Here is a 108,746-nt window from a genome sequence, read left to right on the forward strand (position 1 = left end):
TTCAGCAAGCTTAGCGTCCAAAGTACTTCCACATGATGCAGTTTTAGTAAGGAAGTAGTTAGGGGCGGTCCAATAATTACATAAGACAATTTTTAGGGTTTTTCAACCCCCCCCCCTCCTCTTTGGTAAGCTTTTTTGTATGAAAATTGAAAATAAATTGTATGACACGTAAGAAATCTCAGACAACCACCCCCCACCCTTCCCCCATAAGCCCTTGCAAAATTAATGGATAGGCCCTTACTATAGACAGTGATTAAAATAGTTCGACCCGCAGAGTCTAGGCTTAATTCTTCCAAAACAATACATGGTTGCGCGTGGAGACAGAGACGGTTTCAATTTTGTTCGGATTGGTGTTGAGATACTACGCGAGCCAACCTACATATATCACAATTTTCTTTTCAGACAGCAATTTTTGAGTTTCGGATAAAGTGAATTCCTTCTAATTATTTTCAATCGAGTTTATTGTCCAAATTAGAAATTTTCTCTATCGCTCATACTTCCGAGTTGTGCGCTTAAACGACCGACGGCACATTATATTCGCACCAGGGTTCATCCCTGTTTGTTACCAGTCAACTGTCCACAAATTACGGAGCAAATAAATAAATAATCCAAGACAATAAATAAATAAATAAATTATTAACCTAGCAAATTAACAACACTCTCCTACTTGCATTTAGAGCATGCACATTTCGTCAAACTAATAGGTAATGACAACAATGTTCTACGGTTCGTCCGAAGACTGGCTGGTTCTGCTAATTAGTTTGGAAAAGCTTTGGGCACGAATGGCTCTGCCACGATTTGTACATATGAATGATGAGATGGATGATGATGATGAAAGGGGGGGTAATGGTCATGATGGTAGGAGCAACAGAATTGAGACAACAATTAGAGGTGGTTGAAATGGTTTCAAGGACTGGCAGGGACTTTCAGGTTAGACATATGGCCGCTGCTGATGGTACGCCATGCTGTGCGGGTCGTATGGATAGTGGCTCGGGCTGTTGGGCGTCTGCTGCGGAACGTAGTGCTGCTGTGGGTGGGCACCTCTGGTGTACTCATCATCGGAACGATCGCTCCGGTCGAAGAATCCAGGGGTTTCCTCTTCGTGGTGCACTCCGTGGAGGGAACGCTTCCAGTAGCCACCGTAGTCATCGCCATGATCGTCGTAATGGTGCTGATGCTGGGCGTGCTCGTAGTAGATTACCTGTAATTCAGATGGAGATCCTAGAGTAGAGAGCTAAGAAAGATTTCCCGAGGACGGGGTTGCTCGAGGCGAAGACAACATATCGAGGAGTCTGATTCTAGGAGATCCCTCGATATGTACTCTTCGCTGTTGCAGGACTGTATGAGATTGGCAGTACTTTTTGTGGCTGTGGCTGTCTCTTCAGGTCAATCCAGAAGCGAGCAATGTTGATCAGCAGACCAATGACGGCGACGGCGAAGAACTTCAGCTGCAGCTTGAACGACAGGATCTTGAGCAGCAGTTCGATTTTGCCTTTGAGTGCGGCTCCCAGGATGAACAGCTTCATGTAGGTCTTCTTCTTCTTACCCTTGCGCTTTCCTGTATTTTTTTTTTTAATTTTTGGGATTTCAACATTGACAAATTGATATTGATTCGGGAAGAAATAATCGAAACCGTATTATTAAGATGAACGAAAATTATCTGAAAATGGTTAGCTCCAAATAAATCGGGTTAACAGGTTTAGCTACCGTACTCTACGGCGGATGGCGGGATTCGTTAATGGGACATGGGGGTTAAAGGAAGCACAAAAAAGCGTTACACTCGATCACATGCAACTTAAGCGTGTTTGCAACTTTGCAGCTATTTCCGAAAACACTGGATGATTAGTTTATGAGTTATCGTGGTTAAATGAGGGGTAATGGAATGAGGGGGATGATTCGCTAAAACATGATTTATCTTAAACCTAAGCTCATAAAGTTTACGATCGGTGCATTTTACTCATTCGAGAGCGAAATGCAGCGAGCGTATCGGTCATGCAAAGCTTGTATGATGTCTACGAAATTTGAATACCTTTGAAAAGTAATGAGAAATGAATTGTGAATACGATGATGATAATGGCAATCATGGTTGATGCTGATGTTTTTTATGACTCATGCAATGAATTTGAATGTCGCCAAAAGCATGCACACAAAATGCAACACAAAACACAAAGAAGCAAGCTTGTAGCTTGAAGGTGACCATTGTTTTTTTGTTTCTAATTGTAACTTATTCATAAATCATGCCTTAATTGTATAAGGGAGTTGTCCTGTTACGTAACGCTTGTGATTATGATTAGATATTCACCAAATGAAGATAAATCGACCATTGTAAGTAAGGCCTAATGAAAAATCAATCACGGAATATTCCAGTATTGTCATTTCTTGGACAAAATAGCTATAGCTTTAGATGCAAACATAGGAAGAATTTCGGGCTGATTAGAAATAGGGGCAGTCAGGGCGGTTTGGGGTGGAATGAGCATCCCCTGAAAACTGCATAAATTCTTGAAATTTCATCTGAAATAACAAGCAATCCGAGAGCTGATGAGGAAATGAAGCAATAGGCATTTTATAAGTCAGTGTTCAAAACTCAAAGAAAAAGAAATAAATAATGCTCGAAAAAACTGTCCATATTGCTATTCGGGCTCTTTTAAATTTCAGCATTTCAGAATGTTTGACTGTTAGAATGTTCTTAAAAAATTATATCTTCTTGCACGGAGTGTTCATAAATACTAATAACATTCAACAGTAGTTTGTACAGTCAACTCTCCCTTACTCGATAGTTCGTATCTCGATATCGAGTTAGAGAACCATAGTAAAAGTTGGTTTTCATGGCTACCTCGATAGTCCCTTGAATCGCAGTTGCACAGTTTTGTGTTCTGTAAGTCGATACCTCCCTAACTCGATGGTCCCTTCAATATCGAGTTATGGAGAGTTGACTGTAGTAACAAAGTAATTGAATTTTTAGATTATATGAGATTCTTTTGCAATCAAAAATGGGGTGTTCATATCACCCCATCAGCAAATAATCGACTCGGAAAATGACAAATTTTGAAAAATCAATGATTCATCCGTGAACTTTATAAGACAAAGGAAATCATGCGAATTTAGTGTATTCATCTAAAAATTGTTGAAAACATTGCAAAAATTCGAAAAATTTATAATATTTTCAGCACTTTTATCGACTTTTCCTTAAGGAGACTAAACTCAGTAAGAGTTGATATGCGAAAAAAACAACGATCTATTACTTCACCAAAGAAAATAGGGCGTTGCGACTGCTTCCTCAATTTGTATTTAACGCAATTCGTAATAAATAAAGTATTAAAAAGCATTTGCTTATTGTGTCCATTATGCCCTTATTCCCCTACAGTGTTTTTTGATTAAGTAATGGTTTAGTCTTTCTTTCTATTAACCATAATATCTGACAATATTTTTTTTTCATTTCTTCCCTCCAAAATTATGTACGTTTTTGTTTATTTAGCGAAATAATTTTTTTATCGGTCTTTTTGATCTATTGTGTTTTTTTGCAGAATATCATACAAATGGGATCTGATTCCACACTTATATCACCATATCCGAAGAAAATCCAATGGCGCCTCGTATTTCGCAATTAATTGTTGATAAGTACAGGTCGGACTCGATTATTCGGAGACTCGATTATCCGGGATTCGATTATCCGGAATTTGTTTTTTTTTTAATTTTTTTTGCATAAATTTGAGATAATTTGGTATTGCAATATACAATATAAATGGTTTTGCAGTTTTGAACGTATTTAAAAAAAGGGGGGTTTGGAAAAGTGTTTTTTTTGTGTATGCTGGTCAATTTTTTTTCCTTCTAAAGACCCCTACTATTCCTAAAAATAATTTCTGGCTACGCCACCGCATCATATAAAAAAAAACAACAAAAAAAAAGAAAAGATAATGTTTAAGTTCTTTTATTGAAGATTGCAATTTTTTTCTTAGTAATTCGATTATCCGGAGGATTCGATTTTTCGGATTGAAAAAAAAATCGATACTTCGGATAATCGAGTCCGACCTGTAAAGCTGGATTTAAAATTTGGTGGACAGGTTTCAGCTATTTAGTTTAGTGACTGTTGAAATAATATAACAGTCATCTATTTTACTTCATATTAAACGTTCTTCTTGGCATTAACGTCCTCACTGGGACATAGCCTGCTTCTCAGTTTAGTGTTCTTATGAGCACTTCCACAGTTATTAACTGAGAGCTTTCTTAACCTAAGTTGCCATTTTCGCATTCGTATATCGTGTGGCAGGTACGATTATACTCTCTGCCCAGGGAAGTCAAGGAAATTTCCATTACGAAAAGATCCTGGACCGACCGGGAATTGAACCCAGACACCTTCAGCATGGCTTTGCTTTGTAGCCGCGAACTCTAACCACTCGGCTAAGGAAGGCCCCTTTCTATCCGCAGTGAATGTCGAATAACTGCAAAACGCAAAAAAATATTGATGTGTGTATTCGGCAAAGTTTTTCCTTACAAAATTTCACATATTTTTTATAAGTAAAGAATAATTCTAGCATTAAATTTGATACCCACTTTTGATGACATAATATAAAAATGTACTGAAAAAGTCATAGTTTTCAAATATTAAAAAAATCAGTGTGTTAAATTCTTGTAAAAAACATACAGTGAATGTTTTTATTTTTGGATAGCTTTGACCCCAAGGTATCTGCAAAAATTATAAAAACTGAGGGTTTTACGAAATTTTGCTAATCTAGAAATAATTGTTTGACATTACTCTAGAAAATCGAATTCTTTTCCAAAAATCTCTAAAAGTCATTTCTTAGAGTAGTCCCTTATGCAAAAGTTTATTCTTAGCTACCATTTGCAGGTTGAGCCCCCATGTTTTCTAACAAAGTTGAATTTTGGGACACCCCAGTATAAATGCATTGGTTTTTTTTTTATCATAGTAGGTCTCTTTGTAGAGACTTGGTCTATTTTAATGCAAGTCTCAAAAAAGTCTTTAATTTTAATTGAAAGTCTCTAAAGTATCTTTTTCTTAAGGTCCAAGTAAAAATGGTGCAAATGTCAATGCTGAAAAAGCAGTTGTCTCTTTTAAAACCAACAAATCGAGGAAAATAAAAGCTCTTTTATTTGCCAAATAAAACAGTTATATGTTTTAATTTTCTTTGCTTTGTTGGTTCAAAAAAGAAAACTGCTTTTTAAATTTTGACATTGGCTCCATTTTTACTTGGGCATTAACTCTTACGCGATTATTTGCTAGGAATTTCCAGAGTTTCCTCTAGGTATTCCCACAAAGTCTTCTAGGATTTCGACCACATATTCCTCCAGAGATTTTTTGATAAATAATTTCAGTAATTTCCAAACGGATTGCTCTATAAATTTTCCCAGAGACTATCCCAAGATTTCCATTAGAGATTTGTTTTTAACTAATGCCTCCGCCGATTTCTCTGGTAGTTACTCTGACAGATCTCCAGTTTTTACAAGAAAATCCTCAAAGGTTCATTCTAGAGTTCTTGAAGAATTTTGTTAAGGGATTTTTTCCAGGGAACCCTACCAGAATACTTCAAGGATTTCCTACGCCTATTTTTTCAGTGATTTCCATATGGGTTCTTTCATGAATTCATCAGTAATCGTAATCAGGAATTGCTACAAATTCCGCCAGGGATTATTCCTCCATTAAGCTCCTCTATAATTCCTTCATTAAGCTCCTCTAAAGTTTTTTCTAGGAATTTTATTAACACTTTGTAAACAAATTACTCGTGCAATGTTTCCAAACATTTCTCGAGTAATTTTTCAAATGGAATCTCCATGGATTCTTTAAAATTTCAATTAAGGTTCAACACCGAGATTGTGTCCGATGTTTTTTCTTGAGACACGCAAAAGTGTCATTTTTGTGACGCTGTGTTATGTCTGTCTATAAGCAACTTATTGGTTGACATTTGTTCAATCATAAGCTCTTAGGGCAACTTCACCGGTGGTCCATTTTTTGGTCCAAATTTGTTCCAAAAATGAACCTGTCAAAATTTATTAGACCAGTAAAAATAGACCAAACTGCACGCGCATGCACCGGTTGTTTTATTTTCCCGATCCATTTCGAACGTGATAAAAAAAAAACAAAACAAATCAAAATTGTAGAAATTTACGTAAAACCAACCGGGAACGGGATCCTCAGAAAATCTTGGAGGATCTACTAGAGAAATTAATGGAGGGGGAAATTCTTGATAACTTCAGGGGGGATCGTGTGAAATTCCTAAGAGCATTCCTGGAGGAAAGCTTGGTGGGATTCCTGGAGGAACTCCGGTAGAATTTCTGGTGCAACTGCCAGCGGGATTCTTGGAACAACTCAAGGGGGAAATTCCTGAAGGAAGTACGCTGGAATTTTTGGAGGAACTCCGGAAAAAATCCGAGTCCGGATGAATTTTGATAGTAAATTCTGAGAAATTTCCAGTGGAGCTCCTAAAAAATTTCGAAGGAGTGACTGGATGAACTCCAAATAAATTCCCGTAAAAACTTCGAGGCATTCCAGGCGGAGCTCTGGACGAAATTCCTGGAGGTATTTCTACTGCAATCCCTCTGAGGCATTCCCGGAGAAAATGTCCGGAGAAGTTCTTGGGGAATATCTTCGGAGGAGTCCTTGGAATTCCTGTAGGAAATACTGGAGAAGAGGAAATCCCCGGAGGAAATATCGAAGGAATTTCTTAACGAAATTTCCCGAGGAATTCTCAAAAATGCTCAAAAGAATAGCTGCCGGTAATCCCCTGAGGAATTCCTGGCGAAAATTTCCGGAGGAATTGATACTGGAATTCCCCTGAGGAAGCGAACCGGAGATTTCAACCGTAAGAACTCTTGGAGGAAATCTCCGGAGAAATTCCTAGTGTAAATCCCCAGCGAAATTCCTAAGGAAAACTCAGGATGAAATCTCTGAAAACATCCCGAAGGAATGTCTAGCGAAAATTCTCTTAGGAAATCCCCGAAAGATTTTCTGAACGAGATCCCCAGAGAAATTCTTGGAGAGAATCCTTGAACGTTTTTTGGGGTAAAATCCCTGAAGGAATTCTTGGAAAAAAAAATCATCAGGGGAATCTTTTGGGAAATCTTCGAAGAAATTCTTGGAGGAGCTCTTGTTGGAAAATCCCGGAAAATTTCATGGAAAAAATTCTTCGAAGGTGTACCCGAATGAATTTCCGGAGGAATTCCGAAGGATTTCGCGGTGGAACTCCGAAGGAATTCTAGATGGAGCACCGGAGACTTTTTCAGATGAACTACTAGGAAATTCCCGGTGTAACTCCAGAGGAATTCCCGGTGTAACTCCAGAGGAACTCTGAAGAAATTTCCGGAGGAATTCTGGACAAAATCCTATAGAAACTCTGAGGCCTATTCCTAGAGGAACTCCGGATGCGTTTCTGCAAGAACTCGAGAGGCGTTTCTAGAGGAACACCGAATAAATTTCTGCAGAAACTAAATACAAAATACGAAGGAATTCCCGGTGGAGCTGTAGAGCAACTTTCCAGGTATTACAGGATGAAATCCAGAGGAATCGCTGGAAAAATACCAGAGAAGTTTCTGCAAGAACTCCAGAGGAATTTCTGAAAGAATTTTCGGTCGAAATCCGGTGGAAGTTCCAAGGAATTGCTTAGTGAAATCCAGAGGAATTTCTGGAAGAACTTTAAAAAAATCCAGGAGGAACTCCGAAGAAGCTCTGGAGGAATCACAGGAGGACGTCTAGAGGAATTTCCGAAGAAATTCATGAGAAATTGCCTAAGGAACTCTGGAGGATTACCCGGAGGAAATGTATAGAATTTTCAGAAGTAACTTCTGGAAAATTACTAATTGTAATCCGGTGGATTCCAAAAGAATTACTAGAGGAACTCTGAAGAATTCCTGGAGAAATTCCGAAAAAAAAATCCAGGAGGAGCTACAGAGGAAATAGGAAAAAATACCGGTGGCGTTACAAAAAAAATTATCGGAGGAAATTTGAAGGATGAACTACGGAGAAATTCCATGAGGATCTCTGGAGAAATTTTTGAAGAATCTTCTAAGGAATTCCTACAGTGACTCCGAAGCATTTGCTAAAGCCACCAGCAATATTTTTTATAGCAACTCCGAAGAAATTCCTGTAGCAAATTTTGGAAGAAATCTCCTAAGGAATTCCTGGAGAAAAACACCGAAGCAGTTCTTGGGGGATACCCCCGGAGGAATCTTGGAAATTCCCGGAGAAAATCCTGGAGGAAATCTCCGGATAAATACTCTGGAATAATTGTCGTTGAAGAAATGTCCAGCATAATTCCTTAATGAAATCCCCAGAAGAGATCCTGGATCTTCTTCTTCTTCTTGGTATTACGTCCTCAGTGGGACAGAATCTGCTTCTCAGCTTAGTGTTCTTATGAGCACTTTCACAGTTATAAACTGAAAGCTTCCTTTGCCAAAGTTGCCATTTTTGCATTCGTATATTGTATGGAAAATACGATGATACTCTATGGGTTTATTAACATATTTTATAACGCCGAAAATGGCCATTTTTGACACCCACCCACCATTTCGTGACGCTTTTTGTATGAATATTCTACAATTTTTGTATAAGTCGTAACATTGCAAGGGCACCCACCCACCCCATTCAGCGTTATGAAATTTGTGAATGAACCCTATGCCCAGGGAAGTCAAGGAAATTTCTATTACGAAATGATCCTGGATCGACCGACCTTCAGCATGACTTTGCTTCCCAGTCGCGGATTCCAAGCAATCCGCTAAGAAAGAGAATCTCCGAAAAAATTTTACAAAAAAAAATCCACGATGGAATTTCTGCAGCAAATCCCCGCAGGATTTTTTTTTAATGAAATGCCTGGAGGAATTCCTGGACACAATCTCCGTAGAAATTCCTGAATGATGATATCCTTAGTGTAATTCTTGGAAAAATTCTCCGGAAGAATTACTGAAGCAACCTCCGGAGGAGAGTTCCTTGGAAAAATCCCTGGAAAAATTCCTGGAGCATATCGCCAGAATATAAAAGGCCTCTCAAGGAGTTCCTGCAAGAAATCTCCAGAGGAATTCCTGGAGGAAGTTCCGGAGAAATTCCTGAAGAAAGCTCCAAATAAATTCTCTGGAAGAATCACTCTGGAGAAAATTCCCGGAGGAATTTCTAAAGGAAATCTCCGGAATAATTCCTGTAGGAAACTCCCGGAGGAATTCCTGTAGGAAACCCCCGGAAGAATTTCTGGACGGAATCTTCAGAGGAATTCTTGAACGAAATATCCTGAGGGGTTACCAGAGAAAATCCCGGGTAAAGTTCTTGAAATTTCCTAAGGAAACTCCAAGAGGAATTTCTGCAGAAAACCCCCGGAGAAAATCCTGAAGAAATGCCTGAAGTAAATTTTCGGAGAAATTCCTGGTTCAACTCTCCAGAGAAAGTCTGGAGGAAATCTCCGGATAAAATTTATGAAAAAACAATACGAAGGAATTTCTAGAGAAAACCCTCGGAGGAATTTCCTAATGAAATCTCCAGAGGAATTCCTGTAGAAAATCCCCGGAAGAATTTCTGGACGAAATTCCCAGAGGAATTCTTGGACAAAATCCTCTGAGGGATTACCAGGGTAAATCCTCGATAAAGTTCTTGAAATTTCCGAAGAAAATCCCTAGAGGAATTTTGGAGAAAACCCCCGGAGGAAATCTTAAAGAAATTCATGGAGTAAATTTCCGGAGAAATTCCTGGTTCAACTTTTCAGAGAAATTCGTGAGGAAATCTCCGGATAAAATCTTTGAAAAAAATACGAAGAAATTTCTAGAGAAAATCCTTGGAGAAATTTCTTAACATCCCTGGAGGAATGGCTATTGGAAATCCCCTGAGGAATTCTTGAAGAAATTCTTCAGAGAAAATCTTGAAAAAAAAAATAAAGAAATCTCCGGAATAATTCCTGGAGCAAATCGCCAGAATATTAAAGGCCTCTAGAGGAGTTCCTTTCCTGCAAGAAATCCCTGGAAGAAATCTCCGAAGGAATTCTTGGAGGAAGTTTCGGAGAAGTTCCTGGAGAAAAACTCCAGTTAAATTCTCTGGAAAAATCACCGAAGCAATATCTTAATGGAACCTTCGGAGGAATTCCTGTAGGAAATCCCCGTAAGAATTTCTGTACGAAATTTCCAGAGGAATTCTTGAACGAAATTCTCTGAGGGATTACCAGAGAGAATCTCCGGTAAAGTTCTTGAAATTTCCGGAGGAATTTCTGGTGGAATTTCTAGAGAAAACTTCCGTAGGAAATACTGAAGAAATTCCTGGAGTAAATTTCCGGAGAAATTCCTGGTTCAACTTTTCAGGGAAATAGGAATTTCTAGAGAAAATATTCGTAGGAATTTTTTTATATCCCTGGAGGAATTGTTATTGGAAATCCCCTGAGAAATTCCTGAAGAAACTCCCCGGAGGGAATGTTGGAAAAAATCTCCGGAATAATTCCTGGAGTAAATCGCCAGAATACAAATGGCCTCTAGAAGAATTCCTGAAAGAAATCCCTGGAAGAAATCTCCGGAGGAATTCCTGGGGGAAGTTCTGGAGAAAAACTCCAGATAAATTCTCTGGAAAAATCACCGAAAGAATCTCTGGAGAAAATCTCCGGAGGAATTTCTTAATGTAATCTCCGGAGGAATTCATTAAGGAAATTTCCAGAAGATTTTCTGGACGGAATCCCCAGATGAATTCTTGGACGAAATACCCTGAGGAATTGCCAGAGAATATCCCCGGTATTGTTCTTGAAATTTCCGGAGGAATTTCTGGAGAAAACTCCCGGAGGAAATCCTGAAGAAATTCGTGGAGTATATTTCCGGAGTATTTCCTGGTTCAACTCTTCAGGGAAATTCTGGAGGAAATCTCCGGATAAAATCTTTGAAAAAAAACGAAAGAATTTCTAGAGAAAATCCTGAAGAAATTCGTGGAGTAAATTTCCGGAGACATTCCTGATTCTATCCCTGACGGAATTGCTATTGGAAATCCCCTGAGGAATTCCTGAAGAAATTCCTCGGAGGAAATCTTGAAAAAAAATCTCCGGAATAATTACTGGAGCAAATCGCCAGAATATAAAAGGCCTCTTTAGGAGTTCCTGTAAGAAATCCCTAAAAGAAATCTCCGGAGAAATTCCTGGAGAAAGTTTCGGAGAAACTCCTGGAGAAAAACTCCAGATAAATTCTTTGGAAAAATCTCCGAAGGAATCTCTCGAGAAAATTCCCGGAGGAATTTCTTAATAAAATCTCCGGAGGAATTCCTGTAGGAAATCCCCGGAAGAATTTCTGGATAAAATCCCCAGAGGAATTCTTGGACTAAATCTCCTGAGGGATTACCAGAGAAAATCTCCGGTAAAGTTCTTGAAATTTCCGGAGGAAATCCCCGGAGGAATTTCTGGAGAAAACTCCCGGAAGAAATCCTGATGAAATTCCTGGAGTAAATTTCCGGAGAAATTCCTGGTTCAAATCTCCAGGGAAATAGGAATTTCTAGAGGAAATTCGCAGAGGAATTTCTTAAAATCCCTGAAGGAATTGCTATTGCAAATCCCCTGAGAAATTCCTGAGGAAGTTCTAGAGAAATACTCCAGATAAATTCTCAGGAAAAATCACCAAAAAAATCTCTGGAGAAAATCCCAGGAGGAATTTCTTAATGAAATCTCTGGAGGAATTCATGTAGGAAATCCCCAGAAGAATATCTAGACAAAATCTCCAGAAGAATTTTTGGACGAAATACCCTAAAAATCCTCGGTAAAATTCTTGAAATTTCCGGAGGAAATCCCCGGAGGAATTTCTGGAAAAAAAACTCCCGGAGGAAATCCTGAAGAAATTCCTGGAGTAAATTTCCGGAGAAAATCCTGGTTCAACTCTCCAGGGAAATTCTGGAGAAAATCTCCGAATAAATTTTTTGAAAAAAAAAAAAAAGAAAGTATTTCTAGAGAAAATCCTCGGAGGAAATCTTGAAAAAGATCTCCCGAAAAATTACTGGAGCAAATCGCCAGAATATAAAAGGCTTCTAGAGGATCATGTAAGAAATTCCTGGAAGAAATCTCCGGAGGAATTCCTGGAGGAAGTTTCGGACAAACTCCTGGAGAAAAACTCCAGATAAATTCTCTGGAAAAATCACCGAAGGAATATCTTAATGGAACCTCCGGAGGAATTCCTGTAGGAAATCCCCGGAAGAATTTCTGGACAAAATTCCCAGAGGAATTCTTGGACGAAATCTCCTGAGGGATTACCGGAGAAAATCCCCGGTAAAGTTCTTGAAATTTCCGGAGGAAATCCCCGGAGGAATTTCTGGAGAAAACTCCCGGAGAAAATCCTGAAGAAATTCGTGGAGTAAATTTCAGGAGAAATTCCTGCTTCAGGGAAATTATGGAGGAAATCTCCGGATAAAATATATATAAAAAAAGAAAGAATTTCTAGAGAAAATCCTCGGAGGAAAAGTTGAAAAAATCACCGGAATAATTACTGGAGCAAATCGCCAGAATATAACAGGCCTCTAGAGGAGTTTCTGTAAGAAATATCCGGAGGAAGTTTCGGAGAAACTCCTGGAGAAAAACTCCAGATAAATTCTCTGGAAAAATCACCGAAGGAATATCTTAATGGAACCTTCGGAGGAAATCCCCGGAAGAATTTCTGGACAAAATCCCCAGAGGAATTCTTGAACGAAATCCCCTGAGGGATTACCATAGAAAATCCCCGGTAAATTTCTTGAAATTTTCGGAGGAAATCCCCGGAGAAATTTCTGGAGAAAACCCCCGGAGGAAATCCTAAAGAAATTCATGGAGTAAATTTCCGGAGAAATTCCTGGTTCAACTGTTCAGCAAAATTCCGGATAAAATGTTTGAAAAAAAAAACGGAGGAATTTCTAGAGAAAATTCTTAGAGGAATTTCTAAATATCCCTGGAGAAATTGCCATCCTGAAGAAATTCCTCGGAGGAAATCTTGGAAAAAATCTCCGGATGAATTTTTAGAGCAAATCGCCAGAATAAAAAAAGACCTCTAGAAGACTAAAAAAAAATCTTGGGCTAAATCCCCGGCAGAATTCCTGGACGGATTTCTTTGAAAATATCTATGAAGGAAATCCAAGAATGAATTACTGGAGTAAATCTCCTGAGAAACTCCTGGTGCAAATCTCCGGAGAAATTCTCTGAAAAATTTCCAAAGGAATTTCTCGAGAAAATTCCCTGAGGAGTTTCTTAATGAAATATTTGGAGAAATTGCTGGACGAAATCCCCAAAAGAATTTCAGAACGAAATCTCCAAACGAATTTCTAGACGAAAAACCCAGAGGAATTGCTTTTGGAAAACTCCTAAGGAATTCCTGGAGAAAATCCTTGAAGGAATTCTTGAGGTATTCCCAGGATTAATTCCTGGAGCATATGGTCAGAGGCATTTCTGGAGGAAATTATCTGAAGAAATTCCTGACAAAAATCACCGAAGTTCTTGGGGATAACCCTGGAGAATCCTTGTAATCTCCGGAGGAATCCCTGGAGGAAATTTCCGGAGAAATTCTTTTTGCAAATTCCCAAAGAAATACCTGCAGATAAACTCCGAAAAAAAACTCTAATAAAATCTCCGAAGTGGCATCCGTTTCAGGTCGGGTGAGAAAGACACTCTAGCTTGGATGGACGACAGCCGTGGAGTGACCGCTTGCTTCTGATAATGTTGGCCTCCACCTCGCTGGTCATCTCGGCGCTTCCGGAATACGAATTCCCCAATCAGAGGGAGCGAGTTCGTTGCGCTGCTCGGGAAGAGGAATAATTAATTGTTGAAAAAAAAAGCAGCAATTAAATATTGTTCCTTTTTCTATACTTACCTCAAATGAGTGGGAACTAGAGACGGTGACTGTGGTGACTGTTTCAGCGAGAAAAATCCGAACTGGTAAACAAACATGTGTCAAACCAGTTTTGGAACAGTTCAAATCTTGGTCCAAATCCGACCAAAAATAGACCACGCAGCTAGCCTGTTCCAAAAAAATAGACCAGAAAACTGGTATAAAATAAAATTGGAACATTATTTGCAACACCGGTGCAAGCTCCAATTTTAAACATGGTCCAAAAATTTGGAACCAACCCGTGATTTGGACCACCGGTGAAGTTGCCCTTAACATTGGTTTTATTTCGTCTTTTAGGATATCGTAAAAGATTTAATACCGCTAGTTGAGCTCAATACAGCTATACAATGGGTGATATGAATAAAAAACTTTGAACTTTACTACATGTAGCATCTACTCAAAAACAATATCCACAAAGTTTACTACACTTTTGGAATGAATAAAAAACTTTTCGAACATGTAGTACTTACTACTTTCAAACATGAGCAGTGACTGAAGCTGCACGTTAAGAAATTTCCATTCAGAGTGCAGAGTGATTCTGCACGTAAAGAATAATCTATTCAGAGTGACGCTTAAAATTAATACAATCATGCATATGAAGAAAATGCATGGAATCTAATCGATTACGCGACAATTTGCACAAATCACGAAGGTGCTGTTATTTGACAAGTTTGTAGTGTAATTTTGCGATTAGTCTAGTATTCTCTCTATGTCTATGATTTTATGATGATGGTACATCAAAGAATTTTCTGGGTGGTTTTCGGCCTTCGCCAACGCCGATGATTTTTTAAATACTAGCTTAACATTTATGAAGAGATCTTGAGGTTACAGCTATCAAATTAAGAACCACATATTTTCTAGCACCAGTACTGAGATTCTGGTGAAATTGCGGTAGAATTTTGATGCTCCCCGTGTTTTTTTTTAACAATGTTTTCTTCTAAAGCTAAGTATGCTGTTCAGCTCAAGAAAAGTAAAAATTTCTGCGGAAAGAAATGGTCAAGAAATTTTCTACAGTGAGCCCCATTTGATTTGACATTTCTTTTCAACTGCGTACTGCGATCAAAGAAAAAAGCTTTTCTTGAGCATTTCTTGCAAGAAATTTCCTACGCGTCGAGTTAGGCGATTACTTTTCTGTCGAAGTGCATACTTTGTTTAAGTGTTTCTGTGATATTCTCGTTATTTTGGTGGGGTTTCTGATAGTATCCTTGGAATGTCTAGAACTTAGAATGCAGAGATTTTTATGAGAATTGTAGTGATTCCTTTGGTAATCGTTAGAATTCAATGAGGATCTCCCCTAAAACACCAGGGTTCCCTTTGAAATTATTAAAATTCTTAACGATTCCACAAAAAATCCCATTGAAATCTATAAAATATTTACCGACATTCAAAACGTTTATATTAAAGCTTTACTTTGAAATTCCAACGGAACTGGAGATCAACGGAATCTTAAAGGTTTTTACAATAATTACAAAGATTGATTTTCGGAATTACAAATATTCACACAATAATTCGCAGGAATCCCACCGCAATCTCATAGATTCTTACAGAAATATCGTCTCAAAGATACCCACAGAATTCCAAGAGATTAATATTCGGAATCCCATTCCCACCCCAATTCTAGAGTTTTTACCAGATTCTTAATATTTCCGCAATATTCCTAGAATGGTATTTAAATTTTCAGAATTATCATAAAAAATCTGACATCCCTATCGGAATCTCAAAGTTCCTACAGGAATTCCGGAATTCAAAAGGAAATCTAAGATGTCAGAATTTACACGTAAAATTCAGAATTACTTTATCAATATCTGAATTCCTACCGACATCCTAAAATTCCTAGAAAATAACATAATTATCGTAATGCCAGAATTCACACGGATATTACAAATTGCTACTGCCGGTAATCTTACCGGAATCTCAGAATTGGCGGAGCGAAAGTTTTCGTAACCTCAGAATTCCTTTGCAAAACTCAAAATACCTTCCGATATATCAAAACTCATATCGTTTTCCCATGTGTAGCAACCTCTGAAGCTAACTACCAGTAGCTTTGTAGTAAATGCTACCTTTATTCATAGCAATGCGTTGTTTGTAGTATGTTCGAAAGGTCACTGTAAACTCGGCATTACCCTTTAATGTGGAAAAAATACCCACTTTTTTCTGATATATGGAAATGTCAAAATAAAGGGTACTTTCAAATTTTGAATAAAGGGTACTTTTCTCCCATTTTGACGTTCAAGGGATTTACCCATTAAAGGGTGAAAAATTTCTTGGAGTTTCTCACTAATCATTGTAGTGATCAATGTTCAGCTACAAAAACTGCTTGTGTAAAATTAAAATGATTACATTTAAAATAAAATTAAATGGCTTGATAGGAAAGGTAAGTAACTACAACTTGCTCGGCAATTTGTTTATTCTATCATTATTTTGTTCAACGAAAATTAAATTTTTCATATGGTTTACATGATGTGCTGCATAAAACGAATATGAATCAAGGACCCTGATTGGAAAAATCATCTGCTACCGAATGTGCTGATGATATGATCATTATAATATATATTTATCTTTATGAATAAAGCTACCTAATTTATGTAATCTGAAGTTTGTCATTCAGTTTTTTATTTCATGGAATTCACTTATTCTAAAGAAATATAAATTTGAAAAAGAAAACAGCGTAAATTTTACCCATTTCGCCAAAATTGTCATTCGGGATAATGGGTAAAATTTACTCGTTGTTTTGACGTACAAGCTGTTTACTCTTTAATGAGTAAAGGCCCTTTACTCTTTTTATGAGTTAAACTAGTTTCTCTCAAAGAGGGTACTTTTTTACCCTTTAAAGGGTACTTTGGTGTTACAGTGACATGTAGAAAGGAAAATGACACAAACATGTTCCACTCGTGTTCCACATATAGCGTTTACTACCGAGAATGTAGTAAACTCAACTTTACTACATTTTATTCATACGGCCCATTGTGACCACTGTAGCTACTTATTTTGAGATCAAATATGTTTGATAACAAGAACAATTCATTCCTAATTCCTTTTACTACCGTTTTACTCCCGAGTTTTAGATAGAAAGTAAAACATCTCGGAATCTGAAAATGGCCGCCACAATGGCCGACTTGTGTCCCTACTAACGTTTCCAAAGGCACTAAACTGTGGAAATAGTAGGCAAATGTTCCTGATCTTCGAATTTTAAGCGAATTTTGCCTTTCTAGTTTTGGTGCATCCTTGGAAGTTCGATTCAAAGCTGTTTCACTTTGAATCGTGAAAAACCTGTCATGCCAAAATGCCTAAGTACTGCTTAGCCTATCTTTACTATGAGCATTATCATTCATGTTCACTCAAACTAGTTCTATGTTTAGCAGCTAGATGAGATGCACTTTCATTTGCATGATGCTCCATGTTCGATCGAAAACCAGCCAGTCAGTTAAGTTGACTACAGGGTGATTACTAATTGCTGTCAGTAAAGTAAATGTTCGTAGATAAAAGATGTATGTATGAATTTTAATTTCCGGTGTACATCCTGTTTTGCACATCTATAAAGTTTGTTTTGACAAAGTAAAGATTAAATTTTTTTTCATTTACCTTAGTTTTTAGTCATATGTGTTGTTTTAAAGGCATTGCACCTGGCACGCACGTTTTCCACAGATATGTATTTTTGACTAAACTTCGCTGAAAAAATTGCCTGATTGAAACATTGTGGTAACATGCACAATCTTTTAGACTTACTAGGGAATAGAATGAGACTGATTATGGAAAATTTTAGCGAAAAAAATATGTATTTTTTGGTTGAAATATATGCTTTTGAATAACGTGCGTGTTAACTGTAATGTTTCTGAAACAATGCTTGTGCTGGAAATTGAGGTAAAAAAAATTAATTTGTTATCTATGTATAGCAAAGACAAATGTTATAGATGTCCTAAACTGGATATGCACTGGTAATTAAAATTCATTTAACCATTTTTTTTTTCTATGATTACTTATTTCACTGACAGGATATAGTAATCACCCTGTATATTGAGATGTTAATCAGGCTGCTGTGAAAGTAAAAGTTGATCACATGCTGGACGCTGCACTTTTGCATTAATCCAGTTCCATATCGAAATAATTTGTCGCTTAGTGGTCATTCAACCGGAAAAAATCAACCCACATCGACGGGATTTGATTTCACTTATTGGCGCTCGTATCTGACGATAATTATTTCAATCATAAGAGTTACGTAACATATGGACTTATTTCTAAAAAAAGTACTATGTGGGAATCGAGAGGAGATTTACTACTGAAAGGGGTTTGCATGCAATCTTCTACTCTGGAGTGGGGACGTGAAGTTTGGTTCTAACTACAATCTACTACATACTGGGATCAGTTTCAGGGAGAGAAGAACTTGTCAGGCTCGAAATGATGCAACCTTCTTCAAGTTACATAGATTTCTGAACCAAAATGCAACAGAAATTTCATGTACAGTAGTTTACCGATTGCCAACGATACCGAGGTTTTGTTCAGCGAACTGTGCATTTGCACGCTGTCAACCTCTACGAGGGGTAACCCAAGGAACGTTAGGTTCTTTGTCTATGAAGGGTCTAGAAACTGGTCTTTTGAAATCATTAACACGTCTACAGCTTGGATTTATAGATTTAGAGAGAGATAGCTGTAGAAATTGGTTGGGGGAATTCAACGAAATGGGGGCAATAAAACCTCATGGTAGAATCGAAAAATCGTACGACGGAATCCTCCTTCTCCGCTATCGAATCGGCCTGTTTCCTGTTCGTCTTCTTTCTCCTCTGAGTCGGACCCACCTCCAGAACTACTGTGTTCAACACCACCGTAAACTACATGCTGGTCACCCTCTTGCTTGCCTCTACCGATAGCTTTTTCGGGCCCGGCGCCAAATCCATAATCCACCAAACCATCCTCCAATGCGGACACATCATCATCCAAATCGCGTCGTGCAAGACCCTCGTTGGTATCGTTGCCCACGGCGTTACCTAGCTTGTGTAAGATGTGGTGCAGGTGTTTCTTTGGTTGGCCCTCCTCAGCGGATTTGCTCGTCTTGCCCGTCGAGACGTAGCTGCGGGCGGGCGAGAAGTCAGAATCAGGATATCATTCTTTTGAGACCTCTCAACAAGCTCTGGACTTACCTGTCCACACCGTCCGACACGAATTCCGAAATTGTGTCAAGTCCTTCTTCGATCTGCAACATCAGACTCGACGGAGACTGCTTGGTCTGCTTGCCATCGTTGTCGCTCAATCCACGCTGCTCGTTTCGTTTCTGGATGTCCTCATCGGCCTCCTCTGGAAAGAGACATGTAGAAAAAGATCATCGTTAAAAATTTGATTGAAATGTTAGGACTCTAGATTTTGGAAGATTCGGCTAAGAATTCCACTAGCATCCTAGCAATCACTAAATATATTTTTTAAGAAAAACCTTCATTCGAATATGTACATGAATTACACCCGAAATATCTATTTTTGACGATTAGGAAGCATTTCCCAAGGAATTGCTCCTAAGTTTTCTAAGGTTCTGCCATGAACTACATCAATGACCGCGTTCGTTACAAATTTCTCTAAAAATTCATGATGAAGTTCAACCTTGGATTCCATTCAATAAATGGTTTAAAGATACCTCTGAAATACTTTCAGGACACTATCTGGAATACTTCTACAGTTTCTCTACAGTTTTTTCTAAAGCACACCCTTCTACTACTCTACAAGGATTCCTTCGTGACTTACTCTAAGAATTTTTCAATTATTCGACCAGGATTTGATTGAAAGATTCATCCATGCTCTAGGGCCTTGCGCCAGGAAGTTTCAAGTATTTTGAGTTGCGTAATGAATCAATTTCTTATACCCTCAAAAAGCCTTGCAAAAAAAAAAAAAAAAAATTATGCAACTCGTTTCAGAACTCGATTTTTACAGCCCTCGTTGAATACTCCTCCAACCATTGCTCTAGAGCCTAGGGAATATCTAAGAAATTGCTCTAAGATCTATTTCAAATATTTGTTTTTGAATTTCTCCAAGAAAAACACTCGGCTGATTCTAACTAAAAGTAGTTGCATAATGAAAAGGCATTGAGTAATATTCATTACGCAACTGATTTCAGTTACGTAATGACTATTACCGCACAGCATAACTGATTTCAATTGTGTAATGACTTTCACGCAACGCTTCTCCATTACGCAACGCTTTTCATTGAACAAAAAATTTCCTAATATTTCAAAACAATGGTAAACGCATCTCGTTAAGATTTCTAATTCCCAGAAGTAGTCTTTTACAACATTTAAGGGGGCAGGATCCGTCGTTGATTTCGGAATTTTCAAAAACAGTTTTTTCGTTTAAAATCAAGAAAATTTATTGGAAAATGTGTTCACTGTATTCTATTCTCCAACCGAAACACAATGCACACATTTTCATCGAATAATTTTTAGTTTTGAACAGAAAAACTGCTTATGAAGTTTTGATGATGACGATGATTACGATGACGGAGCGTTGATCGTTAAAAAAAAGTTGTACGCATTTCGTTGCAGAACTTGATTTTTACAGCACTCGTCATAATATACGACTCGTGGTGTACAAAAAAAAAATCATTCCGCAACTTGTTTTGTAAACTACTATAAAAAATAATCAGATTTTGACGTACATATGTGAATTGTTTCTATTTTGCTTGGTTTGATGAAGAATCATTTTTAATGATAAGAAGTATATCGAAAAGTAGTCTCAAACATTGATAACAATCTCAAAAATTTTGAGTTGAATCCACAGACAATTTTACGATTAGAGATACAGTCGACTTTCTACATTTCTTTATCGAAGGGACCATCGAGATAAGGAGAAATCAACAAATAAAACACATTATTAATGAATACTACATTGAAAATCACTCAGTTGCCAGAAAAAATATTTTGAATCCCTAAAATCTAGTCTAGTAACCTTTGATAATGGACATATCGGAAAGAAAATCGGGAATAACCCAGGAAAAACCCGGGATTTCCGAATGACCGGGAAATTGTACAACACACCGGAAAAAAATATTATGAAATATGTAAAAAAATACCGGGTAATGTACGATTGCCTGGCGACTCGCACTGATGCTAATTTTGTAAGTTGTTAGAGAGATAGTTAACGGATTCTAGAAATTTTGTTTCGAATTGGGCACATTGAAAGCAAATTTTATGGAGCTTTCTTGAGATATTTGAATTTTTTAAGAAGAATATTTTCGAAATCCTGGTAAGGTTCTTGATGAAATGCATCATAAATTTTTGTTAAAATTGATAGCATATTTTTGAAGATATCATTGTACGAATCGATGCTATTTACTCGATAATTATTTCAATTTTAAGAAACATAAGAAGAAAGCTAAAAACCAAACACTGTGTAAAAAACAATTTTAAAATTCATTAAGGAAATAATTAGGCAATGTTTTCAGAACTATTTACATTTAAGCCCTCTCAAGTTGATGACATAATTAAGATTTGCTTGAAAAATAGTTTCCAAAAGATCAACTATGCTCTGTGATATACCCAGACAACCAGAAGTCGCATAAGAACTAACGTGAAAACTCGTTCACTTGTACAAATAACATCACACCCGCACAAAATGGTGTCGGAAATTGTTTGAGTGACGGGTTTCCCCGCATGAACCACTATTTTCCGAGTTCATCAGTGCATTTTGTTTCTTTCCGTATACACGTACAAAGTACGTACGAAGCAGTCCGTAGCAGCTGAAAAATCAACTTTATTGTCACAAATTAAGTCGTATAAGATTACAAAATAGTTCGCAATAAAATCTTTACACTCGCATTGCATGTCAGCTTTCATCATATAAAATATGCACATATATCGCCTCCACTTTTGTACGCAAAAGGCCTTTTGACGACATCTTATACTGAAACGTTGCACATATAAGCATCGAATAACGCAAAAGGTGATTTCGTTATACGTACAATTTGGTTGCCTGGGTACCATTTTTAATGTTTGCGACTACTTTTCGATACACTCCTTATGAAAACAAGACTGAAAATCGTTCCCTGCACCACAAAAACGGTACACATTTCGCATTCAAAGTCTTTGTTTTCCGTTACAGTATTTAATAGTGTACATGATAAAATTTTTGTAAAAGTTTTGTAATTTAACGCCTAAACACTATTTGCAGAAAATATTAAACTTACACTTTTGAATGGCTTTTCAGTAGCCGTCAAGACTTGTTATCTAAAATTTGAACCTCAATATAATGTCAAAATATTTTCAGTCAAATTGGTCAATTGGGGGTAGAGCTCATATCTCGTCTAGCATGAATAAATCCATGCAGAGTACGACTGTGAGCCCTATAGAAGAATGACTTTCCTGCCTAAGTCATCGTTTCCTGAATACATTTCCTACAAATCTTTATCAACCCTATTGAAGTTACTATGAATGAATATACATAACCTAGTTAACCCTCTAAGGGCCGATTTCTTCACCTAAGCGGTGGCCTTAAACCTAGTTTAACTATATGGGTAAGCGTGGGTTACGGTTTAAACCATGGTGGAGAAATCGGCCATTATACCTAAATTTTTATTTTAAATTTAAATATCATTTTTCGTTATCTAAAACTGTTCTTAGCCTTGTTTTGGGCAATGATTCAATTTTATTCGCGAATTTATGAATTTTGGTTTTTAATTTTTATAATTGTTATTTTTTAACATCCCTATCATTCTTCATTTTTTGTTGATCCTGATTACTAAATTTTTAAAATAATAAAAAATTGAGTGTGCACGGTACTTTTAAACATGTTTTTTTATTTGTTATGGATCATTTTTCATTTTCCGTGTAACTAAAGAAAAAAACAGATTTGATATTTTTTAATACCTCCAGTAGAGTGATGCAAATTTTGAAATTTTGGCTCCCTATGCTTAAACGACTTATATTAACTTATATTACCAAAAAAGCATCCTCCCAAAGTTTGAAATTATTCGGAAGAAATTTGACTGTGCACAGGCCATTTGAAGTTTATATGGAGATTACTATGGAAAACGCCATCCTTTTGTGTTCAGCCCTCTATGTCTTCGTTATGATGTTTTATGGAAAAATGAACACAATTTTCTCATGTGAAATCCTTTCAGCTACAACTTTGCCGAAGACCGCATTTTGATTGGACGTCAGGATAAATTGCTAATCATAATCATAAACTGAGTATGCATTTTGCATGCTGAACCAACTGCCCGGCAGGCAACAGTGGTGCTCCTGCTGGGTAGAATAGATCAAAGTAATCCAGGCTACTATGTTCTACAGCAAAAAAGCAGTGTTGCTCTGAAAGTAAGTGCATGATCATCTCAGCATGATTTAGACTTTGTTATCAAGAATAACAAATTATCCTTACGTCCCATCAAAATTTGGTCTTCGGCAAAGTTGTAGCTGGGAAGATTTCACATGAGAGGAGTTTGTTCACTTTTCCATAGATTATTATTTCGAGCAGTTAGAGGACTGAATACAAAAGTTTTGCCTTTTTCATAGTAATTTCCATATAAACTTCAAATGGCGTGTGCACAAACAAATTTCTTCCAAATCACTTCAAATTTTGGGAGAATGATTTTTATTATAATTGACACCGTTTAAGCACCGTTTTTCTGTGATAGTTTGATTGTAGATCAATATAAAAGGTACGATTTGTTGTATTACAGATTAAATAAACTCCAGACATTTGTAGGTTATAGAAATTACAATTTTTCAAATACTAAAAGGTTTAAAAGGTCATACAAAACTTTCCTTATATGCGTGTTTTGGTCCCAGGTTTAAGGACTGTTCATTTTATAAAGTGGACACTTTGATTATGCTATATCTTTTTTATTTATTGATAAAATCGTAATCGATTTTCTGTGTATCGTTGACCTATTATTCTAAAATGCTATGAAAATATAAAATCTTTGAAAATGCTTTTGGTTGAAGAGCTAAATAGTTTTTTCCAAAAACTCTTAAAAAAAGCTGTCCGTCAAAGTTTAACATTATTTTTCGCAAAACAAAAATCCTTATTTTTATGAACAAATTGTATGTTTGTATCCTTTACTATTCTACTAAAGGTAAAGCTTTAAAAATATCAATTATATTCCACCATTCTATGACATTAGGTAACTTTAGTGATTTACCCATTTATGGCCAAATTTGCTGATACACCATCCTTTCACTCCCAGCAAAAGAGAAAAGTAAAAAGCGTGTTCAAAACTAGTTTGGATTACTAAAGAAACTATATTAGTATAAACGAAAGCTAAATCGTGAGATTAAACTACAGTCTTAAGTATAAATTTTACTGTTTATGGTAGTTTTACTAAAAAGTCTCATACTTTTAAAATCATGTACGCATATTTATCGATCTACAGCAAATTGTAAACAGTTTTCTCCGAATTTTTCAATTGGTAATCTCAGAATAACATATTATGAAAATAATATGTGGAAAATAAAATCGATTTTATTACAGCAGTGTTGCCAATTTTGATGATTGTCAATGTACTTTGATAGGTCTTCTAAGAATAAAACAATTGTGTTTCTGTTGTGCTTTGAATGTGACGTGGGGACTTACTAAGTAACTCTATGAAGGCGTAAGTTATTTTTCATATTAATACTATATTAGGACTTCCGTTACACAAAAAATTCTACTCATATCAATTCCCATCAAATTTAAACAAAAATTCTTTAAAAATATACGGGAAAATTGATTTTATTATATCTGTAAAATTGTTGCTCCAAAAATAACTTGATTTTTTCCATCAGGCTTCTGATTGATGATGCTTTTGAAGAACAAGCCTTTTTTGAAAATAGAAAATATAAATTATCGAATTTTCCAGCCAATTTCTTACAATCATTGATTTTGATAACCTCAAAAAATCGACCGATCTAATCGTTGTTCCATATTTGTGTGAAATTTAATTATTTTGGAGAATTTTTATTATCACAACATTGTACAATACTAGTCGAACGATGTGCAAAAAACCGATTGAAATTTCATTGATTAATAAGAAAGATACAGCATGCACAAGGTGTCCACTTTATAAAATGAACAGTCCTTAAGGTGAAAAAGTTTTGAACTTAACTTATAAGATTGCATTCAAGCTTCAAGGGCTCTAATCTCGCGAAGGAAGCATTTAACAACAGTGTACTTTTTATTTTGGCTTTGTGCACAAGCAGAAAGCTTAAAATAAGAAGATCAGGAACGTTTGCCTACTATTTCTTCAGCTTTGTGCCTTTGAAAACGCGAGTAGGGTCACAAGTCGGCCATCTTTGGATTCCGAGATGTTTCCACCTTAAGCCAAAATCATTTTTATTTTTGAGCTACGCAGAAAAGTATTTCTAATTCAAATTATGATATTTATGTCAATAAACAAATTTTGCTATTTATGTCAATAACTTTAAATATGTTTATTTTAAGCTGTATCAATTGTGGTGCTAATTTTATGTCAAACGGACCTCAAGAACTCGAAATGATGCATGCCTCCAAACTTTACCACTTTGTATGAAACCCGACTAATGCTTAGTTTATTATGTCCAGTACTGCATGCACCTGTTCGTTGGTTTGACTATGTGACACTGCTCCGAATGTCACTAGGTAACACAAATGTCTCAACCGCAAATGGGGTGAAGACATTGGATTAATTTAGAAGAATTCTTCGAAAAACTCATAGAAGAGTGCTTAGAAGGATGACTGCAATTATTATGGTAGAGTTTGTTGAGATATTTCTGGAGATTTATTTTTTTAGAGACCCTTATGAAGAATCGTATTAGCTGAGTGCGATAATGAACTCAGGTTGTTCTTGAGCTTTAACAGCCCAGAGCGAAGTCAGTTAATGGGACCGCCAAGTATGCTTTTCAACGCAAATAATCATATAGAGATGCAAGTTTTCTTTACGTAACTAGAAATAATGAATTCTCTAGCAGCATATTTTACATCTCCTTAACATTTGATTGTGAAAATATAGACAATCATAAGCATTCTTAGTCAAACATTTACATGTTTTTTTTTATTGGATAGCTTTTCTTCATTGAAGCGATTAAGATGAAATGCATCGAAACGTCTTTGCAATGGTAATCGATGGAATCCGTTTCATCTGCCTCCAAAGCCCAGCAAAACTGCGAGATCGAGCCTCCGCGATCCGATGAACCATCGACGCTCTGCTGGGTGGCATACCAGACGTATTGCTCCAGTTTAAGCGAGTGCATTTCCGTGCATACGTTGCATGTGCAAGCGCATGTCAGCTGTGGCAGTGCAATTAAATAAATAAAAACATCTTCATTCCTCCACGAACCGAACCACCGCTAAATGGCAGTTGACTGCTAGCAAAGAAGCCGGTTCTCCCCTTCTAGATCATTACTGCCACCAGGTGCCCCACTAAGTTGGCCCTTTCGGTCAAGTTCAAGTCCGTTTTCACCGGGAAGTGTCCCATCGTTTAGCAACGGCTGCCTGTTGAATGCACCAATAAAAAATTGAAAATGCTACACAGGCAGTTGAGAAGTACTTCATAACTGCCACTGATACTATTTATGGCGCACTTTCGTTACTTTATGGAACGTTCTCAAAATTGTAATGGTTACTGTTTACTCTACATCACTCGATGTTTAAAGGACCATCGAGTTAAGGACGCATCGAGTTACAGAACACAAGCCATAAAAACTGTCATGTCTACCTATCTCAAGTTATATTAATTATTCTGCCTTTTGGCTTGGTACCTTTTATCTGTTCGTACCTACGGTATTTCTGAGCTATAAGTATTGGCTGCAGTTGGGGCAGAAGAGAGACTTCTCGAACTGTGGACTGATTAACATATTATTTTATTATTTATTTACAGGATATAAAAGTGGCGACGAGGATCATGGTAACGTGTGTTGAAGATAATCGATTTTCTTTGGGGTGGCGAATTGCCAATTGTATCTGTTTTTGAAAGTGTGGTGAAATTGCCAATTTGTGTTGAACCAAATTGTTCTTCAGAGCTGACGAAATTGTCGTTTATTGTGAACATAGTTGTTCTTTTGTGAAGCGATTGCTGTATGGAGATGAACGAAATTGTTCTTTAGTGTTGACGAATTTGTCAAATGTAATGTTGAGCAGTAAAATCCAATGATTTGAATGTTTTGTTGTAGTCTTGGAATTAGCAAATTTGCGTATTTAAAATAATCGTGGAATTCTTTGAATATATTTTCGATTGTTCGTTGTATGAGTTGTTGCAACTTGTAGCTGGCTTTTAAAGAGTTATTAGAAAGTTTCTAAAGGGGAAAGGACTGTCATGTCTACCTATCTCAAGTTATATTAATTATTCTGCCTTTTGGCTTGGTACCTTTTATCTGTTCGTACCTACGGTATTTCTGAGCTATAAGTATTGGCTGCAGTTGGGGCAGAAGAGAGACTTCTCGAACTGTGGACTGATTAACATATTATTTTATTCTTTATTTGCAGGATATAAAAAAAAACAACTTTTACTATTCAGGTATCAGACAGAAGGCCGGCTCCAAAGGCACGTTCCCCACCAGTTGGGAGATTTACTTTTACTATTACTTCTCTAACTCGATACCGAGATACGAAATATCGAGTTACTGAAAGTTGACAGTAGTTTCATTTATCATAGGCAGTTAAAAAAAATCAGAATAGTAGGTTTAACATTTTAATTCCGTCCGTAGTCGAAATACACGTATTTGTCAAAAGATGAGCAATTAGGACGGAATTAAAAAATACAATATTTACTTTCTGATTCTCTTTATTGGGATTCTGGCTCAAAAGGTTTGAATGCGTAAAAGAGTTGAAATGGAGATTTTTCTTTTCTATGGAGCATTCTCATTTTCTTATGGTTGCAAAAATCGTTTAGCAATCATCCAGTAACGCGATAATCTGCGCACGTAATTGTAATTAGATCAAAAACTGTAAAAACTAGTTACGTTTACGCGTCGTGATCGTCTGCAGTAAGAGTGGTTTTGCGGAAATGTGTCATTCCCGGTTCCCGTGTGTGGGGAGATGGATGCAGTCCGGTTATTCTAGTCTCATGTTGCGGGCCTGAAAGGGAAACATTGACCCAGATTGCGCTGAGGAGCAATTATCCTAGAGAAAAACAGCTTTCACTGATAAACGGCCGTCAGTGTACGATGTGTGGGATCCATCGCAAACGGGATTAAGTACGGGAAATGGGAGCAAATTGACAGAGTGGCATTCCTTCCATGGTAGAAAAATGCGAACGGTGACATCGTTTATGGGTTGTGTTTATTCAATTGATACCTCTTACCTCAAGCTGTCGGGAGGTTAATCTGTGCGTATATATCATTAGACAAAAAACTAGTACTATATTTACTATAGTAAATGACTTTCCATTTATTTTCCCACCTGAGCGCCCGAAGATGTAAGTTTGAGATAGCTTATAACCACAGACTGTCTGTGTTAAAACTATTTAGAACCGAACTACATATCCAAGGTTCTGAAAATGTATGTATGGTTTCGATGTTCATGGCATTTTACATCGTTACATTATCCCAAATTGAACAAATGAATTGCTAACAGGAATAGAAGCATAATGCACTAATTTTCTCAAGTCAACAGCTCTGAAGTTTTTGGAGGATCTACAAATTTTATTATGTTTTTGGTTGGTCTTGGGCCTTGTGGCCGTGCGGATAGTGTCGTCGGGCATTTAAGCGCATCGAGTCATGGGGTGTGGGTTCGATTCCCGAACTTTTCGTCAGGAATGTTTCTCGGTTGGTGCCACTGGAGCATGCTTGTCCATTGTCTATAGTTTTAAGTTACAGTCTGTGCAGCTAAATGGCTGAAGACAGCATCCGTGTCTTTTTTTGTCGTTAAGGTATCAAGGGGTAAGTGGATACAGAAAAATCAATAGCCAACTTCATTGTTATGTACTGTACAGTTAACGTTAATAATATAATTCAAACTTTTTTCTTTTGGATGATATATGAGGGACTTATATACTTCAAATCGATAATTGTTTTGAATTTTCTGATTGTTTTTTATTGAGTATGAGGGACTTGAAAATTTGCACCAAATGATCCACTTGCCCCACCATGGTGGGGTAAGTGGGTCACCAATAAAAAAATCTATTCTCAAAACAAATCAGGTGTAATTATGTATAGTAAGAATAATATTACTCTCGTTCTTGTTATTAGTACTAGTTATGTTACATTTTGATACTTTTGAAATTAAAAAGTATCTTTATTTTAACAATATATTATAAAAAATAAGCATAAGCATAAGCATTGATGACCTACAATTCGAAGTTGCTACTCCGTGATTGACCAGAATAATCGAAATTGTACAGGGAATGAACAGATGTAGCTTGGGAGTAGCATACCATTCTCAATGTACAATTTCAAGAACTCCTAACTTAGTAATGTCAATAACGGCGCTGGCCACGTCCTTACGGTCATCGGGGAAGGGAAGGAATATTAGAGTGACAACCATTGTTACTAGAGACCGAGATCACCTCTGCATCTCCATGGTTGTCATGGGGAGGAGTTTTGTTAGTGGGGAGGGATCATAGCTACATTATCAGGATTCACCTTGGTAAGTGATGCGATTTATGCAACTTCAGTTCAAAAAATCACCAATCAGTACTTCAGAGACAACGTAAACATACGGTAAGTCGACACTCCCAGTGTCGAACCAGTCAAAGGTTTGTTTTTATATAAAAAGATAAAAAATAAGATAAAAGGAAATGTATGAGGTTTCTACTGGTATGGAAAACATGTAAAAGAGATTAAGTCGACACTTACAGTGACGAACTGATCATGTTTTGGCAAATCAATTCATATAAGCAACATTCCTACCGTTGTCAGGACAAAACTACGTGTCGAAATATATTGTACATTCAAAACGAAAGCATGAAACGAGCTCACCAAATTGCATCCATCCCTAACTGAGCAGACGTAATCCGCTTTAATCAGCATCCTCACTGCACAAAAAAATCACTCCGGCGATGCGAAAACCCAAGCTTGATAGTTTGGGCCATCAAGAAGCACACACTAAAAAAAAGAGAAAAAAAAAACTTTGGCGACGACGAAAAATAAACCAACTTTCGTGCACATTGAATCGAGAAAAGAAAACGAACTTTCTGCTTGGGCTTCAACGAAACACCGTCCAGCCGAACACGTGCAAACCGAATCGAAAAAAGCTTAGCCGAGTGGTTAGAGTCCACGGCCACAAAGCAAAGCCATTCCGAAGGTGTCCGGGTTCGAATCCCGGTCGGTGCAGGATCCCTTCGTAATGGAAACCTCCCTGACCTCACCGGGCACAGAACGTCATCGCACCTGCCACACGATATACGAATGCAAAATAGCAACTTCGTCCAAGAAAGCGCTAAGCTAGTAACTGTGGAAGTGCTCACAACACTAAGCTGAGAAGCAGGCTCTGTCCCAGTGAGGACGTAATTCCAAGAAGAAGAAGAAGCACTCCACTGCGCGGAAATTACAGTCCCCGTCGTCTCACGACCGATACGTCGACGTAACATCGATTCTGTCATCGCAAAGGGATGCAAAGATATCGAAAGAGCAAACCTGTCTCTCACGTTGCGCCTCTTGGATGGACTTAATCACCGTCGAACCGAACTCATCCGGCCCAAGAACTCCGACTCCTGAACGGGGCCCAAACATGTGAGGGGTTGGACCTGTTGGACCTAGCGAATTCAGTTCACCAATCAATAAACCAATAGAGCGAGAATTCATATAACATTTTTTTGGGACTTATACTAAAACGTTAATAAAGGGGTCGAAAACAAGGATGGAAAAATATCAGCTCTAACAGCAACATGATTTCAACACCTCACCACGCACGCTAATCATACACTGAACCAACAAATATCATAGAAAATATTAAAAACCTCACATACCCTTGCAATAATTGGAATCCGATTCTTTTTTTGTGCATCCAATGATATTCATTTAAAAAACACATAAAACTCATTATGAAATTTAATACCATTCATTTGCCAATACTGTGAATTGTATATGAACAAACGTCATGTATGCAATCCGATGAATGTTATGTGGTTTGCCGATGTTAAAATTCGTTTTTATTATTTCCTTATTTTATTCATACTTTCGTGATGGCGAGTTTCATAGTTTCGTTGTGATGGATTTAAGTCGTTTTAAATTATAAGCGACATGAATTGGACTTATAACGACAAGGAAAGGTGAAAGAAGGGTAAGTAAAATATTCATAACATAAATTAGATGTAAATGAATTTTGGAATTACATTTACAGGAAACATCACTTTGATTGTAAACTGGAGATGGCGGAACAAGGACCAAAGGAACAAAATGCTCAGAACACCAGGAAGTGATCAAAATCGTTCGGGATGTGTTATTTTAAGTTAAAATTATACCAATTCATGTGATTTGCTATCCATTGTAATTAATATTGTATTAAATAAACGGTGTTTCAATTAAGGTACAGTGGGGGAAGTGTATCAGTGGGGTAAGTGGATCATTTGTCAATATAAAGCATAAATACTTGAATATGTTGAATGTTTTCGCACCATTGCTTCGTTTTAGGTTATATTCTTATGCTCACACTGATACTATTGCAAAACTGGTACTACACGTACACTAACACAAGCAAACATGTTAGCTGCAAAAAGTAATTAATTTGAAAATTGTTTTCCATCAATCAAAAATCCATTGTATCTCTGTCTTAAATCGAATTCTATTATTTTTTTTCGACACATGGTGAGCACTTCAGTTCTAATTGAATGAATCACAATGAAAAATATGTGATTTTTATAAATTAATACAAATATATTGGACATGGTACACTTACTCCTACTTTTTAATGGGGTGGGGTAAGTGGATCGAGAATTATTATCATTTATTGGCAGACTGCTTACGAGAATTTTATTAAGCTTTAATATCCGCAAATGTTGTTTTCCTTTATTTTCTTCCATTCCCAGCTTGAATTTTCAAATTGATCATGGAAAATTTGAATTAATCCACCTAAAAGTTTTTTTTAACCTTTCTGCTTAAAAAAAATATAAAAGAATAATAATTTCAAAATTTACTCGAAATTTTTCGTGTTTTATCTAAGTTGAGTTGTAAAAGAGCAAAATATACTAATTTTTCAATTGAACACATAGTATCTTACCTTATTTGACCATATAAATTGTTCTAGTCAGATGATACACATATGTTCATACATAACGACTGTAACTTAAAACTATAGACAATGGACAAGCATGCTCCAGTGGCACCAACCGAGAAACATTCCTGACGAAAAGTTCGGGAATCGAACCCACACCCCATGACTCGATGCGCTTAAATGCCCGACGACACTATCCGCACGGCCACAAGGCCCAAGACCAACCAAAAACATAATAAAATTTGTAGATCCTCCAAAAACTTCAGAGCTGTTGACTTGAGAAAATTAGTGCATTATGCTTCTATTCCTGTTAGCAATTCATTTGTTCAATTTGGGATAATGTAACGATGTAAAATGCCATGAACATCGAAACCATACATACATTTTCAGAACCTTGGATATGTAGTTCGGTTCTAAATAGTTTTAACACAGACAGTCTGTGGTTATAAGCTATCTCAAACTTACATCTTCGGGCGCTCAGGTGGGAAAATAAATGGAAAGTCATTTACTATAGTAAATATAGTACTAGTTTTTTGTCTAATGATATATACGCACAGATTAACCTCCCGACAGCTTGAGGTAAGAGGTATCAATTGAATAAACACAACCCATAAACGATGTCACCGTTCGCATTTTTCTACCATGGAAGGAATGCCACTCTGTCAATTTGCTCCCATTTCCCGTACTTAATCCCGTTTGCGATGGATCCCACACATCGTACACTGACGGCCGTTTATCAGTGAAAGCTGTTTTTCTCTAGGATAATTGCTCCTCAGCGCAATCTGGGTCAATGTTTCCCTTTCAGGCCCGCAACATGAGACTAGAATAACCGGACTGCATCCATCTCCCCACACACGGGAACCGGGAATGACACATTTCCGCAAAACCACTCTTACTGCAGACGATCACGACGCGTAAACGTAACTAGTTTTTACAGTTTTTGATCTAATTACAATTACGTGCGCAGATTATCGCGTTACTGGATGATTGCTAAACGATTTTTGCAACCATAAGAAAATGAGAATGCTCCATAGAAAAGAAAAATCTCCATTTCAACTCTTTTACGCATTCAAACCTTTTGAGCCAGAATCCCAATAAAGAGAATCAGAAAGTAAATATTGTATTTTTTAATTCCGTCCTAATTGCTCATCTTTTGACAAATACGTGTATTTCGACTACGGACGGAATTAAAATGTTAAACCTACTATTCTGATTTTTTTTAACTGCCTATGATAAATGAAACTACTGTCAACTTTCAGTAACTCGATATTTCGTATCTCGGTATCGAGTTAGAGAAGTAATAGTAAAAGTAAATCTCCCAACTGGTGGGGAACGTGCCTTTGGAGCCGGCCTTCTGTCTGATACCTGAATAGTAAAAGTTGTTTTTTTTTATATCCTGCAAATAAAGAATAAAATAATATGTTAATCAGTCCACAGTTCGAGAAGTCTCTCTTCTGCCCCAACTGCAGCCAATACTTATAGCTCAGAAATACCGTAGGTACGAACAGATAAAAGGTACCAAGCCAAAAGGCAGAATAATTAATATAACTTGAGATAGGTAGACATGACAGTCCTTTCCCCTTTAGAAACTTTCTAATAACTCTTTAAAAGCCAGCTACAAGTTGCAACAACTCATACAACGAACAATCGAAAATATATTCAAAGAATTCCACGATTATTTTAAATACGCAAATTTGCTAATTCCAAGACTACAACAAAACATTCAAATCATTGGATTTTACTGCTCAACATTACATTTGACAAATTCGTCAACACTAAAGAACAATTTCGTTAAGGGATGTTAAGGGATGAAAAAAAATTACAAATTTCAAGCAACTTCTAGTATGCCCATAATTGAACAAAGGACAGCCCTACCATTCTCTCGTCGTGTATATTAAAAGCCAACTATAAATATGAGTATCCTATGACAGATTTCTGAGATAATCATGAGAATGTGTGATTTTTGACGGAAATGCAAAATGGGGTGTTAAGGAATTTGAGTGTCGTACATAAAACCATATTTTTCCAACAACAAAACATAATCTTTTTGGTCAATAGCTTTGATGCTTTCATTCAATTTCATAAGTTATGTTCAACCATAAACAGATAGTGCATCAATATTATTGAACTTTAAACTCCTGTAAACGCAAACCGTTTTATTTTAACTGCTAAATCTTTCATAGTTATTAATCCTATTTGGAAACTATCAATACATCGTAAAATTGTCTTGAAATTGTTTTTATATTTAAATGCAATAGGATCATAGCCTATAAATTTGCAGATTACGAATACTATAAGCTCAGCAGAGCATTTGTATATATAATCTATAATATAAGGATAATTTCAACAAGATTTTAGTTTTAAGCTAAGTATGCTGTTCTGCTCAAAAAAGTAAAAAATTCTGCTCAATTTCCATTTGAATTGACATTTCTTTTCAACTGCGTACTGCGATCAAAGAAAAATGCTTTTCTTGAGCATTTCTTGCAAGAAATCTCCCACGCATCGAGATAGGCGATTACTTTTCTGTTGAAGTGCATACTTCGCTTTAATAGGGAAAATGGCCAATTTGCACTGTAAATAGAACACTTCACTAAACAAAGTACTGTAATCCGGGGGCAAATTGATCAAGTCGGTACCAAATAGCATTTCCTTTCACGGATTCTTAATACTTCGTTGGCATCACTTACATTCAATGTTTTCTAGTTTATAGATGTCTAATGATGATTTCAAACTATTTTATTTTTTATTATGGTCTGTTTTGCATAGATATATTCACAGTTTTTGAAGGTGTAATCAATACTGTTGGAAATGTTGGTACTAAACAATCTACTGGTGCAAAGCTTGCATAAAAACTTTGAGTGTTAAAAATGTTGTGTAAGCTTCAATGTGAACTGCTGAGCTCATTTTTGAAATCGTATAGTATAACAAAAATAGTTTTATGCTCATAAACCCGTTTATTGTTGAAAAACGTGCTTATTTCAAGGGAAATTGCATACATTTAGGCGTATTATGCAGATTTACTAAGTTTAATTTTGCAATAAAATGATGATATTTACAAGTTGTAAAAATTTTGACATCAGTTTTTGACCAGTGGCATGGTCGAAAAAATTCTGAAGACAAAAAATGTTCCAGGATGGAGCAGAAATCTAACGCTCACTCTATAACACAATGCGTTTAGTGCCCGACGAGGCTGCGAAGTTTCTCTAAAAGAGCTTAGAAATGGCAGAGACTATATACAGAAAGTTGCGCAAAGCGGCTTCTTTGAATGATTGTTCTTCTTCGTCTTCGAAAACAGCCCCTATTTGTTTTGCTGGTCTGCTCGATATGTAGACGGTTTGACAGTTCGATAGGTAGATTTGGTTTCACTTTTCGCGCAACTCTTCATTTATGTTCTCTGAGAAATGACAAAATATTATTGTTGTTTACCATTTCATATTATTACCACTTAAAAGATTAATGGCTCCAAAACCATTTCCAAATAAAATAATCATTCAAACTTTCCAAACATTTTACCAGTGTAATCAAACAAGTTTTGGAAATATTATCATGAAAAATCCCATATTCATTTTAATACGTTGTTATCAAGATTTTCCTACCACTTTTTTTTTTTTCGAGATTAGACATTTTGGTGAGGTTCAGTAACACACAAAATAGACCCCCTAACTTTTACAATGCAGTATTACTTCATGAATCGAATGAGTTTTGTAACTTGGAAAAAATAGAAAATATAATTCCTTAACACCCCACTTATTTGCAAAAAGAGACTTTTTCCATAAGAAATATTTAAAGTCGAAATCTAGATAAAATTTTCAAAAGTTTTTGTCTGCTTTGTGATCTCAATTAAAAATACTTATGTTCTAAGTTACTCATATATTTTTCTAAATAGTGCTTCATAGTTCTGTAGTTGAATGTATATTGCCTAAAAAATTCGAACAAAAATATCTTGAATCGTTTTCAATATCTAGACTCCACAATGCTTTATTTTAAATGACATCCCCTATCTCATAATGTAGCTCACAATCCTTCGAACAAATCAAGCATTTCAGGTGACTGATATATCGATTTTTGACATTTTTGTGACTTGTCAAACTTGATGAAGAAGTTCAATCCCTTAAAACCCCACGAGTCCTTAACACCCCATTTTACGGTACTTTTTTTTTAATTTTAAACTATTATAATGTAACATTACTAGCACTAATAACAAGAACGAGAGTAATATCATTTTAATTATACATCATCACACCACTTTTGTTTGGAGAACAGATTTTTTTAATTGGTGATCCACTTACCCCACCATGGTGGGGCAAGTGGATCATTTGGCGCAAATTTTTAAGTCTCTCATACTCAATAAAAAACAATCAGAAAATTCAAAACAATTATCGATTTGAAGTATATAAGTCCCTCATATATCATCCAAAAGAAAAAAGTTTGAATTACATTATTCACGTTAGCTGTACATAACAATGAAATTAACTATTGATTTTTCTGTATCCACTTACCCCACGGTACCTTATAATTATATTGTAAATTCTACTAAAATCTGAAATGAAAGCATAGCAAATTTATTATACTGTCATATAGACATTACTGACATTACTAATATTTGTCATCTGAATTTAACATAACATTCATTGGCAACATCCAATGGTTCTTATCTTCAATATGCATGAAATGTATGTGTTGTATCAGATGAATCTAATTAAAACGAAGTCGCACAAGTTTATGTGATAAATTGATGAGCGTTATGTGAAAATCGGACATGATCACTTGGCTCAATGTAGATATATCGAGCATCCGATGAACAGTTTGTCGTATGACAAAGGATTTGTCGGATATAGTAACATGTTGCGATCAATGCGAATCAATTTATAATTCACTAATAAATTTTCTCACATCCCATACACAATTGACTTTCAGATTAAAATCGACAAGCTAGGAGACAAATCGTGGAGTGCAATCAGAAAAATCCTTTAAAATTATGACTTTGATTCGCGAACAATGGACCTATGCACGAGTTCACTAATTTGACGTTTGAGCGGTGCCGAATCCACTCGTTGCCATGGTCACGTAAATAACACGGCACCGCTCAGATGTCAAATAGTGAACTCGTGCAACGGTCCATTGCTCGTCAACTCACAGGCCGAGCGATTCATTTTTCGCGGAGCGGAGTTTGTTGTGATAGCTTGACGACTAAGGGTTTATCGTTGTTGCTATGATCGCATGATAAAGAACAACTACGATGCATCATTTGTTTTGTCATGATCACTAGACTTCAATCCTTGGTCGAAAATAATGCCATTCTTTCGCTTTATGAAATTAAAAACTGTATTTCCAAGAAAACGTATGCTAGGTCCACCAGAATTCTATTCATTATTAACACGAAGATGATGTGTCAATGGGTTTATTCAAATTCATCTAGTGATCCTTTATATGAGAGATTAGCGGAAGTAAAATGGAATGATTTGGCAACAAACCAGCAGTGCTGAGTTTGCTTGGCGTCGAGAATAATATTGTAACACGGACATGGCTTTCTCATTGCTAAAAAGTGTATTTTGTTTCGTTATAGATCTTTGAGCTACATTTCCAAACTAATAAACAGCAGAAAAAATCACTAACTAAATTTCGCATTGACAAACATTAAAAAAAGGTAAATATTTCATATTGTTTGCTCTATGCAAAACAACTTTCACCGAAATAATTTCAAGCGGATTACATTACTCCTCAAGAAAAGTTCAAAACAAACATAACGCATGTTCGTTTGGCTCACGCTTTGACAGCTCTCGCTGCTCGATTGGCTCACACTTTGACAGAAATGTCAGCTTCCGCGTATCTCTCTTATAAAGGATCACTAAATTCATCCACAAAACGTAAAGCAAAACCGGCGACGCGTCGGCTAGAGAACCGCTCTTCATTTAGATGAATTCATTTTCTGTAAAAACACGGGAGAATGCAATTGGGCATTTCACGGCGAAATTATCTCTCTTTCGCTCTTCAAGAAAACTTGAAAACAATGGTACTAGTACCTGTCAACTTTAACAGATACTGGCACCGTTGTTTTCAGATTTCCCGAAGGAGGGAAAGAGAGCGATTTTCTGATGACGTCACCGTGCAATGGGAAATGGGCCTATGGACCAATGCACGAGTTCACTGATATGACGTTTGGGCGGTGCCAAATTCACTGGTTTCTATGGTCACATAAGGACTGTTCATTTTATAAAGTGGACACCTTGTGCATGCTGTATCTTTCTTATTAATCAATGAAATTTCCATCGTTTTTTTGCACATCGTTCGACTAGTATTGTACAATATTGTGATAATAAAAATTCTCCAAAATAATTAAATTTCACACGAATATGGAACAACGATTAGATCGGTCGATTTTTTGAGGTTATCAAAATTAATGATTGTAAGAAATTGGCTGGAAAATTCGATAATTTATATTTTCTATTTTCAAAAAAGGCTTGTTCTTCCAAAGCATCATAAATCAGAAGCCTGATGGAAAAATCAAGTTATTTTTGGAGCAACAATTTTACAGATATAATAAAATCAATTTTTCCGTATATTATTAAAGAATTTTTTTTAAATTTGATGGGAATTGATATGAGTAGAATTTTTTGTGTAAAAGTACGTCCTGACGGAAGTCCTAATATAGTATTAATATGAAAAATAACTTACGCCTTCATAGAGTTACTTAGTAAGTCCCCACGTCACATTCAAAGCACAACAGAAACACAATTGTTTTATTCTTAGAAGACCTATCAAAGTACATTGACAATCATCAAAATTGGCAACACTGCTGTAATAAAATCGCTTTTATTTTCCACATATTATTTTCATAATATGTTATGTTGAGATTACCAATTGAAAAATTCGGAGAAAACTGTTTACAATTTGCTGTAGATCGATAAATATGCGTACATGGTTTTAAAAGTATAAGACTTTTTAGTAAAACGACCATTAACAGTAAAATTTATACTTAAGACTGTAGTTTAATCTCACGATTTAGCTTTCGTTTATACTAATATAGTTTCTTTAGTAATCCAAACTAGTTTTGAACACGCTTTTTACTTTTCTCTTTTGCTGGGAGTGAAAGGATGGTGTATCAGCAAATTTGGCCATAAATAGGTAAATCACTAAAGTTACCTAATGTCATAGAATGGTGGAATATAATTGATATTTTTAAAGCTTTACCTTTAGTAGAATAGTAAAGGATACACACATACAATTTGTTCATAAAAATAAAAATTTTTGTTTTGCGAAAAATAATGTTAAACTTTGACGGACAGCTTTTTTAAGAGTTTTTGGAAAAAAACTATTTAGCTCTTCAACCAAAAGCATTTTCAAAGATTTTATATTTTCATAGCATTTTAGAATAATAGGTCAACGATACACAGAAAACCGAACAGTCCTTAAATAACTCGGCACCGCCAAAACGTCAAACAGTGAACCCGTGCATTGGTCCGCTCTGGATTACCAAGGTAAGACAGCGTACTGCAGCATGCCACTCTCCCTTCCACTTCCCCTCCACGCACAAGTGCAGCGGAAGAGTAAAAGAGAGCACCAGTGGCACGCTACTACGATCCGTGTCTCTCCAGCCAGTAAGAGCATTGAGTGGAGTGGAACGCACTACACACCACACTTTTACATTACACTCATGCATTCAATTAACGCTATCAAACAGCTCGAGTAAAGGGACAATTTCTTTCGCAAAACGTGTTTAAAATGTTAGTGAGCAAAATAAGGAGCGCGCGTGCGATATATGGGTATACTTTACGATATAACACGGTATGCGACTGGTATTAGATTAATCTATTACTTAATTCAAAGATTCTTCAATAATCTTTTGATATTTCACTTTGAATTTTCCAGAAATTTCTCAAGAATTACTACCAAGAATGCTCGCGGCAATTTTTCCCATAGCATATACAGGGTTGGCTGTAGATATTTTCAATAAACCATCCATTGATTCATTTAGCCGAAGAACACATGAGGACAGCTCTTATAAATTCGTCAATAGAGCTGACGAATTCCATCCAGAATGCGTCGGAACAAATAAAAATCATGCTCGATAATCTTCGATTTGGATTAAATCTTGCACATGTTTTTGTAGAATAAGAGTTTTCCATAGAAAAATCGACCATTTTGACTCAAGAATAACTTTTGAAAATGGCCCATAAGTTTTTGCATGCTATTCATTTGAAAAATTCTACCAAGCCTCATTCACTAAATCCCTGTGCAACTTCGATTGCTCTGGTCAATCATGGAGTAGGAACTACGAATTGTCATTTATGCTCATGCTATTCATTTGAAAAATTCTAACTGCGAAACTATTGATTTTAGAGATTTTAGAGAAATGAGTTCTATGAAGAAGTTGTAGCGAACCATTTGGATTACAAGAAAAATATATACGCTGAAAAATATTTATCTTTTTCATGAAAAATTTAAAAATAATACGTAAATTTAAAATTACATAAAAAGTCATTTATATTTTTTTTATATTTTTACCATAAAATTTTGATAGGAAACAGATATTTGGGTTTCATGATGAAGAAATTTTTAATAAAAAAGTTTTTCTAAGAACAACTTTTGGTCGATTTTCAATTTTTTTTTGTCAATATAAATATGTATGCTCTGATGAAACAATAAGAATCTTGAAATCATTCTTAAACTTTATGATTATCATTATCACTTCTTTAAAAGTAGCCATTTTCGAAATCTGTCTGTGACTGACCGATTTGACATTGAATTCGTCTCATCTTATTTTAGTTCAGTCAAATATCTTCCTGAAATCAACCATAGCATACGCGAGAACTTCGTAATGCTTAATGTACGAAACTCGCCAAGTACACTATAACAAATTTTAAAAATGTAGTTAGAAATCAACCGTGTATCTTTCTATTATTTTGTGAACGATCGATTCTTTTAGCATCAATCCGTGTCAGTTCCATAACATATCCAAATGTCTGTGGAACATATTGTCTGAAAGAACATAAGCCTTGAACCTGTCTGAACCACTTACGTTGCGAGTATTAAGCGAGATCGTATGTGAATAGATCCTATAAGTTACTTTACTATAATTTATTTGATAGTGCAAATGCTATCGCACATCTCGTTCGAATGCATTTGGCATAACGCTTCTTTCTAAGAGCTGCCATAATCATGAACCGGTTAGGTTCATTGGCTTCAACCCATTCAGTGCATTCCTTATTGATAATCTATTCCATACCAACGTCACGATCAACTCAACAGGGAATCCCGTGTTACCTTCCCGAAAAACAAACAATCGTGAGAAACCACCTTCTACTGGGATCCAGCGTCTTCAATTCTATTTCCCCATTTTCGATTCGTAACGATCCCTTTCTCTTTCAATCGATGTGACGACGATCGGCGTCAAAACAAACCTTAGCAACAACCCTAACCTTCGCCAACATCACGTAACAGCGAACGTTAGATAGGGAAAGTCCCAAAGCCAAAAATTCCTGTCCTCTTCGCTCGAACAAATCTAAAGCCGAAAAATGTGGATGTGCTGTGGAGTAAGCGAAGAAGCTCCCCGGCACCTTATAAGGCCAATTAAAAAAAACAACTTTCCCCTTCGGATCGTGTGTCACCCACGTGGGGCTTTCTCGTCGATCGGTTTTTGCACCTCCTTCTTGTAGGTATCAATATCGGAGAAGAAGAAGCCGTAATTTGAATAATCGTGCACATGGCGACAAACAGCAATCCCCCTCCGGGTAATGTTCTCCGCCTTTGGGTATCAGTCCTAAGTGCCTTGAGGAACATCCATTAGACACGGGTACGGGGAGGTCTAGACCGCGGGCCAAATCAAGCGGAACATTTATATTCGCCATTATGGTGCTGAGTCTACCCTTCCGGCCTCCGAGCTGGAAAGGTTATCGGCGGTAAATGATCTTCTTCGGTAGTCGGGTCTTCGGCGTTCATCTTCCCAGTTAGGCAAAGGCAAGTGGTCGAGACAAGCCCACATTGAAGATCGAAGAAAATAGAAACATGTATCCAGCGAAATCCATTTGAAAGTGATACCCAGTGGGAACCTAAAGCACGATTTGTTTTTTTTGGAGTTACTCATGAAAGGAATGCTTTCCTCGGAAGAAGCGCACACCTAGACCACGGTCAAACCTTCCGAAAGGACGATCTACCGTGAACCACGTTGATCGCAGATGATGACTCTAAGATTCATGTGTCCATGCGAAGCATCAATTTTCGTTTGTTCAACCACTCTGGGGAAAGGAACTCGTTATCGAGTATCGTATGGTGCTCTCCTTAAGTGGAGTAAGTTATGGGATACTCGTTGAACGGGTATGAGTTGCTAGTATAATGTCCATCGTTAGAGAAGCGCAAAAAAAAAACGGCGGTACCTGTCACCAAAGGAATGTCAGCTTCGCTTTGGTTGGGTTCATCGGACACGTGAAAAGAAGTTGACTGTCAAGTGGCAGTTAGCGTTGAGAAGAAGTCGTTAATTAGATGCCTGATAAAGACTGCATAATTTCTATCCATATAGACATCCGATAGAGATAGTGTTTCGCAGATGTCCACTTGTGAAATTCATACTCTTAATGATAACTCGGTATAAGCGATCGAAACCGAACTTGAGTAAAGATTATACTGTTATTGAATTGGTTCCCAGAAAAAAAAAACTATTGGAAGCTTACTTCTAAATATTCACGTTTGAAAGGTCTCTCAAGTGACTGTAACAAAACACTTCTTGATTCAATTTGTTCACCACTCAACGCCTTGGAAAATTCTTGGTTGAAAAATGTTTGAACACTCGAATGGTAGAATTCCTATTGACAGGAAATTTCAGTCTTGCTAGTTAGTGAAATGGAATATTTATAAAAAATTCATCCAGTTTTTCGAAGAATTCCCTAAGATAGATTCCTCTAGAATTTTTTTCAGGAAATTCTTCTAGAAACTCCTTCAAAATAGTAACATTAATCCACAGAAGCATTTATTGGAATTCTTTTGGCTAAAGTTTGAAGCAATACCTCCAGCGTTTCATCCAGAGATTTCTGCATACATTTTCCCAATAATGAATCGACAAATTCATCCAAGTACTTTGTAAGGGGAAATCCTTCTCCTTACTCCTTCAAGGATTTCTCAATATTTCTTTCTAACATGCCATACAGAAGCTTATGGAATCCAAGAAGAAATTGCCTTTGAAGTCTGCAGTTCAGTGCTGTTAAATGTCAAAATTTTGGAAAAATTAAAATGCTTATAGCTCTCTCGCATGCGAAATATCGCATCAGTAAATATTGGCAACCGATAGTAATTCGGAAAAGGTCAACGAGAAAAACATTTGACGGTGACTTTTTCCACTAGGAGCGATGATATTAGCAATATTCAAATGTCAAAGTCACGTGAAATTCATGACATTTAACAGCCCTGCTGCAGTTGGTTTTCTGGTGTTCCTATGATGAATCGAAGCCAAAATCAAAATTTTCAAAAGCACAAATCTGGAGAACCCAAATCACGTTTGAGCTGAAAACTTAATCGATTGTTCTTTGGACGAAATGTTTAATTTTCTAACAGCTAATAACGATTCTACCCCATTACCCCGAATGCCATCACCCCGAATTACATTACCCCGAATGTACCATTACCCCGAATTCCATCACCCCGAATGCTATTTCCCCGAATTTACAATTATCTTGACATGATGATATTGTTGACATTCCCCCATGATATTGGAATTCGGGGTAATGGCATTCGGGGTGATGGGATTCGGGGTAATGGGGTAGAATCGCTAATAACACACATATATTACTGAAAATGTTTTGAAACCTGGATCCAAACTTAAAATAGATCCAAACTTGTTTGTGTATCGTAATGATCGACTGGATGGAGCATGTGGGGGAGTTGCAATTATAATTCATAGGCGTATAAAACATCAGCGTCATTTGAAACCAAAGTTTTTGAAACTTTGGGTGTTTTTATTGAAACACAGCTTGGTAAATATACTTTCATAGCTGCCTAGTTGCCTTTTCAATGCACTGGGCAGCATGTTAATTTGCTTCAAAATGATTTATGGAAATTTCGCAATAAGTCAATTTTTGTTGTCATTGGCGATTTTAATGCAAAACATCGCTCAAGGCAAACATTTGCAAAGTAATTCCAACGCCCTTCAGGATATTTCTCAATTTAATACACTGATAATCCTACTTGTTTTTCCTCTTCTAGAAATCCTTCTACGATAGATTTGGTCTTAACCGACTCTAGTCATCTTTGTAGCCAACTGATTACTCATGCTGATTTTGATTTTGATCATGTCCCTGTTACACTGATAGGCAAAATAAAGAGTCCACCTTAGCAGTTTTCGATTTTTTCTAATTGATTTGGTTCAAATTAAAGTTAACACACTTGCTTAAGTCTTTTTTGATATTTTATTTTTGATATTCTTTTGAAGTTGCACTTACGAAATTTTGATAAAAAAGAGTTTTACTCAAAGAAAAAAAATCAATTTGTATTGAAACAAAAATAGTGACAAAAAAGTGCCCATTTCCTTCCTGGCCTCAGAAAAGATGAATTAAAGAAAAATAAAAAGCAATTTAATAGTTAATGTGTTTTCCTTTGGCCTTAAGGACTTGCTGAAGGCACTTCGGCATGCTTTTCACTAGGTTTTGTAGGTGCTTCTTCTTTCTGGCGTTTTTTAGGTGCTGTGGATCTATTTCTTCCCAGGCGCGCTCGAAGGCTTCAAAATAATTATTTTTGTTGGTAACACCAGTTTTGTCAACCCTGGCATCGAGCATCGCCCACAAATTCTCGATGAGGTTGAGGTCTGGGCGTTGTGGAGGCCATTCCAGCGGTTTGATCCAACTAGACCGGAAGAAAGACTTGGTCTTCTTGGCAGTAGGGTAACGTATATAATTTGGACAGGCTGGTCGTTCTATGCTCATTTACAATGAGATGATGAGGAATTTATATACGGAAAATCATGTATTGCATTAATAATACACTATGCTACTTATCAATGATTGCCATTTTCATAACAATTACAAATTGGCTTCAAAAATATCAAAATTGTAAATTGTATCAACAGAACATCTGTGAAACCTACGAATGCAAGAGGATGTACATTTCAAGAACATACATTAAACGCAATAATAGCGCTTAGAATTAGCATTCATAAAAAGTTTAAAGGCGGCAATATGATAAAATATGTCCAAAATTGAAACTAAGTTCATCTAAAAACTTAACATGAGTATATAAGGCATAAATCAGGTGGTGTCCAAAATAGATTACGGTTTTTGATCAGTTGATATAATTTGGCCATCTGATGAACCGCACTGGAATGTCGCATGCATGTATACTTGCAGGCGTATTTCGTGGATCTGATGAGATTTGCTTGCATTTAAAGAAATTGTTGATTATCGGTAATATACACATCCAATTAGTGAAAAAAATGCACTACATTGTCACATGTGAACTCTTAGAATATTATGATATGACCGTCTTTTTAAGAAACCATTGAATAGATATTGAGATAACGCCTCTGTCCAAATTATATTCACATGAGGGTGTCCAAAATGTATATTTGATGTCCGAAATGTATAACAGACAGGCCGCTAAAAACGCTAATTTGGCAGCTAATGCTACAGTTTGTAAGCTTTTTCTCTCCAGAAACTCAAAGTACAATGATACATTAAGCATACAAGTATTATAACATAATAAAATAATAGTATCTAAGGCGGTTAATCGATCGCCGTTTCCAGACATATCCTTAGCCTGTCCAAAATACATAATTTACCCTATGCTTCGGGTCGTTGTCCTGCTGAAATATGAATTTCTCTTCAAGGCCCGTCTGGATCAGCGAAACCTCCAGATTTTCCCGCAAGTTGTTGATGTAGGAATCTGTCGTCATTATCCCGTCGATTTTCACGAGGCTTCCTACTACACCCCATGAAAAACACCCCGAGACCATCACATTTCCTCCTCCATGCTTCACCGTTATTGCAGCACAAAGAGAACTTTTATAGTCAACTCAATGCTGTCGTGGATTAAATTCCGAAGGGTGATATCAAGATCTACATGGGCGACTACAATGCGAAGATCGGATCCGACAACTCGAGCTATGAGTCCGTCGTGAGACCATGGCGGTCTCGGAGAAATGAGCGAAAACGGAGAGCTGATGGCAGAGTTTTGTGGTAATAACGACATGTCGATCGGGGGATCGCTCTTCCCCCATCGTCCGGTTCACAAGGTCACGTGGGTCTCCCGTGACGGCTTTACTGAATATCAAATTGACCACATCTGTATCAGCTGAAAGGGGAAACGGAATGCCTTCTTGATATGCGGAATAAACGTAGCGCTGACATCGCATCCGACTATCACCTTATCATCGGCGAGGTGCGTCTGCGCATTGCGCGGATTCGTCGACAGGACGAAAGAGTTGGACGTCGATTTAAGGTGAAACAGTTTGGAATCAACTTCTAAGATTGCATTAAAACTTCAAAGGCACAAATCTCGCGAAGAAAGCATCCCACAACAGTGCACTTTTTATTTTGGCTTTGTGCACTAGCAGAAAGCTTAAAATAAGAAGATCAGGAACATTTGCCAACTATTCCTCCAGTTTCGTGCCTTTGAAAACGTGAGTAGGTGGAGAAGTTGGCCATTGTGCCGGCCATCTTTGCATTCCGAGATGTTTCACCTTAACACACGGTGACTGGATGATGCCACAGTGAAAAGGTCCTTCGTCGAAGAACTGAAGACTCGAAATCTAACAAAGCCCCTGGGGTCGATCGCATATCAGCCGAGATGCTTACAACAACTAACTAACTAAAGCTAACTTTTGGGAATGTCCTTCACGCAAGAGAGTCGTTGAGGCTCGTGCCAGGCAGATGAAGGATAATATCCGTTACGATAACGGTCGTTTCCGGAATTTGCCTGGTAGAGTATCGAACAATGCTCATTTTTCAGTTAACGATCGCTTGATCATGAATCATACCCATCAGGAAGATCATAATCATGCTCATTCACAAACTAAGTTTAATCCGTCGGGTAGCCGTTCGAATCTTTCAATTTCGAATGTATCTACCCACGGTAAATCCTTTGCCGATATCGTAGCAGGAAATTTGAACTCCTCCCCTGCTCGATCCATGGGTACCCATTCTACTTGTTTCAAATCAAATGGAAAAAAACCCTACCGCCACAGGTAACTCCGCATCTTCGTCTACCGGAAATTATAATGGGAAATCACATGACATGTCTGCCTCTGATTTTAATTTTCTAACTGAACAATTGAATCTAATGATTGATGCAATGTTCAAAGCCACCACTATGACTGAAGCAGTTCAAGTAGGTGTAAAATTTACAAATCAAATTGTTATTGGATTACGTTTTTCTAATGGATCCAAATAATAATTTAAATATTTTAAATTGGAATGCTCGTTCTCTGAATGGTAAAGAGGACGAGCTGTTTAATTTTCTTACGGTTAATAACGTGCATATATAGCAGTTATTACCGAAACGTATTTGAAACCTGGATCTAAACTCAAAAGAGATCCTAACATTTTTGTTTATCGTAATGATCGACTTGATGGGGCATGTGGGGGAGTTGCAATCATCATTCATAGGCGTATAAAACATCAACTGTTCTCGTCATTTGAAACTAAAGTTTTTGAAACTTTAGGTGTTTCTGTTGAAACACAGTTTGGTAAATATACTTTCATAGCTGCCTATTTGCCTTTTCAATGCTCTGGACAGCAAGTTAATTTGCTCCAAACTGACTTGCGTAAATTGACCCGCAATAAGTTAAAATTTTTTGTCATTGGTGACTTTAATGTCAAACATCGGTCATGGAATAATTCTCAAAGTAATTCCAACGGCAGAATTTTATTTGATGAGTGCTCTTCAGGATATTTCTCAATTCAATACCCTGATAGCCCCACATGTTTTTCTTCTTCTAGAAATCCATCTACGATTGATTTGGTCTTAACCGACTCTAGTCATCTTTGTAGCCAACTGATTACTCATGCTGATTTTGATTCTGATCATGTCCCTGTTACATTTCAAATATCCCAAGTAGCGATTCTCAATCCTATCAGCTCCACTTTCAATTATTTACGAGCCGACTGGAATATATATGAAACGTATGTTGACTCTAATCTTGATGTTAACATTTCTTTAGAAACTAAACTTGATATTGACAATGCTCTTGAAACTTTAACAATTCCATTGTTGAAGCCCGGAGCATTGCAATTCCAAAATGTAAAATTTGAATCCGTGATTATAGACGATGATCTTAAACTCTTGATCCGTCTTAAAAACGTGAGGAGAAGACAATTTCAACGCACTCGCGATCCTGCTATGAAAATTATATGGCAGGATTTGCAGAAAGAAATCAAGAAACGTTTTGCTCAATTAAGAAACAAAAATTTTGAATATAAAATTTCTCAATTGGACTCTGGCTCTAAGCCCTTTTGGAAATTATCTAAAATCTTGAAAAAAACCTCAGAAGCCAATACCGGCATTGAAAGAGGAAAACAAATTATTACTAACTAATTGCGAAAAAGCTCAAAAACTTGCTATGCAGTTTGAAAGTGCGCACAATTTTAATTGAGGACTTACTAGTCCAATTGAAAATGAAGTTACTCAGGAGTTCGAAAATATTCTCAATCAAGAGAACGTTTTCGAAAATGCCTGGGAGACTGATTTGGAAGAAGTGAGAACTATTATTAAAAAATTCAAAAATATGAAAGCTCCTGGCGATGATGGAATTTTCTACATCCTCATCAAGAAACTTCCAGAAAGTAGCTTATCGTTTTTAGTTGATATATTTAACAAATATTTTCAATTAGCATATTTTCCTGACAAATGGAAAAATGCTAAGGTTGTTCCAATTTTAAAACCAGACAAAAATCCTGCAGAAGCTTCTAGCTATCGTCCAATCAGTTTGCTTTCCTCCATCAGCAAACTTTTTGAAAAGGTTATTTTGAACAGAATGATGGCTCACATCAACGAAAATTCAATTTTTGCCAATGAACAGTTCGGATTCCGCCTTGGACATTCGACCACTCATCAACTTTTACGTGTAACAAATTTGATCCGTTCCAACAAAACTGAAGGGTACTCTACTGTTCTTGTTCTTCTAGACATAGAAAAAGCATTCGACAGTGTTTGGCATGAAGGTTTGATCGTAAAATTGAAAAACTTTAATTTTCCAACATACATTGTTAGAATAATTCAAAGTTATCTGTCAAATCGTACACTTCAGGTTAATTATCAGAACTCCAGATCTGAAAGACTTCCTGTAAGAGCTGGTGTTCCCCAAGGCAGCATTTTGGGACCAATATTATACAATATTTTCACATCTGATTTACCTGAGTTACCTCAGGGATGTCAAAAATCTTTGTTTGCGGATGACACAGGCCTCTCCGCCAAAGGACGAAGCTTGCGTGTCATCTGTAGTCGATTGCAAAAAAGTTTGGATATTTTTTCTTCATACTTGCAAAAATGGAAGATTTCTCCTAATGCTTCCAAAACTCAACTAATAATATTCCCACATAAACCAAAAGCTCTTTATTTGAAACCTTCAAGTAGACATGTTGTCACGATGAGAGGGGTTCCAATAAATTGGTCAGATGAAGTTAAGTATCTAGGGCTCATGCTACATAAGGATTTAACTTGCAAAAATCACATTGAGGGCATTCAAGCCAAATGTAATAAATACCGTCGATGGGGGTGAGATTGGGTCAAAACAGAAAATTATGATTTATGAAATATTTCAGCTAATAACGCTGATATTACTAAAATTCATAATTCATATGTAAGGGAACATAGTATTACACGTAATTCATCACAATATACATTTTTAGAAATAGTAGTTTTCGTTTACTTTACCAATAAACTTGTATGTTGAAACTAGATAAAATTTACCACATTAAATTTCTCCTGTGCAAAGTATCACACATGTACTTTAACCTCTATCGTTATTTTAGTAGAAAGGTTGAAAGTCTTTTCATTGCACTTCACACGTATTTTCCGGAATCTATTTGATTTTTCCACAAAAATTTAATTTTTTTCGGTACGGTGTCTTAAACATCAAAAATGGGGGTGACATTGGGTCAAGCAAGAACGATAGTAAATGAAATTGCAAGCCAATTTTTTAACATTTTACGGTGCCGGGGGTTCTTTTTTTTCATTAAGAAGTGTTTATTCTTTCTAAATACAGCATCTCTGAAACATCAAACAAGTCTACATGAGTATTCCGTGCGTTGAATAACAATGCAATGCATTTTGACAACTTCTCAAACCAGCAACTGTGTTTCGTGCGCAGCAACATCGTAAAATTTTATCAAGTGGATTTTTTTTTCGAAATTTAATTATTTATTAATGTTTTTATATTATAGAAACATCTCACGGAAGTACAAATGAGTTGGATCGCTGAAATACTGGGATAATGACGTCAACATCTGCCTGAAATGTATTGATCATGGAATGTCGCTCCGAAATTTAACTATTTGTGAAGGTTTAAAATAATCACTGTTTCAGTACACTTTTGGGGAAACTGAATAGGCTTTATGGTAATGGGACTTTGAAGAAAATTTGAGGGAAAAAACAAGAAAATTTATGTAAACTTGACGATAAATGTTGGATTTACATATTTTTCGCATAGCTCTTCAATTTTTTGGTATAATCTAGTGATCCTTTATAAGAGAGATACGCGGAAGCTGACATTTCTGTCAAAGTGTGAGCCAATCGAGCAGCGAGAGCTGTCAAAGCGTGAGCCAAACGAACATGCGTTATGTTTGTTTTGAACTTTTCTTGAGGAGTAATGTAATCCGCTTGAAATTATTTCGGTGAAAGTTGTTTTGCATAGAGCAAACAATATGAAATATTAACCTTTTTTTAATGTTTGTCAATGCGATACTTAGTTAGTGATTTTTTCTGCTGTTTATTAGTTTGGAAATGTAGCTCAAAGATCTATAACGAAACAAAATACACTTTTTAGCAATGAGAAAGCCATGTCCGTGTTACAATATTATTCTCGACGCCAAGCAAACTCAGCACTGCTGGTTTGTTGCCAAATCATTCCATTTTACTTCCGCTAATCTCTCATATAAAGGATCACTAGTATAATCGTTCTTTTAAGTGGGTTTATCATATCTTTGAAACATCTTAGACATCTTCTCGTCTTGTTTGCATCGTATTTCATCAATATTTTTCAGCTGTGAACGGTTTTGCAATAATATTCTCAAAAACAAGTTATTTCAATTACAGTGACCCAATGTCACCCCCTCTATGGGGTGAGATTGGGTCATTTTTCATTCACTTGTGGTGCCGCTGTGAATAAACATTTTTCTTTAATTTTTTAAACAGTTGTCAATGTACGATCGAAGTACATACACACCAAATTTGAAGTTTATTGGAGTTAAATTGCGATAGTTATTCAATAAATAAATCGTACATATCCCTTTTTGACCCATTGTCACCCCCAACGACGGTATGTAAAATGTCTCTATCCCCTTATTAATAGAAAATCAAAACTTTGTCTTAAGAACAAGCTTTTGATATTCAAACAAATTTTCAGGCCAGCCATGTTGTATGCTGTACCAATATGGACTAGCTGTTGTAATACCAGGAAAAAAGCTCTGCAGAGAATTCAAAATAAAATTTTGAAAATGATTCTGAGACTTCCTCCCTGGTATAGTACCAATGAGTTACATAGAATATCCAATGTTGAAACATTGGAACAAATGTCAAATAAAATAATAAATTATTTCAGGTAAAAATCGTTACAATCTTCTATTGCCACGATTAATGCGTTATATGTTTAGGTTAAGTTAGGTTAAGTATATTCAAAGCGTTTTTTTTTCTCTTATAATCAGGTGAAATCTACTCACCTGTAAAAAATCTGAACTGCTACGGCAAATGAAATGTAATATGTTGTTAACAAAATGTTAATTAAATCTTAAATTTTATTTACCAAATTAGGATGATAGTGTTGTCTAATAACACAGAACACCTAGATATAAGAAATGAATGTAATCTTTATGTAAATGTAAATGTAAATAATACTAATAAAGAAATTAAAAAAAAAAGATGCCTACGGTATATAATTTGGGCATGGTGGCCACACAACTGGATCTCTAATGCTGAGCTCCATCGTCGGTGCCACCAGCAAACGATACAAACCGAAATTTGACAACGAAAATGGGGGTGGGTCGGCCACACCCTACGTCAGGGCGGAAACGAAATCTACAAACAAGCGCTGGAATGGAATCCAGCAGGACATCGCAGCAGAGGCAGATCCAGAGGCTCATGGCAGCGCAGCCGCAACAAAGAAATAAAAGAAGTCGACGACAATAGCTGGCAATCGCTCAGGATGGAAATCTTTCACGTCGGCCTTATGCACCAGAATGGGTGCCCAGGACCCATAAGTAAGTAAGTTATGTTCCTGACAAATGGGAAAATGCCAAGGTTGCACCAATTTTAAAACCTGCAAAAATCCTGCAAAAGCTTCTAGCTATCGTCCAATCAGTTTGCTTTCCGCCATCAGTAATCTTTTTGAGAAGGTCATTTTGAACAGAATGATGGTTCACGTCAACGAAAATTCAAAAAAAAAAAAAAAAATAATGCCAAAAGTAACAGAAACTCGTTGCATGCGCAATTAAAGGTTAAAAAATGCCCCGCAATTGTTTTCTTATATTATTTGTTCAAATAGAAGATCAACCATTTAAAATGCTTTGTCATCAAAGGAGATGTTTTGGGTATTCAACATTTTTGAATCGTTTCGTTATCAATAAATTTGTAAGACATGTTTACTTAAGAGCCTCTTCAAAGCTCATCAAATATTGGTTTCCACAATGTTTAATGTTAAAAACGGTTGCCGTTGAAACCGTTAATTTACGCCATTAGTTTTCAATGGAAACCCATAATCGATGTTTGGATATTTGCTCTACCGATAAATTATTCAATCTATTAAAATGCACACATTGTTATCATTAGCTCACTTATCGCACTACCAGCCGCATCAGCTGTTGTTCATACCAGATGAAAACAACATTATCCTCCTTCGCCACCATGATTGGGAGGAGATGGAAAAGAAATGCAAGCATGTGTCTTGTGCGCGATGTATTTCTGCGAGTCAGAAAAGATGTTGAATTATTCTCCTGTTCGTGTTTCATGAGCCAGAAAACCGCGAATTGATGATTTCCTTCTCGGCAATGTGGCGATCATTATTTAGACATTGTTAGCGTGCAGCAATGATAATCGAATACTTTCAACAATCAATCCGAATGGGGAATGCTATCGCTATGAAGTGAATGTTTATAGCTCCGATAATGGTTTTCTATTCGAGTGAATTGTCATTTCGGATGCTTCCTAGAGACAGTCGTAGGATCCTAAAATTCATCTTGGCTATTTGTTTCGCTTAAGTAACAACTTATTCAATATTAAAATAGAATTTATAAAAATGGGTAGAAATTTCAACGTTAACTCTTTTGAACGATCACCTCGTCAACAAAAACAACTAAAAGATAAAATCTAAAAGAAAATAACAGAAAAATACGTTTATTAGGCCTAAACCATTTAAAAATTTAGAACAAATAACGTTTAATAAACGTTTAGAACAAAAATGGAGATAGGGCTTTCGGACCCTTTTGCCGGATCACATCCCATAAAAAATCAGTTTCCAAAACTCACCCATCATTTCGCGCTTTTTCTCGTCGAGGATGTTTTCCCAGTTGTCCAGCATGCGGCCGGCTTGCTCTCGTATGCACTGCATGGGATTCGATCGGACCACGCACAGCACGCTTTCCAAGATTGCAGACGAATCAACCGATGCTTCTGGAATGGAAAAAAGTTGGCAGAGGAGAAAAAATACATTAGTCATCAATATACACGAAACATTATCGCGCCCATTATCCGATGGAGCAAAAGGGCCGAGGCGTAGACAAACAGACGTAACACTTGACAATTTTATTTAAATCCATCACCATTCGGTGAGCATTTAGCACGATGTACTGTTTCGTATAGTCAGACATGCAATCAGAAATAAAAGTGGTCACCAAATAACTAAAGATTATGCATTAATTTTATATCTGCCTCTCTTTCATTCTGCTGTGAATTTTTACACTAATTATCATTTCGATTTGGTACAGGCCTGGTGATGCTTCAACCCAGGCGAGTTGGGAAATAGCATAAAAAATCCCTGCAGAGTGTAGAGTGAAAAAGAGGCAGATAGAAAATAGTAATAAATTACTAAAATTTAATAATTCTACGGCTATCCGTGTTTCTGAGTGTGAAGAAAAACTAGTTGTGTGTTTTGGAACAAAGCGAATTTGAAATGATCGTTCAATAAGTGTTCGATGGAAGTTTCGTCAGTGTCTGTTTGTCTGTGACTTAAGCTAGATCGAGAGAGAGAGTGTGATTACTTATCGTCGACCGTGGTAAAAACATTAGAAATGATTACGATAGCAGCGATTCAGCGCGGAAATGTTGAAAGAGGGGAAAGAGATGTCCGAAGAGATGAATGAATCGTTTTCTTAAGATACTTAGTAAGCTTGATTGATATAACAAGCACAGAAAGTACCGCCGGTGTCGAAGATCTGTGAAATGCCCTTTAGGTTTGCTTTTTGTGTTGGCCAAAGTAAGATACAGTGTATGAGAAAAAAAAGGCGCGAGCTTAATCTGTTGGTTTAAGAAAGCTTGTTTTTGCCTTGATTGATTAAAACTTAGACGTCTGGATAGGCGAAGCTAATCATAATCAAAAACATGATCGTAAATGTCGGACGCTGCACATGATGCGAGATTAATCTGTAGTTCTCGCCTGCAATTTATTACTGTTGGATAAATTAAGATTATGCGGTATGGAGACTAGAAGCACGTTAAATGTCGTTTAGGCAGGGTGGCCAGTGAAAAGTCAACAAGGTACAGTGGGGGAAGTGTATCAGTGGGGTAAGTGGATCATTTGTCAATATAAAGCATAAATACTTGAATATGTTGAAAGTTTTCGCACCATTGCTTCTTCTTAGGTAATATTCTTACGCCCACACTGAAACTGTTGCAAAACTGGTACTACACATACACTAACACAAGCAAACTTGTTAGCTGCAAAAGGTAATTAATTTGAAAATTGTTTTCCATCAATCAAAAATCCATTGTATCTCTGTCTAAAGTCGAATTCTATTATTTTTTTCAACACATGGTATTAATTTCAGTTCTAATTGAATGATTCACAATGAAAAATATGTAATTTATGTAAATAAATACAAATATATTGGACATGGTACACTACTACTTTTTAATGTTGTGGGGTAAGTGGATCAAGATTAATTATCATCTATTGGCAGACTACTTACGTGAATTTTAGTAAGCTTTAATATCCGACAATGTTGTTTTCCTTTATTTTGTTCCGTTCCCAGCTTGAATTTGTCAAATTGACCATATAAAATTTGAATTAATCCACCTAAAAGCTTTTTTAACCTTTCTGGTATAAGAATATATAAAAAGAATAATAATTTCAAAATTTACACGAAACTTTTCGTGATTTATCTAAGCTTAGTTGTTAAAGAGCAAAAAATACTAATTTTCCAATCGAAAGCATTGTATCGTACCTTATTTGACCATATAAATTGTTCTAGACAGATGATACACATATATTCATAAATAAAATAGAAGGTTTTCAGTTTGGTATTCAAAAGTAAATGTAACTAATATTTTAAACCAAGAGTGTTTTTCGAAAATATCGTTAGGAATAATCCTACAATACTCCTGTATAACTTATGCGTATAAATAGATGAATTTTCTCCAAATTTTTCTAGTTACAATGTTTTTTTTGTTCAAAGTAGTATGAACCAATACATACATACTTTTTATTATATCTTGATTAAATAAAGATACTTTTTAATTTTGATGTATTAAAATGCAACATTACTAGCACTAATAACAAGAACGAGGGTAATATTATTCTTATTGAACATAATCACACTACATTTGTTTCGAGAACAGATTTTTTTTAATGGTGATCCACTTACCCCACCATGGTGGGGCAAGTGGATCATTTGGCGCAAATTTTTAAGTCTCCCATACTCAATACATAACAATCAGAAAAATCGAAATAAATGACGATTTGAAGTATAATAGTCCCTTATTTGTTATCCACAGAAAAAAGTTTGAGTTACATTATTCACGTTAGCTGTACATAACAATGAAGTTAAATATTGATTTTTCTGTATCCACTTACCCCACGGTACCTTATCAAATTCCCGGTTTTTTTCCCGGCATTTCAAAAATATTCCCGGTTCAATGATGCTAATTATTTACTATTTCAAACGACTTCAAGTACGATTTTTTTTGTCATACAGCAAAGTATTTCTTTTAGGGTTAGATGGAAATCATTTTTTATGCCGTGCACTATAAGTTTGTGGGCCCATTCTGTTCCTGCTAAATTCCAGTCTGATCTATGGAACGATATTTTAACGTTTTAAGTAATCGTGGAATTTGTTTTGTAAGTTTTAGTGTAAAAATAAGTTTGGACATTGTTTGTACGATGTGTTCAAGTCAATCTTAAAATCAATCAATACATGAAAAACGGACACGCAGTCTTGGTAGATTTTGAAACAAGTTTATCAATTGTCATACATTTCCAGATCAAAAGACAATAACAATCCTGCAACAAAAATGTTTTTGAAAAGGTAGGTAAACTTTTCCATAAGTTGATTTCGAAAAATGATTGAAATAATATTATCATAAGGATGCCAAAAACATACCTTAAGCAATAAAAACTAGACGTATTAAGTAGAGAGATTTTTAGCTAAGATTCATAGAAAGTTTAAAATGTAATTAATAAGAGATCGTGAATTGCAAGCTTGCTTAGAGAAATGTAATTAATGGCATCCAAATATTGTATTTAGTAACATGAAATTCTACAAGTAACGTTAGAAAAAAAAATCACTATTCACAAGATTTTTCAACATTAAAAGGTTTTATTTTTATCTAAATAATTACTGGATAAGAGAAAGTCGTCGTTTGGACTTTTTCTAAAATATTTACCAATTGATAACATTTGTATAAAGATTCTGTTTCTATATGCTTTTTTGAGACACTACACGTTAATGCTTCTAGTGGACGATTTACCCTAGAGCACCACAATAGACAACGGACTAGCATGCAACGCCCAGTGGCACAGTCGAAACACATTCTTGACGAAAACTTTTCCAGTCTGAAGCGGGAATCGAACCCACACCCCTTGACTCGATGCGGCTAAATACTTGGTAACACTAACCGCCCGGCCATTATCCCCCGACTTTATTGGCAAGCTTGAGATTCGAATGTTGAAGCTATAGTAAAAACCCACTAATTAATTTTATAGGGATTGTGTTGGTTGGAATATTATCTGATATGCACAATTTTCCCGGTGTTGATTGAAATTCCCGTATATATCCCGGTGATTTTAAATTCCCAGCTCTTTCCCGGTTTTCCCGATTTCCCGGTGCGCTGGTCATCCTGTTTAGAGGACATGCAGCATAGGACAAGGCTTAACAGGGACCATTATTTGACCGATGTTCATATATCCAGGGTACAGATGTTGAAGTTGTTGAACTGAAGCTTTCGCCTAAAAGCTCCAATTCCAACTTTAAACCTGCAGTTTTGAAAAGTGCAGAAAAAAATCTCAAACTTTTGCGGGTTTCATTTTGGCCCTTGAAGAACATTTGCTAACTATCCCGAACTTACGTAAATTTTTACAGATCTTTGAACACCACAACTTTGTTGTCTTTAGAAAAATCCTCATAGACCTAGCAAAAGGGTGCAGTTTTGCGAAATAAGCAATTATGAAAAATCGAAAATAAAAAGGGCGTAATTCTAGATGTCGAATTATTCTTTCGAAACTCAAATAGGGTTTTGCTAGTATGGGTGTGTACTTTCATGATTTCGAAAATCTTACGCTATAAAGCCAATAGAAGAGTGACGTCACGAAAAATTCTCCTTCTCTGTCCCTCTTTCATACGCTCAATTGACTGTGCTGCTCTTTGACATTCACTGCTGGAATTGTTTAGATTTTTTTATTATTTTTTTATTATTGTCCTTGAACGCTTGGTTTCGATCTTTGAGGAAGAAATGGTATCCAACATTCCCAATATGTCGCTAGATTCTCTGGCACAGAACCGTTAGCACATGCTTTGCACATAATTTAAAAAAATATTGAAATGAAAATTGGTTATATTTCAAATATATTAGTTGACTTACTTACGTTGAGTTTGCAATCTTTCACTGCTTTTGTTTTGCACCTTTTTCAAACATTGTCATCGTATAAACTACGTGGATTGCTGTGTCGAAAGATTTTATCGAGCATCAAAAGAGCCAAAGATTTTCATTAAGATATGATCAAAGAGCCCTAGATGATATCTTCTTATTTGATCAATATCTTGCTCAGATGATCGAAAGATGAGATGAAATGCAATGCCTGATCCTAAGTAAGACCATGAACAAACACGATACCACTGTTACATTGTACATGTACATGTCGAATTCTCGAATAGCTTTGGAATATAGTTCAAAAGCCATGATTTGTACAACTGGATTGATTGAGCACATGGATACAAAATGCAATAAAACAAGATTGCTATGGGCACAAATCGAAATTTCAGATGTTATGTTTAGGAATAAAACGTCGAAAGACAAAATGTCGAATGTCAAAATGTCGAATCCCAAAACGTCGAAAGGGACAAAACATCGAAAGGAGACAAAACAGCAAAGGGACATCGTCGAAAGCAGTCATTTTTCGACAACTAATTTGAATTGTTTTCCAGATATTGACATTGTGGTCGGCTAAATAATGCTTCGAATAACGATTGCCATAAAGTGAATTGATTATTCTTTCGTAAGAGAATCATTATTCCAAGTCATTGTTTGTTATCTTTCAATCTTCTCCGTTCGACGTTTTGGCATTCGACTTTTTGGAATTTGACGAGTACGCTACGAGAAGACGAGCAAGCGGATTTGATTTTCGCATCGCCGGAGTATAAGTTTGGGTTTTTGGGCAGTTCGCTTCGAGATACTTATAGTTAACGGTGAAATAGTTCGATGACATTGTTATGACGACCAGCTTCAAAATACTACACAAGGATAAAAAACAGGATCTTTTCATGATGGATTGTATTATTTTTCCAATATTACATCCATTGTGTGTTGGGTGGGATCATCAGGGCACCCGATTGAAGTGAGATGGATTGGAAGAGTGAAACTGTCAACTTTCTTTCGTCGAAAAAGGGCGGGCTTTTTTTCCCATTCATTGGGGCTTTTTGACAAACAAGAGCTTGATTGTACGACTGTTTGTGTGAACTTATTTCTGGAAGGAAATTCTTTTTCTCTTGCGGGTCTCGCGTAAGTGTCTCTGCTTACGGGTCCGCCATTCGTTTTGGCCCTTCAGATAGGAGTATGATTGAACACAAATGAGCCTATGCATGCCATAAAACGTTTGACTTTTACTGTGCGCCCTGTTTTCCAGTTGAGAAGAGTGTAGCATGAACGCGTCGAAACTGATTGTGTAAAAGCGAGAATCAGAAGAAACACTTAGAGAAGTGAGTACCAATACGCTTGTATCGGCGAGGCACGAGTGAGTGCATTTAGCATCCATTCGCCGAATGCATTCAACTGACTGAGCGGATTCCCACTCACTGAATCATTCCGTTCCGTGGTGTTTATTCAGCCTCCTGACACCGCCCATACAACCCCATTGAAAAATAACGAGCAAACATCTCTGGTTCCCACTGGGAAGTGGTTCCCACTGACAGCTCAATGTTTGTAAACAAATAACCGTTTGAGGAATAGCAATCGATGATGGCAATATCTTTTTCTCCAAAAAAATTCTTTTCTTGCAAAACAACAGTTATTCGAACAAACAAACGGTTGCAAACTATTGGATTGCAGTACAGTAAGTCAATTTGTGTTGATTTGATTAGCTAGAAACACATTTTAGTATTGGAGGAAAAATTTCCGAATATGATTAGGCCTATGTACGATGTTGCTCTTGAGTTTGATGCTGACCACGAAAACATGGCTGCCTAGCACCGGGTTGTGTTTATTGACCAAGGGTGGAGGGCGGCTGTCAACTGGGAGTAAAATTGAAAAGCCGCCAACCTAAGTTCAGAACCAGTTTTAAGGCTTAACGCGGAAAAGTAAAAATCATTCTTCGCAAAATTACAGGTAATCAATGCGCTTGAAAGAAATTGTTTGCAAGCAGTTATTTGTTACGTGCTACTGCAGTGCGCTGTTGGCAACTTAATCAGAAAATTCTGCTAAATTCCCAAAAAAGATGTTTGCGAGAAAATTGATTACGCCGTCACCATTGTTTGGTCGTTATTTTGTATGGTTGTTTACATTTTAGAACCAGCGACACGTCGGGGTAGCAATAAAGAGCCGCCAGTTCCACCCTTGTTATTGACAGCTAGTGAAGACTCATCAGCACTCAAACCCGAATGCCACTCGAACGGAATCAGAATGCAAACAATCATTCGGTATTGCATTCGGTTGCCTTCGTTTTCCAGAATCGGTAGCGACTCAATCAGTTGCCGTTTTTTGTTTCGCTTAGTGCCTGCCGAAGAAGCAAAATGGACACTGGAAATTGAAACGTTCGGCTTGGTTAAAGGAATGGCACTCTTGCTCCTGACTGTACGTGGAAGCGAGTGAGGGAAACGCAATAACTAAGTTAGTGTTTCCCATGCTTGATTACGGAATTACATTCTTTTTTCCTTGCGGGTTTCGCGTAAGTGTCTCTGCTTACGGGTACGCCATTCGTTTTGGCCCTTCAGACAGGAGTGTGATTGAATACAAATAGTCATACAATCTCTTGGGCCCAGATAGCCGTAGCGGTAAACGCGCAGCTATTCAGCAAGACCAAGCTGAGGGTCGTGGGTTCGAGTCCCACCAGTCGAGGATCTTTTCGAGTTGGAAATTTTCATGACTCTCTCTTTTTGCATGCAAAAATGGTCATTGGGCATAGTAAGCTCTCAGTTAATAACTGTGGAAGTGCCCATAATAACACTAAGCTGAGAAGCAGGTTCTGTCCCAGTGGGGACGTAACGCCAGAAAGAAGAAGAAGTCATAAACAGACCGTTATAACCGGTGGATACCTTGTTACAATAGGTGACAGCTTATATCATCATCATCGACGTTTTGCAATTCGTCGTTTTGTCACCCCATCGTTATTAGGGCAAACGCTCCCTTAGTGGAGGTAGCTCCATTAATGGAGGTAATGTGTTTAGGCAAGTTAATAAATGATTAAGTGATTTTTTTCTATGATGTACGATGCGAAAATGATACAAGTAATCGAATAATATTCATAAAATTTAACCGTATAATAGTTTTAAACAATTATTTTGCTTGAACGGGGGCAGGATCAAATATTTCGCGCGTCGTTCGCGCACCACGGTGGAATAGTATCGCGGATCGCGTTAGTACACACTTAGATTAAATCACCGAAGTCGGTGATATATTTACCAAAATCTCAACAGCTGAACGTTCGGTAATCGGTTCGGTAAACAAATAGATTACCGAAATTTCGGTTTTTTGATTTTTTGAGCGCAGCTGTCAAAACTACCGATTATTCGGTTATCTGTTACCGAAGAAATGTAGTCCTGCCCCCGGGGATTTTTCCTTGGTAACCTGCATTACCATTAGTAACATCAACAAATTAGGCAACATTACACGTGATTATACTATCACATAATCATTCTCATAATTTTTATTGTATCGTGCAATCGCGCAAGACATTTAATGGCATTTCAGTTGTATTATTTCACGTCCAAAATCAAGTACCGTAATCCGGGGGCAAATTGATCACTATTTTACAACTTTTTGTTGTGTTATCCTTCAGAATTCATATATTGTCAAATAAATTTCGACAAAACCAGTACTCCATTGATTTTTATTAGTTCAAGAAATTGATTTTTCATGAAATAATATTTACCATATCATAAAAATAGTTTTAATATCAAAAAAATAAAATGACACATTGGGGCGAAATTGATCACCATATCACAAAGCAGATTTAAGAATTAAAAATTTCCCTGTCTACTAAATTTGGGTCTCCTGAATCTGAAAATGATGCCAAAATTCTTATAACTCGAGTATTTGATCAGTTTATTGCAAAATTAAAGCTTGAAAATCTGCCTATTACGCCTAAATGTAGGCAAATTCCATTGAAATTAGCACATTATTCGAAATTAAACGGTTTTATGAGCAAACAACTATATTTGCTGTCCTGTATGATATCAAAAAATAAGTTCAGTAGTTCATACTTAAGCTTATATATCATTTTAAACACTCTATGTTAACATGTAGGCATTGCACCAGTGAATTGTTTGGCACAGACATTTCCAATTGTATTGCTTACATCTTCAAAAACTATGAATATTTCTATGCAAAACTAGCTCTAATAAAAATGAAATAGCTCAATTGACCATTAGACATCTATAAACCAGAAAACATGGAATGTCTGTAGTGCCAATGAAACCTTCAGCATTCTTGGAAGGAAATGTTTTTTGGTACCGACCTGATCAAATACACCCCAGTGATCAATTTGCCCCCAGATTACAGTACGTCTAAAGATGAAGGCCATCGATGTTGAAAGTACCGCAGGAAAAGCTGCTAGTTTATGGCAGACCCTGCAATTAATTATGATTAATATGTTATCTAACGTTCATAAATTACCATGCTCACCTTCATAGTAAAATTTTTGGCACACAACTTGCAACTTCCAAAGGATACACCGTAAAAAAAAAAACACATGACAGCAATTTGTTGCCAACTTGCAGATTTAGCAATTTCGGTGAACGGATAGATAGATCACCGAAACATTAGTGAAATTCGGTAGTATTGCTGTCAAAAAGAAACATCTGTTATTTATCGTTTTACAATTCGAATTCGGTAATTTTGTTTATCGAACTCCAACACTCTGTTTAAGTGTGTATAATAATGAGAGCACCAGTACTTACACATTGAGGATGCTACTGATCCCGAGTAGTGTCTGTTGGTTCCCTGTGTAAGCACAGCTGTTCTTGCAATAGGCCTTTTCATATGACAGATCCGTCTATGCATTTGTTTACATCGGTGGAAGACCGGTGCTAACACGGGCCTGTCATTTTCATAGAAGAACTGTCAAAGTGCTTCCCGATCAGCTGATTTGAGACGTCATGTGAATAGGCCTATAGGCATATTCACATGACGTCTCAAATCAGCTGATCGGGAAGCACTATGACAGTTCTTCTATGAAAATGACAGACTCGTGTTAGCACCGGTCCTCCACTGATGTAAACAAATGCATAGACGGATCTGTCACATGAAAAGGCCTATAACGGAGTAGCATCTGCGGGCGGTCAATCATGCTCATGCTCATGCTCAATTATTTTGCTTGAAATTTTCGCTCCTTTGCACATATAGTGGTGCATCAGTACCCATAATGGAGAGTCCCATAGGAAACCAATGGTTTGCGCCACTAAAGGAGCCACTTTTAAAACATACCTATAAGTGTTCCTATTATTGGTGCAAGCCTTTTTGCAGGGAATTTTCAAATAAATCGCGATTTTTATTCATTCGTTGACATCTTGGTTTTATTATATTGGAAAGACAATGCTTCTAAACAATGATCTACATACACTTAAGAAAACACATAATTTAATCATATAATAGAGAGAATGTGTGCGGATGCCGAGTGCTGGAATGCAGTAACTACGGCTGTCACTCACATTATGTTAGAATTGCAGCGCCTATGGCGCGCCGACCAAGAGTTGGCTGCAGAGGATTAGCCCTGCCGAAGCTGGTCCCTTGTAACATTGTTTAAGTCGGCTGGGAGAAGCAGTTTCCCTGGGCTACTTCTGCTACACGTGTTGTGCAATATGCACTGGTCCCTCCCCGAAGAAATACCGTAAGGTGGTTCCGGGGAGATAAGGGTCTGAGTCCAAGGGCCATGTCGATGCACTGTTCACCAATTGAGCAATTCTAAAAGAATTGCTCAAGTACAGTGCATAGGCTAGTTTTAGCGGGTTGTCGTTGGTGCGTCATTCCCGCATTCCCTGAGTTACCTTCTCAGGGGATCTGTTTGCAGATTTCACCCTTGTAAAAAACAAAAAAAAATCATAAGAAGACTAAAACACGAACAAACACAAAAACATCGTTTAAACTTTTATGGTGTGCCTGTATCTTTTCCGTAAGTCTATAGAAAATGTAAATCTATCACTTAGCATTACGCTGACGGAATGTAGTAAAAAGCTATCATCGACAAAAGTTGAACTCTCGTTCAACTTTTAACGCTTCAGTTAACCCTTCAGTTACTTCCTCAAAGTTCAATAACCTTACATAAACAACTGCCCATCAATCATCATTCTTTTCTTACTGTTCCCAGCCCATCGGTGGATATGGTATATCGACACGTAATCTTTCAGAAACCAAAGGCCAGGAGCTCCTCTTCGCTCACGCAAGACAGTCATTCATGTGTCAGCTCACAACTCACTCATAAAAATCGACCGTTGCTCGTCACACTTGGCAAACACCGTACCTTCTCGCTGCTCATCTCCTAAGCTTTCATCAATTGTACTCAATTTGTCACTCGTCATAACTTTGGCGCCGGTAGACATGGTTCGGTTTCCTCGGCAGCGACTACCGGATAGTGGTCGGTAATTACCATAGGGCTGTGTGACAGAGAACTGCATTTCAAATTGCCTTAAGACCAACCAAGAACCGTAACATCGACGCAATTAAAGCTCCGGTAGATTTTCATAAGAAAACCCTCACCGTAGTAGAAGAAAGCATTTAGAAAACAATCTGGAAACAACGATTATAATTGAAGCATCCCCCTTGAGGCAAAAGTGGTGTTTTATCTTTCGTACCCAATGATTTTTTGCGCCATATGGTGCGCCAACATAAGCGAACATAATATACTCATGCAGACTAGAAAGCAAAGTCGGAAAGAACACCGCACAGTTGAACCATCAAACGAAGAGTTAGGATCAATAATCGATCGATTATGGAAGCGTGTAGGGTGGCTGAGCCAGTGATAGTGGCTGTATCAGTAATAGTTGTAATGCGTTTTTAAGCTTAGTTTAAGTAATTTTAATTTTTTAAAAGGCAAAAAGTCAGCTTTGAAAGTATGTTTACAAACTCCACCACATGCTCTATCCAGTCGATCATTACAATAAACAAAAAAGTTTGGATCTCTTTTGAGTTTGGATCCAGGTTTCAAATAAGTTTCACACGGATAAAAATCTGATTCCCACACCATGATTTACAAGTCATGAAATTCATAAATTGGTTAGGCCATGATATCAGGACGACAAATCATGGTTCCTCGAGTCATAATCATGATTCTTCATAAACGTAACATCCAGAGCGACAACACCCCTTCACTTTGCTTCAAATCATTCGCAGCGATCACCCATCATTCATCACGATAAATTGGTACTGTGGTAAAATACGTGGCTCTCAATCAGAAGGTTCTTGGTTCGAATCTTGCTCTAGAAAAATTTGTTTTTTTTTTTGTTTACATTTTATCGGGTTGACTGACAGAAATATAAATTGATCCGAAATGGATGCGCAAATCATGATTTTCCACAATCTGACTCATGAGTCCAAATTATGGTGTATTTTCATAATACATGATCATGATATCCGGGTGCTTAATCATGATTTTGAATTCTGCTTTCTACCCGTGCAGTAATAACTGCTATATGTATGTTATTAGCTGTTCGAAAATTAAACAGCTCGTCCTCTTTACCATTCAAAGAACGAGCACTACAATTCAAAATCTTAAAATAAATATTTGGATTCATTAGAGAAAATGTAATCCAATAACAATTTTGCTAGTAAATTTGACATAAACTTGGACTGCAATAGACTTGAAGCAAGACAAATTTTGCCGAGACCACTACTAGTGTAGAAGTAGATTATAAATTGTCTTTGCTTGAGTATGAACCCTGTTCATCATAGGTCATATATGAATAAAACCTAGTACTTACTCATTCTCAACCCGATTTCAGCAAAGTAAAGGTACAGTAAAGTAAAGGCTCTGAGCATATACTTAAACCGTATGAATAAAACGAATGCTTTACTTAGAGTATGTTCGAATTTCGAACTTAGCTTTTACTCTGTCAAAAAAGTTGTTTTTGTTTTGGTCATCCATTTTTTTTCGAAAAAGAGTCGTGCAAACGGTGCAACGGATAATATTTTTGCGGATCTTTAGTTGTGCTAGAAAAAATAGTGTAAGATGTGCTGTTTGCTAGCATCTGTTGATGAAGCCACAGATCCCGGCGGAACTCATTTGTCAGCATAACGTCTGCCAAGCATGCTTGGCTACTGTAGAGTAGATCTCATAAGTGTTATCAAATCCGGCAGCGTAAGGCGCCTGCCGCCTCTTAGGACCACAATCAGTGCGTTTATAACACCACAAGGTAAGTGTTAAGCACATGTGTTCTTCAGTAATTCTAATAATTATTTCTGTCCTTTCTATATAGCCATCAATGATGAGTAATCAGCTACATAACCAGCAGATGACGGTGCCCTCAAACGAATAGGTGTCGTGAAAACCAAACCTCATGTAGATCGGAACCTCTGTGCGATCGAGTAGTAGCACCAGTAACGAAAGGCCACACTGGACAGACAGGAGAGTCCATATCAACCGGGTGAAAACTCTCAAGGATAATTCGGCTGCCATGACACCGGATCGAAAGGCTACGTTTTCCAGCTTCCTGGCTGTTGAAAAACTAAATTAATTCCTTAAGATGTTCGAATTTTTGTAAATATTTTATCAAATACAAATGAAATAAATGCGTTGAGAGAAACTTCTTGAAGGATTCTTGAATTTCACCAAAATCATAGATAGAATCTATTGGATTCGCCAAGAATCAATCACAGATTTAGCAGAATTCGTCATAAATATCTTCAGGCTGCTTCATTCCAGCTACGTTACTGATAAATCTAATAGGGTCCTAAAGGCCTGTCCCAATTGTAGTTCCAAACGCTTAAGTTTAGGCCAAAAACACATGTTTACTCATTTTTTAAATGTTTTTCTTTTGTTTAAGTCCAAAAAAACATTTTTTTTTAGATTTTGTCACACTCCTTGGCTTAAACTCAAATTTTGGGTGTATTTTGCTTTCCGTGTCCCTCCCGAAATGTCAGATAGGAACAACCCCAGTGTTAAAATTAAAAGCCCTGTGGTGTTTTTGTCGATTAAGCGAACGTCAAACATGATCAAAAGTGTCAAGGTTCATTTATGGACCCAATTTTTAAAGTAAAGTTTAAATATGATGTAGCCGTTATTTGAGCGGGAAAACTTGCTAAAATAGTTGCAGTAACATGCTCTTTCGTGGCATTATATAAAAACAAGATTTCATTAAACATTTTAGGATCCAATTAATTCAAAACAAATCTTTACATGAATTCTATTAAGGATTTATCCAGAAACCTTTTGGGAATTCCTCTAGAGAGTCTCAACATTTTTTTAAGTTTTTATTTGACTTCACAATTTTTTTCGAAAATACATTCCCGAATTAGCATTGAGATGTTATGCAGTGTTTATTGTGAGAAAATCTGCATGAATTTCTCAATATTTTTTTACATCAATGTTCCCAGATATGCTTCAGCGAAGAGTTTCCTCTAAAGATATCACCAGAATTCTTTCAAAGCCTCCGGTAGAAATTTTTCCAATGATTTGTAAAGAAACTTAGAAAGTGATAATCGCAATTACTATTATTAACTTTATTTACAAAACTTTCAGCTCGCGGCTGGCTCGTGTCCGTAATAATCGCAATGGTCATGGTAATTGCTCTTAAAATTCGTTAAGAATACATCGAACTTCTCAAAACAGATTTTGATTGATTCAAAAATGAATCTACTTATTTCTACAAACAACTTCAACCTAATTGAATTTAACAATAATTTTCCGCTTATGAAAATACCCAAAAAAAAACTATAACTAATTGCTCCTGAAATTAGATAGTTTTAAATAGGTTTTGTGAATAATTCCACCTGAAATTTTTGGACATCTACCAGACATTTCTGATCATCATTTTTTTTTATCTAAATATTAAAAAAAAACATAAACTTCAACGGAAGCCTCTTTGGCTTTATTTATCCAGTAAAACAAAGCAAAACTTCATCGGACTACGATAACAATTTATCAAAAAAAAAAAAAATATATAATAACATTTTATAACAAGTTATCAAAAAAAAAAAAAGAAAAGTAAAATCGCTACATGAGTTACTCCACGGATTTTTTTTTGGAATCCTGGGTCCTCCAAAATCTCTCTAGAGATGTGTTATGAGCCTCCAAAAATTTCTCAGGGTTTACTCCAAAATTTCCCTCAGAGATTTCTTCCGAAATTCACATATTTAATTGCCCTAAGAATTTCTACAGGAAATCCTCTATGAACTTTTCCTCAAATTCCTCCAGGAACTTTTTTTCTCAAGATTTTTTTTGAGTAAATCCCTGGAGGAATTCCTGCAGAAGCCTCTTGAAAAAATATGGAGTGATTCCTGTTAGATTTCATGGAGGGATTCATAGGAGATTCCGGGGAGAGTTCCTAGTTAAATATACGAATAAATTCTTGCAGGACTCTCTGGAGGGATAGCAAGGAATTCTTTGGATAAACTTCTGAGGAAATGCCTGGTACAATTTCAGAGGAACCCATGTAGATATGTTGTTGAATGATCTTTGGAGAAATTCTTAAACAAATTACTGAAGAAATCTGCTAAAAAATCTTTTATAGATTATCTATTAAGATCTGGATGGAAAATCATGACTTTTGAGCTGTCGCATGATGGATCTGTATGATGGTCTGAAAATGTCCTCATCACACCGATCCGGGATGTTCCGACCAAATACGGTCAGATCTAATTAATCCTTTTGATGTTCTTATAATTCGGAAGGAAAAATCATGAAATTTGAACCGTTGCAGCATACAAGCATATGAACTTCTGAATATGATAAGTACCCATTCCTTCCGACATAGGTTCCTGGTGCCCTTGTGTCCAGAACGGCTGCACTTACAAAAAATGTCCATTCCATTCCATGGTTTCATATCTTTCATGTTAAGCTAAAAGCACGAAAATCGGTTTAAAAATGGTTTTTTGAGAGGGTTTATCGGTGATATTATGCAAGCGTCCGAGTAGGTACTGTTCTTACAATTTTAAACATAATTTCCGCGCTTTTTTCCATCTGAGCATGGTTAGAAGGTGACTCAGGATTTTTTTAGCATTTACTCTACTTTTACCTCTTTATTCATACGAATCCTAATGTTCGAAACAGTAAATTCTCAAGTTCTCAGTTTAATCATACCAACTTGAGTAAATGCTCAAGAAAATGATCTGACAGGTGGGTTTGAGTAAAGTAAAAGCTTTTGCTCAGTTTATGCATACGACCTAATAACTTCCGAGTGACCGCTGGTTAAGGTTGTAGATCCGAAGTCCTCATCTCAATTTAGTTCTTGGATAACCTTATACACAGAAAGAAATATCCATGTAAATTTCAGCGTAAAATCATGCACATGAAGGGAATGCCAGATTTGTCGCAAATTTACATGACACATCGCTTAAAATTACATCAACATCATGTAAATTTATTCGAATTGTCTAGTAATTGGTCAAAGTCTGTAGCATGGATAGTGTATGGCTATACACGATATATAGCGGAAACGTACATGATGTTATTGTAGTTTTACATGATGCGGCGTGTAAATTTACGACACATCCGGCATTCCCTTCATGTGCATGATTTTACGCTGAAATTTACAAGGATTTTTCTTTCTGTGTACAATCGATGGAAAATTTGTGGGGCCTGTTTGGATTAAATGCTTACTCATTACGTAAATTTAATTTGCATAAGTAGAATTAACGTAAATGAAGGTTATAGTGTATTACTAACATCTCTATCACTGGTACAGGCACCCTATTTGAACTGCCTATGATGTTGGAAGAAGGGTTTTTGGTTCACGCCGTTATAGCAAGGCACCCCCAGAGATATCGATTTTCGCGAATCACACAAATAAATTCAACAGTTACCGTTATCACACTTTCCCGAGTGATCGTTTGAGTTTTATAGCACAACATAAACTTATCAAGTTTGTTAAGACAACGTAACTTGTTCCGTGCAAAGAGATGTGCAATGCACATACGTTCTAATTTGGCACCAGGTTCCCTCGGGAAAGCGCAAAAGCTTCAAACTCTTCGCTATCATACCAACGACGAGTGTTGTTTCCGTACGAAACTGATCAATTGGCACATCATGATCATGTGCATCTAGTGGAAGTGTGTTTTCTGTTAGTGGAAAAAGCGTGTTGTTGATAAACAAGTCTCGGTACAATTTCTATATCGAACGACACCTGGTCTGGCACCAGCCATATAGATGGAAAGCAGGGAAGCACCGCACCATGCATGCATCACAAGCTCATTGCGCTCGATCTCCACACGCTTTTTGGATGCACATTAAATGCGAGTAAAATGCATGCATAAGCGTAGGGACGAATGACCTTCGGGTTAAAGTCCCTCTCAAACAACAACAACAACAACAGCATAAGCAGCACACAGTGGAGCTTGGCTGCACAAAACCTCAAAAAATGAAGCCCTCAAAAACTAATCTCTATAAGTCCAATTAGAATTGTATGTGCCAATCCTTCAATTTTATGATAGTCATGTCTTACATTGCAAGAAAAGTCCTGTATTGAATTTTTTAAATTTTTTTAGGCGCGTTTGCAGTGCAGTGGTTCGGGAAAACGAGTCACTCGTTACTAGGCGGCAAATAGTTCATACTTGTAAGTGTGTAATTGTTTTTCATTAGAATTTTAAGTAAAAACAGCCTTTTGATCTGAATTAGTAAGAAAATGTCATGTAGGCAAATTACTTCGAAAAAACTAAACTATATTTTTTGTTTATTTTCCTGAAAATCAATTGAACATCAACTAAAGTTGTCGATTTCAATCGTTTGAAGGCACCTTTCAGCTTTTGTCCAAGTTTTGTATGAAGGCGTCCCACTATGGTAGCATGCAACTAGTAAGTTCCAACCTACAACTGTGCAGAGAAGTTGATGGGTCTGATGCCGTTTCACCAAAGTAGGACACATGGACTTCGGCGCATTACGGAGAGTGTTACCCAGGGAGAAAATGGGACACCCCTTTGAGCCTGGGGAGTTTCAAGTTGAGGTCACTCGGCCCACCAGCCAAGAGCCTGTTTTTATTTTGGACGCTTGATACTGCGAGCTGTGATCGTGGTCACGCAGCTGATCTGACAAATGCAAGAGTCGTTAAAAGAGAGAAGAATGAAGAGATTCGAATTTTTCTGCGCGTTCCACGATGGACTCAACGGTATTGGACTTACGTCAGTTGCTTTGTTGTGGGATGAGCTTTGCGATCAGATTGAAAGTGAAATTTCTACATGACAGTGGAAATACTTTGTGGACTTAATATTCAGACGATATGAAAATACATAATAACCCAGTATCCATCAATGGTAAGTGCAAGAAAGTACTTAAAATTTAAGATGAACTTGGGAGAACCTGGTCTCATAAATTGATACCAGTCATAAATTGAGCACCCTTTTATTATACTCTTTCGACCGCAATTTATATGTTTAATAATTATTAATTTAAATCCCGTAATGCGCAACGGAAAGGTGATCAACACGTGTCAAAATTAACTAACTCCAATTAAAGTGAGCAAACCCCAATTGAAAATAGCTAACAACATGTATATAATCCCAACCATATTTATTTATTGGGAACTATGAAGGGCAGGCGATTATCTCGGAGAAACAGCATTATTATGGTTTTTCATGACCGCGCGGTTAGTGTTGTCAGACAGTAAACGCATCGTGTCATGGGGTGTGGGTTCGATTCCCGCTCCGCTCTTTGAAAGATTTCGTCACGAATGTTTCTGGAGCATGTGCAGCTAAATTGCTGAATACGACGGTTTCCGTTCCTAAAAAAATATTGCTCCGGATAAACGCAGGAGGAGTACACTGCCCTTCTACGCCTACTTGTCCCATATTCTATGTAAACTTTATGGATCGCGGGACAAATAGGGTAAGTGTTCCCTTAGTTGTGGTTGTTCCTATAGTTGCGGTAGTGCTGTTTTCACTGATTTAATTACATAAACCACAGAACCGACACTGCCAATCGACGTATTGGTTTGTTAATACACAGAATAGTTGAAAAGAGCGTTCAAATTGCTTTAAAACTGATGAAATAGCACTAAAATTGCTAAAACTTTTTTTACTTGTACCAATAGTTGCGGTAAAGTGTTCCTATGGAGGATCCCAAAAAAAAAACAACGGATACCGCAACTATAAGAACACAAATTAAAAATATACCACAACTAAAGGAACAGGGCACCAACAGTGGAGGTATTATTTTTCACTGACATGCCGTGGATTACTGCTATGAAATCATTTTTCTCATTAAGTCAATGGCTGTTACTTCCCGTAACAACATTAACATGTACATTTATTGCGCTTCTTGAATGTAGGTGGTTAAATGAAGTTCAATCGTGCTTAATACCTCCACTATTGGTACATCTACCCGATGCGTAAAACGGCAGTACAATACTATGAAGATTTTTCTAGTATCCCACAGGCTTCGTTTGCAATTAGGTTTTTATTTGGCTCTTTCATTCTACGCAGTCTTCTTGAAAATGAGAAAATTCTGAAGGATATCCTAGGGCAGTGCTTCCCAAACTTTTTCAACTTTCGCCCCCTTGAGGCCAATATTTATCTGGAATCGCCCCCCTGATGTGTGATTTCAATATTTTATTAAGCGCGGTACACCAAAAAATGACTTCGACTCGCATATCCATAGAATCATAATACAATAACTATTAAGCACATTTAAAAATATTTGCTTTAATATCGATAACCCCCAATAATTAGGAATAATTTACTAGACTTCACTTTATAATAGCAATTTTCACAATATTTTGCGTGCATTACAGGCTACTGAATCAGTTTTCGATACAAGTTCGACCCAGTTTAAAGACTTTGAATGTAATATATGCAAAGGCGCCAACTTGTGGCGTAATTGGGGGATGATTCGTTAGTTGTGATTTTATACGGATTTATCTGCTATTTCTAAAATTATTCCAATAATGTTCGATTTTTCTGGGAACGCTTTTTTATCTAGTTTAAAAAAACTAAAAAAATATAAGGAAATCCAGAATGGTTTTCCACTCATTTTTCAAAGATACAATATATAAAAAGGGTGTTTTTGTAACATCGAGAAAAACTCAGATTTTTTTGGACGTTCAAACCCGACGCATCTTTGATATTTCTTCAAATTTATTTTTAAATAGAGTTTAATTCGTCTTCGGCATTAAACTGTTTTGCCGTTGGAACCCTATTTTTTGTCTGCTAAATTTTTCAAAATTTGTCTCTAAAATGATTTGTACCATTAGAAATGATAAGAATTAATGTAACCGAAACTTCAAAATGGGTACTGTAGATTTTTTCCGTAAAAAGCTGGATGTCAATAAAAGAAATATTGCTTCCCAACCTCAAAGTTCTCATACAAAAAATCTTGTATGAAATATTGGGCGTTTGCAAAAAACAACTAAAAGTTCTGTATCTGGGAACTTTTGTACATCTAAAATATGTTGTGTTGTAAATGTTATCTGTGACTTACCAACCGACCTTGTGAAAATCTCAAATATCGACCATTTTAAAAACTCAAATGATATTAAAAAACCTGAATGCATAACTCAAACATTTTGGGTTCGACAATTATCAAGTGTTATCTATCATAATTTTGAAATTACCATGATAAAAGATATATCGATCTAAGATAAAATATTCCTGGAATTAGTTAAGTTTAAAATTGATTAACCTTCAGATGTGTGTCCTCCAAAGGTTATGCGTAATTATTTTAAAATGATCCCGTGTTAGCCTTTTCGCCCCCTTTCTAGATTTTTCGCTCCCCAATTTCTGTTTGACAAATTTTCGCTCCTTTGAGCCTGAAAATCGCCCCCCGGGGGGCGAATTCGCCCACTTTGGGAATCACTGTCCTAGGGTAATCTTTGAGAGCATTTTTAGAAAAATCCTTAGGGAATGCCTGGGAAAAACCCCGCACGAAGCCAAGGAAAAATTCTTGAATACATCCCTGAAGCTAATCCTGAATCCATGGAAAAAAATTGAGAGAGTTTCGAGAATAAACATAATAGGAACAAATGGAAAAATGCCTGGAGAATTCTTAAAAGGATTCCTAAAAGGAGAGATCAAAAGGAATCAAGAAGAGAGATATATTGGAGAATTGCTGAAGGAATCCTCTAGGAAGAATTCCTGATGGAATCGCTTGAGCAATTTTAGAAGAAGTATTAGGAAGAGTGATAAATGCATCCCTTAAAAAACAGGAAGAATTTCTAAGGTATCTCAGAAGGAACAACTTAATGAGTTTCCGGATATATTTCAGGAGAATTCCGTGGCTGAAATCATGATACAATTAATTGGAAAAACATTTTGAGGAATCTTTTTATGAACCCTTGTTTTATCTATGAACGATCTGTCAAAATTGCCTGAGTATTGTCAAACCCGATTCAAGGTGTAATGATGTAAAACAGGCTTCCCACTAGGCTTCTGAGCCTTTGGCATCCTGATTTTCAGCATTATAAAATAATATGTATGGTCAAGTATAGGGTACACATTTAATACGGTAGAATAAAGTATACCACCAGATGTACAGTTGTGTAGCTGTCACTCCCACGCTCAGTGCATATACATATGAAGAATTTGGATAATCACTGCTAATGAACACGGCCAATATGAATTTCAGTTACATGTTTGCTTGGGACTAGGATCGTTTTTTAGGAGTAACGAACGTCGGCATGGTCCCTTGGAGTGGTTATATTCTTCCATATTCAAACGTGAATTATACGTTTCAGGTATAGCCAATACTCAAAAGAAGTGATCCAATAACAACATGACCGTTTATCAGGTATGTTCAGTGTGTTCCCATTTATATGTGATTTTCAATTGAGAAGATCCAGAATAATGACCTGCACCACGGCATAAAAATTAACAAGGCAGGCTCTTTACTGATGTAATATAGTACACCGTGGACCTGCACAAACTGCTACTCACTTTGTAAGACATTATGGAGCAGAAGTACGAGGAGTCGCGAAGAAAATAACGTAGTGTTTTTTTTATACATTAATGAATTTTGTTTCACTGCAGTATGGCCCATAAACAAAAAACGGATAATTTTGGAGGGCCGTGGTTGAAACTTTGGATGCAGAAGCAGATATTCATTAAATCATACTTTCTCCGGTGAAGATTTGCAACGGAAAAGGAAAAAAAGGCTACTACATTACACATTGAATAGTTGAGAATTTCAGTTTTCAGATTGATCCGCTGACTGATTCTTAGAATTGTGCTCTTGAAAATATTAGGTTTGGCTTCGATTCATCTTCACCTTTGTTTGAATTTGAAGTTGTTTGATAACTAGACAGCCCTTGTGATATATGTCTGATTTTCGACAACTAAGGGAACTAGTGAGCTGAACAATTCAAAATCTTGTGTATTTATCGACATGCTGATAACTTAACTGTAGGTACTGTCGACAAAAAAAAATCGTTGTTTCTCTGTTGGGAACAATTGAATTTTGTGTTTCCGTTTTTAGAAACCTGTGGCATTCGTATGCTTCACCATATTTTCGTAATGCCAGATAATGGAGAAACCACATATGAACTTGCTTGAACTTCGCAAATGGCGTACTAAAGAAAACTTATCCGAGAGCACCAGCCTTCAAGATTGAGTTAAGAATCTGGAGGTTTTTTTTTATTTTAAATATTAGATGCTCATAATGCCACTTAGTGACAGTGTTCCATTCTTAAGCTAGGTATGCTGTTTCGCCCAAGAAAAGTAAAGAAATTTCTTGACTGAATGGGTCAAGAAATTTCCTACCAAGAGCCCCCTTTGAAATGACGTTTCTTATCAACTGCGCACCGCGATCAGAAAAATGTGATTTTCTGGACCATTTATGGGAAGAAAATTTTCACGCATCGAGATAGGCGATTCCTTTTCTTGTCAGTAGCAAACTAGCCTTTATCGGGTATGCTTATTATTGCTTAACAATACAGTATTCGAATAATCTAAGAGGGCCGTTGCTCTTGCAGAAGCATGATTTCAACACCTTTTAACGCGCGCGTAGAACAGATATGTTAAGGTGCAACATCTCGGAATCCAAAGATGGCCGGCACAATGGCCGACTTCTACCCCTACACACGGTTTCAAAGGCACAAAACTGGAGAAACAGTTGGCAAACGTTCCTGATCTTGTTATTTTAAGTTTTCTGCTAGTGCTCACAACTAAAATAAAAAGTGCACTATTGTGGGATGCTTACTTTGCGAGATTTGTGCCTTTGAAGTTTTAATGCAATCCTTGGTGCAATCTTAGAAGTTGATTCTAAACTGTTTCACCTTAAGCATCCGATGAACTGTTTGTCGTGGAACAAAGAGTTTATCGAATGTTGTTACAAATTGCAATCAACTTGAATCTCTTGAATCTCCATCGTTGACGTTTTAAATGCTTCCATAACAAAGTTATTGAACTCGATGACTGCATTATGAAATTTGAATGTATGATTCATATTCCTCTCTAGTAAGAAGAAATTTACAGATAAAAATCATATTCAAAGTGAAAAATAGAGTCTAAACAGATTAAACAATACAATTAATGAATAACTATTTTCTTAAGTTTTCATTTTCCATTAAAAAACTCCATTAAATATTATATGATGATTTCCGCATTTTTAATGAGCCATACTGTACAGCAAAATGCACCCCCACTAATTTAAACGGTACCTCATGCAAACTATCGCTGATCATTTTTAATTTGAACATCTAGTCACCCTAGAACCGCGTTTTTTGTAATCTCTTTCACTGTTTTGTTTTGATTGACTTTACTGCGTTTCATGAACTAAATGACGTTTGAACCATTTTTAATCTGAACGCCGTGCAAATTAGCGGGGACTTGTGGAAACTGATGAAACAGCTTGAAAATAATATTTAAGCGATAGTACAGTGATGCTGTAAAACAAATAATTCAACAGTTGCGAAATGGTTGAAAAAGCGCCTTCCGAAGATATGTTATACAGCCACTTGTCTTATAACAGTCGAGACAAAGTAATGATCGGTACACATAAAAGCTGCCGACACCGCTTAAAAATAGCTGAGTAGATTCGCCAGATCAATTGGTAAAAAAGGATTCGCATAGAAGCTTTCGTTCGTTGGTACAGCGCATTTATTCAGCATAAAGCTGTATAAAGAAAGCTTCGAGTATGTTTACATCTGCACTAAGTGTTAGTTGGGTATTCGTGGAGCGTAGTTTGTTGTGATAAATTGACGACAAAAGGATAATCGTTTTTGCTATGATCGCAGGATAAAGAATAATCATGGATTTTGTCATGATCACTAGATTTCCATCCTTGCTCTTGGCTTAATTAGCAGCCTTACTGAAAACACAACCTGCTATTTGACCTACATCCTGAAATATATTTATGAGATTTTAATATTAATGCTCACTTGATCCTCATAGAGTAATGTTTGATCCGTTGATTCTGTTGCATGCTCCTTTGAGGGCGAGCGACGGAATCCGGATCAATTGTGGCCGATTCACGTTTTGCGAAAAAAAAAAAAACGAAGACAAAGTGTGCGGGTGAAAAAAAGGATCGACGCGTCAGTGGTTTTTGGTCCGTTGAATTTGTTGCATGCATGCTGCTTTGTGGGCGAGCGACGGAATTTGGATCGTGTCCGGTTCGCATAGTACCTGTACTATAGGTATCAATCATCCGTGTATATGTTCACGTATTCATTTAAAATTATATCTTTATCGTTCACCAAAACGAATCCTTTCTCATATCCAAACTCCCAGTGTTTTCTTGTGGAAGTGCAGAGGACTCCTCGGATTTCATAAAGCAAGTAGCACGTCAACATTTTTCTCCAATTCCCAAATTGACCTGCATTCGGACGCAGCCGCACCGGTATTGTTTGTTACAATAATGAGAGCCCAGTACTTATACATTGAAGATGCTACTGATCCTGAGTAGCATCTGTTGGTTTCCAGTGTAAGTACAGCTGTTCTTGCAATAAGGGAGTAGCAACTGCGGACGGTCAATCATGCTCATGCCCATGCTTAATGCTCACTAGCTCCTCATACTGGCAACATATGGAACCAACTTAGGGGCCCAGATAGCCGTAGCGGTAAACGCGCAGCTATTCAGCATGACCATGCTGAGGGTCGTGGGTTCGAATCCCGCTGGTCGAGGATCTTTTCGTGAAGGAAATTTTCTCGATTCCCAGGGCATAGAGTATCTTCGTACCTGCCACACGATATACACATGCAAAAATGGGCAATCGGCAAAGAAAGCTCTCAGTTAATAACTGTGGAAGTGCTCATAAGAACACTAAGCTGAGAAGCAGGCTTTGTCCCAGTTGGGACGTAACGCCAGAAACAAGACAAGACATGGAACCAACTGAACAAGCAACTTGTAGCCGTCGAACAAATGAACAACATTGTCAAATCTTCTAAATCTTCTAACATAAATCAAATTTGAGATATACAAGTTTGAAATATTTGATGCTTACCAGCGCCTCCTAGTGGCAGTTTGTTGAGATAAGTAGACATGCTGCTCATAGCCTTTGATTCAATGAGCAACTTCGCTAAAGTAATCATTCAACCAAATCCTCAGTATCTTGAGATATAGAACGTCATAAAAAATATATGACCTACATATAGTAACACTTTCTAAGCTATCGCCATCATGAGGTGAAATTTCTAAATAATCTATGTGTACTATGCTTGTCCTTTCTCTGATGCAAATTTTCACCGAAATTTGTATTATTCCATATATATAACTGTTTCTAAGATATAAGCAAAGACGAAATAGAGGGTGGAGTTGTGTTTGATCCTTCGACCTTGACGTTTGCTCCTGCGGGGGCCGGCGATAAGGGCAGGATCAAACATGTCGCGCGTCGTTCGAGTGAAAGTGAAAAAGTGGCGTGATCATTTAGTTGTGTTTGATCCTTCGACCTTGACGCTTGCTCCTGCGGGGGCCGACGATAAGGGCAGGATCAAACATGTCGCGCGTCGGTCGAGTGAAAGAGAAAAAGTGGCGTGATCGATAAGTTCTTTTTGATCTTTCGACGTTGACGCTTGCTCCTGGGCAAAGCGTCAAGAAAGTCCGAGCAGTCGTCAGTTGTTTTCCTTCTCGGGTCGCGCGCCCATTTTCTCTGTGTGTTTTTATATAGCCGAGCAAACGAGTGAAGCTGAAAGTGGATTGTTGCTGCTCAAGGATGACGGATCAATTGGTGAGCTCGTTTCATGCTACTATTTCAAATCTATAAAATATGTATGATTGCACCTTTGATCGTTACAACGGTGAGACGTAAATATGATTTTTCAACAAACTTTGAAAGGTTCGTCACCTCAAGTGTCGGCATAATTTTTCTCTACATAGATATTGTTCATACCAAATGAAAATATTATATTTACATATAAGCATATTTATAGCTCACAAATAATTATTTACCACAAGTGGTCCCGGCAAACTTCGTCTTGCCATCAAGTAGGCTGTTGAAAGCCGTTATTAATCGTCCCATACAAAATGACAGTTCCGTTCACTCTCGTTTTTCCGACCTTCCCGGTGAATATCCTGGAACTTTTATACACACAAACACGTCGGAATCCTTGACGAACAAAATGGAGAAAGAATCATTCAAACCCGTTGACCCGTTCGTAAGCCATTTCGTGACATACAAACACCACTCCATTTTTATTTATATAGATGGTCTAATCGCTTATCAAAGTGAATCCTGTGACCCAACGATCCTCCCCATTAACAAACATCCCTCCCAGTAACCTTTGTGGAGATGCAGAGGCAAACACGGTCTCCAAATAGCAAAGGTTACACACTAACATTCCTTCCCCCAATCCCACCTGACTGCAAGGACGTGGCCGGCGCCGTTATTGACCATGTATAAATAGAGCCACTGAATTATGCACACTGAAGAAGATTATGGCCAATCCCAGCCGATCTTCTAGTTGATTCTTTGTGCATTTTCACTGACCTCGGTCAATCACGGAATAGCAACCATTGATATGTGTAGTCAGTCTAAGTTAAGCTAATCTAAGCTAAGCTAAGCTATAAGCAAAGACGAAATAGAGACTTCCATGTTCCTTGTAGTTGCCCAAAGTATTATGGACCACAAGGCAATACAGCAAAATCTAGAATGTCGTGAAGTGTGTACCTCGATCTGTCAAACTTGAGTACCGTTTGCAGTACCAAGGGACGAAATGAAGTACTAGAAGTGGTACTCAATTTGAAACCGATTACTACACGCAGCGTACTGAACTATCAAAGATCATACATTTTGCCTTATGAAAAATGGAACGATTATCGTAGTACGAGCGCTTTACTGCCCATAACTGCATATTTGTAACATTCGACAAAAGTAGGCATTGAGTAAATGGGATACCAAGTTTGCATTTTACTGCAGTATGGGAGAAAACTAAAATTTCAAAAAATCATTGAGAATTCAAAAGAGCTTATTTGAGGCTGACATTTTGTACAGCTCATATCGCATATTGGGTGAATAGTCAGAAAATAATTCTGATAGAAATTTCGTTGCTACTACATTATGAGGCTTATGTATAATCTCAATGTGAGTGTTATGCGGTTACAAAATTTTACAATTTACAATTTACATTTTACAATTTTGCCAATGTGACAAATCAACTTGGTATTTTTTCGAATTTTCTAGAACAATCTCACAGATTTCATTAAGTTGATCGAAAGTATTTATCATTTGATGACTCTCCATGGTATTAACTCCAATTTGTCAAAAATGTCGAATTTGACTATTATGCAGTTATGGGCAGTTTATGTATCGTTTTGTTTTCAAATTTTGTTTTTATAAGCCAAATTTATGAATTTCAATCCCTTTTTTGTGGCGAATTTTCATAACGTGTTCTATATATTTCGGTAGTGCATTTACCATATATAGGTATGTCTCTCTCGTCTCTGATATAAACGTCCAAAGTTTCAAAAACTCGCTCGTTTTCGACCTTTTTTCACAATAACCCCTCCCCGCGATGAACCAATTAAAATTGAATTTTCTTATATTTTTAATGAAACTCAATGAAATTTGCTTTCCAAAACTGCAGAGAAATCGAAAATCCGGTTTGAAATCGGGGCCAATATGACCCTAAGGCACAGGCAACATAATATTTTCATGAAAATTACTCTAGAAAACTATTTTTCAAGATAATTGAAAAAAAAATCTTGCACAAATCAAAAAACTCACGGAAACGCACTAAAGTGTGCACAATATTGGTTCACTAACAAAAAAGTTACATTCCTTCCAAGTGCTCTGGGGTCACATTGACCCCAAACGCAGACAAAGGGTTAATCGCGTGTGACATTCTCAGCAGACGAGTGTCATACGTCTGTTTGTCTGTGGCTTTGGAATACTGTTTTTCTGGCAAAAATCTTGAAACGTTTTGAAAGTCTTCATATTCCGGCAACGCAGTCTTTATTAAGATAAAACGAGGTGCTTATTTGTCCGACGTTTTGACACGTGTATTATGTCCTCCTCAGAGAGTAAATATAGTTTTCGTTTTTTGTCCTAAGTTTCGTATAACACTGTTGAACGAAATTTGTGTCCGTGTAAGTCATTTTTGGTATGATTACTCTTGAAGTGGTGGGCGACAAACACTTGTTCGTCGTATTATCCTACTTACCCAATATCCTACGAATTGCAGGTCATCTATGCTCATGCTCAATTGCCCTCATGTTGAAAATATTCACAATGTTCAAAATTGGTTCCCCAGATATTAAGTCCGCAATTGCTCCAATTATTCCGCAACAAATTCTTTGTAGATTTCTGTGAAAAATCTTTCGTCAGAAATTCCTTCTCAAATTTGTCTGAGAAATTTCTCCTAAATTCATCCTGGTTCAAGAATTTAGGTCTGAAGTGAATAAAGGTTGCTTAGAGGTCTAAGTCAAGTGGTTGAATGATTTTGCAAAACCTACGAAGTTTCGAACAAGTTTCGATGCGTACAGAGATTAGGCAAGCTAAATAAATGATCAAATTGACATATCAGACTGCCATTAGCTGTAAAATCAGCAAACACAGGAAGTGACACAGATGCCTCTTGTTCGCGGACGCAGTCACGCATTACAGAAAGAAAAGCAGCAAACAAGAAACAAATAGAAATTCACGATTATCCAATAGATTTCATCTTTTTTTTAACCGACTAATGTATCTTTACCTTCACGTCCAATTGGTTACCAAACCTTGCCACCATACAAAACTACAACCGGCGTCTATCGGCAATCACAGTTCGTCAATCTTTATTTCCTTTATTTTAAACGGCACACGCATCTCATTACTCATTCGTATCTATGGCGGTTTTCTTGTTAGTTGACCCATCCCCAGTCACGGCAATCGGTAGCTTCAGCGACAACGCTTCGTACATTATTCAAACCGAAACGGAATTCGCCAGATTTGAGATGCTCCAGTTTGGTTTTATTGTGCTGTTAGATCGCATCAATTAGTTACGACGGACAAGTTTGTCACCGTCACCTATCGGACCTCTGATGCCACTTATACGGCGCATTTATCTTTTTTAAATCACACCACGTCCCTCTTTTGAAGATATACGCGTAGACTTCGTCAAAGTGCGTTCCGGGTTGAAATCGAGATTTTCCATTTTTTTTGTTCAATTTGCCGCCAGCAAAACTTTCATCTTCGAACTTTCGATCTTTTGTACTTGCTGTACTGTCGATCAACTACTTTTGTCCCAATGCTGCCTACGCCCTCCAAAAATAGCATCCTTTGAGTAAGCTGCATGCCTACCTAGTGACTTTTAATTTCAATCTTCACCTCGCACAGTGGTACCCATCAGAGGCCAAAAATCTAAAAATAATTTATCTCGACTTTCACTTTCAGGCCTTTCTATGGATCAACTATGATCTCAAGAACGTACAAATATAATTTCAATACACCTTAATGTTGGATATTACAGTAAAATTGTGAATTGGACCAAAACTCCTGTTTTTGAATATCTGCACTTTTCAATTTTAAAACAAGTACTGGCACTCAAAGCTCGCAACTGTATGTTGTTACACTGCTTGTTTTTGTTTATGAATGCAATGGACGAATCTGATATAGAATGTCTTAATCGCGAATCACTCTCGGTATGTTTTATTTTAATAACACTGCTCTTGAAATATGTGAAAATATCCATGACAACAATCTATAAAGTGTCTATAAAAATTAGACCACTGTGCCTCGGCCACAAATCGGATCGACAAATGGTTAGTTTGGGGAACACGCATCGATTCGGTCATCCGCTTGTTGTTACCACACTTCGACACCCCACAATCCAGCGCGGAATTTGAACGAAAGTGAAGAAAGCAACTCGACTCTTTAAATCTGCCAAAGACGGTGGCCGAAGTTGCTGCCCGTGCGGGTAAGGTCGTGGCCGCATCGTCATTAGGCAGTCGTCATCGAGAGTTGCGTTGTGGTGCCGAAACCATCGGACTCTTTGCCATTAAATCGATGGAACGCAATTTGTGGGACTCATCGCCAGAGTAGGTTGAATGGCCATTATTCCACTGCACTGTCTGTGCTTAACCACTATTTTTTTTTGGGTAGAGGCATGGACAGACGGGGGAGTCTACGGCGCCTAATTATCCGGATGAGTTACGACACGCGGAATCACTTGGCGATGATGTGATTCGACAAGCAGTCGTTTGTTTGGTGTGAGTATCACAAATTTCACTTGCAGGTGGGTGTGATTTCGATGAACTGCACGTGTGGGGTGAAATTTTGGGAGCAATTAGTCGATATTAAATAAATTCAATTTGTAATTATTAGGTATTAAAGGCACATCCACAAATTTCATAAAGCTGTAGGGGGTGGGTGGGTGTCCTTAAGATGTTAGAGCTCAATTAAAATTCGAAAATTGTTGTATACAAAATGTGTTACAAGGAGGTGGGTGGGTGTCAAAAATGATAATTTTTGGCCTTATAAAATTTGTGAATGAACTTTTACAAATACATCTTGCATTGGAACAATCAATATCCTGCTCATCAAAAAGTCTTTCCAGAAGTTTAAATTAAAATTGAACCACAGAATGAGAAAAAAAAAGAAATTCGCGTTTAATAAAGTGACCAGATGTGTTTTTCTCCAAAGCAAGGCAAAATCTCACACTTTTGATCATATGCGCATATAAAGTGGAAAATAATTTCGTATAAAATTCAAAGTTTAGAAGCAAAAGTTTCAAAATAAAAATTACTATGACTTGATAGAATTAGCGATTCATGATGTAACGAACTCATATTTTACATAAGAATATAGGTCGAGATAAACAAGTTCAAGGAATTATTACAAAACACGAACATCTTTTCTGTATCCGAAAAATGTTACCTGTTTTTTACAAACAAAAAGTTCAGTTTGATGTCGTTTATATGATTCTTTTAAATTACCTTGTTTTCGCGAAGAAAATATTATGCTCACGAATAGAATTTATACAATCTATAGAATGGTTCCGAGACTTTCAGTAGAAGTGCTCATTTCTAAGAACAAGATACATTACAGGATTTCGAGTAAGATTGTCAAAGGATCTTGGAGGAGATTCCTACATCATCCTGAGCAGGATTCTCAAATTCTGTTCGGACGTCAAACAGAGAAACGGCCAAAATTACTAAAAATAATTTTGAGACTTTTTGTTTTTTTTTTATTGTTTTAAAACTTATCTCATTTTTATAAGTCGTATGATATTTCTTAGAGTTTTATGTGAGTCAATACTGTTTTGTTGCTGAAACAAATTTTTGGTAACTGTTTTGGTACACAAACGTCATAAGTTTCTACCATAACGTTTTAGAATAAAGATGAATTTAGAATAGGCATTAAGAATAAGTAATCGCAAACCACATATTTTGATGAACATGAAAACTTTTGATTTTGGAAGGGATAGTCAGAGATATTATTGTGGATTTCAAAGGATTAGTTGTGCTTTTTAACTTTGAAAAAAATCTTAACTAAAAACCACACTACCTATAACTGTGGCAAAACTCTCCTATCCTTGAAAATCCAACGTATGTGTGTGTTCTATATTCGTTTTGAACTTATTGTAAAAGATTATCCTCCGTTTTTCGTTATTCTCTTCATGACGACTTCTACGATGGTTTATGTACGAACCCGATCTGCCACAAGGATGACTTTAGGAGCCGTACAATCTCAGAGAATCATGAGTATTTTGTGCTATTATTGCTTGAATTCTACTTTACTTTAAGAAGCTTTCGGTATATTATTTTTTAGTGATACAGTCAACGCTCCATTACTTCATATTTATCCTAACTCGATGAAAAGTTCGGTCCTTTCAGTCTAGCATACTTTGATTCCTCTGAAAGTCGATATCTCTCTAACTCGATGACCCCTAGCTAGACGAACCCAATTCGTTTCAATTTCATATGCAAGTTTACATCACTAATTAGATATTTCCATGGAATGTTTCAAACATCCTTCAAATGTTTACAAATTTGTATATTATGACTATGCAGATAGTAAAATGAAGGTTGGCAGTCCGTTTCATGGTGATATTATCTTTTTTTTTTTGAGGGCTGTTCAAAAAGTGCCAAAAATGATTTTTTTATGAGAATTTGCATGAAAGCCGAAGATAAGATGGGTAATTATAGAACATTCCTTTTTTTATCTATATCATGACTTTATCATAATGAGCATTTTATTGGCTTTTTTCGGTGAACGCGTTACTACTCAAAGTGGAAGGGGGTAAGGAAAGTAATGAAAGAATATGATGGCAAGCAAGCGATGAGAGAAATGAATTAAAAGTTGAAAACTAACAGAGGGCCATCTGTGAATAAAACAATCGAAACGACAAATTGTTGCCTAACGTCCTGGTTTTGAACGGCTAGATGCTGTAGTGTTGGTCACTACTAGCACTAGACAGGCAAAAATTTGTTGCCTCGACCTGTTAACTATATTGTTCGGCGTTTGTTACAGTTCTATCGATCTGTGGCATATTTTCGGGGACTCATCTTCTTCTTCTTGGCATTAACGTCCCCACTGGGACAGAGGCGGCTTCTCAGCTTAGTGCTCTTATGAGCACTTCCACAGTTATTATCTGAGAGCTTTCTTTGCCTAAATTGCCATTTTCGCATTCGTATATCGTGTGGTAGGTACGATGATACTCTATGCCCAGGGAAGTCAAGGAAATTTTTATTACGAAAAGATCCTGGACCGACCGGGAATCGAACCCAGACACCTTCAGCATGGCTTTGCTTTGCAGCCGCGTACTCTAACCACTCGGATAAGGAAAAAAGGTAAATCAAAACAAAATCTTTTTTATTTTTACGTGAGAGACTACCATAAGGATGCTTTGAGTTGTACTATTTTTTGCATAAATGCTTGGAAACCATTTTTGGCCCATAATGGAGCAAAAGTTCGAATGGGCGGGGCATGAGTTAGATCCGTATCACACGGAAAAAAATTGAAAATTGCCTGAAATGCACATATTATTTTTATATTTAGCGAAGTTTGCCTAATAATGCGAAAAACTCGTCAAAATTTTACGTTTTTACTTAGTTTTGTGCAAAACTTTGATCTTTGGGTATGTTACAATTAATCCCGTTTTGGGATTTTTTTTTGATAAAAAATTAGTGTGCATTTTTCCGCAAACATAAGTTTTTGGTAGATATAAAGTATGTATGCCAAAAAAATGTCGATATTTTGTGTTTCAGCCAGCGAACTTTTGCCACACAATATATTCGAACTCTTGCCTCACTTGTTGGGCAGAAGTTCGTTTAAGACAATCCATTTAAAAACTGTTATAACTAAAAGTGGGTAACCATTTTAACCCAAGTTCCTTCAGCAAATTTGTAGACAATATGTTGAAGGTTCACATATGAAACATCAAAATCCATTTCTTTCATTGCAGTGCTACAGTGCTAGAAGAAAAATGTACGCATTGGACATTTCAATTCAATTTGAAGAAATTTTGAGGCTTTTGATGCACAATTAGATCACCAGATGGAAAATCATGTCATTAACGTAAAATCATATACAGTCGAATCTCCACATCTCGATGTTCTACATCTCGATATCTCTCCCCATGTCGATGATTTCATAAGTCCCTTCAGTTTGCATATATTTTCACTCTCCATATCTCGATATTCTCCTTTTCTCGATATCGCTGTATCTCGATGTGTCTCTGTTGATTTTTCGTTCTCAATTTTCTCTCCGTATGTCGATATTATCGAAGGTTACTAGACCAAAGTTTTGGGATTCAAAACAAATTAGGAGCGCAAAATGACGTTTGTTTGTGTATTACTTTCTTGGCAACGGAGTGTTTTTCAATCTAGTATTCATCAAAAATTCGTTCTTTGTCTCGATCTCTCCCTATCTCGATGGTCCCTTCGATATCGAGATGTGGAGAGGCGACTGTAATTTTCCGCAATCCATCTTTTAAGGTGAGGATGCATCGAAGCCAGACCTCAAATTTTCAAGAGCACTAATCTGGAGACCCAAACATCCATTTGAGCTGAAAATCGATAGGTTACTAGCTGGTGGTGGCCAATCGATTAAGTTTTCAGCTCAAACGGGTGTTCGGTTCTCCAGGTTGGAAGTTTTGCTTCGAGCTCTTCAACGAGTTACGTAATGTCTGCAATCTTTGCCGGAACTGGGCTATAACTCGAATCATATGGTTTTTGTTCACCATTGGCAATGACAGTTTGATGTCTTCTATATTAGATATGCCACTTCCCAGCAGCTGAAAGTGGGTACAACTTTTGAACTTGCTGTGGCTTCTGAGTTCCACATATGTTATGTGTTCAATGTCTTTACATCACAGTACGTCTATGAAACATACACCATTTTTCGATTTTTCCTGCAAAATATACATTTGGAAAACTGTTGTCGGAATTGAATGTTTACAAATTTGACGTTTCCTATTATGGACCCTCCATTTGATTCCGATATGATCCGGTTCGCTGTCGACGTATCTATTATGGACCCACTTAAAAATGCTAATTACCTTGTGGCTTGTGTGGCTTCATTTACAAAAGTGTTCTAATATCTGTATTTATGCGCCTCAGACCAAATACTTTGCCTGAAACTGCTGACTAACAATACAATCGAAGTTCCCCCGGTGGATCTTCATAGGAATAAGGTTGAGCGTTAATTTTATGTTTTTTGAAGAAGCTCCATAACCGGCATCGACTCTCTAAATTATTATTATTATCTTTATTATTGAGACTTTCAGCCTGTGGCTGGTTCGTCTCCATCTCTCTAAATGTATAACTGTAAAAATCAAAATTCTGCAACTTGTTGCCTGAGTTGTAGGACATTTCCCAGAAAGCCGAACCCCAGAACGATATTCCGCAGAATGACGTTCCCCAGAATGGGACATTTCCCAGAAATCCATTCTCCAGAATAGGACATTCCCCAGAACCATTTTTATACGTTTTTAAAGAGTGAAAAAAGTTAATTTGCTTATTCAGTTTTTTTTTCGTTTAATAATGTACCTACTGAATTGATTCCAATTCCCAGAGGCTTCGAATTCCGGACACAGACGTCAATTCAGCCAAAATATTATTTTGTCAAAATCATTATTCTGGATCTCAAGCGAGTAAAATCTCCAACTTTTTACGACAACAGATAAACGTATTTTCATTTGAGTTTAACAATGCATATGTTCCTAAATAAGCATCAATGTACGAAATTTTATGAAAATTGCTTTATTTTTTCATGCCTTTTATCGATTTATATATGAGTAACCAAATATCAGTGGATTTTCATATTTTACCCTCACTTTCCCATGGCACGATTGATAAACAATCAACTAACTATTGATTTTTCAACCAAAGAATTTCAAAGTGGTTTAGAATTATTTTTACTATTCGTAACCATTTTTGTTCTAGCACTTTTTCTAGAATCGTCGTTTTGTGAGTCAAATTGTCGATCGAAGCTGTAGGAAAAAAAGTTAAATAACATGGTATAAGGTAAATTGCAAATAAATTTTCCTAATGTATCATGCAACTGTTCAAATGTTCAAGTTGTTATAGCATTTGAAGGAAAAAGTATTCTGCATTGTATGCTACCTGTTTGGGAATAAAAAAGCATTGGAGTGAAACTTATGAAAATGTAAACATCAGTAACAGAATCATAAAAGTAAACCAGAATGAAGCATCATTTTTTATTGGTACTGCGTTTTTTGTTGGAATGTAAAATACTCATTGTCAAAATATTTTTTATGCATTTCAATCGCCTTTGCATTTTTATAATCGTTTTAAGCTATCATAATTTGTTAAATCGAATAAACACTAGAAACTAGAAACACTTGAATCAGCATTTAGGTTTTGTGAAATTTAAAAGAAAGTAAAACATAAAGTTTTAACTGTAATTTGATGCTGTTCTAGTGTAATATTACATTCGTCGTGGTCTATTTTACGTGAATGGAGATAAAAACAACTTTTTCAGATATTCCATTTTTAGATACTGCCGAATTGCATAGAATGCGATCAACCTTAATGTAAAGCTGTCCTTTAGGACGGTAAACTCAAATATGTTTCTTAAATTGGTCTCTAGATTAAGCTTTATAAGTAATTTCAATAGCAATCACTAAACACTGAACTATCATTTCACGTGATGCTGCGTTTGGTAGGGGATAAGGTGAAAAAATAAACACCGTGCTTAATGCGGATGAAAAACAAAATTCAAGGATTTTCTATTACGCACAGATGATTTAAAGCATACATTAGAGTATTTGTGTTGATACGAAGGTTAGTTAGAGTAAAAACAAAAACAAAAAGCAAGATTTTAGAAAACCACGTTTACAAATTAGAAATGAAGTTATTTTAAGAGGAAAATAACCATCATCGATGCATAAATTTCCAAAACCAGTTTTTTTACTCAAAATCCAAGCAATGTTCATGAATGTCTATCATTGAATTGCCCTTTCTATCTGTAGTGCGGTAATATATTTTCATGAATTTCAGATTTCCTTAAATTGGAACGAAGAAACTGATTTTTAATTTTCAATTATTGCTGATGATTGAATGATGGATTCTTGAGCCTTAAGCTCGGATGTCTTGTGGTTTATTAATGAGGTGAATATCTTCATCATATGATGTCAGTACAGACACTCTTTGAACATTGTTTCCATTGTAACTTATTCAACAATCATTTTAAATATATTATCATATTTTGTTCCACATTTCTCCATAATTAAAACATACAACTTCATCAAACACACCGTTAGCTTTGAATTTTTTTAAGTAACAGGAGCATTTACAGTTTTTTTTTAAGTGTATTTTTGAAGTGAATTTTCTCAATTTTCAAAAATGACGTTCTCACAGTTTTTGCAGCAATTGTTATTCAATATATGGCCTTTCGAGTGCCGTTGAAAGATATATTTTATTGAGCAAACTCCATGAGTTATGGATTTCCAAAGTTTGTATAGTGTTTCACTCATTTGCTTACAACTTCACAAGAATTACAAACATTCGATATTTAGCAAAAATGTGTATTATTACTTTCTCTACAACTCTTCTGGAGACCACATCCACGTTAAGATGCGTCGAAGCCAAACCTCAAATTTTCAAGAGCACAAATCTAGAGAACCAGACAACCATTTGTGCTGAAAATTTAACTCACTGGTCACTCGCTGGTGGTGACCAATCGATCAAATTTCCAGTGCGAAGGGTTGTTTGGTTCTCTAGATTAGTGCTCTTAAATGGACAACAAAATCATCAGTAGTAATCAGTGAATCAAAATATGTTCGAAGGTTTCAACCAGTTCGAAAATTTTAGATGGCTATACTTATAAAAAATCTGTGTATTCCTCGATGATTCAGAAGATCTTAAAGAATTTACAACGTTTTTAAAACATTTTAGTTGATTGGAAACCTTATTATTCTTAGCTAAAAATTATGTGTTGTTTTTAAATTATCATCAATTATATAAAAATGTGATTATTTATATTATATTCCGATCCATCTCTATCTGATATTCATCACGTATTGTAACAACTTAGTCCTACAGGAAACATTCATTTTTTTCTCTAGAGGGTCGCAAAAATATACTTGATGGCTAGGCGGGTTTTGAATTCGGAATGTTTGGTAACTTTTGTCTTAAGATGTTTTTTTTTTCATTTTTTATGGTGTTCTATAACCACAAGTTTTAATTTTATATACATGTGTGTTTCCTATATGAATTTTATGCTTAGAATTGCATCTTGCTAAGCAACCTCTCTTTTGAATTCTAAGAGAGGTGCCACTAGGTTAACCACAGTTTAAATGCTATAACTCGAGTGGAATAAATAGTGTTAAAGCATTCACTTCAGGATCTACACCCTTAAAGACCGGAGGGTGCTATTACCCTATTGCATAACATCATCCACTGCAATGGATCGCACAAAACTGTTGGCAGTGCCATTAACCGTTGCAGAGAAAAACAGTGACCATTTTTTTCACCACAATTCCCTGCTGAATAGTTTCCCCTATATTTCATGTTTCTTTGGTAGCCTCTCCAAATCACTCGACCATCGCAACACTTGACTTGTTTACATTCTCTTCAAGGCACATTGTGCAACATATCATCTTCTCTTCGGCATTTTACTCATCCCTAACCCTCTCGTGGACCGGCACTCTCCCCCGTAGCAGCATATAGTACATAAATTTTAGTTTTTTTTTGTGTCTCTTGTAGTTTTCCAACCTCCGCGCTCCACAGACAACTTTGTTGTTGGCACTTATGCTATAAATCTCACACTTTGCTGATCACCCATTCCGAGCTACATATCTCGTTAATAAACCGTCGGTATCATAGCCAGCAGCCAGCTCACTAGTTAGGTAGGTCCATCCGGAGATACATATTTCTTACCTTTATGTTCCGCTTTCACGGCTTGCGCCAGAGACATGCCGGTGGACAACGCCAGCAAAGGCAGCAATAGCCGCAACTGCCCTATCGACGGCCGTTTTCTTATCATAGTTTCACTGGGCTTCACTTTCCACCGGACGAATTAATTATTAATTGTTCACAGCGCAAACTAAAAATTCGTTCGCCCCCGCACTTTTGGCCTCTGGCACCAGGCGTCGGTACTGTTCCAAAAAAAAAGCGGAAAAACACTTTCCGACAGCACGTTTCACACGGTTCCCTAATAGCTCCTCGCGACACTGGTGGTCAATTTCTCCGAGGTGGAGGAGTTCGATCCGCTGCTCTCTCTCCGCACACCGGACACAACGTTACCGATTCAAGATCAAGGTGATATTAAGCGCGATTGCTTCCCAGCATTCAGTTTTATACCGGTGCAACAAACGTGCGAGCGAACAACGCAGAGTCAGAGTCGTTGGTACGTGAGAGTCGGGTTTTTGCAAACGCTGCCGATGCACAGTGGCCCTTAGATGGTCAATAACCAAGAAATCGATGTTTGCCAATTATCCAATTGATATTTTTCTTGTTTTCTTTAGTGTTGAACAACAGTTTCTCAAAGTTGTAGACTATTATGCGTGGTGCGAAAAATTCTCGCGACGACAATCTTAAAAAACGCTTTTAGATCGTCGCGGTTTTTCAAATGGTTTTGGTATCTTCTGCAAGATCATGCCTTGGACAATCAAGAATAATATCGCAAAAGACACCAAAACGATTTGAAGTAGCTGCGACGATCTACAAGCATATCAAGAAGTTTCCAAGATCGCCGTCGCGAAAATTATCGCGCAATGTATAGTATCGATCTATATTGTAACTCGATATCGATATATATATTTAAGATTTAACATCATGGAACCGTAGATATGTCAGCTTAAATTGACACTTCTGAATTCATGTGTTCGTGTAGCCCATGCGTTGATAGGTTTGATTTGTAGGGTCCCAGTTGTGTGTATAGGTCTCACTGGACTACCAGTATTGGCTCAGTATCACAAATAGGTGGGCGTAAAAGTACAACTGATGCCAAAGGGTGTCGGTTGGTCAGAAAAAGAAAAAGACCTGTTCACTTCGGGGCCCCTGCGGTCACTTCTGGTCACGCTCTTTTAGGGTTTACTTTGGGGACCTTAGCTCTGCAGCGTTCCGGGATCTTTCTATAAGTACTAAATTAATTTTGACCATTTTTACAAAAAATATGTTAAAACAGTATTTAGTCATCATATTTTTAAAGCTTAACAATAAAAAGAAAATTTACATCATTAACTGCAAAATTTGCAGATTTTATGATGCTTTAGTAAAAAGAGTTCAAACAACAGTGTTTCACAAAATCACAAAATCTTGGCTAAGTCATAGAGCGTGGCGACAGCCAATTTTTTGTCTTCGACTAGTCAAAAACATTGGCTTTATTGTCGCGACGAAAGAAAAGTTGGGCCGCATGGGGTCACGTCATGATAGAGCATTAGTGTCTTTGGAAGATATGTCAAAAATGCCTCAATGAATAACTTTGCAGAAGAAAGTTTTTAGCTATGACGCTCCTATCAAAAGATAAAACTGATCTACCGTTTTGATTCATATTACGGACACTTAAGGCCTCAGTGAAGTATAACCCAGCTTGGACCATACAAAATAAATCATTCTGTATGATTTTTTAGCGTTATCGAGCGTCGGAAGCCCTTAACTTTCGGATGGTGGGTAAAGAATACGCGTCCGCAAATTGAATAATTTTAAATAAATCAAAACGTGTGACCTTTTCATGATTCTTATTCCGGACGCTCCCTCACTTTTGCCTCATATTCCAGACGCTTTGATTCGGATTACGGACAGCTCATGATGATCATTAATGGAACAGTCAAATCATCAATTGAACTCGTTCAACCACTTAAGAGACGTCTAAGGTAGTTGGGCATTATAAATTTGCAATGATATTTATGGAAAAAACCTAATAAAACGAGCCTCGAAAATAAGAACTTTTGGACGGCGAAAATTGAAACATTTCGTGTGAAATGTTTCCCATACAAACGAGAGTGTCCGGAATTTGAAGCTGTCCGTAATATGAATCAAAACGGTAGATCAGTTTCAACTTAACTAGATTAAACCCAAAGGAGTCAAAATTAAGTACTAGTTATTCCAAAATACTTTGTCGAAGGCTAGACTGACCCGTATATTGCGGGAAAGTACTGCACAGTGGGACAAAACTGAAAATTATCGGTCAAAACCTCTTTAGTCTATAGGTGTCTTCGAGACATTGTTTTGAATTAGCATCCCAATTAATAATAAAAAATAACTTTGAAATTAGACTGAATTGGGCACGCGACAAAAAATTGATAGAAATGTTTTAGGGTCATTATTGTTTTAGCAATGTTTCATATCTTTTCATTTTCAAAAACATTGCTGAACATACTTATATTCATGACTTCGTTGTTACGGTTAAATTTTTAAATTGGACCTGTTTTGCCATAAACATGTACTGTTAACTCTCCCTTACTCGATATTGAAGGGACCATCGATTTAGGGAGGTATCGAGTTACAGAACACAAAATCAGTGAAATCAGTGCAATCACCATCACCAAGATTCACTCTGATATTTTATTGGTTTGATTATTATTGTTTTTTTTTACCAGATTATGTAAAATTTGGCAGTAAGATGCAATTACATTCGGTAACATTCGAGCGAAAAATCTCGCTAGTTATTCGTCAAATATATTCCCAAAAGATGGTATCCTCAAATCCTTGAGGGTAACCAAGAGTTTCACCAGATATCCGCCAAGATATCTCCAAAACCTCGTTAGATATTAACCAAGCAGAAAGCTGATGCAAACATTTTTAGAGATTCGCAACCGGACTTTCTAGCAGTAAATTGTGGGCCATGGTACGAATTCGTTTAAAAGTTCTGTAGGAACACTCCGAAAACCTACACAGAAAAAAATCCGTTCTCGCATCCGTGAACAGCAGACGTGAACTCGTCAACAAGCAAAAATACACCGTGAACTAGATCATGTATCTGTGACCAATGATGGTAGTTCATGGTGTATTTTTGACAGTTCACGTTTTCCAGAACGCTTTTTTGAGCGTGTAGTCAGACATTCATTGAGAACTTTTCCAGGGTCACTACGAGACATCAGCAGTGATGTAAAGTGGCGAATATATCTACTGAACCGGAACAAAAACAAAACAAAATGCTCTAGAAAATAAGAATGCTGATAAACTCTCATCTGTCGTGCTCGCAAGTAAACGAAGCTAAAGAGACTCATGAGCGTGTTCGGAGCTGTTCAGAGTCAATTGCGAATTTGTGAAAAAGCTATTTCTGCTCCGAAATTTCTGCTTTTCAAAGAATTTTTGATTACAAACTGGTAGTTTACTGTCGATTTCATGGATATGCAATTGTTTTGTCTGCCAAAATCATTAAAAATCACCTTATTCGGTTACTCGCGAACTTTTTGTTATTTCTTTTAGAATGTTCTACCGAGTAGCCGGGTGCAAACTTACTCGCAGTAAGCCAGTTCGCGAGTATGTCATGTCTGTTTTGTGTTGGTTTACACTCCTGAGGTGCTTCGTGATGCGAACATTTCCACCACTGGATATCAGTAGGAAGAACCTGATGATAGATTTTAAGAGAAAAACAAAAATTTCAAATGTTACGATTTTATAATACCCACTTGAGTCCGACAACAAATTTCCGAGTAACTCTCCAGGAAATAGACAAAATCTGCCAATGATTAAGTCGTATATATACATCGATCTTATGAATCTTATCTTATTTCTCCTGAATCGGCACTTTTCGGCAACCTGATTAAGTATACTTTGATGCCGGTTCCGGGTCATTTGGCCGAATGCCGTTTGGTCATTTGCCGAATTGTAAACTACAGTTAGCATATATTTGTAATGAATTTCGAAGGTGAATTTCAAAGAACAGTTTATTCTTAATCATAGAGCTCTTTATTATTAGTTCAAGGAACGGTTGTATGACATTTGCCAGAAAACCATTTGCCAGAAAGCCGTTTGCCAGAATCAATTTGCCAGAATGGATCATTTGCCAGAAAACCATTTGCCAGAATGGACCATTCCCCAGAAAGTCATTCCCCAGAAAGACCATTTCCCAGAAAATATATTACTACATTACTTTGCTTTGTGTAGCAATATTCAGGTGTGTAAAATCATTCGAATCATTATGATTTTCAGCGTACGATACATAATTATATGCAAAATAATTGTGACGTAAGTTTTTCAAGCTTTTTGATTGATAAAATGTTTTAAACTAATAATGATATCATAAACTTATTATATAGATAGCTGTAGGGCTAAACATGCAGCTATTCAGCAAGCTGACGGACGTGAGTTCGAATTCCACCGGGTGAAGATTTTATTGGATTGAAAATTTTCTCGATTTCCCAGGGCATAGAGCATATTCATATCGGCAATACGTTATACACATGCAAAAATGATCAATTGGCAATAAAAGTTCTCAGTTAATAACTGTGGAGGTGCTCGTAAGAACACAAAGAGTTGGGACGTAACACAACATAAGAAGAAGAAGGTGTAATAGATTTCCGAGGTTTTCATAGTTTCTGAGAAATAACTGTTTTTTTTAATGTTAAAATAGTCATCAATTTTATACAAGCTATTAGGGGTCGTCCATTAATCATGTGATCATTTATGGGAGGATGGAAGGGGGCCTGGCCAATGACCACGATACAAACAATTCTTTTTAATTTTTTGTATGGACGAAAGACCCCGTGGAGGTAAAAAATCCGAAAGAATTGACCACGTTGTTAATGGACAACCCCTTATAGGCAACTGTATTTTCAACATTCTATTAATGATTTTCCCTTCTTTGAAGATTAGGCTGTTCTTTAGGGCTAACAAATTCAAGGACTTATATGCTTCATAGGAGATTCACCCTTCTTTATATTATTGGCTAGTCTTTATAATTGTACTGTGTGTTTCTGCCAGCAGTTAACAGAAGGAATGGAAGTAATGTAAACAAGGTTATGTCATCTCAATTTTAAATAATTACAGCTAAAAAAAATCAATATAGGACTGCTGTCAATAAAAATGTCTGTAAAAAGGATTTATGTACAAAAATGCAAATATCGGGAAATGGATAATCAATATATGTCCTCAAATAAAAAAAAACTAAATTGAAAGTGATTCAATAATGGAATATTTACCATGATCTTCATCTAATTTCTCATTGAAGATTACTCGAGTGATTCCGAAAACATTAATCTTCATAACCGACTTGTTTCGTAGTGCAAGCGACAGAATATGAGAAACCAAAATATGTGTGTTTTTTTGGTTTCCACCATTAATCATGGACACGTAGCAGTCCTGCTAAGAATTTCAAAATATCTCCGGTTCCAGATAGCTAAAACTAGCAATCAGGGTAAACACTGAAGATTGAAGAGTTTTCCGGCAGCCTGTCGCAAATGTTGTAAAACTACTTTAAAACAATAAATAATGCGGTTCAAATTATTATTAAGAGTAAAACAGTTTAACGTACTTTTCAAGGACTGAATAATGTATTTAAATATATGACCAAAAGAACATTGGGTAGTCATTTGAGTTATATTGTTCCAATGATTATTGGCGCTAAACTAATCATATTTCAAACATAATTTTCCCTTCTTTCACTCAAAGGCTGTTCTTTTTAGTTGTTTTGCATTTTTTTCCGCAAAGATACACTATTCATATTTCTGAAATTATTCAACTAAACTAATTCGTGTCAAACGTTTCAGCTTTTTTGTTCTCAGACCAGCTATGTAAGTAGTGAAAATTGAATAAAATTGTATGCGAAGGATTTTAACAACATAGACTAAATAACACGGATCGATCAGTTGCGTTGTTTTATACTTATAATATTACAAAGATATAAACATTATTTGGAGCAATATTTACGATGCGAGTGAAGTACTGTAGAAGTGACGCTAAATTTTAATTAATTTTGCGCTGCAGCTGTGCAGCGCTAGTAGCCCAATCCTCTTGATGTAAATAATGTGAAAGTTGACTACACAATGTTTCATGCTATAAGTGCAAATAATATGAGTATATTCAAGATACAAAAATGACAAATATCGAAAATTTCGGTAGGCTTGAGGTGAAGATGCATCGAAGCCAAACCTCAAATTTTCAAGAGCATAAACCTCGAGAACCAGCCAACGGTTTGAGCTGAAAATTTAATCGATTGGTCACACGCTGGTGGTGACCAATCGATTAAATTTTCAGCTGGAATGGCTGTTTGGGTCTCTAGATTTGCGCTCTTGAAAATTTGAGGTTTGGCTTCGATGCATCTTCACAAATATGTCGATCAATTGATATCAAGGTTGAAAACGAATTACAAAAAATGATTCTGGGGAATGGTTTTCTGGCAAATGGTCCATTCTGGGGAATGGCTTTCTGGCGAATGGTACATTCTGGGGAATGGTTTTCTGGCAAAAATCATTCTGGCGAATTGATTCTGGCAAATGGTTTTCTGGCAAATGTCATACAATCCAAGGAACAGTCAATGCTTAAAGAAAAACATGCTAAATGTAAGTAAATATTAACTTCTCTGCTAGCGATAATAGCTGCCAGCATAGGTTTCCGCATTGCGTTTGTAGACAGCTTTCGACAGTAACTAAAAAAGGTATACAAATAATTCGTTCTTCCGTAGCATCCGTTTGCTATAATGAATCGAATCGTATTGTGTAAATTATTTCATAATTCTAGCAACAAAGTTTGGCATTTGGCCAAACGGCATTCGGTCAGACGGCATTCGGCCAAACGGCGTCGGCCAAATGGCCAGACACCTTTGATGCCTTATTATATCAGTTGAAGCCCCATGACATTAGAATGATTGTACTTGTAATGAATACTCTGTATTTATTATATCACAAAACAACAAATTCAAACAACACCTTTGTCACACTAAAACTGCTCCATTTAAACATCAAATCGTAGTCTCAGACGATAAAAATTTAAGAACAAATATGTAATAATACCGTGCACCCTCACTAATTTGAACGGTACCTCATGATAACCATCGGGGTTCATTTTTAATTTGAACATCTAGTCACCCTAGAAACGTGTTTCTGGTTACTTCTTTCACTGTTTTGTTTTGATTCTGCGTTCCGTTCCACAGCGTTCCATTTCACTTTACTTTTTGAACCATTTTTAATCTGAACGATGTGCAAATTAGCGGGGTACAAATTAAAAAGTGTTCAGTACCCGGTATGTATTTTATGATAAAAAGCAAATTATAATAGAGTAAAACAAACTTTCGTCTGTTAATCCCAATTCCTCTCATTTTTCAAGCATTATGTTGTTGTGCCAGCAAAAGTGGCTTTATGCTCGAAATTACCTAGTAAATCCTTAAAAAAAAAATAGTCAGCTTTTACAGATGTTTTTGACATAGTTGTTTGGCTTTGTGATATACAAATTTACAGAATATCCCAAGTGAGTGCACAAAAGGTCAAAAAACTATTTGACGTCAAAATAGAATTCCATGCTTGTCAAAAAATGTGTGCTTGTCAAAGTGAGTGCACAAAAGGTCAAAAAACTATTTGACGTCAAAATAGAATTCCATGCTTGTCAAAAAATGGTTGAAATCACCTGTGTAGGGTTGTACTCTTTAGGATTTATCGGTATCGGCGATATCAAGTACCGATATTCCATAATTCTGACAAGAGATGATCAAATTTGAAACCGCCAATTTCGGCGATATTCAACATCAACTAATGCATTATGGAGTTCGTAACATGATTTTTTAGTGATGCTTTGCCATATTCAACGGATTTTTAGAATTCCATTGATACGGTATCATTTATGTAATATAATCAACAAATGCTGTTCAGATTATCGGATTTGTTATCGGATCGACAATAGTTTATCGATATCGTAAAATATCGGGCTGATATATATCGGATATCATATCGATAAAATTGATCCGATAATATCTATATTATCGATAATATATATATTATCGATAATATCGATATTTGCGAAGCCCTAGCCCTGTGAAACCCGATAATTCTATTGCCATGCCTAAAAGTGCCGATTCAGAAGTAACTTGCCTAGAAAATTGGTCGAAAATTATATAAATTTTACCATAAATTCATTATAAATTTCCATGTGATGATTTCACAGCTTTGCTATATTGGACAAACTTGTGTATTTTTGTAGTATATAAAATGTTGTAGAACATGTCATGTCCATAAATTGCACATTGAGCATAGAAATGGTAAAAACTGATATTTATGGTAAATTGGGCTAAATTTAACCATGAAAGCAAAGCCAAAAATATCAAGTGTGTTCATCAAAAAAGATATAAGACTTTGCTGAATTAATAATCACCGTAAAAAATTTCTTTCAAAAAAAATTGTTTTGCTCAGGTACCCTATCCGGTGTAATTTAAAAATTATTTCTTTTTATTACTTGGGTTGTTAATTCAAAACAATGTATCCAAGATACCTATGGACTTAAACACTGTTTTGATTTTGTATGGGATTTTGACGTTTACTGGCCTTGTTGTTTACAAATTTCGTGGAAGAGTGAAAGAGAGGCAATGATTTTTGTACAGAACCCTATAGGTTTTGACCGTCAATTTTCAGTTTCGTCCCACTTGTGTACCGTGTTCGGTTGTAGATCGTTTGGCATAAAGCCGTTCGGCATAAAGTCGTTTGACATGATGGTCATTTGGCATAACTCGTTTGGCATAATGAGTGTGAAACCAGGAATTTCTTAAGATGACATTTATTTTTAAATTAGATTTCGATATATTTAGCACAAATTTACCCTTCTTTCAAATGTTGGATGTTCTTTCTCAATATGATGGAACCATAATTATAGGTATAAAAACTCTTGATTTAAAATTTAAATAAATTTCACCCTCTTTTATGCATGCGATGTTCTTTCAGGCTTTATTTTTAAGATATTCTTCGTTCCGACGGCAATCGATAACATTGATATGCTCAAGTTATCTGCGAAAAGAGAAATCGATTACTGCTGTCACTCCGATGCCGCAATCATTTTTGGCATCCAATCTTCTATTGTTTTAATCAGCCTTCTTTTAAAAATAAGCTGTTCTTTATATTTATACTGTTATAAATTTATTAAATATAAATGTAAAACATTTATATTTTGCTATTAAAATAAATTATTTTTTTCAACGAACAATATCTCCTATCGAGATATCCTATAAAAAAAATTCAATAATAAATTTTTCCCTTGGTTTGATGATAGACGGTGTTTTTGATTGACACTTCCAAAATTAAAATTAATATTGAATCGTTCAAAAACTTTGCCACAAATATTTTCATTTAAAAATGCGTTGTTCACTCGAGCTACGCTGCGCGAAGATTTTTTTGCGTTAAAGCCTTAATCATTCTAAACGAAAAATAATCTGCTCTCGTATAAATGCTATTTTTGCATTATGCTGCAATAATATATCTTTGGATTTAAGCTTCCAATATTTTGCACAAAAAAATCCCGTTTTTTGCCAAGTTATTTTCATCAAGTGTTACGTCCCAACTGGGACAGAGTTTGATCCGCAACGAAATGTTCTATGATCGATCCCTTAATTATTAACTGCGAACTTTCTTTGCCAATTTACTATTTTTAAATATGTATATCACAACGAGCTCAAAGATACTTTATGTTCTGGGATGTAGAGAAAATTATGATTCCGAAACGAACGTCCACCACACCCGTTGCTAGTTTTATTTAGCTTTGATCTCTAATGTCACAACATTTTTTGACATCCATAGCTTGGCAATCTCTGAACGAACACGACGCTTGTTGAGAAACCGACCAACATTTTTTGCTACGGGCTCGTTGGTGTTGCTCTCGGTAAAAGCTTAAAAAATGCCGATATTCATTCTAAATCACTCATTATGCCAAAGTGCCATTATGGCAAACGACCATTATGCTAAACAGGGTACAATCCCGTTTTCGTCGGCTCGACGAGCTGTCCCCTCGTTTTAGTAAAAATGTTCAAATTGTCCCGTGTTTTGGAAATTGAGACTAGACATTACATATTACACAACAGTTAAAAAAAGAGCAGTATGATAAACAGTTCCTTTATTAGTATTCATTTCTTATATTTAGGTGGTCTGTGTTAGGCAACACTATCATCCTTATGTGATAAAACTAAATTAAACTTTTATTATCTTTCGGTTCACATTACATTTCATTGACCATAGCAGCTCAGGAATTTTAGAGGTGAGTTGATTTATAAGAGTGAAAACGCTTTCTATTAATCCAACCTACCGTTTTGTCTCAAATTCCGAACAGACTCATATTCCGAACACTCGGTTTTGTTAGGCAATTTGGTTGAAATATTTCACTGAAATATGTTCATATCAAATTACAAGGAAATGGCAGTCAATTGCAATTCAATTTAAACGTCTTCCAATCTGTTTTAATCCTCTGGAGTAAAGACGATTCTTTGGTTTGAGATCAGTAAAACTAGCTCAAATAAAGCTATTTACGTTATTATTCATTTGAATATGATTTATTCGTGCTGTTCGGAATTTGAATCAAGGTGTTCGGAATATTAGACAGAATGAACACAGTGTTCGGCAATTTGGATCAGAATGTTGTTCCATAATGTATGGAACAACATTCTGATGAAAACACGTGTTATAAGTCCATGTTGGTACAGCATAAAATATGGCCGGCCTGATAATTTGTTTGAAGATCAAAATATTGTTCTTAAGACAAAGTGGATTTTCGGTTAATATGTGGATATTTTTACATTTAACATGAATTCCTTCAATGTGATTTTTGAAAGTTAAATTTATATCTAGCATGAGCACTAGATACGCAACTTCATCTGACCAATTTATTGGAAAAAAATATATTTGTTACACTGCAAATCAGACCATTAGTTCATACTTATTGTTATAGAGATCACCGTTTTTCATTTTGATTGATCTTTTTTTTCTATTTCCATCACATTGTCTTCAAGCATCATGTTTTGTCAAAGTATTAGGATTTAAGAATGATATGAATAAGGTTTGTACTTTTGGCAAACATTTGTATGGAGTACGACCACTCTGCGTTGGTTGGTTTCTGGCTGCACTTTGGGCCTCGCCGGTGGGTTCGTTTTAAACATGCGACTCTGTTGGTGCAGCAACGATCGCTTGCTGATGATGATCGAGTCCACATGATCGGGTCCCATATGGGTTGCTTGCGCGTTCAGTTACTCCACTTGCAGGCCGAGTTGGTCGTCATAAGGATGTTACTCGACAGTGGCATGCACGCAGCCCCGGAAAGGAAGTGAGTAGAAAGTGGATTTGGAAGTGGAACGAAGTGCTGGATTGTTCGCTGCTGCTAAAGATTCTTAAGTTTTGATAGCTTTTTGATGGTAGTCTGATCCTTGGAAATGACGGATATTATGCGCATGTGTACATATTAATCAGCCGAGATGCGGTTTATACGAATTTATACTTGAAGTGTTTGAATGGAGGGCATCCAGAGCCATGAATAGATGAGCCGAAGTCATCGAAAGGTTATAGCATGTACAATTTCTTATAAGGATATTATTTTCGAAGATTTTTTATCTGTCTAAAGATGAATCTAATGGGAAAACCTATTTTAATCTTAAAGCTTCAGCTTTTTATATTGGTTTCAAATATATCTACCAGATATTATGTGTATTGATCCTGTAGATTTCTATTTCAGATTTTTGGCGTTTCTTGAACCTAAAGAATAAAACCAGTGAGATATATTTGAAACCAATATAAAAAGCTGAAGCTTTAAGAATCACATAAGTTTCTCCATTGGTTACATGAGTAACCAGTGAGCACGACAATGCGGCATAATACAGACGTTCAAGCTTAGAAGCATCAATAATGCATTGTACATTGTTTCTATGCGATGAAAGTGCTGGTATTAGGCGTGTCTGCATTTGTAGTATTGTTATAAGTGTTGTAAGCAATCACGGTAGTCGACGCGTTTTCGCTGATATTCGGAAGCGCTTCCATTAAACATTCTCGACACGAGCGATCAAACGAATGTCGAAAAGAAAAATGTCAATTGAATGCCACTGATCACGATAGCTTCGCTACGAAACGATAAGGTGTTGTTTGTTTATGTTCTGCTTTCACTGTATGTGTGTCACATTCGACATAACAGGCAAGATCAAACTATTCATGTTGTTTATGATACGGAGTCTGAATAACATATAAAACTTATGATTTATGCAAATATCATCTTGTCAGACGACATTCAATTGACACTTTTCTTGTGTTTGTCGACGTTCATTCTAAACTTCGTGCTGTGACTGCCGACCATGACAACGAAACGAACGTCGCACAAAGTGTCGATTTTTTACAGCCCTGATTGTTATAATGCCTTTATGCATCTATGATGCTGATTTGGAGTTTATTATTCTTGCTTTTGGTGACTCAGGTAGAGGTTATGAAATCCCCTGAACACACCAACGTTCGGCCGGGCTATTTCTTCTGCTCAAAAAGAGGCTCGACAGGCGACTATGACAACGACACTCACTCGTCTCGTTTCGGTATGCACAGGCAGGCACAAGCCCAACTCAACTCCATACTAAATCTCGTCCCGCTTAGGAGCTGGTTATCGGTAGTATGAACTCGTCTTACGTGCCTACGCCTTTGGGCAAGGTAGCTAACCGAGTAGAAAAGACTCGGACGACAACGATGATGTCTTGGATGGTTGGTTGACGACCGGAGCCGTAGGAGAAGGTGAAGACGGTCAATCGACTATGAAACGAAGACGATGTCGTTTTTCTCCCGCAGAGTCCACGTTGTAACTAGCGCTTGGCCAAATCACAACGAGGTAAGGGTATGCGATATTCGAACGGGGCCTTCCTTAGCCGAGTGGTTAGAGTCCGCGGCTACAAAGCAAAGCCATGCTGAAGGTGTCTGGGTTCGATTCCCGGTCGGTCCAGGATCTTTTCATAATGGAAATTTCCTTGACTACCCTGGGCATAGAGTATCATCGTACCTGCCACACGATATACGAATGCGAAAATGGCAACTTTGGCAAAGTATGCTCTCAGTTAATAACTGTGGAAGTGCTGAGAATCAGGCTTTGTCCCGGTGATTAAGTAATGCTAATTTTTAATTTTTTAATTGCTTGTTTAATTGCTATTTTCCAGCACAGCATTGCTTGTCTTTATCGTTTCATCGGTAGAAAAAATATATATTTTTTGCAATTCGATTGCGTATCGGCTTACTTTTTATCAAGGAAATGACCTACATAACAGCCTACTTTTCCTACCGATACAAACAGTGCTGAAAAGTGTTACTTTTCAGCACTGATAACAGTATCGAAAAGTAGCACTTTTCAGTTCTGTTTTGGTAGTTACCGAACCGGCGTCGGATCACCTCCATACGTCATTTATTGAAATGCTGTGTTTTTCTCAAACCATTTCTGATTCTAGGATCCGAATCCGATTCAATTCGGTTCGTCAAATGGGTGTAGAATCAGAACTTAAGTTGATTCTTCATCCATTTGACGAACCGAATTAAATCGGATTCCTAGAATCAGAAGCTGGTTGACCGTGGGGATTCTGAGTCTTGCGGAAGTAGAGGATTTATGGGGTCACTATCCAGCTTTTTACGCTAGCTATAAATCAACAAGGGGTGATTCAATTTTGACATGACTTGCGTACAGATTTTATAGTAAAGTCTCAGCAAGCAATGATTTTATTCTGTTGAAGGAACTGTCAAAATTTTTCGCTTGATTTGTTTTGCAGCTACACATTTCGTATTCAACTTTTTTTATTAACATATTCCATTTTCTTCTAATCTTAAACAATTTTGTATGATTTTAGGAAATCAATGATTAGGATCCATCGCAACTCATCTGGTGTGGACGAATTTCCAGACAATTTTTGGATAATCGTGTTAATTGGTGAATGTGGATATTGAGCGCTTTTCTATGGAAGTAATGCACTCTAAGCTAGCAACCAAATTGTCCGCCGATTTTCGTTTTTCACGGGAAGCGGTTGTATATATGCTTACGACCTTAGTCTACGTTATCAGACGACCTAAACACAAAGCGCCAACTTCTACACATTTGTGAAAGGTTTGGCAAAGAAAGCCCTCCCAGAGTTCAATATTACGTTGTTCTTTTTTTCTATTCTTACAAATGTTGCGTTTGGGCACTATTATTGACGATGGAGCCACCAATTCCTGCACGAAGTTTCAAATAACAAAAAAGAAAACCTGCCGTTAATTTCCATTAACATTAACAGAATAGACTGCTAGCCATAGACAATTGAAACTAGTTTTTGTGGCAATCAATGATAAATATCGTCATACATTCAGACTTAGATGGTCTTGTGTATTAAGAGAGCATGTGGGAGCAATAAATATAAATCCGTGGATAATTGAGTACTCAATGAATACATTCAGAAATTACTCCGGAGATTCCTCCTAAAATTGTAGGAATTCTTTCGAAAATTCTTCAATAAATTTGACAGTTCTCAAAGAACTTATCAAAGGATGTATCTAGAGATATTTTCAGAAATTGTTGTTGTAACTTCTCTGAAACAATTCTATGAAGTTCTCCTTGAAAGTCCTTGAAAGAACTCCAGGTTCCATAGTTCAGTTTCCTTATTCGATTAGTAGTAATCCTGTTTAATGTACCAAATGAAAAAAAAACAAATGAAATTATAACAAGAATGTACTAAATTAAACTTCATGGTAAGTTTTTTGGTTTTGGTCTCCTGGAAACACGTTTGTCAACATCGACAACATCAAAAAAATTGTTTCGGTGCAGAGGTTGCTACGATCCAACTATAAAAAAAATATAGTGTGGGCAAGAAATGTCAGAAAGGGGTGATTCAAAATTTATGGCATACTAGCGTAAAAAGCTGGATATAAAAGGACGGGAGCGTTATGGGGCGGTTCTTGTAATGTTGGCAATTCAGCATTTCCAATATGGTTGAAAATTCTAAGCGGGGCGTCCTTACCTGGTCTGTCTTTAAAAGTAGAATCAGCAATGAAAGTGTGAAAATTTGTGACATTCATTCCACAGCCTACCTGATTGAGAAACACTGAGTTGCTACAACGCATGGATGGCCATGTGGATATTCTTGAAATATCCCCAAAAATCCAACTTTACCGGCATTTTTCGTTATTGCAAAAAATGTTGTATGCAACTCGTTGCAAAACTCGATTTTTTCAGCACTCGTCGTATTTATCCAACTCGGCGAGCCTCGTTGGATAAATGTACGACTCGTGCTGAAAAAATCATCATTTTGCAACTTGTTGCATAAATAACTACTTTCGAACTTTTGTTTTGTTTCATTGTTCAAACCTTTTCTTATGACTTATTATTTTATTAGCTACTTCTTGATGAAACAAGGCGCGCTCATCTTCTTTGGAACGCCTTCGGAACCCACTGGGAATGCTTCGGAAACCTGCATGCATTGAAAAATCCTGATTTACTTTGAGAAATCATATGGAGTTATCCGAAACTAATTTCTTACGTTTTAGAAGCTTATTCAATATATGATTGAATGCAGTATTATAGTTTCCAGCTTCAGTATTATCGTTTTTTCATAGTTCATAAACAGTCATTGATAAAGTTTATTTCCAATTTGGTCCATGCAGGGTGTATAATGGAAAATTCATGTGTCTACGAAGCCAAATTTCGTTTCGTTTTGTTATAGCCAGTGCTTGACATTCCGTGTATCGTTTCGTTTCGTATCAACATGGAAAACAAATGCATATCGCGAGTTTTGCCCGTTGTGCGATGCAAGGCGTTTGTCGTTCCTTCTTCAGTTCCAATATTTGTTGATTTTCTCGCGAATTTAGTGAAAATAAATGAAAATGTTTAGTTTTTACAATTTTTGTGATATTACGTGAACGGTGTTATATGTAGATTCATAGTGCAAGCAATTTTCGGTATGGAAATTTGAGTTTTGGAAGTGGCTTGTTTCTTTTATTTTTCATCGGCCATTTTTCCACAATGAATCGATGGTGTTGCGAAAATAGATTTACGTGTGTGCGTTAAAAAAATCGTATCGGGTAAAATTGTACGTGTCACACCCACACGGGTGGCTGATTAGTGTTGAGTTTACTGCCGTGTATTACCTGAAGCTGTGTATAATATAAAATTCGCGATATGTGTGCGCGTCAAAACAAACATCAGTGCGAAACGCAAATTGCGGACGTTGTTATGGTTTGGTTAAATGATAACAAAGAATTTGGATACTCTGGAGTGGTTCAAGAGACGTGCTCGAAATCTACAGACTCAAAGCTAAGTACAATTGTTTTCATTTCAATTATTTTTCACGAGAGGCACTGAAATACAGACATAACACGAGCCATAGATGTTTTCTGTTTTGATTTGTTTCTTCGGTGATGTTTGCTGTGTGCGTGCTATTCACTTCAAATAAATTGACATTGTGTATGTTTCATTCGAGGATGTCGTTTTTTATGTTGCGTTATTTTTAATCCACACTGATAAGTTTTCACTCACACTAGTTTTACATACGGCATCATTGTTGCAATATGCGTGAGTTACGTGTAGTGCCAGAATGTTGGTGGTTTCGGTCGTGGCAAGTGAAGGGGGGGGGGGGAGTGATACAAACTGTGCTTGTATGTTTTTATTTTCAGGTTGGTCGAGGCGGAGGAAGCATGATTACTTCGAACTGTTTTCTATGACTTTGCTCCGAGATGTTTATAGGTCGTTCCCGAAGTGCATGTCTCGGACTATTTGCTCTTGCGATACCAGATGATGAAAATAATATTATAATATTTCATAATTTAATATATTTATGTAAAGATTTATATTCTAAAGGTTTTCAGATCTTCATTTGGATAATATAATGTTGTTATTCTGGTATGTATGTGTCAATTTTGACATTGGTTGCATCTGCACTTGTATACTATGGTAGCATGTAGTGCGACATCGCAATATGTATGTAGCGAACGTCTGATGGATCAAGGCTCAATTTCAATCTATGAAATTATTTACCCGCAAAAGAGTTAGG

At 36.7% G+C, this 108,746-nt stretch overlaps 1 protein-coding gene across 1 annotated transcript; it reads right to left on the minus strand.

Annotated features, from left to right (window-relative positions):
• Positions 1-443: 443 nt before the first annotated feature.
• On the minus strand, positions 444-92,142 carry LOC5571602. Its single transcript, XM_001653664.2, has 6 exons — positions 91,748-92,142; positions 53,527-53,670; positions 18,933-19,086; positions 18,780-18,862; positions 1,359-1,558; positions 444-1,201 (listed from the first exon to the last, which is right to left on the minus strand). The coding sequence occupies exons 1-6, from the start codon at positions 91,851-91,853 to the stop codon at positions 932-934; spliced, it is 957 nt and encodes a 318-aa protein (XP_001653714.2). The 5' UTR covers positions 91,854-92,142; the 3' UTR covers positions 444-931.
• Positions 92,143-108,746: the final 16,604 nt, after the last annotated feature.

This window comes from Aedes aegypti, chromosome 2, assembly GCF_002204515.2.
Source record: "Aedes aegypti strain LVP_AGWG chromosome 2, AaegL5.0 Primary Assembly, whole genome shotgun sequence".
In the NCBI taxonomy this organism is placed as follows: Eukaryota; Metazoa; Arthropoda; class Insecta; order Diptera; family Culicidae; genus Aedes; species Aedes aegypti.

Bases quoted from the DNA above. Each gene is read 5' to 3' on its own strand.
- LOC5571602 (XM_001653664.2), bottom strand. From the start codon at position 91,853: ATGATAAGAAAACGGCCGTCGATAGGGCAGTTGCGGCTATTGCTGCCT. The intron at 18,863-18,932 runs GTAAGTCCAGAG...GCCCGCCCGCAG, and splicing joins GTGTCGGACGGTGTGGACAG to CTACGTCTCGACGGGCAAGA. The intron at 1,202-1,358 runs GTACTGCCAATC...TCTGAATTACAG, and splicing joins GACAGCCACAGCCACAAAAA to GTAATCTACTACGAGCACGC.